General features: G+C 35.8%; 4 protein-coding genes across 9 annotated transcripts in view; 1 reads left to right on the forward strand and 3 right to left on the reverse strand.

Annotated features, from left to right (window-relative positions):
- CUNH6orf141 (chromosome unknown C6orf141 homolog) overlaps positions 1-3853 on the reverse strand; it is a 9091-nt gene extending 5238 nt beyond the window's left edge. The window contains exons 1-2 of the mRNA XM_046425116.2: positions 2351-3853; positions 1-123 (exon numbers count right to left, since the gene is read on the reverse strand). The exon at positions 1-123 is cut by the window's left edge and continues 5238 nt beyond it. Of these exons, the coding sequence (XP_046281072.1) occupies positions 2871-3488 (618 nt within the window). The 5' untranslated portion in view covers positions 3489-3853 and the 3' untranslated portion in view covers positions 1-123; positions 2351-2870. The remainder of the gene's footprint in view (positions 124-2350) is intronic.
- A 16712-nt stretch (positions 3854-20565) lies between these two features.
- Positions 20566-32412, reverse strand: Glyatl3 (glycine-N-acyltransferase like 3). The gene is made up of 5 exons (XM_046425119.1): positions 32335-32412; positions 28328-28435; positions 26482-26608; positions 25043-25169; positions 20566-21925 (listed from the first exon to the last, which is right to left on the reverse strand). Exons 1-5 carry the CDS (start codon positions 32410-32412, stop codon positions 21499-21501), a joined length of 867 nt encoding a protein of 288 aa, XP_046281075.1. The 3' UTR covers positions 20566-21498.
- Positions 32413-38687: 6275 nt separating this feature from the next.
- Positions 38688-57844, reverse strand: Cenpq (centromere protein Q). Of its 6 annotated transcripts, none has more exons than XM_046425108.2 (10): positions 57692-57844; positions 57348-57524; positions 50556-50660; positions 49768-49822; positions 48341-48432; positions 47688-47756; positions 45204-45333; positions 41424-41543; positions 40823-40900; positions 38688-40020 (listed from the first exon to the last, which is right to left on the reverse strand). In XM_046425108.2, the coding sequence occupies exons 3-10, from the start codon at positions 50582-50584 to the stop codon at positions 39889-39891; spliced, it is 705 nt and encodes a 234-aa protein (XP_046281064.1). In that variant the 5' UTR covers positions 50585-50660; positions 57348-57524; positions 57692-57844; the 3' UTR covers positions 38688-39888. The 6 variants fall into 6 exon arrangements, with proteins under 6 accessions (XP_046281064.1, XP_046281060.1, XP_058428803.1 ...); XM_046425104.2 differs by having other exon boundaries at positions 48341-48461; XM_058572820.1 differs by having other exon boundaries at positions 57278-57524.
- Positions 57845-57902: 58 nt separating this feature from the next.
- On the forward strand, positions 57903-97937 carry Mmut (methylmalonyl-CoA mutase). The gene is made up of 13 exons (XM_046425103.2): positions 57903-58049; positions 61637-62060; positions 63316-63683; positions 66493-66650; positions 68597-68768; positions 72127-72375; positions 73772-73883; positions 75132-75247; positions 78064-78179; positions 79699-79830; positions 81735-81882; positions 86769-86936; positions 97476-97937. Exons 2-13 carry the CDS (start codon positions 61676-61678, stop codon positions 97602-97604), a joined length of 2253 nt encoding a protein of 750 aa, XP_046281059.1. The 5' UTR covers positions 57903-58049; positions 61637-61675; the 3' UTR covers positions 97605-97937.
- The last annotated feature ends 46242 nt before the right edge of the window (positions 97938-144179 follow it).

The raw sequence follows: 144179 nt of genomic DNA on the forward strand, positions 1-144179 counted from the left end.
GAGATTTCTTAGCATTGAGGATAAGTTTCACTTTGGATGCACTCTCAGGACACTTGTGAATGGGAAAAGTTTCCTCAGGTTCCCTGCACACATGACAATAGCCTTCTGCCAGGATCAGGATATCTGTAAAACAAATTCAACAGAACTTCAACTTACTACTATTTTGTTGGCAATGAGACATCTGTCTTAAAGGAATTCTATGAACAGTTTGCAGGCAGTCAACAGGGAGGTTGGATAATTGTTTTAAAAATATTGTTTCACTTAATGAAGATACAATTAATTCAAAAATACTTGGATTAAAATATTAATTAAACTTTAAAAAATACATTTTTGACAGAATTTTTTTTAAGAACCATTTGTGTCTATTCTGCCTTTTATAGATGACAGGACATCAGATTTTAAATTCCAGAGAGAAAACAAGGTAACCCAACAGGCCCTGAAGAAAATATTCAAAGCTCCTATCTGCCAAGAACTGTTTTTCAACCTTTTCAAAGACTTTGCCAAGCAATCTGCACCCTAGTCCTTTAAGCCTTTGCATGAGTCCTTATACAAGCTGCAGACATGCTTCTAAGGAATTTAAGGAATGTACTTATTGATCTGTTAAGTTTGGGGAGAACATAGAAATAAATTCAGGAATAAGAAGAAAATCTTAGTAAAAACCACAGGTTTGGCTTTCACTAGATTTTTTTGTGTTTTATGCGTTCTGCTCTTTGTTATTAAATAAAAAACTAAAGCCTGGTTAGAGTGAAAAGTGAGCTAAATAACAACCACACTAGCAATAATCACTAGCTTTTAAGCATCTGTTGTATGCTAGGCAGTATTAAGTATTTTCATTTAACTTAATCCTAGAAAAAAGTTTATGACACTACTTATTATCCCCATTTAACAAACAAGCCAGAGAGGCACAGGAAGATTAGCCATCTTGCCCAAGGTTACACAGTTAGTAACAGGAAGCCAGTTCTAAGCCCAACCCAACTCTTGAACTCCAGAGTTTACCTCCTGAGAGAAGTCAACCAAATGAAGCTAATGTTTTGGGTAATTTTAAAAGTTTTTGTTTTTATTTTTGGTTTAAATCCAATGCTCGATCACCTGGCACATGGGATAACTCAACAAATTCAGGTATAATATTTACCTGCCAAAGTTAGTCTTACATAGGAGGCTGGTATCGTTGCTAGAGGAAAAAAAATTCATTTTAAGAGGCCAATATTCCCTTTTCTGCCTACCAGACAGTTTTGAACATAAGCCCAGGTGCTGAATTCCTTTCTTAACCCGGGTTTCAAAGGCCTGAAAAGGGTAGAGGTGATTAGGCTTCAAAGACATCAGGTGATGCTAGTTCTTTTCATAACCATAAGTTAGAAAACTCATAATGTCCACAGTCATCTTTTGACCTCTAGAAATAAGTCTCTCTAAAGGTCATCCCAACCTTTTGGGAGGGAGATGATCACATTCTTTGTTTGGTAAGCACATGCAATTACTTGCTGATTGACCTACACAGGCAACAGTGTGACTTCTAAGCCAAAGTTGGCTCATCTGTAAAACAGTGACCTTATTTATCTTGCCTGCATGGAGGCAAGAGGTGCATCAGATGATCTTTTGAGGGCATTTCAAACTCTAAATGAAAATTGAGGGCAAATGGGAAGTCCTAGAGTCTGAGGTTCCTGCGCTGCTCAACCATTTACCCTTCAAAAGCCAAAGACCCACACTTTCGTTAATTGTCCCTTGCAACCAACAACTCCTTCAATAGCAACAAGGTCACGCAGAGTTCCAAACAGGGCCACATTCTAAAGAGTTAGCAAAGATGGATTTTAATAACAAAAGAGAATACATAAAATAAGGAAAACAATTTGTTTCAATAGCACCAGGAAAGAAGTATTATGGATCTATTCTTGACTACAAATCTTATTAATAATGAGCTATGGACAAGAATAAGTTATACAATCATCTTATGGCACATTATATATAGTATTTCTATCTATTTTTAGATTGGATGATTTATATGCTGTATTTTTAACATTAAAATAATTTTTAAAAATCCAAATTAAAGGTATTTAACTGGACTAAATTATATATTGTTTGGGGGAAAGCCCTATTTAAATGGCATTTACCTTCAAAGCTCAATTTTCGATTCCCCCCTTCTTTTCCTAGCTCCTCTCTTTTTCTTCTTAACACTGAAATATGGAGGGGTGGGGGATGAAGACTTGTACATCAGAAGAGGGTAACAAGAAAAATTTTGCTATATTTGATGCTTCATTTTATGTTTACTTTTTAAAATTTAATGTTCTTTTTCAACTTTTAAAACAAGTCTCCCCGCCCCCCCCCCCCCCCCCCGCTCCTCCACCCACCCACCCACCTATGAACTTCCTGGGGAGCAGATCTCAAACTTCACTTCAGCTTTTAGGCCTTAAAGGGGAGGCGAAGGTGGCACAAAAAAAGAGCTATTGCAAAACGCGAATTAAAACGATTTTCTTATTTCGAAGCTCCCGCATTCTGCCAATTTGAAAATACCTTCTATCGAACTCAATGACTTAGGTCCCTACAACCTCACGGTACTTCAGCCACAGAGGTCCTGCGGTTTACAGATCTTCAAGCTACTTTGGGCGCCCACTGCCTCCATGCAGCGCAGCTCCCGCCAGCCTCTTACAAGTTTCTTCCCATCGGTTAATTGCAAGTTGGGACCCCGGAACAGCATTTTCTTTCAAGGATTATCGCTCATCCAGGATGCCGGAACATTCCTCAGGTTCCTCTGCGCAGTGTAATCTGCTCTGGAATCAGGTCCTCGCTGGCGGTGAAAACATCCTCTATGCCCTGCGTGGACGCTGGGTGCCTCTGGGGTTCAGGAGGGCCTGGGGTTCGGCAGGGGTCCCGATGTCTCACTCTCTGTTGGTGCGAAAAGTGACCGCTGTCATGCAGTGCTCCTCGGTCCTCGTGGTCATGCGACCCTTCGTCCATGCAGTCCGCAGCACTTCTTGCGTCGCCTGATAATCCACGACCCGCACAAGTACAGATTTGGGTGGCGCTGCAGGGTCTCGCGGCTGAACTCCAGAAGGAGCGATAATTCGCCTGCCAGAAATTCTCTTTTGTCCTTGAAAGAGAGAAGAGCAGTCGGGTTCCTGGTCGTGGTTCTCTCCGCTCGCCTGGGGAAGTTCCTCCTCACCGACCACGTCTCCGCCTGCAGGGTTCGCTTGAGTCCCCAGCCACCTTTCTGGGTGCAGAAGAAAGAGCACTTTCTCTCGCACCCAGGACTCACAATCCAAATTCTCTCTGGCTGGTGGTCCGAGGGCTGGACCTTCAGACCTGTAGTCCTGGGAGCCGCCCAGGCTTCCGCTGGCCACCGCTGGTGCGGGATCCCGGGCGCCGGGAGCCAGGGGAGTCTCGCGCCCCACCTCGCACCGAGAGGACCCGGGGTCCCGCTGGCTGCGGGGGCAGTCCGTAAAAGGCACAAACCCCTGGGATTCCGGGGTCCCCATCCTGGCAGGAGGATCATTCATACGTTGGTTCTTTCACCAGTTCGTGCAGGAAACTCCTATTGCTCTCGGAAAAGCGCGGGACTGCCAGGCCCTGGGTGTGGCCTCCCAGGCCAGTCTGCGACTCCCGGCCCGGGAAGCTGAAGACCGGATCAGCTAAGACCAGTTTGTCTCTGAACCCCGCCTCCTCTCCTTGAGGATTTCTAGTCAGATAGACTGACTTCAGGTCCCGGTGACTTTTTCTTTCTACCCTGTCCTTAGCCTTGCTCCTTTTGTCACATCTTTGTTTCTAACCTCTATGACTTCTTAGCTATACCCTATTTGCCCACCCCCCTTCCTTTTTCTACAGTGCTGAAGTGCAAATGACGCCTTTCCAAGGCGCCTCCCATAAATGCTCAAAACAAAGTGCTTTCTTTCCAGGGATGCTCTTCCACGGGAAGAAACAGAACCAGGAAGTTTGTTTAGTTATCAGAGTTAATTAAAGTCTCCCCCCACCCCCGCAAAAAAAAAAAAAAAAAAAAATGCCCACTTCAGATCAAACCCCACTGTGATTCCAGTGTAGATCAAAGGGTGAGACTGAAATGTTGAAGCTTTTAGTTTGTTCTTCCTTTAAAATGCCAGCATCTGTGGGACAGTGGTCAATCCAGTCTTCATTATGATTATAATCAATGCTTATCTCAGGAAGGGGTCTAGTGCATTGCCATAAAACTAACTAAACAACAAAAGTAAAACAGAGGGCTGGGGATGTGGCTCAAGTGGTAGCGCGCTCGCCTGGCATGCATGCGGCCCGGGGCCCGGTTCGATCTTCAGCACCACATACAAAGAAAGATGTTGTGTCCATTGAAAAACTAAAAATAAATATTATAATTCTCTCTCTCTCTCTCTCTCTCTCTCTCTCTCTCTCTCTCTCTCTCAAAAGAAAAAAAAAGTAAAACAGAAACTGCTAAGGGGCTGGGGTTGTGGCTCAGAGGAAGAGCACTTGCCTAGCATGCATGAGGCACTGGGTTCAATCCTCAGCACCACATAAAAATAATAATTTTAAAAAAAGGTATTAAAAAAAAAACAGAAACTGCTAAATGAACTTCTTTAGGGTTTAAAATTGTATGATTTTATTTGTATTGCTTGCCTTTTTGTTGTTGTTGTTGTTGTACTAGAGATTGAACCTAGGGGCGCTTAACCACTGAGCAGTATCGCAACCCCATCCTTTTTTTATTTTGAGACAGGGCCTCACTTAGTTGCTGAGGCTGGTCTTGAACTTGCAATCTTCTTGCCTCAGGCTCCCACGTTGCTGGGAGTACAGACATGTGCCACCATTTATGATTTCCTGTTCATTATGGGTAACAGGTATTTGTTTTATTAACAAACATTCACCATTTCACTGATTTAGAAAAATGACTACAATAATGGAAATTTCTGCATGTATATGAAAGACTAGTACTATGGTGAGATATTAGAAAGGAAGAACCTTCTGATGTCTTTCTGCCAAATTATATAAAAATTATTGGAAGAAGAGTGAGAAAAACTGAATTGGATCTGACTGATTAGATGCCTGCCCTTGGGCTGGCTTGTGCTATGTCACAATTTACTAAATTCTTCAGGTGTTTTAGACAAGAATTGCTCTAAGCATTCTCTATATTTAAACTCATTTATATTTTACTGAATAGTAAAGTAGTACAATTTTTTTGGTATTCTTGAGAATTTTGGAAGAGAGGGATTAAGTATTTATCCAAGGTTAAACACTCATGAGTGAAGCCAGGATTCTAATGTGTTCCAAAGTTTGCTTCTTAATGACCTCTAAATTGTCTTCCTATTTTGAGACTATGACTTCAGATTCTTTTCTATTGACTCACTTCACCAGTTATTGAGTATGAACTAAATGTCAGCCACTCTTCTAGATGATAGGAACATAAGGAGGAACAGGTCAAATTGCTTAACTTCTTAAAAGTTTTTAATTCTAAAATGTATATGCATCAAACACAGAAGTCAGAGATAATAAATCAGCTTCAATTTACATGAAAATCACTAGCAGATGAATGCCCTACCCTACTCTCAGAGATGCTGTTCTCACAGGATAAGGGTAGGGTTTAGAATACTGGTTTTAGCAACACCACCAATAATTTCAATGCTAGTGGTCCATGGATACTATACAAAACAATAAAGAAGAGTAAATATACCCTCTCTTATAGTTAACAGAAGTTGAATATTGCCCCTTTACTCCTGATCTTTCTGATTTACACCTACTTTAATCCTCTTATTCCCTAAATAAAAAATAATGATGTCGCTGTTACTGAGTTGACCCCACTTCTTGACAACATTGAATCTAGCACTGGCCTTGCTTCCTGAAGTCTACTCTAGAACCATTAGCACAAGTCCAAATCCAAAAAGGAGGCCCTTTTACCTCTCTACTTAGTAAAATATCTCATAATTATTCAGGGATATATTCTTGCCTTCTGAAATAATAAAAATAAACTAACTTATTTTTCTTTATGTGTGTTCCTGCTCATTTTGTTTACTAGGATGTAAAACTTGTCAATCCAGAAAGCAAATAATGCCATGCCTCCAATTGAAATAGGAATAGGTTGGGACAAGGCAGGTAGAAACTGAGGAGGGTAAACTAAGGAGATAAACTGGGTATACCGGGATAGAATGGACTTAGAATGTTTGGCTAAAATAGCTTGAGGTGTCTTTGGCATTAGAAAATGCAGCGATAAATCAAGTGAATAAACATATTATCAAATGAAAAAATACATTCATAGGGCTTCACTTTTAAAACTTAGGCAATGCACCAGGCAGGGTGGTACATACCTGTAACCCTAGCAACTCAGGAGCCTGAGGCAGGAGAATCTCAAATACTCATACTTAGCAAGACCCTATCTCAAAGTTTTAAAATGAAATTAAAAGGGCTGGGGATGTACCTCAGAAGTAAAACACCCTTGGGTTCAATCTCCAGTACCAAAACAAACACCTTAGGAAATGTAGAGTTATAGAACAAGGAGTGATGAAGAACTTTTCTACTTCAACACATTGGCTACAATTTGTATTTCTATATCTGGTTTCAAGTTAACATGGCACTGTTTTATAGGGCTCCTTGGTACAGTGATAGATTAGTTGCCCACTGGTGCCTTTGGTAACAGAATTCATAATTCAGACAATACTCTTTCCTTCAACAAAAACTCTTAGGCACACTAAGACTGTTATTGAGTAAATTGGTAAATAAATTTGTTTAAATAGTATTTTTCATCTTTAGACATTAAAAGGTCTGACATGTTATGACAGGCTGTGTTCACTCACATATCATTTTATCTGGAAATAGGTAAGTGATTCTCAGCTCTGGTTTGTACATGAAGCTCAGGCCTCGCCTGATACCAATAGATCAGTATCTATTACATACTGATAGATCACATCAGAGAGGGTGCCAACTAGAACGTTTGAATATCTGAAATGGTTCTTGAGAAACTAGTAATAAAGACCACTGCAAAATGGAGCTTACTTATGGGTTGCTATATGCATGTCTACCATGTATGACTATGTTATTCTTGCTAAGTAAATGCAAAAATTTCTCTAACTAGGGTTGAGAAGGCAAAGCTAATGAACATGAAACAGTCAAACTTTCCAATTTGCCAATAAGATTAGGCTATGTCAGTATTTTTCAGACTTCACTGTGCACTGAATCATCTAGGGGAATGTTTAATGAAATAACTGTATCTGGCCTGCTCTGAAAGATTTTGGCTTAATTGATCTGGTCTGTGATTTGGAGCACTGGCATTTTAAAATACTTCCCAGATTAGTTCTAATAGGCCACAAAGTTTGAGAACACTGAAGTGGGTTATCTTTAAGCTATGAAACTAAGTTAAGGACAAATAAGAAGAATAAATATATTGAAATGTGGCACTATATCCAGTAAATATATAATTCCATGTTCATTAAAAACAAAAATGTATATAAAACAACAAATAGTGATAAATCTATGTATGCAATAGAATACCACTCAGAAATAAAATAGATTGATTGTTCTGAACAAAGAAAAGAGCTTGTATTGTATGAGTTTATTTCCATAAAAGTATAGAAAAATGCTAGCTAATCCAGAGGCACAGAAAGCAGATCAATTGTTGGCTGAGTATACAATGGAACAAGGAAATGGGCAGGAGGGGGCAGACTACAAAGGTTCCTGAGAAAGCATTAATGGATGCTGAACATGTTCATTATCTTTGTGAGGATGATGGGCAAAACCTACCAGACTGCACAAATTAAGGATGTGGAGGTAAAAGTAACTGATTTTTTTTTTTTTTATTATTGTTCCTTTTGATGCACAGTCATTGTTTGGATGCCTGGAAAAATAAAGTCATATAAATTAATTTTTTTAAAGGAATTGAATGTACATTGCAGACTACAATTTAAGGAAAAAGCAATCATCTGACAATAAAACTATATTATCTATTACAAACAGAATTTGGTTCTGGGAGGGATAGATGGGATATTCTAGATGACGTGATTTTTTTCTCTTTTTCAGTGATGGGGTTCAAACCGAGGGCCTTGTGCATGCTTGGCAAGTGTTCTACCACTGAGTTATTCCTATATAAGGCAATATTTTGAGCCATGGTGCAATGGTAGGTATAGAAATATATGAAAAGAACAGTTGTGTACTTTTCTCATAAATCAAGAGATGTCTATAATTTTACCCATTCCCATAGTTTCAACTGCAACCTGTTCACTGATGATTCTCAAATTTATATTTACATTTGTATTCTAGATGCTGCTGCTTACTCCTTATTTCTAGTATTACAGAAGATAATATTATTGTCTTATATATATTTACTTCCTTATCTTGAAGAAGGATCATACTTCTTGCTTTTTCAACTTAGAATTTGCAAGGCACTTTCCTGCCCATGTTGACTTTAGCCATACTTGTTGCAACTTATAAGATGTAAGGAAATGTGACATTGGGTGGCTCTGAGAAGATGTTTGGCTCTGGGGTTGCCCCAGATCAGCTGCTATCTGGGTCATGATTCAAGATGGAGGCCCACACATGGAAGAGGACTGAATAGAATCCAGTAGAGCTGAATTAGCTGATACATATTCTCAACAAGAAATAAGTTTATTCAGTTATTTCTATCATAAACCAGTGAGATTTGGGGGGTTGTGTCTTACCATAATCTAATCTAATGAAAAATGTTTCTATTAAATTTTCAACTGGACCTCTCTTCTGAATGTTCTTCGGTCACTCTGAACCTGAAATTTCTAAAATTGAATTAATCATGTATTCTCTTAAATCTGATTTTTCTGCCACAGAACTGCCCATTCAGTCTTGGGAAGATCTGGATGATTCTTCATAAGCAAAAATGACTTGAAATTTATGTATAGACACACCTCTACCAATCCATCTTCAGATGACTGAATGTTTTATGATAGCCTTCTCCAAAGCAGGGGGGGAATGTTCCAGTTTCACCAGATTCTATAAACTCATTTCATTTTTGGAATTGGCTTATAGATTTCAGATCATTTTTTATATATAACCTTTATTATTTTTCTTTTTTAAAACATAATTTTGTTGTGGATCAGTGGTAGAACACCTGCTTAGTATGTGTGAGGCACTGCGTTTGATTCTCCACATTGCGTAAAAATAAATGAATAAAGTAAAGGTCCATCAAAAAATTATTTATATTTAAAGCCCTTATATTAGTCAATGATTAATATTCAGCATGATTTGAACCATTTGCCATAACACAAAGAGAAATGCTTACTTGTGTTTAAAAAAAAAAAAAAACTAGTGAAGGAAAGTCTATAAAAAATACCTGCTTTTTCTTTCTGTGTTTCTTATTTCAAAGACTAGCATGACTGGCAATTCTAATGTCTTCTCCTCAGTGGCTATCTCTTTCCCATATATCTAACATTTAATAGAGTGTTGTAAATCAACTTTAATTTTTTTTCCCCTTTTGACCCTTCCTCTCTAATTTCCACAGCTATAAAAACAAAGATTGACTCTTAGGCATGACATAAAAGATCTTTATAATTCTACCCAAACTAATCACTGCATATGGCTGAATGAATCCATAAAAGGAGGACCAGACCGCCTAAATGAATACAAAATGTAGGTTGGAGAGCAATGTGAAGTTATTCTCTATCAATAAAATCGAATCTGATTATGAATAAATCTCAAAAACTGCAAGCCTTTGAAAAGAAAGTTTAACTTTATTTCCTTTATAACTAAGATTCACATGACCTGAAAAGACCAGACTATGTAAAGACTCAGTACTGGACTGAGTCAGGAGCCTTGGTTGGCCTATATCACTCTGGGAAAGTTTCCAATGTCTCCCAGTCCGTGTTCTTGACTGTCAGGTATAAATAATACCTTCCCTGCTTCCTTCCCACGGTCATTATGAAATTCAAATGAAACAATTCTTCTGGTAACCCTTTCTAAACTATAAAGCCTGTAAAATATTTGTAATTTAACTTTTTAAAGCTCATTTGTTGTAGAACTCAGGACCCAATACACTTATTATTATTATTATTTTAGCTCTTGCAGGAAATATGCAGAAGTCAATGACTTAAGCTCAAAAATGAGAACCACATTTATAATTTTAGGATAGAAGAGCAAATATTGGTTAATAAATTGGGGGAAAGAGAGAAAGAATGGGAGAATGGCTAATCTGTGAGTATCAAGTAGTTTATTCACCTAGGGATCTGAGCCAAGATAATTTTTTAAAAGAGGTATCTTTGGTTTAAATTTTGAGAAACCAATGTGCATGCTCTTGGGAAAAGACAGAAGAGGCTTAAATTTACTGAGATTAACTTGCTAAACAGAATTTAAATGGTATGTTGAAGCACTTTCTCTACAGAGAGAAGGTGGTAACTTTTCTTTAAGATGATAATGGCAAGACATTTTGAAATTCCAGGTTAGACAAAGTATAGTAGCTGTCCCAGCTGACTGACAGAGTTGACTCATATAGCCCTCTGAGCAATAAGTAGCTGCTTGAAAGAAACTTTAAAATTGTAATTCAGTGTCAGCTGTCTGCCTTTTCCAAGGTAATAAAGTATATTCATCATAACCTCTCCAGTCAGAGATCAAGGTTTAAGATCAAGTGCTCTGACAGAGTATGAATAAGCAACTTACTAAACAGGATATTACATCACCAGTAGTCAAATCAACATTTAATGATAATAAAGAGCCTATGTGTTTTAGCCCATATTCATCTAGAACACAAATAAGTTTATCTCTTTGACAGCAGTACATGGTGTTATTAGAAAATTTAACATTTGACTCAATAAAAGTTAATATGTATTAAATTTTTAAATAAAACAATTAGTAAATTAGATGTAGCAATCTTTATCGCCAATCAAAGTAGTTTTTTCCTATTACATCCCATTAAATGATCCATATACCTGCAATCAAGTTAGGGTTTTAAATAAGTAAATTTTTATAAGTCTGCTGTCTGTAACTTTATTCAAATGGTTCCTTTATTTAAGTGGTTCCACCATTGTGTGTGTGTGTGTGTGTGTGTGTAGAGCAAGAGAAAGAAAAAGAAGATATTAAAAGTGGCATAAATAATAACTAATGGAGCTAGGTAAAGGGTATACAACTGCAATTACTCCAATTGTGGGAGTCTTTAATAATATTTTATATCCATAGAGATTCTAATTCTTAACTATTTAGCTCCATATGAAGATTTATGAACATGCTATCAACAAAGGAAAAGATGGGTGGAAAAGACTGTCTGCTGTCTAGCAAGTTTGCAAACAAGTTAATCTGGAATGTCCATCAATTCAAAGAAACTGCTGGTAGTAATCCCTCATCTCTTACACATTCTTTATAATTCACCCCTCAAGGGCAAACCTTGAGTGATTATTAGCAAACCCTGCTCACCCGGTCTACTTCCTCTTTTTTCTCAACCCTTGTGATAAGGACAATCTTATGGTATTTTCTTATTCTCTCAATTTTATATTTCTGACAACTACCCTTTCCTCTGATCATGCTTTCCATCTTTTTTATTCTTTCTCTGTACTTCCTTGATCTTACTCCTTTATTTACTATTTTATTTACTACTTATATTTATCTTACTACTACTTTTTTCCCTTCTAAGTCTTGCTTCCTCTCTTTCCACTTCTGCATTCTTTCTCTGTTAGATTTCCATCATCTATTGCTGACACTCTTATCTCTTATGTCGGGTTTAAAGGTTATTGAACAAGGGAAGGCATTGTAAATTCCATTTTTAAAAAAATAATTATTATCATGGGGTTCCTAGTGAAAAAGACAAGAAATGCATAGTTTAGAAAAATAACATTTTTCATAAAATATATTTTGCATTAAATTCATGATGACTTATGTTTTAGTCACTTATACACAGTTTAAAATGCCTGCTAATTTGCAGCATCAATAGTTTTATTTGGACTGAAACAATGAAAATAATTAAAGTAATAGTGCGATAAACAGCTGTATACCCTTTACCCTGATCCATTAGTTATTAATTATGTCACTTTTAATATCTTTTTTTTTCTCTTGCTCTACATACACACACACACACACACACACACAAAATAGTGGATACATCTTTCACTAGGAACCATTTAAATAAGGTTATAGAGAGCAGACTTTACTTATAATACTTCAGCATGCCTTTGAAATATTAGCTCATGTAACCACTTTCCCCCATTACATCTAAGAAAATTAACTTTCATTCATTGATATCATTTAATATAGAGTCTAGATTAAATTTTCCCAACAGTCCTCTGTGGTGAGCCGCTTCTGCCGTTTCTGCAGACTATGGTCAACATTACAAGATGGCGCTGGCTCCGCTGTGGTCTGTGACAAACAACTCCTTATTTGGGAGAGTTGGCGCATGGTTTTTCACCACCCTATGAGAAAGCTCCACGTGGCAGCTTCGAATTGGGGCTTGAGATGCTTTATTAAGGCTGGGAGGGGCATCCGAGAGAGAGAGAGAGAGAGAGAGAGAGAAGAAATATCAAGGGCCTGAATAAACTGCTGAAAGAAGATTCCTGAGTTGCGTCTTCCTTGTGGGCAAGGGGTCGCGACAGTCCTCAAAATGTTACTTTTAGATTTTGTTCCCCTGAAGGCTTATAACTTACAGTTGATTAAGACAGTTATAATCTAAAGTAAAACACTAATTTTTTTTTTCAGGACATTAACTTTTGAAGAATTCAGGCCAATTGTCTGACAAAAAGCTCCACATTTGGGATTTTTCTGATTATTTCCTATTGTCAGGTTTCAGTTAAACACTTTTGATAAGAATCCCACGTGGGTGGTGTGTTGCACTTCTGGTTGTGTCACATTGGAAGGCACATGGTATGAAGTTGCTCCAATGTTACTCTTGCTAAGTGATCACTTAGATGGAATGGTGGCCCCTGGACAGCTATACTTTAGAGGTGATTTTACTTCTTATAATCAATAAGTATCTGTAAGTTGAGAATCTGACACTGTGTTACTATCCTGTTGAAGCAAAAATTAAAAACAGGCAGTGTAGATAGGTAATCGGGTTGGATCCAGAAAATGGAGGCTGCCCTGGGAGAATGTTAATGTCTCCAGAGCACCTTGATTACCAATGTTACCTGCCTATACTACCCCTCCCCAAAGATTGCAGACAGGAATCTGCTAATTAATGCCCCCTGGGCTGCCGCTCCCTTCTTGCCCCATCACTCCTTTTGGCTCTTCCCTCTGTCCCTCTGCTTCTCACCTTTTGGCCATCCCACCTGCTAGGCAGGAAGGAGGGAGATAATGGGGAAGAGAGCAGGAAAACAAAGAAAATCTAAAATATATAAAAGAGGCAGGATGTTCTCACTTCTTGGGATACCAGGATACAAGCTATGGCCCCCAGCTTCTCTCTCTGGGGAGAAGTCTGTGTTACTATGTTTTTAAATAAAACCTGCTTTATATGCTTGCCTCTGACCTTCTCTAATGTTCAAACTTCAACATTTGAGGAAGCAGAACTTGTCACTGATAATAGGCGTGTAAGGGTCCCGCAAAATGTCGGAGAAAGAAACCACCAAGTGACCACTCATGCAATTGGCAGAAGGGGGATTTATTGAACCAGCATGCTGGGGCTCCGTGCCCACTCAAGAAGGGAAAGCAGCCCAGAGCCCCGAGCAGGGGCTGAGCACTGCTTAAGTACACTTTTTGGGGAGGGCGGAAGGCTTTGTATACATCAGAACAAATCATCATGAGGCACGGGAAAATTGAACAACAACTCCTAAACATGATTAGTTCATTCATTGGCGGGAACAGGTCAGGCTGGAGTGATAGGTCATTCCTAAGGAGGGGGTTACATTTAAACTGATTGGTCCAGGCCCTGCAATGCCTACGTGCGACCACACAGAGCCCTTATTAAACAACCAAATAGTCAGGGGAAATATTTACTGGGCAGTTCCAAGCATTGTCTTAACAGCTACAGAAATTTCAGGTTTTGCAGGTAGCATAGAAACCTAACAATACCTAATCCTTTACATTTTAACTCAGACCTTGCAGCTTAGAAACTTTACAACACCCGGTCTTTTACCCTTTAACTTTTACGCTTTAACTTCAATTTATTTTACCCTTACAGGCGGTATCACCATTTCCCAACATCCATTCATTTGTTGGCTTTAACATTCATTGATAATTGTTGCCTGAATCAATGATTAAATTGGGTGTTTCAAAACAACAATTTTCTAATTATGTCATCCTTTCTAAATTCCTTAATACTCTTCTCTAAAGAAGAGATTTTGCTAGTCACCCTACTTGTGTTTTCAAATCACTGAGAACTTAAAGATGTATTTAAAAATCAGTTGTGCCAGAAGTAGCGACATAAGCTTACAAAATCCCAGCAAGTCTGGAAGCTGAGGTAGGAGGATCTCAAGTTCAAAGCCAGCCTCTGCAATTTAGGGCAGCTCTAGGTAACTTAGTGAGATATTGTACCAAACATTTTTTTAAAAAGAGTTGGGGAGGGGGCTAGGGACATGACTCAGTAGTTAAGTGCCCCTGGATTCAATCCTCAGTACAAAATAATACATTAAAAAAAGTAAGTAAAAGTATTTATTTTTAGATCTTGGACCAGTGTGCTGGTTATTATGTTAGAAGGAATAAGATATGAATCCTGTCTTACTTTTTTCAAGTAGCTATCCACTTGTCTCATTGCAATTTATCTACAATTTCATTTTTATCCCAATGATTTGACATGACACTTTATTTTCAACTTTCCTAGCTACTTGTTCATAGTTCTGCATAATCATTAACTACATTATTTAAATTATAGAAAGTTTATAATATTTTAGCCTTTGTGGAATTAACCTTCCTCTTCCCTGCTTTTTCATAATTTGTGTTGCTATTTGTAAATGTTTATTTTCCATGTGAGGCCTAGAAGAAACTTATCCACCTTTAGAAAGAAAAAAAAATCTTTCATTTTTTACCAAAATTAACATCTTTGTTATGTCAAATTTCCTACTCAAGAAGAGGTCTTTGTATGAACAGTGGGAAATTTTAAAAGAACATCATTTATCTATTTTTATCTGTAAAACTGAAGAGTAAGGCAAAATAGACTGCTTCAATTTAAGATCTTTAATGTGTTGTAATAAATTAGTAGAATTAATCATGATAATACTTAAATCATCATTATTATAAATAGCTTACATCTCTTATTTATAAATCATGCTTAGAAAACTACTTAGTATACTTATATAGAATTCAATTCATATCACAATCTAAAATAAATTTTAAAAATAAAATTTCAAATTGCTAAATTCCACTAAATTTAACATATAATAGTGTAAACAAAAAAAAATCAAACCACTATATTCTAAGAATAGGATTTAAGTCACTGAGTCTTGCATAGAATATAATTTTACAATAATCACTTCAACAGAAAAATCAGTATGAACTGACATGAAAAAAATACTAAAATTATATTGTTAAGTCAAAAAGCAAAGATGTATTTGCAAAGCAATATATATATATATATATATATATATATATATATATATTATAGAGAGAGAGAGCATGTTCTCATTTCATAAATAATAGGATATACTCATGTGTTCTACATTACATAATATGCACATATACATATGTATATATACAACATGGGTATATACATGATATATGCTACACATATATTCACACACACATAAGAACACATGCATACAGAATTCTAGATGGAAACCCAAACTGTTAGTAGTTATTATTGGTAAGTGGCAAGATAAGAGATTCACTGTTATATATATACATAGTTATATACTGTAAAATATCTATTTTTGTAAGGAAACATTCCATATTTTTAAAAATACATATAATTTTCAATACTGGGACAGAACCTGGGGCAGAGTATCACAGAGCTATTTTTCAGACAGAATCTCACTAATTTGCCAAGGCTGACCTTGAACTTGCAATCCTCCTGCCTCAGCTTCCCAAGTCACTAGGATTATGGGCATACACTACTATATCCAGCTACAATTTTAAAATTAAAAAAAAGTAAAAGGATAAGTGAAAAATTGATACAGTACAAAGTTAAAAGTACTTAAAATATTTAAAAGTTAAAAACATAACTAATACTCTTATGTGAAAAATCTGAAATATTTACAAAAAAATAGACATTTCTCAATAGGCAAACAGTACCTTATAATTAAATGGGCAAGTTAATACAGCAAGAACCCAATAACATACAAGAAGAATTTTTAATATTTGCAAAAGAACAATAAAAATGATGACAATATTTATAAAATGTCAAAAGTACAAAAATTTTAATAAACAGGTTAGTCCAATCAAGTTAGTAAAGTGTTTCAGTTTATTGCTTAGGATGTAAAACAAAATTACTCATTCATGGCTCAATGAGGTCAAGTACTATCAGTTGGCACAATCGTTCGAGGTAAGAGTTCCACATTATATATCAAGATTTTAAAATGTCCATATATGTTGATGTGGCGAGTAAACTTACAAGAATCTTCTGAAAGCAAACAGTTGAAAATGCAGCTAAAATTCTAAGGAAATGAAACAACTCAAGTGCTCCCTCTGTTGGGAAATAATCTGAAACTAAAATCTGACATCTGGTGTTTTCTGTGATAATAGCATGATATTGACTAAAGGTCTGATAGTCCTGTGGCAAGCAATGCGTTTTAACTGTGTTTAAAACCTAAAGCCATTTGGAAATAGGTCTGTGAGTGAAAGAAAAAGTTTCATATAAACTCCTAAGAGGAATTGTTAGACATTTGCTGTTCTTTTCATAATTTTTCTTCTAATTACAAGAGAAGGAATAAGGGGAGGTGAAAAAAAAGTTCCCTCAAGGAAAAAACATGTCACCCAAGAAGTGCACACAATTGAAAAAGGGCTGGGACATTTACAATACCAGCACTGCCAAAGTGGGTAAGGAAAAGAGGAGAGGTGAGCAGTGGCTGTTCTCTCTTTCTTACCATATTCTTTGGTCGTAGCGCAAGGCCAAGATCAGAGAAAGCAACGGTCTCTTAGCACTTGGGTTTTATAATTGGAACTAAGTTTGAGAATCTTGGGCAGTTAGATACTTGGGAAAAGTGAACTGGGGTGTCAATTCTAGGTACAATAATGAAGAAAAAAGCCCGTCTGTATTTTATAACTCTAGGCTATTTTCATTTTCCCACATTGAATTTTAATGCAACCATCATAGGCAGGAAGGAAAAAATAATCCTTGTACTCTGAGTGTGCTCTTCCATCACACCTTTTTAGAGATAAAGAATACCAAAACTTTAGGTGTGTTAGAGACAACGTATAGAAATTTAATATATAACTATTTCACGTCCTTTCTCACAATTGAAATCACAAACTTGATTAAAAACACAAAGAGAATCAAATGATATATTATTTGATGAGACTCTATTATAGTGGATACGTTAATTTCCACCCCAAATCACACTATCTTGCTCCCAAATTTTGAGAAGATTAAATTCTCAGTTGTTCCTTTTATTTTGCCTCATTAGTATTATATATCACAATAATGAGAGTGAAAACTCATTATTGCTAAAATACCTAGCAGTTTACAAAAGCTAGTGGACATCCATTCTGGACAGACACAAGACAAGTACATATCTCAGGAGAGCTGAGTGTGTTACCTTTACTGACTCCTTTTATTATCACTCCTGGCCACAGCTGCATCATAAAATACTTGGTGCTGTTTACCAAGGGGTCATCTCTCCCCAGTAAAAGCCATTAAACTGCTTTCAGAATTATCTGCTTATCATTCCCTCTTTACTGTCACAGTTAAATCTCAAATAGATTATGCATATTTTTCTGCAACTGCTTTGCCTTGTTTTGAATCTCATAACTTTTACATCTTTTCCATGTTAGCAAGCATAGCTTTCTAGGATTCCATGGAATTTCATTGAAGTTATACTATATATATTTAATCAGTGAACTAATTCACACATTTTAATTTTGCCTTTATGATGATGTAATGGATAACCTTTTGTATTAATCTTTGTACACTTTCTATCATAACAGGAAGACAAATTTTTAAAGGTGGTATTGTTAGATCAAAGGAATGTAATCTATTATTTCTATTATAATTTTTATTTCTTTATTTTTATGTGGTGCTGAGGATCGAATCTAGTGCCTCATGCATGGTAGGCAAGCACTGTACTACTGAGCCACAAACTCAGCCCCCAGGCTTGTTTTATATTCATGAATATATATTATTGCACTATAACATGCATACAGACAATTGCGTCATCATTTAATATATTGAAGAGCTTTCACAAGGTGAACACACCTGTATAACCCATCCAGGAAAATAATAAAAATATTAACAAAAATCCAGAAGCCACATTCATATCTTCTTCTACTTACTATCCTTCTCACGAATAACTAATTCTTGACTTCTAAAGCCAAAGGTTAATTTTACCTGGTTTGAGATTTTATATAAAGAGAATCACATAATTTGTAATATTTTCTGTCTTCTTTTTAGTATATGTATTTAAAATATTTGATAGTGCAATGGAGATCTCTCATTCCTCATGTGTTGGACTCTCAGAATAATTTCACACCATTGACCATCTCTGTGTGTTGACATTTTTCTTCTGTCTCTTTCATGGCAGTCATTTCCTGGCATTCCTCCTATCTTCTGACTGATTCTTTTATTACAGAGTCTTTTCCTTCACTTGCCTTAAATATTTGATTTATTCAAGGTCCAGTTTTGGACAATCTCAGTCAGACTTCTAGCCATTGTTACCATCTACACCCATTGTCTCCTAAATATACATTTGTATCCCAGAAAACTTCTCTGAGCTTAAGACTCAAATATTCATCTTTTTTTAAATTTTTTTTAGTTGTATATGGTCTCAGTGCCTTTATTTGTTTTCATGTGGTGCTAGAATTGAATCCAGTGCCTCACACTTGTGAGGCAAGTGCTCTACCACTGAGCTACAACTCCGGCCCATGAAATATTCATCTTGATCTCATCTGTTGCATGTTTCAGAACTCTAAATTCCCAAACTGAGCAAACATTTTCCTGTTCCCAAATTTCCCAGACCTGGCACTGTTCCAGTGTTTCTGATCTCAGTGGAAAAATATCACAAGCTATAGGTTTCACAACATAGAAGTCCAGGAGTCAACTTGACATTTACATCTCACTATGCCCTACAGCCACTAAAATTACTAAGTCCTGGAAACTTGTTCTCCTGAATAGCTTGGGTAACTGTGAACTTTCACTATTTTCATTGAGAACATTCAAATGTAAGCTACTATTTGCTTAGATGATAGCCTCCCAATTAATTTCCAAACAAATTATACTCTGGTTAAAACTCTTCATGGGTTTATATATCACATTGAATAATTTCCTTGAATCAGCAAATAAAGCCCGGTTTTGACCTGGTCACTTCCTACTTCTTGAGTCTCCTTTCCCTCCACCCCATTGTTCTTCTCTCCTTACTCTAAATATTTCTTCACACATTCCTTAAAAGGGTTTGAAATAGGCTTGAAAGTTGAGAGATTCTACCCAATGTGGCTATCTGGAAGAGAAAAAAAAGAAAAGAAGATGATACATGCAATTTGATAGAAAAAAGGTTTTTTTTTTTTTTTTGTTGTTGTTGTTGTTTGTTTTTTCAAATATGTGTTCCATTTGGGGGATGAAGATGGAGGTGGAAAATTCAGAAAATAATGAGATAAAGGATAATCACCTTCAAAGAGTTTCAAGCTGTTTAAGGGGCCAATTAACATAATGACTAATAGTACAGTGTAGTTGCATGGTTTAGAGTCTGACAAACTCAGGTCATGGTTATGACTCAGCCATTTAAAGCCTGCATAACTTTTGGTGAATCACAATATCATTAAGCCAAAACTCTCACAATAAGAGACTGCCTCATCGGTCACATGGATTAAGCTATGTATATCTAGTATTTGGTTAAGTTAACAGAGTTAAGTGTTAAATAAGTGGTAGGAAAATTATCATTAAAAAATGTCTATAATAGTATTGTCGTATATTAGGCAGGAGTAACTCAAGCTTAATCAATGCTTAAGATAATAAGCATCCCAGGGGCAAAAATTAGACCATGTTCTCCCAAGAGGTTTATGGACTCCTATTATTTGGTGCTCCTCCCTCTGACACCAAGGACAAGTTTCTAGGTAACCACTGACTCAGGATGAACTAAACATATATGCACTCTCAAGGAGTCTTATTGTTTATTAAAATTTACTCAGTGTAAATCAGTTTGTTTTCCTTTCTCACAATAACCACACAAAATTTGGACTTACCCTTACCTTTGTGGTCAGGATTTGGTGACTCCTATGAGAATAAGAAAACAAGCTTATATGGCCTATATGGCCAAGTCAACTTCAGCCAGTCTAGATAAATCCAACTGTTGTGTTTACACCTGCTTTTATTATAAATGCAGGACACAGCTTATGAGGTTTATCTCTTCCTTTACTGTCCTTGAAAAATACACATATATGAGCAACTGAAACCCGAAGAAAAAATAAACAATGTTGGCATAGGAGAATAAATTATTAATTTAATTATTTAAGCATTTATATTTCCTTTAAGAAAGGATATACAATTTAATTAAAAGAATGACTGAAATCAAAATTACAGAGTTTTGGCTTTGCCTTCAGCACTGATTGTATAGAGTACAATCTTGACAAAATCATTTATTTTCCCTGGACTTCAAATCCTCCCTATGTAATAAGAGGGTTAAATTGTATTATCAAAATTCCTGTGTATGTGTGTGTGTGTGTATATCTATACTTATATGGCATTTGTATACACACATATGTACCAATAAGGAATATTAGTCTTTTAATGAAAAAGCATATTACAAGTAAGGGGGCCAGATAGAGGATGGATAAGTTCTACTCCTACATTGCCATCTGTTTATAGCATTAAAATCCCTACATTTTCATCCATCCAAGGCAACTGAGAAGTGGGAACCTATTGGAAATGCAAATTCTCAGGCCCAACACTATATTTACTAAATCAGGAACTGTGGAGGAGGGACCGGCCATCTGTGTTGCAACTTGCCCTCCAGGTGATTCTGATAAACACTAAAAGGTGAGAACCACTGCCTTTGAACATTCCCAGAGGAGAACTATTCACTAATATCATAGGCATAAGCAGAAAGCCAACAATTAAAGGGGAAAATGCAGGACACTTAACAGAAAACTCGGAGCAGAGGTGGTAGAATAGAGGTTAGTGAGACATAGCAATGAGGGTCAAGGAAGTTTCATGATTGCAGGGAACTTGGTATGGTTGTGAAAATACAGAGCAGAGGCCCAAACAACTATCCACATGCTCCTGTGTTAAATCATTATTTTTTCTCATGCAATCATTTTTGCCTATATGCTAAGACCTGCTGGCTTTAGAAACTTCTTCCCTATAGTGAATTCTACAGAAGAAAAAACTTCCTCTTTTCTTAGCCACAGCTGTACTCCTGTCAACTACAGTTATATACAGTAGAAACCTGAGGCAAGATTAGCCAAGACTTCTCAGATGATCCTGCACATCTTCTCCAGCCTCTTATCACCAGGTTTATTTCTCCTCTACTGGCAGCTTAGAGAGTGTGTTTGGGAAAGCAAGAAAATTTCTGGAGTGTCACTGGGCTAAAGGTGAGCTTGGTCAGAGAAAGGTTTGGGGGTAAGAATAAGCCTATGAAAACGACAAGGCAAGAACTCAGCATGGACACTCTTGAGAAGACTTATAGATGCCATGTTGTCATCCAGAACATTTCCCTGAGAGGGGAATCCCCGGCTTTGCAGCTTCCTGGCCAGCGTGATGGCCACCAGCCGGCTATAACCTTTCCTGCGATGATCCGGCAGGGTGTAGCCATGGCACATGGTGGCAAACTGGTCTGTGATAGACCAGGATACCGGGTTTCCCTTGTCATCACGGACACACACACTGGGGAAGCAGGAGATGAGTTTGGCAATGTACCGGAGACACTGCTCATTGCCGCCCCTTGACCAAGTGCGGTTGAGGAGATCAGCATCCGCAACACTCAGATAGGTGAGTCGCGGGGAAGACCCCATTCTAAAAGAAATCAAGATGAAATAACGCATGAGCTCAGGATTCTGTGACAATAAATAATCAATTTTCCCATACTGATTTAATTGAATTGGCCAAAAAATAAAACCAAGTTTCTTAATATGCCAGGCATATGTACATACTCTGGAAATGTTAGCTCTTCTAGGTCTCATCTTAAGCTGCTTTTCTCCAGATTAAATATTCTCATTTTTTTCCAGCGTTTCCCTTTTTTTATGGACTGCTACTGTGCACTACATTGATTCCAATGATATATAAGTTTCTAGGGGTTTACTAGAATACTACATAAAACCTCTGCTAATAAGATAAAGTGAGTGGTAAGATTTTTTAAGAACTGAGACAAATTACACAGTTGAAAGCCTATGAGGCTGATTGTGTCTTGGAATTTGACTTCATTTTTGAATTTATCAACATCATCAAGACCATTCTCAGTGAACATTAAGAGACTGATGATATAGTTCTTGCTATGATTTTTGTAAGTACAATTTCATGGTATTTTTCTTAGAAGCTATATAGTGTTAGCTCACATTTTAGACATGCTGTCAGCTATGGCACTAGACCATTCATTAAGTGTGGGGAAAACCAATTTTATAGGATTTCAAATCAATTTTAAAAGTGAACTTCAAAGCAAGAACAAAGAATTCTCAGACAAAAATGTTGCTGCACACAAAAACATTGCCAAGGCCCCTGACAAGGAACAGTTATGTTAGAGATTCTGACCTGCTGTCTACAGGGCAGAGCATTCAAAATGGAGTCCACAAGTTTGGGTAATGATTTATATATTAAAGACAAAAAGTCATTACTAGAAAAAAACACAGGGGATAAGCTCATGACATTTGAATGAGCAAGAATTTTTGAATAAGACTTCAAAAGCACAGGAAAGAAACAAATACACAAATGGGATTATACCAAATTAAAAATCTTCTGCATAGCAAGGGAATAAATGAAAAGAATAAAGAGACAATCTTCAGAATGGATGAAACTATACATCTGTTAGTTTGTATCTAGAATATAAGTCAAAAAACTCAAGAGAAAAATACCGAAATAACTCAATTTAAACATAGAAAATAAACCTAAATAGACATTTCTCAAAATAAGACATGCAAATGGCAAACAGGTATGTGGAAGAAACGCTTACCAATATGAAAAACTCAAAAGATAACAAGTGCTGGTGAGCAGGTAGAAAAAGGCAACCCTTAGCGTTGGGGGGAATGTAAATTAGTCAGCCATTATGGAAAATAGTGTGGAAGTTCCTCAAAAAGAAAAATAGAACTGTCATCTGATCCAGTAATCCCACTCCTGGGTATATATCCAAAGGAAATAAAGTAAGTATGTAAAAGAGAAATCTACGCTAAGAAACGGAACCAACCTAAGTGTCCTGATAAATGGATAAAGAAAATGTGGCATCTATACACAACAAAATACTAGTCAGCCACAAAAATGGATTAAGTCATATCATTTGCAACAACATAGATGGAACTTGAAGAAATAATATTAAGTAAAATATGCTAGATACAGAAAGACAAATATGCTAGGTACTGCATGATTTCATTTACTGAAAGAATCTAAAGAAATTGATCTTAAAAAAGAACAACAGTGGTTACTAGAGATTAGGGAATGTAGGGGAGAGTACCATTTTTTTTAAAATGAATTCTTATGATTTAGAGATACATATTAAATTATTTAAGGATATAAAGATAATATTTATTTCATTCCCTTAAAATAATCCAGATGGTGCAAAGATGTGTAGGGATGTGTATTAAATAAGACTATCTATATATTGGTGGGCAGTTCTTTACACTATTGTCTCAATTTTTGTTGTATATTTGAAATTTTAATAGTTTAAAAAACAGTAAAAAGAAAGTCCATTTGTTTTCCTGTGACTTAAAGTGTCTGTTCTTCCCTAGGTTTAGTCTTGTCACACTCAATAATTCCTTCCATATGTATCATAGAAGAAAAGGAAATTAACAGTCATCAATATGGGTACTTTTCAAGCACCTTGTTTCATTCGTTTACAAAAACAATGTGAAGATGATATTATGTCCTAATTCTTGAGGAAAAGAAATTAAGGCTCAGAAAGGTTAAAATGAAGGAACGGCATTTAGTAAATGACAAAGCAAGAACCTCAAAGTAGGAGAAAATAAGAACAAATGCAGGTACAAACTAACAAATGGTTTCAAATATTGCTTTATGGAGCTAGATTTCTTTGGATTATTTCCTGGTTCTAAAATTTACTTCTATATATTACTTAAAATCTATTAAAAATGGAATACTCCTCCTACTACTACTACTACTTTATAGGCCTGTGGAAAGGATTAAGGGGAGATATATTTTAAAACTTTAATGCTATATACTTAAAATCTCAACAAAGTTCATTATATACCCCTTTCCTAAAACAACAAAAACAATCACATGTTTTTGGATTCAGACAAGAGAGATTATTTAGAATTATGTTGGGGAGGAGAACACCAAGGATTGAGTTTTCTATGTGCACTATGAAAATGCAGGTATTCTGCAGGCACAGTGGCACATACCTGTAATCCCAGTGGTTTAGGAGGCTGAGGCAGGAGGACTACAAATTTAAAGCCAGTCTTGCAACTTAGGAAGGCCCTAAGCAACTTAGTGAGACTGTGTCTAAATAAAAGATGAAAAAAGACTGGGGATGTGGCTCAGTGTTAAAGTGTCCCTGGGTTCAATCCCTGGTACTGAAAAAAGGCAGGGGGGGGGGGTGCAAGTCTTTTGAGTTCATTTACAACTATGGACAGAGACCCTTATATATTTTCAAAGAAATTATGAACACTGAAGCATGAGGGAGAGGGAAAGAGTAAAACACACACACACGCACACACACACACACACACCAATCAAAGGTGTTCATACAATAATCTAATACAGAAATGGTAAAGATATAAAATGTATGGATATAGGTTTGTTCATATGTGTGTATACACACACACACACACACACACACACACACTTTTAGTATAATGGTCCAAAACCAAATGTTTAAATATTCCTAAATGATACCAAGAGCTCCAGTTTTTACTGTCTGGTCGTTCACAGCAGTTAAATGCTACCCCAAATGCAGAACTTTGGTTTACATACAGGAAACTGGTATCTGGCAGAGATGAAACAGGAGAAAAATGAACAGCCTTGAAGGAAGTCAGCTTTATATCCAATTGCTTTGAATTGGCAACAGCTTTAGAAGCATCATATAACTCACTCTGTAGCCCTGTGGAAAGACAAACAAAAAAGGTGAGCATTTTATTTGAAAAAGCAAATTGCTCCAGTGTTTATATACTGAACATCATCAATACCACCAGTTTGCTACCTTGTATTATCCTAAGCTTACTACACACACACACACACACACACACACACACACTCACTTATTATGGCTATTCTCTATCTCATTTTTGATTATTTTTTGGAGAATTTTTGAATTCTCATCACATTGCCACCACCATAACCTTTCATAGAAAGTTCTGTTGGAAATATCCCATGAGAATTTGGAATTTTGTTGTACAAATTTTTATTTGTTTTTTTATTACTTGGACAGATCTAAACTCCTTGAAATAAGGTACAATGTCTTGTAGCTCTAAAAATCTACAATTGACTATTAAACTAGAATTGTAAGAGTTTAGATTTGTTTGACAAGTTAACTTTAAAGTTTCTCTTCCAGCCTGTTGCCAAATTCTCCATTATGGTATTTAAGGTGTAAACTGAGTGTTGGTGAGATTTATCCTGAACTTTCTCAGATCCCACTTATTTATTATAGCTATACTGTAGTACCTTTATTCTGTACTTTTTAGATTTAAAGCACTGTGCTCAGGCACTGCTTCACAGTGGTAGAGAAAATTGTATGGTCCTTCTTTGTTCTTATATAGCTTATAATGAGTCCTCTCTCCACCTCTCCAACTCCCCAGTACTCCATTCTTTCCATTCTGAATCCTGATTAACTATATTCTCTGGAAATCCTTCATCCTTCATTTCCTAATGGCTTGTTCCCTCCCCTCTTGTGAGCCACTTCTCAGTGTGGCCTTGAAACTTCTTGAAAAATACATAAGTGGGAAGCTATATCCAACACAGTGTGGTATCTGAGCCTTGGTTCCACACTAGAGAGTTTAGCCTTAGAGAAGATAAGAAGGTTTCAAGTTGATGCCATTAAAATTACAAATGCTATGATAGCATTTAATATTTTAAAACTCAAGTTACATCTAAATAATTTGAAGGGTTTCCTATGAGAAAAAAAATAGGCAGCACCAGTCAAAGGTGTTCTTAAAATAATCTAGTATAGAAATGGTAAAGATATAAAATGTATGGATATAGGTTTGTTCCTATGTGCGTATGTCTGTATCATATATATATATATATAATATATATATATATATATAATATATACACACCCACCCACATCTGTGTCATACACACACACACACACACACACACATACATACAAAATACCTATTTATATATCTCTGATATATATGATAAAAGTGGGAAAGGAAATGACTGCATAACATATGTCTTGCATATGACCTCACCTTGTATTTGAAAAACTTGGTTCCAGTTAATGACATCATGTTCTTCCAATAGCTGTTGGTAAGCCCTGACATCCTTGTAGAACACAGCATAGGCATTAGTATAATGGTCAAGGTTATCTGTCTCAGCCTAGGACAAAAGACACAATCATGAAAACATGAACATATCATCTGGATAACCTAAATCCTAGAGAGCTTTGGTATCATTAGCTAGGCATGCCTATCTAATTTTCTGTTACAAAAATTAATCACCTAAAAACGCTAAAATGAGAATGAGGCTAATGTGCTGCAATGTAAAGAGAAATAGTTTTCTTGATTCTTGATTTCTTTTTCTTGATTCTTTTGTGGGGGGATTAGAGAGGTTTCAAGACATTTATTTTACATTTTTTGTCAGATTTTATTTATTTTTGAAAGTAAATAGGGGTCAGGTATAGTGATATACACCTATAATACCAGCTGATGGAAGCTGTCGGGAGGCTAAGGCAGGAGGATTACCTAAGGTCTTGAGTTTGAGTTTAGGTTGCACAACATAGGAACAGTATTACAATTTTGTGTGGTGTGTGTGTGTGTGTGTGTGTGTGTATTATCTGAGTCTTGACTTCTTGCTCAGGGAGTTCAACCTCAGAAAAAGTAAAGAGTCTCAAATTAATGCTATTAAGGTTATAGATGCTATGGCTGGCATCCCAAATTATAAAAGTGAATTACATCTAAGAAAGTCCAAGGTTTTTCTGAGAAAAAATTATATATTGTATATGCAATATATATTTAATATATTTTTATATAAAATATTATATCATGTATATTATTACATAATATATTACTACATAATGTATATTATTACACAATATATTATTGCATAATATATAATACATAATTATATACATAATATATAGTATATACATATATTTAATATATGAAATATATAATATATAGCTATATATTATATATATAAAGGGCAAAACTCAGTGAATACATCTCTAAGAGTCAAAGTTCATGAATCTTCCTAATTTGGAGGACAGCATGGACTTAATCACTTTAGCTTCACTGGGTCTCAGAGGCAGAATGGGGCCAAGTGTTTAGTCTTCTTCCGTATTTATCCCCATGACCAAAGTCATCCGTCATAAGGAATCATCCATACAGAAGAAGCCAGTATGTATGTGGCCATGTGTGCTTCATACTTCTAGAGATGAAGAAGCACTAAGGAAACGCTTTTAGACTAGAGGTCTTCCATAAGCCTGACACTCTCAAACCAGTCACATTAAAAAGTTATGGTGCTGTTTTGAACAACCAATAATAAAAAAAAAAAGTTATGGTGGAAAAAAAAAATGGGCTGGGGTTGTGGTTCAGTGTTAGAGCACTTGGCTAGCAAGTGTGAGGCACTGGGTTCAATTCTCAGCACTGCATAATAAATAAATAAATAAATAAACAAATAAATAAGGTATTGTTGTGTCCATCTACAACTAAAAATTAAAAAAAAAGGAATGGTGAACCTGGCACAGTATTATAGTGAACACCTATAATCCCAGCACCTTGTGAGTCTGAGGCCGAAGGATCTCAAGTTTCAAGCCAACCTCAGCAATGGCGAGGCACTAAGTAACTCAGTGAGATCCTGTCTCTAAATAAAATACAAAATAGGGCTGGGGATGTGGCTCATTAGACAAGTGCCCCTGAGTTCAATCCCCAGTACCCCCTGCCCCCCCCCCCCAAAAAAAAAAAACTAACGGTGAACTATGTAGTATATCAAGATAATATATATGACTACTAAGGTCATGCTAGTCCCTTTACCTAATCTATTTTTTCCAATTGATACCAATTCTTGTTTTCATTTATTTGCCTTTCAAAATTTTACCTCTCTCTGTCTTCGGGTGATAACAGCTTTGAAGTCTGGCCATGAATCTAGTACCACTTCCTTTTGAAAGGGATTCCCACGATTTATGTTCATCACTGCTCCATAAACCTGAGCCAGAGAACCAAGACGGACAAACCAATCTCAATACCATCTGTTTCAATTGCATATTACACTCTTTTGTTCCAGTATATAATCATGGCCATTAGAGGGGAAATTAAAAATATATTCACAGACAAATACATTATATACACATATAAATTTCTTTACTGTTATCAGGGCACATGAAAACTGGTAAAAAGTCTACTAAAGCCTATGAAAACTCTCCCTAAACCTAGCTTTTACAGTGCAACAGTGAAAGGGTCTTAAGTTGATAGACTTACTAGGTGAGACTTGCCACAGATTGCTGAATAAACCAGAATCTTATGGCCTATACATATTTTAAAAGTCCCACAGATATTCTTAATATTTAGCTGATTTTGAACATACTATTCTATCCAAAAATAACTTGTAAAATGCAACTACTCATTCAAGCCTGAATAACAGGCAAAACAAACCCAAATTAAAAATAAAAATTTGCATTTATTTCAGATTTGATGGAGCAAGGCTTTGTAAACATTCCTTGAGAGACATATCTGGGTCTCATTCAGTATTTTATTGATGGAACCTGAAGTTACTGATGGAATGTTTGGTGACTGAACAGTACTGGAGCAATATTAGAATGTGCCTTTCACATTTTTTTTTTCTCCACTAAGAAAAATATCTGTCCCAAGAAACATGTGTGTTTATAAAGGAGGGGAAAAGATAGTGGTAGGTAACAAGGACTGCTGAGTTATGGGAAGAGGTTCCTAGCACTTTCATTAAAAAATAAAAATGAGAAACTAAATATCCATCAATGAGGAAATGAAGAAATACATTTTGACATATTTATGCTATAGATTACAAAACAGTAATAAAAGTGAATAGACCAAAGCTACATGGAATCACTATGAATCTCACACAAAAATGTTGTGCAAAAAAGCTGAGTATTTAAAAAAATTAACAAAAACCACTTTTTGTGTGATTTAATTTATTTACATCCCCAAACAGTGAAAACTAAATCATGGCTTTGGAAGTTGTCCAATTTTAGGGAGCAGGGAGAGGTGGTGGTCAAATGGAGCAGTGGGAGTTGAGAAGCAGCCTCTGAAGTAAATGTTCTTTCTCTACCAGAGTGGATGTTACATAGGTATTTGCTTCACCAATATTCACTGAGTTGCGTAATTACATTGTGTGCAATTTGTAGAATGTATTGGACTTCAGTGAAACATATTTAAATTAGTGAAAAATATTTAAATTGTAAGGGGTTTGGAACCTACATTTTACTTCCATTATCATGACCTGAACCCAAACCACACACCTAATTCACTCACCTTTTCTCAGTCTAGAACATTATACAACTTTCTTCTGTTTTACCTAATCTGGAATCTCCCTTGAATATGCTCACAGAGTGTGTCTTTCCGTATTGAGTGTGGTTTATATGAATGTGTAACTTGGATCATTCGGAGTGCAAATCAAAGAACCAAAGTAACCTGGAAGGGTAATTCTTATTCAGTTAATCATTAAATTCTGCAAATACCTGTCTTACATGTACACAATGATGTTTACTAAAATGATGTCATGTAAGGAGACTATATATCCTTATTGAAGAATGTAACCTAATTATGATTGGAATGTTCAAAAGGCTAAAAGGGAAAATCTCTTTTAGTATTCAAATTCTGAAAGAAAAAAAACTTGTTTGTATATGATTTGGAAATAACTGAAAGATCTGGCATTGGTAAAAAACAAACAAGCTCTTCTAATAGCTGGTGATTTAAAGGGTGAGTGTTGAGTGTGGGGGTTGCCTAGGAGGAAGTAAAGTTGTTGGGCAATCAGCAGTTAGAGCTTAGAAGGAAATTTAATCAAACACTAAGCTGAGGTCATAATACACATAGCCATAATCTCTGTAGAATTGAGGAAGGGTGAACAAATAAAACTACATTTACTTCAACTTTTTAATTCTCAAACATCTTTTAGGACTCCATGAAGGTCACTGAGGCCTTTTTAATTATCTCTGGAAGAAGAGCTAGCCAGATATATTATTAGAGCAAAAAAGCCTACTAGCTTATTGCATTAATTAACTTCAGTGTCAGTATTAAAAATAGGAAAATATAGATCTGATTGAAAGAGGAAAATCTTTTAATATTCAGATTCTAAAAGTAAAATTTAAAAAGCAAAACTTCTTTGTGTAAGATTTGGAACCAATTGAAAGATTAGGCATTGGTAAAAAACATTCTTCCAGTAGCTGCATATTCAAAGGATGAGTGATGCTGAATGCTTTTTATAGTACTTTTTCTGATTTGGCAGCCATGTAATCTCAAATTATTATTGGATATTTCCTACCACATGCATTTTAAGAACTATCAATAAGGCAAGATGACCAGATTTAATTAACACAGTACCATGCACCAGGGGACTCCAGTTAGACCCCTTTGTTTTAGATTTTAATGAACATAAGAATTATCCAGGGTATTAAAATTTCAGGACTCTGATCTCCATCTTCAAAAATTCAGATTTATTATTTGTTTCCTGAGTGATTTTCATTTCATTCCCATTTGAAAACAGGTTGTACAACTGTCTTTTTGCTCAAGAAACTCAGCCATTCAAAGGCAATTTCATTGTAAATGCTTATAGCAGTTCTTGTTACACTTATTGTAATTTTTTTTAAGTACTGGGGATTGAACCCAGGGATACTTTACCACTGAGTGCCATCCCCAGTTCTTGTATTAGACAGAGTTTAAGATACTGAGTCTGGCCACAAATTTGCAATTCTCCTGCCTTACCTTTCCAGTTGCGGGGGTTACAGGTGTGTGCCACTGTGCCTAGCCACTTATCATAATCTTTTGATTAATGACATCTTCCAAAGTGGCACTGAGTTATCTGTTGGCCCTCCTGGATTTTAAACCACAGGTTTGATGGCCAACGGAATTGCTGAAAAAATTATCAATGCCTAAATTTCAGTTCTATTGTTTACTAAGTTTATGTTCTTTATTTCAGTGCCTTTTAAAACATTTTATTAAGTTAATTTTGGGGGGGGTAACAGGGATTGAACTCCAGGACACTCAACTACTGAACCATATCCCCAGCCCTATTTTGTATTTTTATTTAGAGAAAGGTCTCACTGAGTTGCTTAGCACCTTACTATTGCTGAGGCTGGCTTTGAACTCACGATCCTCTGTCTCAGCCTCCCGAGCCACCATTTAAAACATTTTAAAACTCAAATTTACTTTAGAAATAATGTATCCCAGAATTATTAAATATCCCTAGAAGTCCTCTAGAGTGACTGTCAAAAATCCTCTGGGCCTTATCCACAAACCATTATATCACTATTTGGCAGAAGACAGCTTGGAAACTATGTTTATAAAGCGTGCCCAGAGATCTTAACATCAGGGGGGAAAATGATGTGTGTGTGGTGGGGTGCCACTCCTGACCAGCATGGGCAGCTGAACTTAAGATCACTTGTGTGAATTTGCAGGGACACCAAATAAAACACAGACACAATTTACCTTTATACATCCTGGCTCTCGGCCTCAGGCTCCCCAAAAAGGAGAGCAAGATTAAAGTCACAAGAGGCTGATGAAAGAGGGGACGCGGTTGGAAGTGAGCTTTTATTGGGGGGACTCTTGTTCTTATAAAGTTCTGTCCAAAAAAATGGCAGAAGTGACAGGACTACAGGGACAGGTGAGTGTAACTCAATCCTAGGGGCACATACCCACAAAGAAGACCCCTTACTATGTGAGCTAGACCCCGCCCAAGCTACAGCTAATGTAGTGGTTGGTCAGAATCTAAGGCATCAGGACTGGAAGGTGTGGTCATTCATTGTGACTACCTACAGTTGGGGGACAGCCATGAGGCTTACATTATTTTACAGATTCATGCAATTAAAAGAAAACAACTAATACAATAATAAATTAGTACAATAAAGTTTATAATACCTTGAGTGATTCAGGAAAGTGATTCTTCAATATTTTCTCTAGCATCAGTAATTTGGTAGAACAGTTTAGCACCAACATCTTCTCCAGAACTTTGCAATTCCACACCTAATTTGAAACTTGAAGTTACAATTTAATTTTTGAACCTACTTAGGAATATGCTGGTAGCCGTTTTCCTTGGGTATATTTCTGACTCTGAAGAGGGAAGAAGGAAGAAGGTGGGCAAGCGCTGGGATGAGTAAACTAGAGAACACATGAAAATGGAGATTGCTTCTGACCTAATCCTAGACAGATGAGGCTAACTGTAAACTGGGCTAAATCTCTCTATTATATACATTCAATGTACTCTGAACTCTTCCTTCAGGGCACTGAATTACAATCGTAATTTTATGTTTAATTGTGTTTTCTTTGACATAGGTCTGCCTAAAGTAGCCTGCCAATTTCATGAATTCAGGGTCCCTGATTGTGTTCCACTGTATCTAGAGCTCGTGCCACAAGGCCTTGCAGAGCAGGGACCTTCTAAAAATAGTTACTGCGTGGATAATATGAAACTCAGGGTAAGATTTCTGGGGTTAAGTAGAGAAACTTCTTAACAATGTGGGGCAAAGGCTAGAGAAAGACTTGAGTGGTTTTAAAGAACAAGTTGGAAAGAATCAGATGTGGGCAGAAGCTGTGGCTCATTTAATCAGATAAAATTCTGGAAAGAAAAGGACCTAAATGTAATGCATATAACTTCATCTTTTCTAAGGCAATTACACTTTCCAGATTTGGGAGCTCTACCTCCCCTGATTTGTTCCCAAGAAACCTTTCCCCCAACATTATGAGAGCTTGACTTCATTTAAAAACAAAACAAAACAAAACAACTTTTCTCCCTACAGTCAATGTAAGAGTTTATCCACTTACACTCCTGGCAGTCAGGCACTAGGACGACAAAGATGATTCAGGTAGACACCAGAACCTAATGCTTCTGGGATTTGGGGGAGAGCTAGAATTGTTCCTTCATGACACATTTGCTGGATAAATTGATTTGATTTCCTTATGTGGCATGCCTCTGCAACTATAGGACACCCAGAATGTTTGGCTATGAGCTACCTAAAATCCCCTGTAAAACTCTTCCATGAGGTTTATATGGGTATGAACTTCTAGGCAGCATTCAAATAGCCCTGTTGCTCTAGAGTTCACTGAGTGGTGCACTTAAGGTGTCTTGTTTTCTACAGGAATCAAAGATGTACAAAGGGCCAGCGAAGCACCAGAAAATCAGGAGGCTTTTGAACCCATGTATTTATAGTCTGGGCCAGTATTAGAGTCTTTGAAAAGATCAAGTTTCTAGATTTTTTAAGATGAGCAAATAAAAGGAGAAATGTACCCCTCCTCTCTTTACCCTGGCATCAACTCAAGTTTTCACTCAGTTGTGTCATCTCTAAATAAAACTTTTTTTTGGTGGATATTTGCACTAAACACATTTATTCTAATTCAAAATCTTTTGATAGAAAATGAAATTATTTCAAAGGTCAGTTGCTCATAAATTTCTTAATTTACTTTGATGCCTAGAGATCTTTTTATGCCCTAATACTTAGCAAAGTAGTTAATGCAAAGAGTAGGAATAACAAGTATTTGTTGATGATTTACTGACTTATTACCTGGCTTGTTTCCCAAAGAATGTAAGACCACTTATGGAATAAGTAAAATACATGAAGAAAAATTAAGTTGAAAGCTCAAAGGGAAAATATAGTTACAAAAAGAATATAGATTCAAGAGTGAGGTTAGTTCCATTATTTGAGAATGTTCCTACTCACTAAAATTTATTTCTAACCCACAAATTAATACTTGTAGTGCTTTTACAGTAATTTTAAGACATGCATAGAGCAGTAGAGTTTTTTCTTCCAATACACTTCCCACTAAGGTTGTTCAGGGCATACTCTGCTTTCTTGTTTCTGCCATCAATTACTGTAAACAAGTGTTCTTTTCATGGTCCCTCTGGTACCATTAAAAAAAAAAATTAATGCTTTCTGTTGATTTTGCTGTTTAAAATAGTGTATAAGGGCTAATTTGACATTTCTAAGTTCAAAATGGCTATAATGGGCCTTAAAGACAAAACACATGTAACAGACAAGTTTCACTAACACATCAATTATAATGTTCTCAACCATGAGTTCAATGACAATGAATCAACAATAATGAATCAACAGTAAATATGAAATGATGTATCTTTGAACAAAAGTACATGTAAAATAAGGTTTTGTATTACCTACTTAATGAAACCAGAGGCTTAGAGGAACATAACTTATTATTAGGTTGTTGTTTCAATATTGGCTAGGTCTGTGTTCGACATGACTATCATGAAACAAGAGGACTTTCATATACAATCAGGAATCAACTGTACTTGCAGGAAGTGAGAGCCCACATTTGATTCTGAGCTGTTTTATTATATATCACACAGAGAAATGATCATGCTCAATTATATGATTCAGATGCTCATAAAAATATCATATGCTCTATTTCTTAGCATTTGCTTATTTTTTCACTTATGCCATCTCTAAAGTCCAGTTCTCCAAATTTTTAATAATCAAAACCCTCCTTGATCAGGCATTAATCTACCCCCCTAGACTAAGCTCTTGCAACTCACAAACAAATTACTCAGGGTGACAAATTAAAACAAGAGACATTTCTCCCATGGGTTCACATAAAAGACACTACAGTTAACATTTGAAAATATGCCTTCAGTAAACAGTGACACATTTATGGGATTATGTCACTAAATACAAAGATCTTTTTTTTTAATGACACAAACAGAATGCAGAAATCTTCACAGATGGAGAAAACATTTTTACACATTTTTGAATTATATTAAAAAGTCATAATGACAATTATGAACTCTGAAACCGACAAGATCACCATGTCATACCCTCCCGCTCAACACAGGTTCCGCATAATCAGTATGTGTTCTAAAATTGAAAGGTCAATGTTTGTAACTCCTTTAGCCTAATGCTTACCAAAAACAGACTCATGAATTGAAAGTCTTTGTCAAGAAAAATGGTCATATGCATATCAGTTTTAGGAACTGAAGATTCTTTGGAGCATTTGAAGTGTTCATTAGAGCAAGTACCTGAAATGCTTTTGATTAATATTAATCATAAACATTAGATCTGTTTTTATGGTATGATACAGCATTTACAATACAATGGTGGGTCTTTTAGGAAAAACTTTTCTTTTTAATCACTCACAATTCAATGTTCGTAATTATTTTTTTATATTATAAACGCTTTTGATTCTGAGAGATTACTCTCTATTACTCTAGTTGTGCCCAAATCACAATGCAGTTTCATATTTCATAACACTCATTGTCCTCATATCAAGAAATTTAAAAAGAAAATACAAACAAAACAAAATGTACTTATTCTTTCTGCATAAGGTGGACTTCATCTCTATTTCTCCCGTTCTTCGCTACAAATTATAACCTAATGATTTTACTATTTTAGTAGCGGGGGGGAAAAAAGCTTACCTGCTATTGAGAGTTCAGTCTGAAACTGAAATCTCTTAGCTGTGTATCAGTGCAGTAGCTCCTCCTGTATAAATGGTAAATTTATACTTAAGGCTATTTCCCTAATTAGTGGAAAGAGGGAGGGAAAAAAAAACCCCACACCTGTAGAAGGGGAGGGCTTATGATCTTCGTAAGGTGACAATCATCTCAAACAGAATGTAAGTACTTTTGTTCTACCTCTTTCTATCCCATTTAATCTTAACGGTTTAAAAGCAAGGGAACAGTAATCTTGATTTGGAGATGAATATTTTTAAGACACCATACAACTATCTATTCATCAGGATCTCATGGAAGAGGATAAATATGGAATGTGATACAAGCAAATGAGGAATAAGAAAGTGATATAGAGGTACTGATCTTTGAGGTATTTTTACCTGACAAAATGATTTTGCTGCCCTAAACTTTCAAAGCTGCAAGGGAAAAAATCTCTGGACAGGATACTTGTGGAATTGAGTAATTTTGTAAATTTTAATTCCTTCACCTTATTCTTTGAGAAAGTTTACTTTTCCTAAAATGGCTGCAATCTTAAACCCAGCACAAGTATTTGCTTGGATATCTCAGCACACATGGCAATACCTAAGTTTTGGAATGGTAAGTCATACAAATGTCTCTTCAGCATATGGAGAGTGGTTCAATTTGAATGTGGTCACATGGGAGGATGTTCTTCACTATCTTTATGTTTCATAAAATTAATAGACATTCTCTACTAGAAGATACTAGTAATACATTGGGCAGTTGGTAGTTAAAAGTGACTGGAAAAATTGTTTTAAATATCAATTATGGATCAAAATAAGTGTTTTTTAACCTTGGTGTATTCACAATTTTTAATTTTTAAAAAAACATGTTACTGAGGGCAACACATTTTCCTGTTTGTACTCCTAGAGAACTTATTTTTTTCCTAAATGTTAATAGTAAAATAGATTTAAAATTTGAATAGAAGCTGTTATTTACAGAAAAGAAATGTTATGGTATGAAGTACAATATCCTAGGGAAAACTAATAAATTTAGGGAGGGTAGGATTATTTATGGACTCTGAAACATAAAATAATTTCTCTAAGTTTAGATTACATCCTGATTCCATGTGCATCCAAAACAAACTTCCAATCTTTTTGAAAGTTCTTTGTTCTCTATTAAACATCAAAAATAATAAGAATAGCTCCTCTTTGCTTGAAGGAAAAATAATAAAAAAGACAAAATGTACTTTCCAGGAAAACTGCTTTGGTTGAAGGAAATTAAATTTGAGATAGACTAACTGGGATAAATTGAATTTTTAATTCTGAGATTAAAAGGAAAAAAAACAAAGGAGGTAAATGAAGGTTGCCAATGTCAGATAAATTTAAAGGTATTTTCTTAGGTAAACTCAAGTAACAATAAACCCAGTAATAACAAATTATCATTATACTCCCAAAATACATGATTTTTTTTCTTTAGTAGAATTTACTCATTAGATTCAGTAGCCCCTTCTATGTGTAGCTTAGTAGAAAATTCTTAAGTGTCAATTATTTTTTTTCACTTCCTAGTTCAATCTCTTACTAATTGTGTGATCTTAAAAACAGTTAATTAACCTTTCTGTGCCTCAGTTTCTTCATCTGCTGGAGAAAATAGTGACTACTGAGGTTTAATCCTATAGGGGATTAAAGATTGTAATTAACATTGGTATAAATACATGTATACATGTAATGGACTTAGAACAATTCCTGGCATTCAGCAGGCACTCAATAAACACCAGCCATTTTTATCATTGTTTTTATTATATAGCCCTCTTGTCCCACTTGAAATTTGCATTATTAATTTAAAAAATCTCTTTGGGAGCAAAAATGGGATGAAATAGGCCAAAGCACATTTGTTTTTAAATGAAATGAACCACTCTATAGTGGTTTTATGAATTTAAAAAACATTATCTTTCTCTCTGTACAATATTAAAACATATAACCATCTTTGTTTATGGTTGTTACAACACATTCATAGCCCTATAACAGAAGTTAACAAGGGAAACAAATACTTAGACCAACCAAGAGAAAGCGGTTCTGCCATGGTTTAGAAGTAAAGAAATACATTCAATAGAAGCAACTTTTAATAAGAAAAGCTAGTTAGAACACAAAACAGGCTCAGTCCCTTTAGACATGCTAAAGCCCAATTGAGAAATGTGTTTGTTCTTGCTTTCATTTTTTCCTTTCTCTGAATATTTCTTGATAAATGAAACACGAGTGGATTTAGTCTTATGCTTAGAAACTAAGCCAATGCAAACCATTCAAATACTAATTAATTTTGACAGGTGCAACTGCGTTTTTTGGTAAACAGAGAATGCCAAGAAATTCTATCCAACCAAATAAAAGTAAATCCCTTAATTTTAGGTTCCAGCACAGGTGCCTCGTATTAAACAAAGCCTATTTGCTAGATATGCACAACTAAGAGTTGGGCAAATCCAAGGGCTCATATAAAGAATTTTAAATGATTACATTACACTACAGTCTGTAACACATCCATCGTCTCTCTCAAAAAATTTAAACCAAATTTTCTTCCTTCGGCAGAATTTTACTTTTAGTTGCTTTGCCAGCTTCCTTTCCTGAAGACTTTCTTCCCCTTTAAAATCCATTACTGATCCTCCTTACCATTACTTCCTAAGAGGAAATTGTGTTTGATCCTTTAACAAGGTGTTTCAGGATCCCAAAGATGTGTGGTTGTGCTCATTACAATTAACATTAACCTCAACCTGCTTAACTACAGATGTGTTCCTGGTGGTCTCTGCCTGGAAGATATTAACAGAATTATGGCATCTTCTAAATAAACTAAGAAAAAGATTCTCAGACAGAAAAACAAATGGTAGTTAATTTACTTTACAAACAGATAAAAGAACTGAGACAGTATACAGTATGGCTTAGGAAAGTTTTTTCATATATTTATAGTAAGCACTTATTGACACAAATAAGCTTACTACATAATAAGGACAAGTTTATAAGAAAGGGATTTGTGGGGGTCCAGTTTGAAATGACAATAGCCACCTTAGTAGTAAGCATCATCTGGTCACCAGGAGACTCTGGAGGTCACCATGGTGACCATGTATTCCAAACTCTGTACAATAAGCAAATTCATTGTTAGTCAGCTAAGCATTTGTGTGGGACACTAACACCTGAACTGTCTCTTAACTGACTTTTGACATGTTAACAGTATTTGAGAAAGCCAAGGTGCATTTTGGTTGACTGTGAGATACCTTCCTCCTGCCTTAGGGTGAAGGGATTCTCCACAGTCTTTAATAAACTGCATTTTATATAATCCTGAATTTGTCTACTGCCTTCTTAGGTTTCAGTATAGTTTACCTTTGGCAGTCAGTTCTTATACACTCAACTTTCCCAAAACAGTTTTTTGGTTGATTTTTGTTTTAAGGTCTAAATGTGCTTAGGTTCCTGTTTAATAATAATTTTTAAAAATAAAAGTATGCTTTGATGAAGGCAGAAAATAAATATTCAACATCTACTCCTTAACCAACCAAAGAAATAAAATTTGATGTTACTTTTAAAGTTAAAGATACCTGGCAAATCTTAATCACTCCACAAAAAGTTTGTGAGTTAGATAAAAGTGAAGGCATTTGGGAATTTCTCAAGTTCCAGGTGACTAGACAAAAAAAAAAAAAAAAAAAAAAATACAAGCTATCAGCTAAAGAATGAGTGACAGCAAATACTTACATAATTATTCATTAGGCACTATACATAAACACTTTACATATAAGAAGTCACGATATGCCAATTATATGCTAACCAATAAATGAGCTTCATACAGTCATTATAAATCATTAGGTCATGACTATTCTTATTTTATGTGGCAAATAACTGCAAGATACAACAATATAAATAGTGATCTTCTAGATTTAGCAGCTGCTCTAAACAGTTTTCAGGACTACATTAGATGCTAATTTTAAGTGATTTTAGGCTTTGGCCTCTGTAATACAATCATAAGTTAACAGTTTTACAAAGTCATAAACATTAAATTAATATGAAACAATCTAAAAAAAAAACTCTTTAAGAGGCATCTAGTTTCTTATAGGCTTCTTCGATGAACATTGACAAGTTCTTCATATGGGATGAATTGTGAAGAACATCCAAGTCCTTTAGAAGAGCATTTTGGTTTGGAATTAGCATCAAAATTTCTTTCTGTAGGTAAAATGGTGTAATCAGTTCTTAATATTTTCTTATGAAAAATGCCTGTTATTTAGAGAGAACAGTATAATACTGTCAAGTACCCACCACCCAAATCACCACTTGTCAACTCATGACTATTCATCTTTCAAATCTATCTTTCCCTTTCCCTATTCTTGCTCCTCTCACCATTGGTGGATTATGGATAGGAAAACAACAAAATAAAATAAAAACAACTGTTAAAATTTATTTCTCAAAATGTATTCTACAGTTATAATAGTGTGTGTGTGTGTGTGTGTGTGTGTGTACTCTCGCGTGTGTATAGCATCATCTGTAACACAAAAGTTATTTATTTTCATCACAATTATATCTTGGTATAGCCATGCAATGAAATGTTACCAACAAGCTATGGACAAGAATGAGAGATCTAGCAAGGCATGGTGGATCATGCCTGTAATCCCAGCAGCTTGGAGGCTGAGGCAGGAGGATTGCGAGTTCAAAGCCAACTTAGCAAAGGCGAGGTGCTAAGCACCTCAGTGAGACCTTGTCTCTAAATAAAATACAAAATAGGGATGGGGATGTAGCTCAGTGGTCAAGTACCCTTGAGTTCAATCCCCAGTACCTCCCACCCCCCAAAAGAATGACAGAAGTATATGAACCAACAAGGAGATATGTTCAAACTATACAGTCAAATGAGATAAGTGATTTGCCCGTTTTTCTCAGGATTAGATTTGTTTAAAGGAAGGAATAGGATATAATTTTACATATATGGAATGCATAATTGGTGGTACAGTCAGTAGGGTAAATGGGTACTTACGTGAAGTGTGGGTGCTTTAAGACTGTTCTGAGAAAGTTCTGGAAGAGAGAGTACCCCACTACAATCCATTTGAAGCATCTAACATAGAAACAGAAAACTAGACATTATTTGAAAATATAGATATTGACCATCTTATTATTCTCCAAAGTTATCTTATTAAAATTTAAGCATTAAAAATTATATCTAAATTCCAGCAATATAATTTTTTCTTTTTTTATTAGAACTTTACAGTTACATGAAGTAGTTGGGTTCATCCTGACATACACACATGGGAACTAATCTCAGTTCATGAGCCCCCTTTTCTCTCCCCCTTTTCCTCTACTCCACCCTCTTCTCTCCCATTTTTCTTCCTTTACTCTACTAGACTTCCTTTTACTCATCTATTAATTTATATTCAATTGGTTCTTTATGTTATCCTATCCTCTCCTCCCCCCTTTCCTTTATTTTACTCTAGCTTTCACATATTAGAGGAAATATTTGATCTTTTAGTTTCTGAGTTTGGCTTATTTCACTTAGCATGATATTCTTCTCCATTTCCATCTATTTACCAGCAAATATCATAATTTCATTCTTTTTCAGCAACATATTTTTAAGCAATTACCTGTTTTACCTTCTCCTCCTCTTCTTCTACTTCATGTGCCACAATTTGAATTTTGTTCTTTAGTCTATGAATATTTTCAGTCATTGATTCTGTGGTCTCTACCATTTTATCTATTTCTTCCTGAATCAGAAAGAAAAAACAATTAATATTTAAATTAAATGTTATCAAATTAACTCCATTATCTATGTTTATATATGCATATACATATATAGATAGTCTTAAATACCTCATATATAAGACAGTTTGGGAAGAAAATACTGAATTTTTCTGTTTCTTTCAAAAAACTGACTTCCTAGAAAGCTGTTTTGCCAATGTAATAATGCCTTATAAGGAAAATGAATTTCACTGGAATAAGGAGATATACTCTATGTCCATGAATGCTTCTTTAAAAACTTACCAAAGCTGCTAGTATCAGAGATCCTTGAAGACCCAAATGTGAGTCCAAGGACTGATAATGAGCACATACAGCAGCCTTCCTTGCGTATGATATAACTTCAGGTAACAGAGAAACTAATTTTAAAGTTTTTTCATTTAGTTAGGAACATTTGCATGTCTGCTATTTTAGTTTGTCAAAGAAGGCAATACTAGTCATTAGAGCTGGGATAGTAATAAAAAATAGTGACAGTTTCCCACAGACATGAATAAAATGAGTATGGGAAAAAACAAAGGAATGTGCTGGTTGTAGGCCAAGTATAGAATTAGTTAGCTTCCAGAATTCTAAAGAGTATTAAGTACTGTACTGAAATTCCTAGCAAGAGTTAATGACAGCAATGCTTCTGGGAGTTAGAGAACAATTAAATAGATCTTAAAGAAAATATTCAGAGGTAATAACTCTTAATACTGTTCAGTAATATAGCCAATGCTACATCGATATTATTCTGCAAATACTGGAAGCAGAATTGTTGCTGGCAATTATAGCAGTATTCTTCAAGAAATATAATATTTATGTAAAATATAAATTCTAAATGGCTATTTTCTTAAAAGTGCACCTGCAGGTATTGGTAACTGCCAATTACAGCTTTAATAAACTTCAAGAATTATAAATGGCTTTTACATTTTTAAATGAGAGTTAAAAACCAAACCAAAAGAATATGCAACAGGGAAAATATGTGTTCCACAAAATCTAACTTGTTTATTGCCTGGCCTGTTACAGGACAAGTGTGCCAATCCTTGAGTGCCCAAAATGTTGAGACTGAATTTAACTCACTAGAATGCAAACTCCACAGAGGAAGACTTTAATTCTTGTTTTGTTTTTTTTTTTTTTCACCAGGGATTGAACTCAGAGGTGCTTAACCACTAAGCAACATTCCTAGCCCACGCCCATCCCCTTTTTTAAGATAGGGTCTCACAAAGAAAAAAGTTACCTATAATAAGGATTAAAAGTTTTCATTAAAAATTTAAAAATTTTTTTTGTAGCATTGTTTTGCCTATCTTCTTTGAGTATTATTATCATTCTCATGCTGTTTCTTCATCAAAATTTTGTCATTCTTTTTCAATTCCTTTAAAAAACATTTTTTTTATGATTTAAATTGTTTTCTCAGTTTATCTTCTTTTTAATCATACACATGATCTGTTCAGTCTATTTGCTTTAGTGTTTCTGCTAATTTAACTTGCAAATGCAAACTATTTACCTAAATATCTAATTCTTTCCTGAATTCTGTAACTTCATTTATTAGTAGTTTTAACACTGATTTACGATATTTTTTTCCCACACCTTCTATCATTTTTTCAATTTCTTTCAACTCAGTTGAGATATTAGGTTAGTGTTCTTCTGTTTTGTGCCCTTGTCCTTTTGGCATGCTTTTTAAAAATTGTCTATAGGAATGCTATTTTTGTTCCTCATTTTCAACATTTGTTTATGCTGATTTTGAAACCCTATCGCTCCATTGTTATGAAAGATCTGGAGATTAAAAAAACAATGCCTCAGCAGTTTTAATGTTATCTTCCTAGAATATGAGACTTTGTTCAGAGTTTCCTTTTCCTTAGCATCATCATTAAGAGCACAATAATCAATCATGTTATATAGGAGTAAACTTGTGTTACTATTAACAGGTTTCAGAAAATTACTAACAATAACTCTAGGCTGTAGAGGGAAAAAGCAATGTTTCCAAGTAAGAAACACAAGAGAAAACTAATGTATACAAACAGTTTAAAAACTACTAATTTGAAGACCATCTTATGTAAATAAACTCTGCCCAAAACACCAGTAGTGCTTTCATTGAGTAACTGACTACCACAAGTCTTAGATGGTATTTGTTTCTGTCACATGGATGTATTATTTTAACTGTAAAACAGAAATGTTTCCTCGTATTATAAAAATCACACTATTGCTTACTACTTCTGAATATTTTTAATTGATTTGTGGATATATTAAATATTAAAATAACATTCACCACTATTATTCACTAGAATCTTTTTTTTTAATATTTTTATTTTTAGTTTTTCGGTGGACACAACATGTTTTTATTTTTATGTGGTGCTGAGGATCAAACCCGGGTCCCGCCCGTGCTAGGCAAGCGCTGTACCACTGAGCCACAATCCCAGCCCTCACTGGAATCTTAAAAAGATAACCTAACTGATATCATCTCAGTGTTTATTAAGTGGTGGAGGTGGTGCCAATACTAAAAAGACACCCTGATAAAGTAGTAACACTGGGGGTAGAAACTAAAGGTAGTATTACACTAGGAATAAATGAGGCAACCACCAAAACAAAAACAAAAAAAACCCCTATTTATTTATAATATATTTAGATCTGTGGCTCCTATCTCTTCCACTAAATTCTTAAAACTATGGAAGGCTGGAATGAATTACTTGAGAATTGTGAAAAATGCTAGAAATTCTTGGGGATCTATTGTTTGCATAAAGCACTACTACCTCTACTACCTTGCAATCAGAATTGCTAACAAAGACCTAATCACCACATCTACAAACTACTTCAAATGTTTGAGGAGGACTGGGACTGTAGCTTAGTGGCAGAGCTCTTGCCTACCATGCATGAGGGACTGAGTTCCATCCTCAGCACCACATAAAAATAAACAAATACAATAAAGGCATTCGGTCCATCTACAACTACAAAAAAAAAAACTAAAAAAATGTTTAAGAATACTTGGTCCAAATTGTTTTAGTTTTTATAATTAATTGATAAACTTCTTTAAGGTTCTTATTTGTTCATATATCCACAAATTAAAATTCTTAAAGTTCACCAAGATGGCTAAGGTTATTTCCTATTAAGAAGCAATATAGCATAATGATTAAGCATCAAGCTCTAAAGTCAGACCGATGAGATTAGCATCTCAACTTGAAGCAGTTTGTTTTAAGGTTCCATTAGAAATAATAATGTATGTATTTTATTTCCCATTTGTAAAATGAGATAATTAAGGTTAGACTCTAACTTACTGTGAGGATTAAGAGATATAACTATATAGAAAGCCCTCAATACACTTAAGCTATGATAACAATAATATAATGATTATATCTTCTTGCCATATACAGGATGAAACTAATGTTTGAGATTCTATGGCATCTAGTGATGAATTCCTATAACTTTATAATTAAAAATATTAAGACAGTTATATTAAAACAGTTTGATAGAAAACAACAACAACAAAAATAGGACTATTACTTCACCACAATTATATCAGAAACATTTCAACTTCAGAGACCCCAAATCCAGTATTTATTACTGGAAAAATATTATGGTAATTCTTAAAAATATTTTTTAAAGTCTCTTTCTCTTCCCCCTAACCTTCTAATTATGGATTCTCTATTCAAATTCCATACCTGCAATAATGCCAGACCTTCTTCATTAGCTGTTTCTTGTGCCTTTTCCATTTTCAGTAGATTTGAAACATTAGTTAAATATTTCAGCTTTCTGGGAGGGACTTTCATGGTTTCACACAACTGTAGTAATCTTTAGAATAAAATATTATTGTTTATTTTTGTTTTCAAACAGTTCTCTCTCTCTCTTTTTTTCTGTCCTGATATTCATAAAGGCTATAACATTCTTCTACCAACAATGGCTAAACTATGGTAGAAACTCCTGTCCCTCCTTCCCCAAAAAAGTTCTGGTAAAATTTATGAAGAATTATCTCAGATCATGGCTGTTCACCAAAAGAACACTTTTTATTTTACACACTTAACAACTTACATGTATTTTAAAATCAAATTTTCCTTTTATTACCTATATATGTTTCTTTAAATTTTTTTTTTTAGTTGAAGTTGGACACAATATCTTTATTTATTTATTTTTATGTGGTGCTAAGGATCGAACCCAGTGCCTCGCACGTCCTACACGAGCACTCTGCGCTGAACCACAGCCCCAGCCCTTATATATGTTTTTTAAACTATGATGGCACATAAGTCTATTACTAATTGTGAATTATTGGGTTAAGAGAGTCTACTAGTCAATTTACATTAATCATACATGAGAGTTTTTACCACAAAGTTAATTGAACACCAAGAAGCGCATTACCTAAGCTGGGTCTGAGACTATATCCCAGAATTTTCTAACTGAAGTGAGGGGATAAAAGTATTTTTTCTCCTGTTTTTTTTTTTTTTTTTTAAATAAAGCTGAAAGATGTATACTATAGGGAGCTGTATGTTTACGTTTTTAATCTAGAGAGAACAACTGATAGCTAAAAAGAACTAAAAGAATGGAGATAGCATGCAGAGAAAAGCAGAAACAAGACTAATATGTGAAAATAGGTTCCTGTAGTAAATATCAATTTGGCAGATGCTAAGTTAAACAAAATGAAATATATTTATTTACTGTAGAGATTATTATGTTAATATACCCAAATATAATTTGTCACAGATTATTTTTATTCATAGAATATCTTTAAAAACAAGTGTTTCAAATACGCTTTGAGAAATGCTGCTATAAAAATATTTATTCAGATTTCTAATTAGGACCTGGTTTAGATTCTAATGCTGCACTCTGTTGTGTCAGAAGTAAGAATATCATGGGATGATTACTTTGGTAACTAAAGAAAGTGAGTTGTGAAAGTAAAAATGTAAAGAAAATAGGCAGGCTTTGAAATATATATCTCCATAGCTACATGAAGAGAACTGCCTATCTGTTGCATATAATTTCATCTTTTCTGATACTCTGACATCAATTATTATGTACTATGATATTGTCATTCATATGCTAAGCAACACTGTTTGTCTTATATAGTTAAAAAAAATTTTTTTTTTTTTGGTACTAGAGGTTAAACCCAGGGGAACTCAACCACTAAGCCACATCCCCAGCCCTTTAAAATTTTTTTTTTATTTTGAGACGTGGTCTCACTAAGTTGTTTAAGGTCTAACTAAACTGCTGAGGCTGGGTCTAGAACTCGTGATCCTCCTACTTCAGCCTCCCAAGCTGCAGGGATTATAGGTATGCGTCATCACGGTTGTCACTGTCTTATGAGTTTATATAGCTGGTTTTATTATACTTCTATTCATTGATTTTTTTTGGTATCCTCCTTGTTCTTTAATAGTGGCCATTATATCTTTATGAAGCTTATAAGCTTGCTTCCAGTAGTCCTTCTTTAATCTGTTCAATTTCTTTTAACAAACTCCTACCCTCACCTACCCCATTCTATCCCACTCTATTTTGCTACTATGGATTGAAAACTAAAGAAAAGGAAATAGAATTTGTGCTCAAAGGACTCATAGAAGATAAAAAACTAGTTCACAGACATTTCTGGGCTAACCTGAAACTGAGATATAAAACATGATTTTATGAAAAGAATAATTGTGCTAATACTAGAAAAAAGTAATCACTGAAAATCATGGGCAGTGGTGTGGTTTTTAAGAACACTTGAAAAGAAACCTGTTAATGACTTGTCACAACATAAAGAGCAAAAATAACTTGGAAAATTATACCTGCTCCTTGTGCAAATAGGGTAACACAATATGAAGTAGAGGAAAAACCACAGAAAACGGTTAAAAATACAATAGTGAATTGTTAACTTCAAATTGTTAAAAATGAAGTCTAAAGAAGTTAAAGTTGAAATATTTTTCAAATTTTGACACAGGACAATGAAACATGGCAATAAGAGTTTTGTGATTCTCTGGTATTTTATATAAATTCTCTGAAACTGAAATTATTTCAGTAACACATGCAGCAGCAGTTTAGGTGAGAACACATATTTCCAAGCTGTGTACTTTATTAAAAAAAAAAAAAACAACTTACATTTCATAAATGTCAATTTTAGCAACAGAAACAAAATCAGACTTTAAAAAATTAGTCATTTTTTAGTTGCATAACTATATTACCTTATCTTCAGGTAGTTGAGATGACATTGTATTTGTTCCTTTTCTTTAATTTTGTTACTCAAAATTGCTCTAGGAAAAAAATATTTTAAATAAATATTTATTTAAAACACAAATGAATATGTGTACTTTTTCTCTCTGAATCCTCTCTAGTGCTCCTCTTCACTAGACAGGCAGAATCAATCACTTTTCCTTTTATATTAAATATGTTTTAAACCAAAGTATAATGCAATTTTAAAAATCATTGTATAATAAGAATTTTTGTGTCTCACTCTTCTGATAGAATTTAGCTCTACAATAGCAGAATTCTGTCTTGATTTCTTTGTATCCCCAGTAGCATTGTAGCTTCCATAGAAAGAATCACTTTGAACTCAATTTCTTCCAGCATCCTTATTGACAGAACAAATTAAAATTTTTACAGAAAGCAGATAAGGCCACAAAGACTAGACTTTTATTTTACTGACAGAATCCTAAGTTTCAAAAATTAAAGAAGACTTTTTGCAGAAGGTTAATGCGCTCATAAGGTATTAAATTTATCTTCTTCTGAAACAGAAAAGGAATCCATCACTTTAACATATAGTGATATTTTTAAAAATGTCTATAGGAAACAAATAAGTAGGAACCAAATGAGTTAAAAGGAAAAATTGTATACTCACATTATTACTGATTCTATCATAGTTTGCAAATGCTCTCTGGTACTGTTTGAAAGAAGTTGCCAGGTTTTTCTCTTGTTGGATGCTATCTTTATCTGTTTTAGATTAGTATGTTTTATTTGTTCTGTTATTGATAATAGAAGAAGACTTTGATCAATTCAGAAAGCTTGCTTGTTTTTACTTAAAAATTACTTTTTCTAAAATCTAAAAACGTTAAGGGAATTATGAAAACAAAAAAATTCACTTTTATTACATAGCTATAATGTGCAAGGTGTTAAATATGAGGGGTTTTTTTTTTTGCCTACTATTATGTTAACTGAAACACTAATATTGGAATACAAACTTCAAATATACTAGGGATTGAACTCAGGAGCACTTAACCACTGAACCACATCCCCAGGCCTATTTTGTATTTTATTCAGAGACAGGGTCTCACTGAGTTGCTAAGTGCCTCACCATTGCAGAGACTGGCTTTGAACCCATGGTCCTCCTTGTCTCAGCCTCCTGAGCCACTGGGATTACAGGTGTGCACCACCGTGCCCAGCTCAAATAATTTTAATTGAAGAACTAAGCTATAATTATTACAGCTTGGTACTCAGAAATGACTTGAATTCCTTAAGAACTTCACTAAGACAAGAAAATGATTTCTACCAAATACTGGATGGGAACTGGAACAAAACAGACTAATGGAACCACAAATAGATGTTCAGTATGGATTACATTGTACTTATAAGGAATAAACAAGAATACATAGTATTGGCTCCCGTAAATATCCGTTTGAAGAAAAACAATGTTAAAAAATTACAGATGTGCAGAGCATTACAAAAGAAAAAAGGACTGTGCCCTATGGAAGTATAAAACCAGAACCTCATCTTTGGGGAGGAAAGACACAAATCATACCAATGAAGAAATGATGTTCAATGGGGCTGAGGATGTGCCTCAGTGCTACAGCACTTGCCTGGCATATGTGAGGCCCTGGGTTCGATCCCTACCACCACCCCCCAACACACACACAAGGAAAAAAAGACGCAATGTTTAAGAAAACAACAACTTCAAACTAATTATTCCAAACAAACTTAGTGGTTCAAAACTAATCTATACAGTTATACAGTAGTGATAGAACATAAAGCATATTTGTCTTGAAGAGAAATAAGTAGGTTTGTCTCTATTCATAGATCAGTAATAATTCAGATTGTGATATGATTTTTCTCTAGTCCTATCAACTTAGTTGCATAGAAGCCTAGATGGTATTTTGTTGGAGATATACAGTAAAATTTCAGTTGACCAAAATAATAAACATATCTTACAAAAATCTGAATTTCAGGATTTATTATTATCTTTAGCTTTTGCAGAATCTATAAACAAGACGCTGAAAATTTGTTCACGACTTGAAAAAGTCACACAGTAGATAAGATATAGGCAAGGAATACCTTCAGAAGACAAATTCTTTGGATGATTTTTATTTCTTTTTCCTGTGTTTCTAACCTAAAAGGAAACACACACAGAATTAAACAACAGATAAATATCATCGTAACAATAGATTTGTCATATATATTGAAGAGGATTCATATACCCTCTTGTGGGTAGAAAAAAAGTTGCTGGTATTGTTTCCACAGAAAAAAAATTTTTGATCAATTCATGTATTCTTTAATAGGGAAGGGCTGCTAGATATATGCCTGTAATTCCAGGCAGGCTGAGATAGGAGGATGGCTAGTTAGTGAGACACTGTCTCAAAAAAAAAAAAAAAAAAAAAGGCTGTGGCTAAGTAGCTAAGCACCACTGTATTCAATCCCTGGTACAAAAAAAAAAAGGGGGGGGGGCAAATTTAGTTAGAATTATAAATTTCCCCCCAAACTATTTTCTCTCTATGCTAATAAAAATCTACACTAAAAGACAGACTCTTGTCTTTTAACATAGAAATGTGATAAGAATGCATAGACTTTATTCCTAACCTTTGCATTTAAACATCTTAGCAATACCCCCAGGGACCCTTCTTCCTCCAAGAATTCTATGGTCAATGTTTATTTTTAGATTTGGAAGTAAGTAACAATTTTTATTTGACAACTTCCTAAATGTTAGAAAAGTTTCCAGACTATGAGATGAATTTTATAATTTGTACAAAGTCTGATCCTCAGACTTCAAACATTTTTCTCAAATACAAGAGATGATGTTCCTAATCAAAAGAGTACTAAATGGTGAGACCTGATATTTTCATTACCTGTTTCTCAGACAATTCCAGTTCCTCATTATCGATTTTTCTTTTTGAACTTCTTTTCAACTGTTGAGACTTCTTAGAAGCATTTGCTTTACCAGGCATCTCGATCTACATAGTAAAAGAGTAACAATGTTTTAAAAAGTGTGTAAAAATGAAAAGAACACTGAAAAATGCTAAAGCCTACACAAAGTTTTGTTATAATTTTTCCTTCTTTAAAAATAATAATTTAAATAAGTTATAGGAAGAGTATTATATGTTTTTAATACATTTAAACATTTTAAAACAAATAATTTGGCATTTTTGTATCAGGAGATCTAATTCAATTTCATTTTTTGAAATTGTTTCAATTTTTATGGCTTTAAAAATAATTTAAAAATGCTTTTGCATCTTTCACCTCCTATCCTCCATACGTTATCTCCATGTTAATATCAAAAAATTATAAAGAGACAGAAAATGTCAGATCAAAGAATAATATCTTCTGATTTTAAGTAATGGGTTTTCCCATTGTTCAATTTATGGAAAAGATGGGAGGAGGTAATTTTTACGATTATATTATCAATGAATATTTGTGGATATTAATGTGACAGCCTGACACTTATAAGGATTTAAGTCACATTTAAATACACTATGTACATTTTAACAAGAGTACAAAAGTATACCAACTACAAAATACACATGGGAATGGTGATGTCAATGAGAATACTCAGAACAATTCCTTTTCCCTAATAGCCCTTTATCACCAAAGTCATTTCTGATAGAGGAATGAGTTATATATTCTTATGCTAGACCACAGGAGTAAATAGGTTACAAGTTAGGTATAGTACACAAGGAAATATGTATACACACACACACATATATATATATATGCATATATTGTTTATAGGTACATATACTGGATATATAAAGTACTCACCATTCCTTTTCTAAACATACTTCTCTCCTACTGGTAATTCTGCCATTCATGTACACACTGTCCCTTTGCCTGAGCTGCTCTCTCCCCTATCTTACCTATCCTCTCAGATTATGAGCCATCTTCTTCCCAAAACCTACCTAAAAATGCTACTTCATTTATTCCAAAGTTTATGGGCTCTTATGTCCTCTTTCATTTTACACTTACAGTTTGGATGTTATTCACTTTCTCTTAACATTCTTTACCCAATAATATGTAATTCAGCACTATTTTAAATTTGATTCTCAAATTGGTGCAATTCCTTTAAATACAGAAATTGAGAATAACTTCAGAGGTAATGCTTTGTTTTTCTCCATTTATTATGATGCTGGCTTTGGGTTTATCATATACACAGCACTTTTGATGAAGTTCCTTCTTGTTGTAGTTCTACATCGTTTTTTAACACGAATTGGTGATGAATACCATCAAAGGCTTTTTCTGCATCTATTAAAATGATCATGTATGCAACTTCAGTCCTCAATTACATTTATGTTATAGATTATATTTATTGGTTTACATATATTGACCCAACCTTGCATATCTGAATGAAAACAACTTAATCATGTTGTACAATATTCTTAATGTGCTTTTAAATGTGGATAGCTAATCTTTACTAAGGATATATGCATCTACATTCATCAGGGATTTTGGTCTACTTTTCCTTCCTTGATGTATCCTTATCTGATTTTGTTATCAGCGTGATACTGTGTTCATAGAATGGATTTGGGAGGGTTCCCTTCCTTTCTATTTCATGGAAATACTTTGGAGTGTACTGGCACAAGTTCTTTAAAGATATTGTAGAATCCAGCTGAGAATCCATTTGGTCCTGAGTTTTTCTTGTTGGAAGGCTTTTTATTACCACTTCAATTTTGCTGCTTGTGTTTTGGTCTGTTGAGGTTTTCTCTATCTTCCTAGCTCAATATGGGTAAGTCATGAGACTAGAAATTTGTCAGTATCTTCTGAATTTTCCAAATTATTGAAATGTTTATGTTCAAATTAGTCTCTGAAGATCTTCTGGATTTCAGCTATGTCTGTGGTGATATCTCCTTTTTCATCTTTAATTGATTTGGGTGTTCTGCCTCTCTTGGTTAATTCACCAGGGTATATACATCTTATATGTCTTTTCAAAGAACCAACTATATGTTACACTTATCCTTTCTATTGTTTTCTATTCTTTATTTCATTAATTTTGGGTCTGATCTTAATTATTTCCAGTTGGAATTAGTTTTTTTTTCCTAGGGCCTTGAAATGTAACAACTGATTGTTTATTTGGGATTTTTTAAGTATAGGTATTCAATGTACTCTTACCACTCCTACTCAATATAGTACTTGAAATTTTAGTAATGCATAATTAAGACCAAGAAGGAAATTAAAGGGATATAAATAGGAAAAGAAGAAATCAGCTTATCTATTTGTAGATGATATGATACTACACATAGAAGATCCAAAAAACTCCACCAGACTTCCAGAGCTGAATTGAGCAAAGTAGCAATATACAAAAATCAATAGCTTTTCTATACAGCAATAATGAACTTACCTGCCCCCGGCAAATCTAACCAAATTTAGATTTGGTTAAAAGACCTCTATAATGAAAATTACAGGCCACTCCCCCGTACATTCCCCTAGGGCAACTGAGAATCAAACCCTGAATCATTCTACCTCTGAGCCACATCCCTAGCTCCCCAGTTTTTGTTGTTCTTGTTGATTTTACTCTCACTAGGTTGCTCAGGCCAGCATGGAACCTGGATCCTCCTGCCTTAGTTTCCTGCCTTAGTCTCCTGCTTTGCTAGGATTACAGGCATGCACCACTGCATGCACGTTAAAGGAAGAAATTGAAGAAGACATTAGAATATGGAAAGACCATCCATGTTCTTGGATAGGCAGAATTAACATTTTTAAAATGGTCATATTATAAAAGCAATCTACATATTCAATGCATTCCCACTGAGGCAGGACCATAACCCCAGATTAAAACCCTAGGTTAAAGCTTGATTTTTTTGTTTTTATTTTTGGTTGTCTGAGTAGAAGACCCCACTCATGCTTAGATACCCATACATTCTGTTGTTGCCCCAAGTTTCCTTGACTACCCTAACATTAGTTAACCTCATTAAGTTGTTTTGAACCCAAGCAATTCTTTTGTTTTAAGGAACAAGTACAGATAAATTCAGGTAAACAAACACATTAAATAATCCCATTATGGGAATAAGAAATTAAAGTTGTGCACCTTCAATTGAGACAGAGAAAGAGAACAACCAAAGGGGAACTTTCCATTGAAAGGTTGGTTCTTCATCAAAGCAGTATAAATACTCCTAGGCAGTCCCTCTTTGGGACCCCTCCCATGCTGTAGGAGCTTTCCTTGCTTGCTTCTAATAAATCTGCTACTGAATTCTCACCCTCATCATTGTGTACTTCATTCTTTGGGTGCATGAGACAAGAACCCTCCAGCACTCACATGACCCTGTGTTATACCATCAAAATATCACATACATTTTTCACACAACTAGAAAAAAGTCCTAAAATTTACATGAAAGAATAAAAGATTAATAATAGTCAAAGCAATTATGAACAATAAGAATAAGGCTGGAAACATCAAAACACCTGATCTCATATTATACTACACAGCTAGAGTAACAAAAAAGGTATGGTACTGGCATAAAAACAGACATGTAAATCAATAGAATAGAACAGAAAACACAGAGACAAATCCACATAGATACACTTATCTGATCTTTGGCAAGGGAGTCAAAAACATATGTGAGAGTAAGGATAGTCATTTAAACAAATGGTGCTGGGAAAATAGGATATTCATTGGCAAAGAATAAAACTAGATCCCTCTCACCCTGCACAACAAACAACTGAAAGTGGGTCAAAGACCTGAATATTAGACCATATATTTTACAACTGATAGAAGAAAACAAAAGGTCAATACTCCAGCACTCCAGCATATAGGCACAGGCACAGACTTCCTTAATGAGACTCCTAAAGCTCAAGACATGAAACCAAGAATGGACAAGTGGGATGGTATCACATTAAAGCTTCTGCATAGAAAAGGAAACCAAGAGCGTAGAGAGAGTCTACTGAATGGGAGAAAAATCTTTACCAACTATTCTTTCAACAGCTTAATATCCAGAATATACACAGAACAAAAACCACTTAACATTAAAAAACAAAAACAAAACAGAATAACCCTATCAACAAATGGGCAAACAATCTATATAGACATTTCTCAAAAGAAGAAATACAAATGGCCAAGAAATATATGAAAAAAAAATGTTCAATATGCTTAGCAATTAAGGAAATGCAAACAAAACTATACTGCAATTTTGTTTCACCTCAGATAGAACAACAAACATCAACAATACAATAATAGTGGGGTGCAGTGGCATATGCCTGTAATCCCAGCAGCTCAGTAGGCTGAGACAGGATTGTGAGTTCAGAGACAGGAGGATTGTGAGTTCAAACCCAGCTTTAGCAATGACGAGGTGCTAAGCAACTCAGTGAGACCCTATCTCTAAATAAAATACAATAGGGATGGGGATGTGGCTCAGTGGTTTAGTGACACTAAGTTCAATCCCTAGTGCCAAAAAAAAAAAAAAAAAAAAAAAAGAGAGAGAGAGAAAGAATACAAATAATAAATTCTTGTAAGAGTGTAAGGAAAAAGCCTCATATTGTTAATGGGACTAAAATTTAGAACATCCACTGTGGAAATCAGTATAGATTCTTCAAAAAACTAGCAGTGGAATGATCCTACGACACAGCTATTCCACTACTTGGTATTTATGCAAAATAATTAAAATCAGTATACTATGGTGATACACACATGCATATGTTTATAGCAGCGTATTTCACAATAGCCAACTTATGGAACTAGCCTAGATGTCTGTCAAAAGATGAATAGTTCAAGAAAATGTGATATATATATATATATATATATACACACACACAATAGAGTTTTACTCAGCCATAAAGAATGAAACTATACCCTTTGTTGGTAAATGGATGGAACTGGAAAATATTATATTAAGTGAAGTAAGCCAGACTCAGAAAGTCAAGGATTGAATTCTTTTTCTTATATGTGGAAAACAGATGGAAAAAAAAGTGATCCCATGACAATAAAAGGGAGACTAATAGAGTAAGAAAGGAGATTCAAAGGGAGGAGGGAAAGAGGAGGTACTGTAGAATGAAACTGACCAAATTACACTCTGTCCATATATGAATATACACAATCATCCTCACTTTTATGTATACTTATAATGCCCTAATTAAAAAAATACAATGGAGACAAGTAGAGTAGAGGCAGTAAGGAAAGGGGAGGTACAGGGAAATGAGATTGATCGAAGTATGTTATGTGCATTTATGAATATGTCACAATGAGTCCCACCATTATGTATAAGTTATAATGCTCTAATAAAAACTACAAAAAGAAATTGAGCATAATAAAAGTTTCCATAACAATATGAAAAAGTAATTTTATGTATGTCAAGTCTAATCATAAAATAATTGACCTTGTTTTTTGAATCTCATTTTTCTGGTGTAATATTTAAAGAGTGGACTTTATTTTTAGACCAATTATAGTTTTACAGTGAAACTGAGCAGTAAATATAGGGAGTTCCCATATAGCCTCTGCCTATGCCAATCCACTCCAATTTCCCCCATCAACATCTAACACCATAGTACTGGAGCTGCTACAACAAACCTACCTTGTCATATGAACCCAAATCCATAATTTAGATTACAGTCCATTACTGATGTTGTACAGTCTATGGGTTTGAATAATAATTAATTTTAAATTGTATTTTACAAAAGTATCAGTTGTGCATGACAAGATTTTTAAAAAAAAAATCAGTCCTTTGTCAAGATTTTAGAAATAATTGTTTTAATACTTACTTGAGGTCATAAAACACAGCATAAAAGGTTTCTAAACCTCAGCATTATTAATATTTTGTATGGGATAATTTTTGGAGTTGTTGTTGTAGGAGGCTATCCTGTGCACTGTAGATATTTAGAAGTATTCCTTGTCATCATGCTTCAGAAGCTAGAATCCACCCACTCACAAAGAGTGAAAACCAAAAATGTCTCCATACATTGTGAAATTTCCCCTGGTGCAAAACTGCCCTATGTTGATAACCACTGCTATGGTGGTTAAGAGTAAGCCAGGGATGAGGATAAATAAATTGTGCAGGCTGCAAATCCTAGCTCTGCCACTTAACAAGCTATATAGCTTTGAAATAATTAATTCAGTTACTGTATTAGTAAAATAGCTTAATAAGAGTACTAACATCAGAGGTGTCTGAGGGGCTAAAATGATTTATTACAGAACATATAAAGTGTATAGAACAATACTTGGGTCACAGTAAGAACTCAATAAACAAAAGTCATCATTTCTATCATATTGGGATAACTGTGGTGTATACAAAAAGAAACAGAAATTTTTTCCTGTTTCTGGATCCACAGGAAACCATAGCCTTGTCATAGTGACTAGAAACAGATATGGCAATTCCTATCTATCATGTGGTAACTGCTATGAAAGAGATATGACTGAATGAATACCTCAAATTTGATTCCGTGTACATGTAGGAATATACAGTATTTAAAGAAACCATTATTTGAATTACACTTTGAAATATTTAGCCAGAAGAAGAATGAATGAATGAAGTATTTAAGAGAAATCGGCAAAAGCAACGGCAGGTCAGAGGGAATGAAACTGGTGTCGACGGCAGGAAACCTTCAGCGAGGCTTTCACAGTGTAAGGTAGGAGTAGAAAGAAACAAGGCACCAAGGAGAGTTTGCAGTCGGACTGTACACCAAAGAGGGAGGTATCCCACGTAGTCCGGTTTCTCCATCACCTTGCTGAAGCTCAAATCAGGGTGCTCAACCCAGAGGGCACAAGAGGGTGCACGATCCCTGAAGAAACACGGACACTGCTCTCTAAAGCTGCACTTCGTTCACCACCGACTGCGCAGAGCTTCAGGAATGTGGCCAAGGAGGATGACCACAGTGAGGACGGTGCGCAGCTTCGCGCCCTGGAGAAAAAACAAATACCTCAGCCTTCGGCTCCTGAGTGCAGACCTTTTGGGACATCGGACATTTCCCCTTGAAAAACCGCCTCGCTCGTCAAACAGAAATCTCGGAGTTTGCTATAAACGCGTTGGCTACAAAACTCATCCCTTAACCTGGATTCACGACTCACCACTGACTGATTCTTCTTCAGTCTCTCTGGAACTTGTGCTCAGACTACTTCGCGCCCAAATAATCAAAAGCCGGAGACCCGGAATAACGTGAGAAGAAAGCGGAAATGCTTGCAGTAGAAGGCGGTCGTCCAGGCCTGCTCCTGACGTCATCAGAAGCGCGCTCGCAGAACGTGTGATTTGATTGGTCTGGCAGAGGGCGGTGTCAGCCTCGGCTCCCTGATTGGCCTAGGAGGCGTTCGCGCTTGCACTGTTGCCGGGACTTACAGATGTGTTGACCTCTTGGCAAGTGAGGGGCGGGGTCGGTGTGCGTGGGGTCTGCGGCCCTTTCCCACAGAGCTGTCAGCAACAAGTCCGCCAGTGAGTAGAGCTCTGCACCTGGGAGCCCGTCAGGCTTTCAGATACTTCCATTTTCATTTTTCTAGCTCGTCTCTGCTCTACCCCTTTTTCTCTTCTACTCTGTCCTGTCCTTCTTTTTGTTTTCCTTCCTACTGGAAAGGATAGCACTTTCCTCGACTTTCTTTCTCCTCAGGGCTAAATGTTCATTCAGGTCCTTGGGTATTTGGAGGCACCACTGCAAAGGTGCTCTTCAGTTCAGGAACAATGTCGCTGTCATCTCGGGCCACAGGAGTACCTATTAAGCAGAGCTCATTTTTCCTATGATTCCAGAGGGGTTGCCCCCCGGCTCCATGGCAGCCTTCCTTCTAGTCTCCGGCTCATGTTATTAGAGTTTTTCCAAAAAGGCGATGATACAAAACGTAGTTGGGTTAGGAGTGAGAAATGGAATAGGAAAAACAGGTCTAAATCGGCAAAGTGTAAAATATTTACTTGCTCTTGGCTTTGTCTAGAAAGAGGTCTTTTAGAAGCTTGAAGCGTGCAAGGTTTTAAGCCACTTGATTTAACACAGTATAATTTGTATTTAATGAATTCTTTATGCTAATATTAATTTGCACGTCCTTAGTTGCTAATATTAACTTACATCTCTAATCCAAAATGCCTGAACTTGGGAGGTAGCTAGCCTTTCTTTAGGTACCCACATGAACAGTCAAACTTGAAAATGGTTTGGTTCAGATTTTTTTTTTCCTACGTATATTTTCTGAAGGTGAGAGGAAGAATTTTATCACCTCTATTTAACCCATTCTAATCATCATATTTGTTTTGCATGTTGCTTCTCTGAATGCTTGAAGCCTTTCCTGATGCATCTTCTAAGAAAATTCAGAAGACCTATTGCCATCAATAGTGGTTATGTTCTTATTTTAAAAAATTTCCAACCTTCCCAATTTGCCATTTGGTTTTCAGGAAGTTTCTGTTTTACAGGGCTCTCTCCTGTCATTTGTCCAGGTTGAAGAAAGGTTCAGAGTATTTTGTGTGAAATAGATGTGGTACTTTCCATCTTCAATTTAGTCTCAGTTATCAAATTACCTTTTATATTATTGCTACAGGAATGGTTCAGTTATAGCTTCTTAATTTTTCTCATTAATCTTTTAAGCTAGTAAATACAAGGGTAGCTTGCAAAAAGATGGATGAAAAGGACCCCCAGGTTTAATAAAATAAAAACCATAATACCTTTAAAACTTATGAGAGTTGTTTTTATGTTATTTATGTTTAGACTTTGTCCTAAGGACTTTTTACCTATTTGAGTGTATTGCATTTACAAAGATGTACCCTGATTCTTTATGAGCTTGTCTATTTTTTTTTTCAAAAAAAAAAAAAGAATCTATACATAACCTAGTTTTATTTATTTTTATATACTTACAGAAAGCACATACTTTATAGTTTCACAGTTTAATAAATTTCCACAAATGTAATACATCTAAGTAATTGGCATTCAGTTCAAGACTATCACCTCAATGGATTCCCTCTAGCTCCCTTTCTGTACTAGCTACCATAAGTAGCCACTTTTGATATAAAAATTAATTTTTATTGTTTCCTAAATATTTAAATAGCTACATAAAAAATTCTGTATTTGCATATGCTGCAATTCAGTTATAGCTAATACTTCCACTAGTGAATTGTTTGTTATTTCATGACCCTATGGTGTTAGTCTTTTATGCTTCATTAAATCTAAGAAATGGTATGGAATATAGAATTTAAAATTCATTTATCTTGTGGGTTCACCAGTATAAAATAATATGGTATGATAAATTTATTAATCATGTTTGCATATAAAATAGTTTAAAATGATAATCTCTGTATACTGAGGCTGGATAACTCTAAAGTTATTCAGTAATTCAGATAAACAGTTTACTCTTTTCCTCTATGGGATTTTGATCAAGCCACTTTATTTCTTTATTTTTCTGAACTTCAATTTCTATATCTGTAAAGTGATGAAATTGGCTCCATCACTTAATGTAAGACTCTATGCTAGTTATTAAGAATACATAGAGGGGCTGGGTATATGGCTCAAGTAGTAGCGTGCTCACCTGGACTGTGTGAGGCCCTGGGTTCGATCTTCAGCACCACATAAAAATAAAATAAAGATATTGTGTCCAGGGGCTGGGTATGTGGCTCAAGCGGTAACACGCTCGCCTGGCATACGTGGGGCACTGGGTTGATCCTCAGCACCACATAAAATAAAGATGTTGTGTCCACCAAAAACTGAAAAATAAATATTAAAAAAATTTTCTCTCTCTCTCTCTCTCTAAAAAAAAAAGATATTGTGTCCACCTTTAGCTAAAAAATAAATATTAAAAAAAATACATAGAGCTGGGCTCAGTGGTGCACACCTGTGATCCCAGCGATTCGGGAGACTGAGACAAGAGAATCATGAGTTGAAAGCTAGCCTCAGAAAAAGCAAGGTACTAAGCAACTCAGTGAGAGCCTGTCTTTAAATAAAATACAAATTAGGGCTGGGGATGTGACTCAGTGAAAGAGAATCCCTGAATTCATTCCCCAGTACCAAAAAAAAAAAAAAAATACATAGAATACATAGCCCTAATGTTTGAGCAATTCGTAAACTGGAAGGAGCAAGATTACTGATGTGGCTATTTGGCCCAACTTCTGGATTCAGGGAGTCTGGAAAAATATTAATTAAAGGGAAGTTCTTTGAAATTAGGCTGTCAGTTGGGTATAGTGGTTTTCATGTGTAATCTCAGCTGTGGGAAGGTTGAGACAGGAGAACCGAAAGTTCAAGGCCAGCCTCACCAATTTTGTTAGGCCCTTAGCAAATTTGTTAGACCCTGTTTTCTTTAAAAAAAAAAAAAAAGTAGAAGAAAGAAATAAATTAGGCTCTCTACATTCAAGTCTCTAAAATTAGGACAATATTGATACCTACCTGTTGGTATTTTCAGAATTAAAATTTCTGCTCTCTGTGAAGTCCTCAGGGCCTTCTGTGTGCCTGGCATATAGAAAATGCATGTTAAGAGATAATGCCTTAGCTGAATTAGCTAAATAAAAACAGGATATTTTAGGCTGAAGTGAGAACAGAACAAACTCATAAATCTTTGGCATCTGCAGTGAACTGTAGGGAATCCAGTATTTCAAGAATATAATATGTAGAGTACAAAGGAAGATGTGAGTTTGACACAGAATGTGGAGTGGACAAAGTCAGATGTGAGTTTGACAGGTTAGCAGAAACTGGTTATGGAAGTCTTAGATGGCTTTTTGATTTTTTTTTACCACTTTTTTTTCTTTACCAGCTACAGTAATGCCTTTCATGAAGTAAATATTAATTAAAACTCTTAAATGAAAAAATAGGAATTTATACTTTATCTTCAATATGATGCAGAACCTTTGAAAAATTTTGTGAGGATGTGACAAAATTTGCACTGGTGTATGGATTAGATGGTGCTAAGGCTGGTCAGTAAAGCCAACTAAGGGTCTAAAGAAGAAGAAGAATAACTAGGACAATTGTAAACGTGGAGAAAAGGAGCCAATATTAGGTGCAGAAAGTAGCAAAAGGGATATTTTAAAATATATGCAAACTATTTTTTTTTTTATTTTTCTAGATCAGTTCTCAATTTCCTTGAGTATTTTCATGCTTCATCATGTTGAGGGCAAAGAATCAGCTTTTTTCATTTTCACCCCATTACCTGAAGCAGTTAAAAGAACCATCATCCTCCAGGCTCCGATGGATACGGTGTCTACATCAGCAGAAACCTCTTCATCCAGAATGGGCTTCCCTGGCCAAAAAACAGCTGAAAGGCAAAAACCCAGAAGACCTAATATGGCACACCCCAGAAGGGATCTCTATAAAGCCCTTGTATTCCAAGGAGGATACTAAGGACTTACCTGGAGAACTTCCGGGAGTGAAGCCATTCACACGTGGACCTTATCCTACCATGTATACTTTTAGGCCCTGGACCATCCGCCAGTATGCAGGTTTTAGTACTGTGGAAGAAAGCAACAAATTCTATAAAGACAATATTAAAGGTGAGATTTTAACATGAGACATTATATTTCTAATTACACATAACTCCTAATCTTGGCTTTTTGGTTTTTTTGAGGAGACACTAATAATCTCCTTTAAGATATTCACTTTATAATTTTGTGATTAGAGACTATGCTGAAAAAAATGAATGTTTTTCAACTTCTGTGATTAAAAGGATAAGTGAGTTAGAACAAAGTGCTTATACCTTTATGTATAAAAGCAATTAGGTGAGGTGAAGTTGTACGAAGAAAAGACTTTTGCTTTACCTTTGAAAAGCTTTTAATTACTATTGTTGGAATAAGTATTGGAGGGGAAGATAGTTTAAATTATGACCAAAGAAAGTAAAAAGAAAATGATAATATACGGTAGATTCAGTGCAATCTTGCATTCATTCTCTGAAAATTATGTTTATAATTTCTTTTTCTGATCTATAATTAAATCATGTTGGTTACATGTTAAACTTGAGCATTCCTAAGTGTGTATTGTTAATGGAGGACTGAACATATGTTTAGTGTAGACTATATATTTATTTAAAAATTCTGGATGTGGTCTGGGGATGTAGCTCAGTAGTAGAGCTCTTGTCTAGCATGTAAAAGGTAGTGGATTCAATCTCCAGAATGACACCAAAAAACGGGGATGGGGTGTCTTTCATAATTCTGTTAGCTAAAACATCTTCTTCTGACCATGTTAAAGAACAAAAAAGTGAGTAAACAAATGCTCTTCTCTTAACTATATTTCAACAGCCCAATCTTTTCATGAGTTTTAGAAATATTTCAGTCAAAAACTGTCAAGAACAAACCAGGTGATTTGCCACTTGAGCTTAAGCAACAAATCTCAGATAGACATGAGTATATGAGATACTATGATCGTTCTCTTCTTTCTCATTGATTTGGAACTCAGTTTTTACATTTTTAGCACATCAGAAACAACATCTAATATCTTTACTTAAAGATATCTAAGCATTAAAATGTTGTAAAATAGGGCTAGGACTGTGGCTCTGCGGTAGAGTGCTTGTCTAGCATATGCGAGGTCCTGGGTTTGATCCTCAGCACCAAAAAAAAAAAAAACAAAAAACCCCAAATAAATAATATAAAGGTATGTGTCCAACTACAACAACAACAACAACAACAACAAAAATTTTAAAAATGTTGTAAAATATACAGTAATGAAACAAATCAGTGTTTTGTGTAGTGTTAAAGTAAATCAGTTCATTTTGATGCCATACTAATCTTACATAATATTTCCTTATATATTTAGCTGGTCAACAAGGGTTATCAGTTGCCTTTGATCTAGCAACGCATCGTGGTTATGATTCAGACAACCCTCGAGTTCGTGGTGATGTTGGAATGGCTGGAGTTGCTATTGATACTGTGGAAGATACCAAAATTCTTTTTGATGGAATTCCTTTAGAAAAAATGTCAGTTTCCATGACCATGAATGGAGCAGTTATTCCAGTTCTTGCAACTTTTATAGTAACTGGAGAAGAACAAGGTGTACCCAAAGAGAAACTTACCGGAACAATTCAAAATGACATACTAAAGGAGTTTATGGTCAGAAATACTTATATTTTCCCTCCAGAACCATCCATGAAAATTATTGCCGACATCTTCCAATATACAGCTAAGGTATACTTCATCATTATATGTTTTGCTGTACTTGTTTGAATATAGGAGTTTTTACAGAATTCTGTGACTTCACTTGAATATAGGAAAGGTCTGAGTAATAGAGTACAAAGTCATTGTGTTTTATTGTTATTAGTTTTTGTCTTTGATGTATGTTTTATGGTCTGACATTAACCTGCACAATGTACATTTACTGTATTATCTTTATTGTTTAAATTTAATTTTATGATAATTGGTAGAGTCAGGGAAGTCTCATAATTTATAATTTTTATTTTTCTCCAGAATTCAGATATAGTTGAAATAGACACTGTTGTCAAGACAGATGGGCTCAGAATATCAGTGTATTTATGCTAAATGCAGGATTGAAAGATCTGAATTATATCTTCAACATCAATGGGGTCCCTAATATTCATCCCTGAATTAGATTCATCTTCCCTACTCAGTATTAGCTATAGAAATAGCATAGGAAAACATTTTCCTCCTCCTCCTTCATTTTCCTTTGAGCAGTTCATATATATTTCCACCTGTTTCTCAAATTTTACTTCTTGCTAGAATTGCTCTGCTTCTCCTTACCTACCTTAACATTAGTCCATTATTTAATGGCAAGGGGAAAATCTCTTCTCCATCTAATGTTTTTAAATCTTATTAATTCACACACAGGACTCCAAAAAAAAAAAAGAAAGAAAGAAAGAAAAGAAAAAAGATACTTATTTCATTCACCCCTGTATAATTATGGCTATCTCCACAAGCATTGGTATACTGCTTCCCATTTGATATTAGGTTTTACACTTTATAATTTTACTTCTTTTCATGAACAGCATCTGCCCAAATGAAGTGTATTGCATATACTTATGCATTTCTGTCACTTTTAGATTTCAAGAACATGTACATAGGAGGATCGCGTTTAGCAGCATATAGCAAACACACAAATATCAGTAACTTAAACTAAATGGAAGTCAGTTTCATCTAAAGAAGTCAGAAGATGGACAATCAGGGGACTGCTTAAATGGAATCTCAGTATTCATCAGGGTTCTAGGCTCCTTTTATCTTGCTTCTCTTTTACTGTTAGTGTGTCAGCTCTGGTTAAGGAAGGAAGTGGACCAGGTATGTGTCAGAGGAAGAGAGACCAAGCTCCTCCAGTTAAAAATGAACTTCCATAGGGAACACACCAAACTCCCACTTGTAATTCAGTGGATGCAAATACTAGTAAAAGAACAGTGGAAATGTAGGGCTTCGTATTTTGCTATTCTGAATTTATGTTTCCACTAATAGAGGAAGGGGGAGAATGGTTATTGTATAGAAAATAGTAGTCTGTGCTGTTTTATAGTTGGGTATTTCATCTTGTGAAAGATTCTAATGCCATCCACAAGTTCAAAATCTCTTGATAACAATCCTTCATATAAGTGATATAATGCCAACTTCAGATACTGATCAAATAATGTTACTTTGAAGGACTATGTGAATGTGAATTTTTGTATTTTTTACAGAATTTTAAATTTTGGCAAAATAATAGGTCATAAAATTACCATCCTAACCATTTTAAGTATACAGTTCAGTAGCATTGAGTACGTTCACATTGTTGGGTAACCGTAACTATCATTTATTTCCAGAACTTTCTAGCAAAACTGAAACTCTGTTATATCTATTAATCAATAAGTACCCATTCTGCCCTCCCTACTACTCTTGGAAACCACCATTTTACTTTCTATCTCTGTGAATTTGATATTCTAAGTGCTTTTATAAGAGGAATCATAGACTAATGCCTTTGTGTAGCTGCCTTATTTTATTTAGCGTAGTATCTGGAAGATTTTTGAGTGTGTACTATATACTGGAATAATACTAAATTGTTTAGATGAGTCATTTCATTTAATCCTAAAACAATTCAATGAGAAAGTTATAGTTATTGCCTCTATTTTGTAGTTTAGGAAACTAAGGAATAGATAGACTGAGAGACATGCGTACAGTCTCAGCTAGTTGAGTGGCACAGAATCTGAGCTCTCTGATTTGAGAGTGTGTCCTTTTAAACACTGTACAATTTCTTTGTGATTGAGTTTTTATTATTTGATATTTAGTTAATTCTGGAAGGATAATAATTTTTGAACTCTGTAGAACACTTGTGATTATATACTTTATCTAACATGAAATTTTAGGGTAAGAGTGGAAATGCAGTTCTTTTAGTGATTGTGGTAAAAAGAACCCAACTGAGATATGCTTAGCATAAATCAAACCAATTTTTATATTTAAAATTTTTTTTTAGTTATCAATAGACCTTTATTTTATTCATTTATTTATATGTGGTGCTGAGAATCGAACTCAGTGCCTCACACATGTCAGACAACTGCTCTACCACTGAGCCACAACCCCAACCCCCATTTTTTATTTTTTAGCCTTCCTTTTATCTTGTTTCATTTGAAAATAATTTTTCCACTGTGTGCTTATTCATGTTTGGTGCCTTCATTCCAAAGAGTAAATGAATAACTAGTAAATAATATCAAATCAATACATCTTCTTCTGAGGCCAGAGTATTGGTTTGGAATCAATGATATTTTCTTTTATTTAATCTAAAGAATGGTTAATGCAGATTCTTTCCATTAGAAAAATGAAACAGGTTCAGTCTTTTTGATAATTTATGGATAGATCTTTTAAATTTGAGATGGAATTTAGTATAGCAATCCTTAAATGTATTCAGTAAATAGTATGAATTATCAAGTATATCTGACTTGAACATCATTTTTTAATAATTGCTCTTAGAAAATGGTTTTAATACAATCTCCTAATATTTTTGTTCACTTGTGATTTTTATTTTATATAGCACATGCCAAAATTTAATTCAATTTCAATAAGTGGATACCATATGCAGGAAGCAGGAGCCGATGCCATTCTGGAACTGGCCTATACTATAGCAGATGGATTGGAGTACTGTAGAACTGGACTCCAAGCTGGCCTAACAATTGATGAATTTGCACCAAGGTAAGTAAATTAAATTTAGATATTGTCTCAAAATTAAGAAGATTCTTAAAACCATTTTATTACTGTGCAGCAAAATATGTTGACAAAATGGATTTACAAATATAAATGTCATGCTAGTTTTGGATTGTCTTATGTTTTATCTATATGTTAATGAGAGAATAATTGAATACTGTTTATTGACAAATTATATTAAAATGTAAACATAAGATTAAGCAATTTTACTTTTATTAATTTTTCCATTTGAAAATATGGAAATCATCTGTTACTTTTTTCTGTTGTACTTATGTAATATAAATATTGTATGCACAGTGCTATGAAACGTGTTTCAAAAAATCTTGTTAATAAAGTTGTATGGAAAAGTAAAAGGAAAAATATGGTTTATAAAGTATTTACTTGTTAAGCTTTGCTCTGAGCCAAGCACTAACCTGTATGCTGGCAGTACAGCACTTGGAAAACATGACTTCTGCCTTTTAGAGATCAGTGAATGTTCCTATATACCAGGATGTTGCATATTTTTTATGATAGCAGTTCTCAAAATGTGGTCCAAGGACTCATGGGGATTGCTAGACCTTTAATGGGGCCTTCAAGATCAAAGCTGTTTTCATGACTAACTTACAACTTTTATTTGCCTTTTTCACTTTAATTCTCCCAAGATTATAGTGGAGTTTTTCAGAACTCACATGAGATGCAATGTTGCAACAGATTGAATGCAGCAGCAGATCTAAGACTACAAAAATTGTTACAGAGATTTGCAAAAAATGTAAAAATAATGATTTTTTATTACAATTTTTGTGTTAGAGAAGTATACCTATTTTTCATAAAAATATTACTTAATGTTAACATGTTGTAAGTTTATTGTTGTTTTTAAATGAACTAGTAAATAAAATATTGATAGATATTACCCAAATGAAGAAATATTCCTTAGGATCTTCACTAATTTTTAAGAGTTTAAAGAGTTTGGGGGGAGCTGGGGTTGTGGCTCAGAGGTGGTGTGCTTGCCTGGCATGCATGGGGCACTGGGTTCGATCCTCAGCACCACATAAAAATAAAATAAAGGTACTGTGTCCACCTACAAATAAAAAATTAAAAAAAAAGTTTGTGGGACCAAAATATTTGAAAAATACTATATTAGGAACTTCTTCCAAATATACATGAAGTATTTTTTTTAATTAAGTTTTGGTTTCTTAAAGTTCACCTTGTTTTATTTAAGATAGCATAACCTTTGTGGTTTTAGAAGTGATTAAGTAACCTGTATCAACTACAGAATATAAGATAGCAGAGAATGGTAAAATTAGAGACAAATTGGAGAAAAATCTGCTCAGACCAAATCATAAATAGTATGAAAAAAAATTCCAAACTTTTTTTTTGTGTGTGGTACTGGATATTGAAACCGGGGGTGCTTTACCCCTGAGCTGCACTCCCAGCTCTTTTAATTTTTTAAAAAATTGTGATACAGGGTCTCACTAAGTTGCTAACACTGGCCAGAAACTTGGAATCCTCCTGCCTTTCCAGTGCTATAATTTCAGGTGTGCACTACCCCCACCCCGCCAAAAAATGTATTTTTGCTACCCATTCAAAGCAAGTTTGACATTTATTCCCTCCATAAAAAAACCCTGCCTTACCTACTGAATATTGCTAAAATATTTTTTATTTTTTAGAAAATGAATATTTAATCAAGGACACATTAGGAGATTATTTCCTAAGGAAAAACAATTGCAAATTGAATAGTTTTTAGGCTACTTCTAAGCTATTTCTTCTACATGCATAAAATTATACTTTTATATGTTAAGGTTTGCACATACTTATATATGTGTGTATTTTTTAATTCAAATTAAGATGTTTGATATTAAAATCTGGATATTGATTTTCTAGTGTGTGATACAATTAATTTTCTGTTTTATATTGTTAAATTTAAGCAAATTCTGGATTTAACATTATTGTTTTAGGTTGTCTTTCTTCTGGGGAATTGGGATGAACTTCTATATGGAAATAGCAAAGATGAGAGCTGGGAGAAGACTGTGGGCTCATTTAATAGAGCAAATGTTTCAGCCTAAAAATTCTAAATCTCTTCTTCTAAGAGCACATTGTCAGACATCAGGATGGTCACTTACTGAACAGGTATGTATATAATTCAAAATAGAGAATTTTAATGAAGAAAATGAATATTTCCTTATACCAACATGGTACAAGCATGTAGAATTTATCTGTTAACATTTGAAAAATCATAAATATTCAGAAGTATAAAACACACTTAAATTTGTATTTATCATATTGCATAAATAAAATTTGCTCCATCTAGTGGTTAACAATATAATATCATTTAAATCTTACAGTGCTGTTTTACGTTTTTAAGGGAATTTCTCCTTTAGGTATATGTAGAAGGTAGCAATCAAAAATAGCTTGGCATGGCGACTTATGCCTTTAATCCCAGTGGCTTGAGAGGCTGAGATAGGAGCGAAAGCAAGCCTCAGCAAAAGTAAGGTACTAAACAACTTAATGAGACCCTGTCTCTGAAAAAAATAGAAAATAGGGTTAGAGATGTGGCTCAGTGGTTGAGTGCCCCTGAGTTTAATCCTTGGTACCAAAATAAATAAATTTTGATACCAAAAATAAATAAATAATAAAATAAAATAAAATAAACAAAGGAGTGAAAGGAAGATCAATAGAGTAGAGAAGGGAGAAAAGTGGGAGGGAAGAGGGGACAAAAAGGGAGGGGGAATGGGGACTGAAGTAAAATACTATGTATAATTATAATGCTGTAATAAAAATAAATTTTTAAAAAAGTAAAAAATTTGATGATGAGAAAAATCTAAAATCATAATTTAATTACTACTATCATAGTTTTAATAGGAGTCTTAATATAAAACTGAGTAATTAAAAGTTGATATTATATATATGCATTTTGTTTATAAAAGCTCTGTGTTCAAGCAAGCATTAGAGCAAGCAGACCATTTAAATACTATTATCTCTGGGGTTATTTATTTTAATTCTATTTTATTACACTAAAATTTTATGGTCATAATCTTGTCTCTTTTTTTCTCTCAGTGAATAGATGTTTAATGATTACATAAAGAGCAAGTAATTTATAAAGATTATTCATTTCTTAAATACTATTATTAAAACTATTCTTTGGGCTGGGGATGTGGCTCAAGTGTTAGCGCGCTCGCCTGGCATGCATGCGGCCCGGGTTCCATCCTCAGCACCACATACAAACAAAGATGTTGTGTCTGCTGAAAAACTAAAAAATAAATAAAATTTTTTCTCTCTCTCTCTCTCTCTCTCAAAACAAACAAACAAAAACAATACAAAACTATTCTTTATATCATTGATGGAGACATATATATTCCAAAAATTTACAGGATGGACTCTTCTAAGATGCATACATTTGCAATTTTTTATAAGGAGTACAAAAAGGGCCAAGTTTGGAAATAATTCATTCATAATCTAATATGGTATCAGATTTTATCATTTTTCAAAATCAAAAGAAAAAATATCAATAGAGTAGAGGAGGGAAGAGGGGACAAAAAGGGAGGGAAAATGGGGATTGAAGTAAAATTCAATATTCCTAAGTATTACTTCACACCTATATGTAAAAATATTCCTCTCTCCAAAATAATTGTATAGTGTTCTGTAGTTTTGGTTATGTTTTTAAAAACAGTGCCATTTAATTGGCAATTTTTTGCACAAATAATGTTGCATGCATGTATTTGTAAAAATGCATTTTTTTTGCACAGTATGACTAAAATCTATCAACTATTTCATAATATTACCAAATTACCCTCCAAAGATTCAAAATATAGTTCCATCAACAATATATGAGAATACCTATTTTCCCATAATAAATTATATATTATTTAAACTTGTCCTATTTGCATATATCTGTATTTTTTCAAATGCCTTTTGGCATGGGGTTAGAAATGATGGTGGAATATGATGATCATTATTATTCAAAATACATCTATGAAGACATGAATTGTTGTGAATATATGTTGTATACAACCAGAGATATGAAAAATTGTGCTCTATATGTGTAATAAGAATATATGCATTCCACTGTCATATATAAAAAAAATTAAAATTACTGAAATTACATAGGAACTTGACAGTGTGCAAATTTAGTCTAGAATAATAAGTGAAAAATGAAGCACAGCATACAATATAAAACATAATAGCCTAGAAGTAAAATAAAAAAACCAGGAAAATAAATTCATTGTGAATACTTCATACAACAATAATTGTAATGAAAAACAAAAATTCTGTAAAATCGCAGTTTTCATATGAAGAATGAAAACTAAGTAATTTAGTGAAAATGTAATATGTAATGTTCTACTAAGGAACAAATTTTGGAGCCAGGCTCAATGGTGCACACTTGTAATCTCAGCAGCTCAGGGAGACTAAGTCAAGAGGATCATGGGTTCAAAGCTAGTCTCAGAAACTTAGCAAGACCGTAAGCAGCTTAGTAAGACCCTGTCTCAAAATGAAAAATTTAAAAAGGGGTGAAGATGAGGCCCAGTGGTTAAGTGCTCATGGGTTCAATCCCTGGCACTCACTCTCCCCCCTGCCCCAAAATTGAATGAAGTTCAAATTTTGGAACAGGGAAATAAAGTATGATACAAAATTATAAACAGTGGAAAATGAATTATTAACATTAAAGTAGGTATTAAGTGAACCACAGTGGATTTAGAAAACAAAGTTGAAAGATAATCTTGTCTTTATACATGTTCATTTTACATAAAGTGTTTTGATACGTTTAAAAGTAATTTATAATTTTAAAGTTCCATTGCTTTTATAAATTTAAAAATGAATTACAGCTTATATGTTCCATATGAAATATAACTTCAGGTCCTTATAAAAATGGAGAAAGAGATTTTGAGTTTGGGAGAAATTTTAACAATACTTTTTTATCTCAATTTGCTTACTTTATAAGCTAAGGAAACTAAAGTTCAGGGAAATAAAATGAGTTTCTCAAATTATAATTAGGAACATAGTAAGTTCTAACCCAGATTTCATACCCCATAGTCCGTTGTTCATTTTATTATTCATTTTTTATTTGTTTTAATTAGTTATTCATGTATTGAGTGTCTATTTTGTGCGTATTGAGGAGGTCCATACTTTGATTTCTAAAATATAATTGGAAGACAGAGAATTAGGAGATGAGGGCTCATAAAATCTAAGGAGAAAAGACATGATATTGTTATCAAATATTTATGAAGTATAAAAGTGGGCACAACAAATGTTTGATATTTCACAATGCTTTAGTTCCTGAGCGTATACTGTACAGTTGGTTTTTAATTCTAATTCCACTAATAATCACTAATTTGTCTTAAGTTTATTTGATATTTTGAAGCCTAATGTGGACATTGGCATAGAAAGTGGGCAGCTTAATTATATCTGCTTAATTATATCCTTTTATAATCACAACATCTATCAACTGTTTCCTTATTTTGTTGTTTCTATTTCTTACCAAATGTTTTAGGATCCCTACAATAACATTATCCGAACTGCAGTAGAAGCAATGGCAGCTGTGTTTGGAGGGACTCAGTCTTTGCACACAAATTCTTTTGATGAAGCTTTGGGTTTGCCAACTGTGAAAAGTGCTCGAATTGCCAGAAACACACAGATCATCATTCAAGAAGAATCTGGCATTCCTAAAGTGGCTGATCCTTGGGGGGGTTCATATATGATGGAATCTCTCACAAATGATGTTTATGATGCTGCCTTAAAGGTCAGTTTCTCCTCTTTGCAGCTTTGCTGTCAAGATTTATAAATTTATAATGACTGATACATTTATGTATCAAAGTTCTTGGGAGTTTTGTTTGCCTTATAAATCTAATCATTTTTAAACTTATATCAAGATTTAGAAAATGTGAGAAAAGGGGAAATTCAGATTTGATTTTGTAGTTTTCAAAATTGAAACAATTTAAAAATGTTTGTTTTTATGTTAAAGTATTTCACTCAAAGAGTTAAAAAGACTGCTAAAGTTAAAGAACTTTTACCAAAAAAAAAGCAGTCATTAGCTTTTCACTTATTTTTTTTCTATTTCTTGGCATATGCTTCATACTTTTGTTTGTTGTCCTTTTTGTTTTTATCTACTTTAAAGTCATACATGACTCTTTCTTCTAATTTTGTCATGTTTAAACATTAGACAGCATTTATTCTTTTCTTAGTATGATAGTTTAGTATTTTAGCTCACTTGTAGTACTTTCCCTGTCTCTTATCGAATTCCTTCCCAAGTGTTCTGATGTTCTCATTTGATTTAAAGTGGTTTCTCTCTAAGATGTTGATCATTGTTGTCCTTTGGCTTCTCCTTGCTTTTATGCTAAGAATACTTTTTCACTTCTTCTATGTTGTATTCTGAATCCTGAATCTCATGCTTCTGTTTTTCTGAAGCACTTCTTTTTTAAAAAAGTTTTAGAGGCTATTTGTGGCTCAGTGGTAGAGTGCTCGTCTAGCACGCATGAGGCACTGGGTTCGATCCTCAGCACAACATAAATATAAAATAAAGATATTGTGTCTACCTAAAACTAAAAAATAAATATTTTTTTAAAAAGTTTTCAAATTTGACAGTACATTTGACATATTATACATACATGAAGTATAACTTACTCTAATTAGGATCCCATCCTTGTGATTGTACATGATATGGAGTTCCACTGGTCATGTATTCATATACGAACATAGGAGAGTTATGTCTGATTCATTCTACTATCTTTCCTAATCCCATTCTCCCTCCCTTCCCTTCATAATGTTGGCAAGGATGTGGGAAAAAAGGTACACTTATACATTGCCAGTGGGACTGCAAATTGGTGCAACAACTATGGAAAGTAGTATGGAGATTCCTCAGAAAACTTTAGTCTTCTCCCAAGATTAAAGTGAAGTTTTCTGTCTTTAGAATATACTTGTTATTTTGTTATTGTCTTTTCAACAGAAAACTTTAAACTCACAAGTTCTAATTAATTCCCTTGCTAGCTATTTAATTCCTTTCTTATGAAATATTGACTTTCAGCTTATAATTTTATTGTATTGTTAGTAATTATATAATAACACTCAGAGCTAATTTGTGTTCTTTAAATTTTTCTTATTGTGTTCTAGTTTTATTACTCTGTTTTTCTTATTGTTAGCTCATTAATGAAATTGAAGAAATGGGTGGAATGGCCAAAGCTGTAGCTGAGGGATTACCTAAACTTCGAATTGAAGAATGTGCTGCCCGAAGACAAGCTAGAATAGATTCTGGTAAGAAACAATGGAAGAGTATGTGTATGAAATCCAGTATCAAGAAATACCAATTTTTGTTTGATGATAACATATAGCTAATAAAACAAAAATAATTTTTGAGAAAAATCTCTCTATATATCCATATATGTTTATATTTTTGTATTTGTGCCTGCATAGATGTATGTAGGCAAGCATATATATGTATCCATGAATGTATACCCATGTATATATATATATACATAGATGAGTGTAACATTTTGAAGATTACACTATCAGTGATTATTGTGTTCTATATTGGCATATTCATTCATTCATTCAATCTATGAATCCTTTTTACCATGTTAAGTTTGAAGCATTTGCTGTGTCTGGGCATACAACTATGATCAGGCCAGATCTAAACTCTGTGCCAGAGAACTTACATTCTGGGGAAAGAGAAAATGAATAAGTAAAAACAGTAATTACAGATTGTGTTAATTGCTATGAAGGAAATAAAGAATATAAGCTAGGGCAGGAATGTTAAGATGTGTTTAGATAAGAATAATAATCTGTTAATTTGAGGCAAAATATATTTTTTATCATGTAAGGAGGTGCCTTTTTAATTCTGATTAATCACTTATAGGTAGTAAAAAGTGTTTGTATTTTGTTTATTTATTTATTTTGTTTGTCTGTTTTGGTACTGGGGATTGAACTCAAGGGCACTTGACCACTGAGCCACATCCCCAGCCCTATTTTACATTTTATTGAGACAGAGTCTCACTGAGTTGCTTAGCGCCTCTCATTTTGCTGAAGCTGTCTTTGAACTCATGATCCTCCTGCTGACTCAGCCTTCTGAGCTGCTGGGATTACAGGTGTGTGCCACCATGCCCAGCTGTATTTTATGTTTGAAAGTGATTTACTGTAAGAAAATCCAAGAAAATTTAGAAAAGCTGTTGGGTGTTGATTCTCTAGCTTCTAAATCTTGCATGGTAACTGCTTTGATTACTTATGTTTTGTAATGTTGTAAGAAGGCTTATCAGGAACACTGAAAAAGCATGTAGTTTGGGAGAAAATAAAAGTCCTCCTTCATAGAAATTCTCATATGCAACTGTACTTTCCCCTTGCACCTTCACCCCAAATTTGAGATTTGCTGTTCTATACTGAAGTTTCATTAAAAGTTAGGAATATTACTTTTATTGTTATGGAAAATACATGATAATTACAGCATCATTGTTAGGCAATTATTTGTGAATAGAATCTCTATATTATTTTCCTTTTGGAAATTTATAGGTTCTGAAGTAATTGTTGGAGTAAATAAGTACCAGTTGGAAAAAGAAGAATCTGTAGAAGTTCTGGCAATTGATAATACTTCAGTGCGTAAGACGCAGATTGAAAAACTTAAAAAGGTATGAATGGCTATTATTTTATAAGTATTTTCTGTTTTCTGGATGCTGGATAATTCCTTACATTGTCCTGTTTTAATCTTCACAACAATTGCATGAGATGGGTATTACTCCTATCTTTTTAACAACAGAGAAACTAAAGATAAGAAACTTGATTGGGATAAATGAACAGCCAAGACTCAATTGAAGTCTGTTGACACCAGAAACTCAAGTATTTTTAAACTATGATATTTGCCCCTGTGAAACTTATATTTTAGTATTAAAAACACGCTAAAATAATTGTACCTTACATAATTTACTGATTAGAACTGAGGCTTATATAATTATGTAAATCACTCAAAAGTAAAAAAAAAAATGAAAAGAAAGTTCAGAGTCCATATTTGAATCTAGGGCTTTTCATTGTAATTTCTTTCTACTATGATACTACTATGAAAGAATGATTTGCTTTCTGATTATTAAAATCCAACGACAGATATGCTACAGTTTATAATGAACTTAATTTTGAGTATTATATATTTATTTTGATTATGTATCCTTTTTATTTTCAGTTCCTCATTGAGATAAGTAAAATTATGTAAAATACCAAAATAGATAAAACATTAATTTTTACTGCTGTAACCTGTGTATTTCTCTTGTAACAAGCTACCTGGAGCTCCTAATCTCTGGCATTTGTAATTACTTGCTATTTCTAAGTCACAAAACAAAATCCCACAATGATTTTTCTTTGTTCCCTTTTCTTCTGGTTATTTAAAACTGCCCAGTTATATTGAATGCATGATTGTCGGTGTCAAATTTTTTTCATTGTTAGTGGTAGGTGTTTAATGATATCCTTTACAAGTACACTTTCAATCTAATCAGGAATAACAATGATTTTTCACTCTTATAATTTTATCATTTTTAAGAAAGACCCTATTTAGCATGTACCATTTTATTTTCAGTGATCTCCAAAGTCTTAGTATTTATTTTGTTAAGAGAAAACTTTTTTCCTTCTCCAGTACTTTAGGTTCTTATTAACTCTATACCCTCAAGCTTGAGGGATTCCATTTATCATAAACAATGATAAGCCTTATTTTTGGTAAGAAAGAGAAATTCAGTAAGGACAATAGTGCAATAATTGTTAACATTTTTTGAGCACCTTATATGTACCACACACTGTGCTAAGTTCTTTTCTTAGACTGTTGTTTTTCTATATTATTTTGCTTTGTAGGTATTTACTATACTTATTACTTTACAGGGATCCAATGATAAGATGTTAATTCATATATATGTTATACTGGCTGTAAATGCAGAAGCTCTTGTTTCCTAAAACCATGAAATTCTTAATTCTTAATGAAATTCTTAATTCTTAAATTTCTTTCATAAAATTGAGATTTATTGAGTGCCAGTGCTATACTAGGAATTGCTTTAGGTATGCATTTTCTCATTTCATCCTTGTCAGAACTGTTTTTTTTTTCATAAATCCAATTTGACAGAAGATTGATATAAAGAGATGTTAATAATTTTCTTTTATACTATCAGCTAGTAAATGTCAGAGCTGGAACTTGAACCCAAATGTTGTTCCTATGCCTGTGCTTTCAACTCCATGCTAGTGTCATCCCAACTTTTTGGAACGTGACTCACAGTTAAAAGTACATTTCACCTACATGCCTGTCTACATACACTCATGTGAATGTGCTCATAACTGAAATAAAAGTTTTACAAAACAGTACCTTTTCAAACTATGAGCCATCCACTTAGATATTTTCTATTGTATTTCTTTTCTAATTATAGTTCACTAATTCTATATCATCATCCAATGGATTAAAACCACCATTCAAGAAACACCATACTACTATATTGCCTCCCTTATAATAGAAAAAGCTTGCAAATTAGATTACATAAAATGAAAATATATATAGAAAAATGAGCATTTCCATAGAGTTTGGAGTGGAATTTTTCTATACCCTAATGTAAATTTTTCATCCCACCTCTTATTATAGAGTCTATATGATTTTTTGGCAGCATTTTGAACAGTATCATATTTTAGGCTTATTTTCAGACGGTACAGCTTATAAAACATTGAATTTGAGTAACCATTTTGGCAAATTGTTGGCAGAGAAGAGTAGAGCTAGGATCTACTGGAAATGTTTTTAACCATAATTTACATTGTTTGTCTTTCTCTCTCTTTCTGTCACCTCTTGGGATTATTTTAAACACAAAGAACAGCTATATATGTATAGGTATTATTACCAATATATTGTTAATTAGCTAAAGGAAACTTAAAATTTAACTAAAATATTTTCTAAGTTCTGATCTATTTCTTTCCTTCTTACTATGAATCTTTAATATTCTGTTGAAATAATTCTATAAAAGATGCACTTGTTTTCAATGTCTTGCTACTTTAGGAAAGTCTAAGTAGCTATATCAGCAGTAGTATTTCCCTGTTTGTTTCTGATTTGTTAGTATTGTATTGAATTAGTACTATTTTAGGAGATCCTGAGTGAATGAATTGTATGAATGAATGTACTTCTTAGGTTATATATTATTCTCTTTATTTCTTCTCTCATTTTTGAGGTTAGGATTACAGAAAATTTCATATTGTATATGTCAGGGTCTAATCTCCTAATATCTGTTTTTTTTTTAAATTTTAATTTTTTAGTTTTAGGTGGACACAGTATCTTTATTTTATTTTTATGTGGTGCTGAGGATCGAACCCAGTGCCTTGCGCATGCCAGACGAACCCGCTACCACTTGAGCCACAACCCCAGCCCCTAATATCTGTTTTATTACATGTTGATGTAAATTTTCCTCTTTTTTTTTTTTTTTACCTTTTTTATAAGATCAAATCCAGCAGGGATCAAGCTTTGGCTGAACGGTGTCTTGCTGCACTAACCCAGTGTGCAGCCAGCGGAGATGGAAATATTTTGGCTCTTGCAGTGGATGCAGCTCGTGCAAGGTGAGGATATATACTACAAGTTTTTGAAATACTAAAAGTTGATCACTTTACCTCTTCAGAATGTACTTAAGTGAAATATTCTTCCTGTAAACCTGAAAGCTCAAAGGAAAATAATGGAAAACATAACAACTTTAATTATTATTTTTCCTTAAATATCTGTACATTTGAAACATTAATATACTTTGGGGTAGTGATACTGGTGATTGAACCCAGGGGCACTGTACCTCTGAGCTACACCACCAGCCCTTTTTATTTTGTATTTTGAGACACTCTTGCTAAATTGCCCAGGCTAGCTTTGAACTTGTGATTCTCCTGCTTCAGCCTCCTGAGTTGCTGTGATTGTAGGCAAGTGTTACTGTGTCCCACATTAGTATACTGTGAATTGGTTATATTAATGCTTGTATATTACATTGTGGCTCAGGACATTTGAAGCTATTATAAAGAATCTATTTCACAGCTTTGTAGATTGAAATTTGCTATGCTTACAAGTATATTGTCAAGGTGAACCAACTTGATATTTAACCCATTAGACAGGCCTTGGTGGTATATGGGTAACATTTTTTTGAGAATTGAATAAACCAATTGTCATGCTATATATTTTGAATTATTCTTAATCCTGAAGGAAACAGAAGAACCATCTTCCCTGTCCCAATCATTTTCCCTGAATCCCTATTCCAATCATTTTCTCTTCTTGCTAAAGGGATTGTTTTAAAAACAGAGTAGTTGGTTTTTATTGTTTGGTACTGGGTATTTAACCCAGGGGTACTTTGCACTAAGCTACTTCCTCATTCTCACTAAGTTGCTGAGGGTCTCAATAAATTGCTGAGGCTGAACTTAAACTTGCAATCCTCTTGCCTCAGCCTCCTCAGTTCTAGGATTGCAGGCATGCATCACTACAGTCAGTAAGGTGCATTTTAAAATTTCCCGGTCTCTTTATTTTAGGTTAACATCTTAGCCTACTTTTTCTGGTTTCTTCTATAGTATAACTGGTCTTACTAAATTCTCCAGCAACCTTCTCTTTTTTGAAAAATGTTAAAAGATATACTTATCAGGACTGGGGTTGTGGCTCAGAGGTAGAGCGCTCACTGAGCATGCATGAGGTACTGGGTTCGATCCTCAGCAGCACATAAAAAGAAAATAAAGGTATTATAACTAAAAAAATAAATATTTAAAAAGATATACTTATCAAAAAATAAGAGGGGAGTCTTACTTTTTGTTCATTTGTATTCTTAAGTAGTAATATATTAAGTAATCTTCAGATACTTGTCTGTAGTTTTTAGTCATTCAGGTGAATTTTTGTTACATGTTGAAAAGAGATTACAATGCATATAGACATTCAGAATCACTTTTTCTATGTATTCTCAGGAAAGCTGCTTTGATTATACTTTAAAACATTCTTGTTTAAATTTTCGATAGCATATTTTTACTTAGATAAATAGAATATGTCTAATTATAGTATTAAGGTAAACTATTTATTTCAAAGTAATGATGTTACTGGAACCTCCATTTAATATTTTAGATGTACAGTTGGAGAAATCACAGATGCTATGAAAAAGGTATTTGGTGAACATAAAGCTAATGATCGTATGGTGAGTGGAGCATATCGCCAAGAATTTGGAGAAAGTAAAGAGATAACTTCTGCTATCAATAGGTAAAATGTGAGATTTTTTTAAGCTAGAAGTTCATCTTTTCTGTTAACCCAATTCCCTTGAATTTACTGGGACCTTAGCTTAGTTTTTTCATATACAACTTGGAAAATGTTTGAATTGACTTTACTACTAGACTGTAATTAGACTGTAATTCTAATAAAACTAATTAATATTAAATATATATTTATGTATTATATAAGATATAATTATATAATCTATATAAAGTTCATGAATTATATATGATATATAATTTATTATACATAATATATAATTATAAATATACTATACAGTCATGTGCCAAAGTGCAAAATGCCAGTGGGCCACATATGCAGTGGTAGTTTCATAAGGTCATAATGATGCTAAAAAATTTCTGTCTCCTTATCTTGTTGTAGCCGTAGCTATAGTAACATGAGGCAAACATATTACTCATGTTTGTGGTGATGCTGGTATAAATCTATATGCTGACAGTTGAATACAAGTATAGAACATATAGTTATAAGCAATACATAATAATGATGATAATAACTCTGTTACTAGTTTATTGTGCTTTTATTGTTATTTTAGAATGTATTCCTACTTATAAAATATGTTTATTATAAAAGAATATGCTATGTTGTGTTGGCAGAAGCCTCATATATCTTATATTTATAAAGTCTCTTGATCATGTCATTTTCTCTTGTGCTTTATTTAAGATCATGTTTTCTCCATTATGTATGTAAATATACATAAGTATGTATATTTACCATAGAGCCGAAGTGTGCAGTAGGCTACACCATCTAAGTTTTTTAAGTAGGCTCTATGATGTTCACACAGTGACAAAATCACATAACTATACATTTCTCAGAATATGTCCTGGTCATTAAGCTGAGCATGATTTTGAATAATTATATGTAATTTTATAACATATTCAGTATCAATAAAGATTAAAAGAACTTTGAAACTGTTAATATTAGTTTTAGTAAAATTAATCATATCTTAAATTTTCACTGTAGTTTCTTTAAGAGTTCTCATTTCAAACAGATGTTTGTATCATTAATACTAATGTTGCTTCATATTCTCCAGGTATTTTGCTTTCAATCTGTTTACTTTAGTAGTCTTGCATGTTTTCTTAAGTTTATTTGTTCAATTGCTAGAATAAAATTATAAAATCTTGATTTTTTTCCATTTAAAAATAAACATCTGGTTAATATCTATGCATAAATTAAAATCAGTCTTCACTGAACTGACAGTAAATGACACTGTCACAGCATGAAGTGAAAATATGGAATAATGTGATCATGTTTCTCAAGTGTAAAAACTGGATTTTTTAGGGATTGGTGTCCTGACCCTTTGTAACAAGCTTCCTATTAGGAACTTTCTATTAATTTTTATATACTACAAAGATATTAAAACAACCAATATGGAAGTCATCAAAAGGAAAGTTCTTTTCTATTAACAGAATAAATGCAATATTTTTTATGTTCTGCTTAAATTTGTCATATTAACAAAGCAGTCATTTTGATGAAACATTATTATAAAAAATTATATTGCAGTCAGCTTGGTAGAGTTCATAGTTGTGAATGGGAGGTAAGATAGAGATAATTTAAAACTAGTGGGTCACTTATTGTGTAAAGGAATCTGAAGGGTACCAGATGAAGAGATTCGAAAGTTGTCATTTTTCATCTGGCTTCACTGGATATTCTCTGAGTAATGGGCTTACAGGCTAGGCTGTCTTTCACCTCTAAGAGGAAAATAGTAAACATTTCAGGCTTTAATACCCATCTCAATGTAAAATAAAGATATTAAGAAAACACAAGTGAAGAGATCAAGGGTTCATGAACATTTACTGTGAATAAATTATAGTTTCTATATCCCACCTTTGGTCAATTGCTACTTAACTGTTGTTGTCTTCTAAAATGTTCGTTAGAGTTCATAAATTCATGGAACGGGAAGGTCGCAGACCTCGTCTTCTTGTAGCAAAAATGGGACAAGATGGTCATGACAGAGGAGCAAAAGTTATTGCTACAGGATTTGCTGATCTTGGTTTTGATGTGGACATAGGCCCTCTTTTTCAGGTATGAAAAATTGTGGGGACAGTTTCAAATAGTATGCTATAAGTCTCATTTAAAAAGTAGAAAATGATAGATCAATGTGATGTTTTTAAAGTTATAAAAAAACTTGTTCAACCAGTCCTCTAATTATTGAATGCTTTAATCTAATTATGAAAAATTAAAATGAAATTCATATTAATTCTAACTTTGTATACTTAAATTTCAGTTCAGAATTACAATTTTTATTAGACTTTGGAAACTCTAAATAACTTTCAAAGATTTCATTGTACTCTTTGAGAGGTGACTTATATGTTGTTGGAAAGATAGCCCACAAGGGATGGTGGAAAGTGTTTTGAAAGGACATAAAACATAAGAGTATGCTCAATCTATAAGAAGGTTTTCTTCTTTCTTACTCTCTCACTGGCCTTTCAGAAGCTGAGAGAACAAGGCAGGGAAGGCAATGCTACAAAGGAGGGTCAGCTTTAGCTGAGAGAGGGAGCAATAAGAAGGCATGAAACCTTCAGCTAACTGCAAAGGTAAAATCAGAATGCAGTTCTGGGGATGGGGTGAAAATATTAATATCCTTTTATGCAATGTAAGAAGGTTCATCTCAAAGATGTTTGGGTAAGGAACACAATCAAATTTGTATTTTAGAAAGCTCACTTTTTAGTAAAATCACTTTCTTAAGTTGAATGAGAGGAGCTGCAGCAAGATACAAGGAGTCCAGTTAAGATGTCCAGTAATATGAGTGAGAAGCAATGGAAATCTTAACTAAAGTGATGTCAGGATCACAGTAGAAATCAAGTCACAGTTAAAAGATTTTGCAGAAAATGTAATAATGGGGTATTTTTAGATATATAGGCAGTATTAAGAGAACCAGTATTGACTAGTGAAGCATTCAGGAGTTAAATTTGTAGGTATTTTGAAAACCAGTTGTTTCACATTGCCATTAACATTGCTGAATAAATTATATTAAAAGTAAAGGTGAGTGGGGCATGGTGGCGCATGCCTATAATCCCATAGGCTCGAGAGGCTGAGGCAGGAGGACTGTGAGTTTGAAGCTAGCCTAAGCAACTTAGTGAGGCCCTAAGCAACTTTGTGAAACCCTGTCTTTAAATAATAGTATATAATAAAGGGTTGGTTGTGTAGCTCAGTAGTTAAGTGCCCCTGGGCTCAATCCCAGGTATCAAAAACTAAAATAATAAATAAAAAAAGTAAAGGTGATAGGTACTCAAAACATATTGCCTCCTATTTATCTTACTATATTTTATTATTATATGTGCTCTTGAGGCTATTTCAATCTCTCATGTCCACATATTGGAGATATTGTATAATTGTGAGCTAATGAGCATTTTTTCTGAGCTGTGCATTCAGCAACATCATGCTGATAGACTAAAACTGGTTATGGTTGGAATGTTTACTTCATGGAAATCAGCAAACATTAAAAATTAGGAATTAATTCATTGTCTTCTTCATGATCTAGTTATATAAACATGATGAAGGGAATGTAAATAAATGCAAATTAATTTAAAGTTTTATCATTTTTTGCTATTATTATGAAAAGCCCCCAAATTTGAGAAATATTCTTCTAGTATTCAAAAAGTATGATTTAACATAACTTTTAAACAAGGGAAGTTCTGATACATGTCTGTGTTTTACTTGTTACTCTCTAATGTTAAAAAAAATTAGTCAATTCATGTTAGAACTATTCTTGTTGATCAATGATGTGACTTCTTTGCTAAATCAGATGATAAATAACCATTTATCTATAGTCCGATTTTGCCAAATCACAGTTGTTAGGGATTTAAACAGACATTAGAAACAGAGACTAGAATGCTGCAGCTACAAAACAAGAAATCTAAGGATTGCTGGCAGCCCACAGAAGTTAGGAAGAAGCAAGGAAGGATTCTTCTCTGTAACCTTTTGTAGGGAACATGGTCTTGCTGACACCTTGATTTTGGCCTAGTCTACAGAACCATGAGAGATTTCTATTGTTTTTAACTCATGCTATTTGTGTGAATTTCCTACTGCAGCCTTAGGAAACTAATATAGAGGCTAAATTTGATTTTGGACATGTTGTGTTTATAGTATTTATGGACTATTCAGATAAAAGTGACCATATAAGTTAGATATACATGTCTAGAGTATAGAGGGACCCCTGTTAGAAACAAAGGTTTTGAGACTTTTATCAGTGTATAAATGCTGCTTAAAACCATGGTGATGGATGAAATGTCTCATGAGGAGTATGTATAGCAATATGAAAGGAGAACCAGGACATTAAGTGGAAGTAGAGGAGAAGTCAGCAAAGGAATGAAAGGAAATGGAATGAGTAGTGGAATAAAAACTAAGAAAGAACAGTTTCAGGAGGAAGGATATAGCATTATTACATACTGCAGTGAGGTAATCTAAGTTGAGGACTGAAGAATAGTCCTTACATTTTCTTCAGTAAAGAAGTAAACCTGGGCTGGGGTTGTGGCTCAGCGGTAGAGTGCTCACCTAGCACGTGTGAGGCCCTGGGATGGATCCTCAGCACCACATAAAAACAAATAAACAAAATAAAGGTATGGTGTCCAACTACAACTAAAAAATAAATATTTAAAAGAAGTAAACCTTCCTGAGGAGGCCCAGCCTTTGAATAAGCTCCCATAAGAAGAGTTTTCTCTGTTTGAATTCTTAAATTTCACTCTCAAGAATCTAGAGGAAATTGTAACTGTAAAGAACTAGCCCAAACTTCTAGAGATATATCCTTATAGTGTATTGTTATATAAATATGTAAATGTGTTTAATCTTATATATTCAATGCAGATTTTTGTTAAGGACCTCAAATAAGTTGTTTTTGTTTGTTCTTAAAGTTGAATTCTTTTCCATTCTGATTTTTTCAATTAAAACATATTTGCTTTATTTGATTAAACTTTACATTTTCCTACTCTTTTGCTTTGGTTTTTATTTATTTTAAATACTGAGCAAGTACAATAGACTTTCAATAGTTAGCAGTTACATTTGGGGAAATATTTTTCCATAAGATTAAAATATTTTTAAAACAGGTGTTGCCAGCTATTGACATATAAAGGAAAATTTTGAAGAAACTTCATTTTTACTCTTCCTTTATTCTAATATATAAAAACATAATTTGCCTTTTAACATCACAAATTTTGGTAACATAACATATATAACATATATGTCACCTATAGTTCACTGATGACTGATTTAATCAATATTTTATTTGAATTAAAAATCTAAATTTCTGGAAATGTAAATGCAGTTTAATATACATAAGCAGAAAGCATGGAACTGTATTTATTTAAATAGAACTTTAACCTAATGTATTTTGGTAATATGGATGATATCAATGGTAATCATGCTTAATTAAATTTCATACCTCTAAGAAATGAATAGCAAGAATGTGTACATTTTCTTTTAAGAATTATAATTTCACTCTAGGCATGCCTGTAATCCCAGTGATTCAGAAGGGTGAGGCAGGAGGATTGCAAGTTTGAGACCAGGTTGGGTAACATAGCGAGACCCTGTTTCAAAATAATAATAATAATAAAGGGGGTTGGTGGTGTAGTTCAGTGGTAGAGCATCCCTGGGGTTTAATCCCTAGTACCAAAAAGAAAAATAAAGAAGTTTTAATTTTGCTTGTTAATATTTCTCAGACTCAAGTTTTTTACCTACATTCTGTGTGATTTACCTAGGAATGTCCTCTCATGTGTCTCTGTTACCTGAGAGTTTAGAATCTTTTGTTTTTACACTAAAATTATGAGCCTAAAAATCTTGCCAAACTCAGAAAATTCACAGGCTGATGAATATTTTTGTCCCATAATTGTACAGTAATTTGTGAATTTCCAAATTTGTACATTTCCAATGTGAGAGTTGTAGTTACCTTTTACATGAAATGATTTAAATACATGTGAATTAACAAAGCAGTGTCATCAACTGATTAGTACTGAGAAAGATCTGAGCTTGGGCAACTCAATTTATAATTGAATACTTAAAACCATCTTTGTAATCCCATATGCCAAAATGGTTAAATACAGTTAATTGACACAAAAAACAAACCCTTGTTGATGTCATCCCTTCTCTTCATTATGTTGTCTTCTCTTCATTATGCACTTACCCAGGTGTTGTAGCCTTTTCTTTAATTTCTAAAAGTGTTATATTATTCAATATAGTACTGTTAATTTGGTGTCTCAATGGGAGAAAAAAGTCTGGAGTTTCCTGTCTTTTCTCTTGCTAATGTTACTGTTTCCCATTCAATGGTCAAAGTTCCTGTTTTTACAAAGCATTTTGGTTTGGTTTTTAACTTCTTTATAGATGCCACAAGATATTGTCTTATGTTGCATAGCAACCCAATAAATATTGGTAATTAATACCACCTATATACTTTTAAAAAGTTATAATGAGGGGCTGGGGCTGGGGCTCAGTGGTAGAACAGTCGCCTAGCATATGTGAGGCACCGAGTTTGATCCTCAGCATCACATAAAATAAACAAAATAAAGATTAAAAAAAGATATATATATATATATATATATATATATATTCCCTTAGGGAAGAAGAAATGGATGTTAAGTAATGATCAGTTATGAAAGTTATAATGAGAGCTATAGCTTTTTTATCTTGAAGATTTTGGGGGGCAACAGTATTTTGGCATAACTTGATAAAATTAATCAATTCTAATGCTAGAAGGAAATACAGAATTGATGTTTATTGCCTAAATAGCTTTAGCAGTATTTGTAACTTGAGAATGATGAAATATGAAGCGATAGTCATTTTACTATTTTTAATGATAGAAATCTTGGAATGTTGACTTATTGACTTAAGTAGCATAACACCTTTACAACAGGTTTTTTTTTTCTAGTCATTGCCTAGGAATAAATGATGACTTGTCTCTTTACTTTCTGATTGTTTAGACTCCCCGTGAAGTGGCCCAGCAGGCTGTAGATGCAGATGTACATGCTGTGGGTGTGAGCACACTGGCTGCTGGTCACAAAACCCTAGTTCCTGAACTCATCAAAGAACTTAATGCTCTTGGACGGCAAGATATCCTTGTCATGTGTGGAGGGGTGATTCCACCACAGGTATCTTTGGTGTATTTTTCTAGTACTATGATTAGAGTCCTCAGTAATGATAGCTTATTTGTAGCTTTAAAGATAAATTTCTTGTAGATTTAGAGCCAAATTATTTACTGGTAATTTCACTAAGTAAATTCTACAAAGACCAAAAAGTGAGTAATGTTATTTTCTCTTTGAGCTATATTTTTAACTCCTTGTGTGTGATTCAACAGTTTACAAAGATTCTGTGAGAGAACTATGTCCTTGCAAACCAATAATTTAGGATAGACATATATCTGCTTCATATTTGATAAACAATGATAGAGAAAGCTGATGAAAGTAATCAAATATCACCACTGGAATGGAGAAGAAAGGTAAATACATGGTGAACATATCAAACCCTAGTCAGAGACATAGTTTGGATTTCTTCCTAATGGAGCGAGTTCTGTAGCTAACTTGCTTCTATTGTGGAAAAGCTACTTTGTCCATTTCCTCCATATTCCTACCCTAATTGTTGCCTTCCCTCAGAGCTATCTCAATATGTTGTCTTGTAAATCTCTTTTATTATTTAAGCTGATTTGATTGAAGTGCTGTTTTCTTGGAGCCAAAAAGATCCTACTACAGAAATATGGAATCAGCTTGTCCTGGAAATTATAGGCTGAATAGCGAAGGAACTAGATACTTGGAAAAAAAAAATAATGGGACCCCTTAGGGAAGAAGAAATGGATGTTAAGTAATGATCAGGTATATCAATTAATTTTTAATGGGGTAGGAGGACATCTTTCACATATTACATTTCTTTTTTTTTTTTTTTTTTTTTTTTTTTTTTTTTTTTTTAATTTTTTATTGTGGGTTGTTCAAAACATTACAAATTTCTTGACATATCATATTCCACACTTTGATTCTAGTGTGTTATGAACTCCCACCTTCACCCCATACACAGATTGCAGATTCACATCAGTTACACATCCATTGATTTACAAATTGCCATACTAGTGTCTGTTGTGCTCCACTGCCTTTCCCATCATCCACCCTCCCCCCTCCCCACCTCTCCCCTCCCCTCCCCTCCTCTCTCTCTACCCCCTCCACTGTATAACCCTGAGGGTCTCCTTCCATTACCGTGCAATTTACCTTCTCTCTCCCTTTCCCTCCCACCTCTCATCCCTGTTAAATGTTAATCTTCTTCTCCTGTTCTTCGTCCCTACTCTGTTCTTAGTTACTTTCCTTATATCAAAGAAGACATTTGGCATTTGTTTTTTAGGGATTGGCTAGCTTCACTTAGCATAATCTGCTCTAATGCCATCCATTTCCCTGTAAATTCTATGATTTTGTCATTTTTTAATGCAGAGTAATACTCCATTGTGTATAAATGCCACATTTTTTTTATCCATTCGTCTATTGAAGGGCATCTAGGTTGGTTCCACAGTCTTGCTATTGTGAACTGTGCTGCTATGAACATCGATGTAGCAGTGTCCCTGTAGCATGCTCTTTTTAGGTCTTTAGGGAATAGACCAAGAAGGGGAATAGCTGGGTCAAATGGTGGCTCCATTCCCAGCTTTCCAAGAAATCTCCATACTGCTTTCCAAATTGGCTGCACCAATCTGCAGTCCCACCAGCAATGTACAAGTGTACCCTTTTCCCCACATCCTCGCCAGCACTTGTTGTTGTTTGACTTCCTAATGGCTGCCAATCTTACAGGGGTGAGATGGTATCTTAGGGTGGTTTTGATTTGCATTTCTCTGACAGCTAGAGATGTTGAGCATTTTTTCATGTACTTGTTGATTGACTGTATGTCCTCCTCTGTGAAGTGTCTGTTCAGGTCCTTGGCCCATTTGTTGATTGGGTTGTTTGTTCTCTTATTGTCTAATTTTTTGAGTTCTTTGTATACTCTGGATATTAGGGCTCTATCTGAAGTGTGAGGAGTAAAGATTTGTTCCCAGGATGTAGGCTCCCTATTTACCTCTCTTATTGTTTCTTTTGCTGAGAAAAAACTTCTTAGTTTGAGTAAGTCCCATTTGTTGATTCTAGTTATTAACTTTTGTGCTATGGGTGTCCTATTGAGGAATTTGGAGCCCGACCCCACCGACTGTAGATCGTAGCCAACTTTTTCTTCTATCAGACGGCGCGTCTCTGATTTGATATCAAGTTCCTTGATCCATTTTGAATTCACTTTTGTGCATGGCGAGAGAAAGGGATTCAGTTTCATTTTGTTGCATATGGATTTCCAGTTTTCCCAGCACCATTTGTTGAAGATGCTATCCTTCCTCCATTGCATGCTTTTAGCCCCTTTATCAAATATAAGATAGTTGTAGTTTTGTGGATTGGTTTCTGTGTCCTCTATTCTGTACCATTGGTCCACACGCCTGTTTTGGTACCAGTACCATGCTGTTTTTGTTACTATTGCTCTGTAGTATAGTTTGAAGTCTGGTATCGCTATACCGCCTGATTCACACTTCTTGCTTAGCATTGTTTTTGCTATTCTGGGTCTTTTATTTTTCCATATGAATTTCATGATTGCTTTCTCTATTTCTACAAGAAATGCCATTGGGATTTTGATTGGCATTGCATTAAACCTATAGAGAACTTTTGGTAATATCGCCATTTTGATGATGTTAGTTCTGCCTATCCATGAACAGGGTATATTTTTCCATCTTCTAAGATCTTCTTCTATTTCTCTCTTTAGGGTTCTGTAGTTTTCATTGTATAAGTCTTTCACCTCTTTTGTTAGGTTGATTCCCAAGTATTTTATTTTTTTTGAAGATATTTTGAATGGAGTGGTTGTCCTCATTTCCATTTCAGAGGATTTGTCGCTGATATACAGGAATGCCTTTGATTTATGCGTGTTGATTTTAAATCCTGCCACTTTGCTGAATTCATTTATTAGCTCTAATAGTTTCTTTGTAGAGCCTTTTGGGTCTGCTAGATATAGAATCATATCATCTGCAAATAGTGATAATTTAATTTCTTCTTTTCCTATTTTTATGCCTTTAATTTCTTTCGTCTGTCTAATTGCTCTGGCCAGTGTTTCGAGAACTATGTTGAAGAGAAGTGGAGAGAGAGGGCATCCCTGTCTTGTTCCAGATTTTAGAGGGAATGCCTTCAGTTTTTCTCCATTCAGAATAATGCTAGCCTGAGGCTTAGCATAGATTGCTTTTACAATATTGAGGTATGTTCCTGTTATCCCTAGTTTTTCTAGAGTTTTGAACATAAAGGGATGCTGTACTTTGTCAAATGCTTTTTCCGCATCTATCGAGATGATCATATGGTTCTTATTTTTAAGTCTATTGATGTGGTGAATAACATTTATTGATTTCCGTATATTGAACCAGCCTTGCATCCCAGGGATGAATCCTACTTGATCATGGTGTACAATTTTTTTTATATGTTTTTGTATCCGATTCGCCAGAATTTTATTGAGGATTTTTGCATCTAGGTTCATTAGAGATATTGGTCTGTAGTTTTCTTTCTTTGAAGTGTCTTTGTCTGGTTTAGGTATCAGGGTGATGTTGGCCTCATAGAATGAATTTGGAAGTTCTCCCTCCTTTTCTATTTCCTGAAGTAGCTTGAAAAGTATTGGTATTAGTTCTTCTTTAAAGGTTTTGTAAAATTCTGCTGTGTACCCATCGGGACCTGGGCTTTTCTTAGTTGGTAGTCTTTTGATGGTTTCTTCTATCTCCTCAATTGATATTGGTCTGTTTAGGTTTTCTATATCCTCCTGACTCAATCTGGGCAGATCATATGACTTAAGAAATTTATCTATGCCTTCACTATCTTCTAATTTATTGGAGTATAAGGATTCAAAATAGTTTTTGATTATCTTCTGTATTTCTGAAGTGTCTGTTGTGATATTGCCTTTTTCATCCCGTATGCTAGTAATTTGAGTTCTCTCTCTTCTTCTCTTCACTAGCATCGCTAAGGGTCTGTCGATTTTGTTTATTTTTTCAAAGAACCAACTTTTAGTTTTGTCAATTTTTTCAATTGTTTCTTTTGTTTCGATTTCATTAATTTCAGCTCTGATTTTAATTATTTCTTGCCTTCTACTTCTTTTGCTGTTGTTTTGCTCTTCTTTTTCAAGGATTTTGAGATGAAGTATGAGATCATTTATTTGTTGGTTTTTTCTTTTTTTAAGGAATGAACTCCAAGCAATGAATTTTCCTCTTAGAACTGCTTTCAATGTGTCCCATAGATTCCGATATGTTGTGTCTTTGTTTTCATTTATCTCTAAGAATTTTTTAATTTCCTCCTTGATGTCTTCTATAACCCATTGATCATTCAGTAACCTATTGTTCATTCTCCAATTGATGTATGCTTTTTCCTTCCTTCTTTTATCGTTGATTTTCAGTTTCATTCCATTATGATCAGATAAGATGCATGGTAATATCTCTACTCCTTTATATTGTCTAAGAGTTGCCCTGTGACATAATATATGATCTATTTTTGAGAAGGATCCATGTGCTGCTGAGAAAAAAGTGTAACTGCTTGATGTTGGGTGGTATACTCTATATATGTCAATTAGGTCTAGGTTATTAATAGTGTTATTGAGTTCTATAGTTTCCTTATTCAACTTTTGTTTGGAAGATCTGTCCAGTGGCGAGAGAGGTGTGTTGAAGTCTCCCATGATTATGGTGTGGTGGTCTATTAGACTCTTGAACTTGAGAAGAGTTTGTTTGACGAACATAGCTGCACCATTGTTTGGGGCATAAATATTTATGATTGTTATGTCTTGTTGGTGTATGGTTCCCTTAAGCAGTATGTAGTGTCCCTCTTTATCTCTTTTGATTAACTTTGGCTTGAAATCTATTTTATTTGATATGAGTATGGACACGCCTGCTTGTTTCCGAAGTCCATATGAGTGATATGATTTTTCCCAACCTTTCACCTTCAGCCTATGTATGTCTTTTCCTATCAAATGCGTCTCCTGTAGGCAGCATATTGTTGGGTCTTGTTTTGTGATCCATTCTACTAGCCTGTGTCTCTTAATTGGTGAGTTTAAGCCATTAACATTTAGGGTTATTATTGAGATATGGGTTGTTCTTCCAGCCATATTTGTTTATTTCTGTTACTAAACATTGTTTGTTTTCCTCTTTGATTGTTTCCCCCCCCCCTTTACTGTCCTACCTCCCACTGTTGGTTTTCATTGTTATTTTCCATTTCCTCTTCCTGTAATACTTTGGCTAGGATGTTTTGAAGAGATGGTTTTCTAGCTGCGAATTCTTTAAACTTTTGTTTATCGTGGAAGGTTTTAATTTCATTCTCCATCCTGAAGCTTAATTTCGCTGGATACACAATTCTTGGTTGGAACCCATTATCTTTCAGTGTTTGAAATATGTTATTCCAGGATCTTCTAGCTTTCAGAGTCTGTGTTGAAAGATCAGCTGTTATCCTGATTGGCTTGCCCCTAAATGTAATCTGCTTCCTTTCTCTTGTAGCTTTTAAAATTCTCTCCTTATTCTGTATGTTGGGCATCTTCATTATAATGTGTCTAGGTGTGGATCTCTTATGATTTTGCACATTCGGCGTCCTGTAGGCTTCTAGGATTTGGGATTCTGTCTCATTCTTCAAGTCTGGGAAGTTTTCTTGTATTATTTCATGGAATAGACTGCTCATTCCTTTGGTTTGGAGCTCTGTACCTTCCTGTATCCCAATGACTCTTAAGTTTGGTCTCTTAATGTTATCCCATATTTCTTGGATGTTCTGCTCATGGTTTCTTAACAGTCTTGCTGAGCTGTCTATGTTCTTTTCCAGTTGAAATACTTTGTCTTCATTGTCTGATGTTCTATCTTCTAAGTGTTCTACTCTGTTGGTAGTATTCTCCATTGAGTTTTTAAGTTGGTTTATTGCTTCCTGCATTTCTAGGATTTCTGATTGCTTGTTTTTTATAACCTCTATCTCCCTGTATAGTTGATCCTTTGCTTCCTGGATTTGTTTGCGTAATTCGTTGTCGAAGTGATCTTTCATTGTCTGATTTTGCTGTTTAATGTCTTCCTTGATACTCCAGATCATCTGAAGCATGTATATCCTGAATTCTTTATCTGACATTCCATCTGCTGCAGCTGTTACCTCTTCTAAAGTTGCGTTGACCTGCATTGCTTGTGGTCCTTTCTTTCCTTGTCTTTTCATACTGCTTGCGTATCTTTCCTGCAGGTGCGGGCGGCGGCTCTGCTCTCTCCTTATTCCAATTGGGGTGTCGTGGCTACCACGCCGGCAGGTCACTGGGCCTGTTCTGGGAGCTGGTGGCGGCTCTGTTCTGCCCCTACTCCAATTGGGGTGACGTGTCTGTCGTACCAGCAGGCCACTGGGCCTGTCCTGCTGGTCGGTCGCAGATCTGCCCACCTTTCGGGCACGAGTGGAGGCTCTGCTTTGCCCCTACTCCAATTGGGGTGTCGTGACTACCCCGCCTGCAGGATGCTGGGTCTGTTCCTGGCAAGGGAGGCGACTCTGCTCTGTCACTACTCCAATTAGGGTGGTGTTTGTACCCCGCCGGCAGGCTCCTGGGCCTGATCCGCCGGTCTGTTGTAGGTCTGCCTACCTTGAAGGCGCGGGCGGCGGCTCTGCCCTGCCCCTCCTACCACGCCTGCGGACCCCTGGGCCTGATCTGCAGGTTGATCACTGGTCTGCTCACCCTGCGGGCACGGGTGGCGGTTCCGCTCCACCCCCACTCCAATTGGGGTCACGTGACCACCACACCGGCAGGGCCTGATCCGGGCGTGGGATAAGGATCTGCTCTGCCCCTACTCGAGTTGGGGTGACGTGTGTACCACACTGGCAGGCCACTGGGCCTGACCCGCCAGGCTGTCACAGGTCTGTTTACCTTGCAAGCGCGAAGGGCGGCTCTGCCCTGCCCCTCCTACCACGCCCATGTACTACTGGGTCGTGGGTCTGCCCACCTGTCGGGTGTGGGTGGCGGCTCCGCTCCGCCCCCTCTCCAATTGGGGTCACGCGGTCACCACGCTGGCGAGCCGCTGGGCCTGCTCCGGGGGCTGGCGGCGGCCCGGCTCCTTCCCTCCGGCTCGAGGACAAATTGAGGAGACTCGGGTGACTGAGCCTCACCCCCCTTACCAGAAGACCAACTGCTTATGTCACCGCTGGTATTGATGAAGATCTCTCCTCCACCGCTTTCTGCTGACATCAGATCTCTGCCATGTTGGTATCCTATGCGAATGGCAGCATTTCGTTCCCCTTGCCAGGCAACCCAAGCAATGGGTGAGTCCTGACCTGCCCTCAGCAGGACCCGGACCGAGACACAGTTTCCGCGGGCTCCTAGCCCCGGTCCAGGGAAGTTCCGGGAGCCGGAACTCGGCCGCTCCGTGCTCGGTGTAAGCTCCTATAAGTGTAGGCTCCAAGAAGCAGCCCCCGCGGGCTCAGTTCCGGGAGCCGGAATTCGGCCGCTTAGTGTTTGGTGTATGCTCTGATAGTAGCAGGGTCCAAGAAGCAGCCTCCGCGGGCTCCGCAGCCCTCACATATTACATTTCTGATTGGTTAAAATAATTAGTTAAGATGTTTTGTCCATCTACACCTAAAAAATAAATGTTTTTTTAAAAAAAGATAGAAAAAACTTCTATTTTCAATCAAATTTCTGATTATGCCAGGTTTTCCTTTGTTACTGAGAATGGAAAAAATATTAAGTTAGAAAAACATTGTATGAGGCTATTCTAAATAAATGATTTATAGATGCTACAAAGGCCCCACCACTATAAGCAGAATTTTATCAGTGGAATGTGGCTTTGTTTTCTGCTCTTCAATTTTTCTTCCTCCATTACAACTTAGAATTTAGAATAGTGAATTCATATACTACTTATGAAATGAGAAGTACATATATATATATATATATATATATATATATATATATGAGGTTGTAGAGTATGTGATAATGTGGGACTAGGGAGGAAACAACATATTATTTATTTTATTTTTAACAATAAATTTCTTAAGGTGTTATAGTCAGTACAAAACTATTAACACACCTGCCTGTTATTTTCATAAATCTAATATACTTTTTGGGAAAATAAAGTGCTATTATTCATTTTTTTTTTCTTTTTCCTTTTTCTTATTTTATTGAGTCAAGTTCTCACTGTGTTGCCCAGACTGGTCTCAAACTTGTAGGCTCAAATGATCCTCCCTCCTTAGCCTGTGAAAGTGCTGGGATTATAGGCATGTGCTACCATGCCCAGCTAAGGGCTTTTATTCTTTATTGCTATCTACTTATGGAACAATTCCATCTATTGTTTTTTACATAGAAGACAATAATTAAATTTTCTTTTTTATTTTTACTTATGCATTATAATTATACATTTAGTGGGATTTGTTGCATATTTGTACACGTACATAAAAGAAGAATATTGCGTGGTCAATTTCTATATTTCTATTTATCTTGCTTTTATTTATGGAGTCTATAATAATTAAGCTCTTAGATAAGATATTTACAGTATATTAGTCACTTTTCCATTATGGTGACAAAGAGCTGAGATAATCAACTTGCAAAGTAAAAGATTTATTTTGACTCAAAATTTTGGAGGCTTCAGTCCATAGTCTCTTAGCTTTATTGGTTTTAGGTCTGTGGCAAGGCTGAACATCATGCTGGGGAGAACATGGAGCAGTGAAATCATTCCCCTCATGGCAGTAAAATGAAAGAAAGAGGAAGAAACATCTTGGAGAGAAACATTCCCCCACTCCCCACCACCACCTAATACCTCCTCCTAAAAGGCTTCTCTGTCTCCCACCAGTACCAGGGACTGGATTTAATACATGGGTCTTTGGAGAACACTTATCAAAATATAACATATTGAATATATAAAATGGTACCATTATTAAGTTTAAAATCACTTAGTTTTAAAATTAGAAGGTTATTAATTTATGGTGATCAAACAGTTATCCCCTGTCAATGTGGAGTGTCCAGTTTATGCAGTTAAATAAATATGACCTCTCCTTGTTAGTAGTTTACTACAATCAAGATCTTCTAACTATCTTAGGAGTAGTGGCCTACAAGTATTTTAGGCAAATTTAGCAAACACATGATGCTCACTTGCATTCTAACATGCTCACTTACAACCCATGTCCCAGCTAAGTGGAGGGTATTTCAAAGCAAAAAAATTTGTTTAGAAAGAATTTAAAGCTAACAGATAAGGTGCAAAAATAAAAATGGTACAAAGAACATCTCTATACCCTTTATCTAAATTCGCTTGTTGCTACCATTTGGCTCCTTCATTAAGGTACATTTCACAAGGTTTATGTAAGATTTTGGTAAGTTAGAAACTCTTACAGTTGCAACATTTCATGGGTCTCTCCAAGTTCAATACTTCATTCCAAATCTAGTATTCAGGTGTCAGGACAAATGGCATGAAGTAATGTTATGAACTAGAGAGGGAGATAACCCATTTTTTGACTGTCCCCAATTTGGAGATGATTGTTATTAAACAGGTTTCATTCTTTTTTCTTATGAGTTCTTAAAACTATACCACCTGCTCAAGTGCTAGAGATACAAAGATAATTGGACATGACCTCTGATCTCAGAAATTCACAGACTTGAAGGACACAGGTTGAACAGAATGTGTTAAAAGCCATTGGAAAATCATAATATTACAAGAATATTATTCCAGGCATGGTGGCTCACGCCCATTGTAATCCCAGCAGATAGGAGGCTGAGAAAGGAGGATTTTGAGTTCAAAGCCAGCCTCAGTAACAGTGAGGTACTAAGCAACTCATTGAGACCCTGTCTCTAAATAAAATACAAAATAGGGCTGGGGATATGGCTCAGTGGTTGAATGCCCCTGAGTTCAATCTCCAGTACCCACCCCCCCAAAAAAAAAAAAAATTTCATATTAATTCGATAAAGACAGAAAAATAGTTGGGGGACCACATAATTCACTATCTAATTTTGATCACTTAAGAGTATAAATGGGTGCTGTTAAAAAGGAGAGCTACAACAATAAGCTCAAGCTAGACCATCCTGCATATAAAATAAGGATCAGTGCCTTAAAGCATAACTTGACATCATGGTTATAAATGTTATAATATTAAAACAGCCTTAAATCTGGGGCAGCATATGTGCCCTGGGAATCTTTACACCCAGACTTTGACTGTCATTAAACTAAAAAACAGTTGAAGCAACAAAATAGAAAAGCTTTATTTATGGAAAATCTGATTTCATCCTGAGACCATGTTCAAATTACCACCATTCACTAGCTGCAAAATACCTAGGAGTAAATAAACAGTCTTGGTACTCAAAACTATATACAAATTTAACCCAAATAATAAATATTTAGATGAGAGAAAATTATGGTTTTAAGCTTAGAAGTTCTTTGTTGGAGCCATACAACTTCTGATCACAAACAGTAAATAGGCAGAGTGTGTTTTGTTTTTTTTTTTCATGAGTTGAGTTTGGATGATGTTGCTATTGGCTGTTAGCAGTAGCTCCAGTCAAGAAAGAATTATTTAGCCCAACATGTCAGCAGTAGTTGAGAAAGTTTTTGGCACTGGGGACAGAGAAAAAGGGAACATGTCATTTTTTTGTTTTATTTCCTTCATATTGTAAATAATCGTTCTTTATTAATTAAATTCTTTCAACAGGATTATGAATTTCTGTATGATGTTGGTGTTTCCAATGTATTTGGTCCTGGAACTCGAATTCCAAAGGCAGCCGTTCAAGTGCTTGATGATATTGAGAAATGTTTGGAAAAGAAGCAACAATCTGCGTAACATCTTGGTCTTGTTTAACTTTTATCTAAAATACTCTTTCAGTTATGATCAAAGAAGAGAATAAAGTCATGTCTTCAATTTAATTCCAATTTCCTTGAAAGCGTTAAAGTATCTTACTTATAAACATGATGTCATGCTACAAGTATGTATGTATAATTTCACTTTAAAAATTAAAAAAATTAATTTTTAAAAAAGTATTGTCCTTCAAGTATTGTATGTAATACTACTTTATCAGAGATATTATTTTAGTAAATCGTAGTGATATATTATTTAGAAATGCTTTTTATTAATCTAGTAGCTTTTTATTTTTAAGAATTAAACTTATGAAAACAACTGACTAGTCCTTTTCTTCAGTTTATCATTACATTACTTGAGTATAAGAAAATAAAAACCACATATTAATAAATTAATCACATTTATCTTAGAAAAATTAGTGGAGACTATTTATGTTGGAAAATAGATTATGATAATCCTTAGCCAAATTCTACTAGAATCACCTCAATTTGAGTATTATATTAGACCCTGGTTGAAAGAGGGAACAAATGACAGAATATTTCTTTAAGGTGGGTTACCTTCTCCCTTAACATGAACTTATGACTTTGTTTTTGCTGTGCGTGACTTAAGTCCCAAGAGATTGGATGTTTGTGAACATTCTTAAATGATAAAGTGCTTGGGTGGTTAATGTGGTTTCTCAAGAATGGAGGTGTAAGCTGTGAATGTAGATCTATGATATAAAAAGAAATTAGTTTTCCAGATCCTAATGATGCTACCTGTGTAGAGTTGCTCACTGAAGATAAATTGCAAAAAATAAAAATAGCCCCCAAACACCTGTAGTTCACTATTACAAGATTTACTCTTTAAAGGAGGAAAGGTATCTTTTGTTGTTGAAACATTATACATTAAGTGAAGATGAAAGGTAACAGTGATTGTTTTGTAATCAATTTCTGCAGATTTTTGTAATCAATTTCAACAGTATTTTGGAAAGTATTATAATATTGCTATATTTCTGTGGAAATTAAAAACTATGTAACACTATTTAATTTTCAGAACCTGGTGATTAGAAAGGTGTTAAATCATGGTTATTGTTCCGTTTTTACAGATGAGCAATCATACTTCAAGTCCAGTGACATCCTCACTATGCCATTTTATCAATTCTCATAAAAAATGCATGCTTACTCAGTAAGTTGATTGAATAATTTGGTTTCTCTGATGTGTTCAGTTGTGCTAGGAGATATGAAATCTGCCTGAGCTTCCTGAAACTCGCAGGGAAACAAGGAAGATCTGAAGCATGCTGGAATCCTGGGCACAAGCTGAAGCTTGCTGTCTGTAGGCAGGAAGGGAGAGTAAAGGTAAATCCATCTGCTGTTTGCAGTGTGGGTTCAGGAAAGGTTCTTGCCCTCTTTTTATCATCTGATAAAAGTCAAATGACCCACTCAAATTAATCTCTTGATTAAAGTCAGCACAGGAAGGACTTTACTTGCATCTACAAAATTCCTTCTGAGCATCATTTTAAGATTCATGTTTGATTGATTAGCTGGGAGAAGGGTGTGTGTGTGTGTGTGTGTGTGTGTACACTACAGAATGAATTGTTGTGACCTTTCTCTTTCCCCATTCTCACAATATCTCATGTTATGTCATTAGTAACCCTGTATCACCTAGGGTTAATAAATACATGAGTGGTTTTTTTGGAGATAGTCATAACTGATAGTAATCATTACACAGATTACATTCTTACACAGGTTGGAGACAACTTTTTCTTTATTCTAAAGACTGCTATGATCATAGCCACTGTTTGCTGAACTCTTTTTCCCTACTGGCTCAGGAGTAAATGGATTTGGATGGAACATGTAGTTGTAATAGATGAAGTCACTTAAAGAGGGCAAACAAAATGTTTCTAACAATGTTACAAGTAAGTGAGTTTTAATAGATGCTAATTATGTTTTTTAAGTTCCTTCATTTTTTTATGTTTTTATTAGTGCATTATTGTTATACATAATATTTGAGTTCATTTTGACATAATCATATAAGCATGGATTATACTTCAGTCCCCAATATTTTCCTTTTTTCCTCCCCACCTTCCTCCCCCTTTTTTCCTTCCTCTCCTCTACTGGTCTTTTCACTTATTCATGTTTTTTTTTTTTAATTAGTGCTTTATAGATATATATAAAGGTGAGATTCACTGTGGTATATGCATATATGTACATAGCGTAATTTGGTCAATTTTATTCTACTCTTCCTCTCTTTTTCTATGTCTCCTTCCTCCCCATCAATCTCCTTCAGTTGCTGCACTGATTTCCCTTTTTCAGAAGGACACACTTCCTGCTTAGAGATGATTTAGACACTCCCACAGTTCATTAGCGGCTTCCCATACTTTGGATTTTCTTTATAGTACCTACCTAATAGGGTTGCTTTAAGGGTTAAATGAATTAACATACATGAAGTGCTTCACAGGGATCCTGGCTCATGGTAATTGCTCAGTAAAAGTTAACAAACAAAACTTCTATTCATATTCCATCACCTTAATACTAACTCACCCATTAACCTCACTCCTGCTCCCCAGACCCCACTCCAAACATAGATCCTGTGAATTTTTTTTTTTTTTTTTTTTCTCTCTTTTTGACATTATCATTTGCTTTGCTGGTAATGTTTCACTCTTCTCATGATAATCCAGATGAGGCTGGTTTGGACCCCTCTTCCTTCTTTATCTCATTTATTATCCTCCATTCTCCATACAAGATGATACAGAATTTATTTTTTTTAAGAGAGAGAGAGAGAATTTTTTTTAATATTTATTTTTTAGTTTTTGGCAGACACAACATCTTTGTTTGTATGTCGTGCTGAGGATCGAACCCGGGCTGCACGCATGCCAGATGAGCGTGTTACTGCTTGAGCCACATCCCCAGCCCACAGAATTTCTCTTAGTAAACAGAATCCTATGTGGCTGTGAAAACTTAAAGAAAGCATCCAGAAAAGTAACAATAACTCTTTCTGAGTGATAGAAAAATAATTGTGTTCAATTTGTAACAGCTAACACATATTGAGTGTTTTTTTAAAAACATTTTATTTATATATGACAGCAGAATGCATTACAATTCTTTTTACACATATAGAGCACAATTTTTCATATCTCTGCTTGTATACAAAGTATATTCACATCAATTCATATCTTCATACTTGTACTTTGGCTAATAATGATCATAACATTCTACTATCATTTATAACCTGGTGCCCCCTACCTTCCCCTCTAACCCCTCTGCCCTAGCTAGAGTTTGTCTATTCCTCCCATGCTCCCTCTCCCTATCCCACAATGAATCATTGAGCTAATACATATTGAGCTTTACTGTGTACCAGGCTTTTTTTTCTAAGTAACTGACATGTATTATGTCATTTATGTCCTTAAATATTGTTTTCCCAACTTTTCAAAATTTCCACAATGAACATATTACTTCCATAACCAGAAAATTTTATTTTGTATCGATTTTTATACCTATCTATGGACAAAAAATAATCTCTGTTTGGTTGAAAGTTGTTAAGCTGATGAAGATTGTAGGAACTACTGCAGTGAAATTTTGTTTAAAGGGTTGAAGATGGTTTAACCAGAAAGGGAAGCCTGGAGTGAGTCACACATGATAGCTATTTTCATATACTAACAAGATATTGGGAAGAGAAATTGAACTTGATTTCTATGGCCACTTCAATTATCAAAGGTAACTTCTTCATTCCTGGTGCTAACCTTCTACTGTTCTTACTTTCCTGAGATCATCTAGGGCTGTCTTTGGCAAAGAGGAGATGAACTTGATAGCAGGAGATGTTTCTACCTGTCTTCAAGAATGAAAACCTTAACTCAGTTATTTGAACTACCACTAGTGGCAATAATAATGATAATAATTTTGAAATAATGCTTATTTGGCTTAGAATGCTTTTCTCTCTGTGTTTGAGTATTTGTGACTGATAACAAAGAAGAGAACTGAACTGAGCTGAAAGTTATGGAAGGCCTGGATTCCAACTGGGTCTGATTTGCTATGTAGCTTCCTCTCAGGCTTCAGTTATCTTAAATTTGTGCAACAATAGGGGAACTATTTGGCTAGGAGAAGTCAAGTTGTCTCAGTACTCTGAAGTCCTGCCAACTTGTCTCAAATTCTACTATCAGAGCCTTTGTTTTGAGTTAAGATTGTGTCTGCTTGTCTCTTTTAGAATACAGACATCTTTGAAGAGGATCAATTCAAATAGTGTCTTGTCTTTAATATCCTGGTGTGAATGAGCCCATAGTGCAGAGCTAAAAGAAATACCTAATGTTGATGGAACACAGTTCAGGGGAGAACCCTACATGGGTACTGAAGTAGAGGAATCTGCATAATCATTGATCACATCCTTTACTTTAGACAGGTTACTTAAACTATGGGAGCATTTCCTCATCTCTGAAAAAATGGGGCAATTAATATACATGTATAATATCAGTATCTGAGCATTGAAGCAGATACTGATGTAAACTAGGCACAACAGTTGACCACCTGAAGGTGGTCACGGAATGACGGTCCCCACCCTTGCTTCCAGGGTAATGGACTTGAAAGAAGGGAATGTAGAGTGCTTTGGAAAATAAACTTTCCTACTTTATAGTTTTGATAAGGGCCAACCTTTAGTTGAGTATCATCTGTTTATCTTAGAAAGAATTATATGCTGGGGATATAAAAACACACAGCACATTAAAACATTTCAAAGTGTGAATTGATCACATGTGTATTAATCAGTTATTCTCTTCTATATAAAGAAACTTCAACATTTTACCACAGAGTTTTGAACTCTTCTTTTTGCCAGTTTATGAGGTCAAGTTGCTATAAAGAAATAATATTCCCTAGGGTCAAAGATCCTGGATTCCATTATTATGGTGAAGAATATCAAGGGGACAGAATGGTTTCTTGTTCAGACTGCACCTATGCACGTTTGCCTTTTCATCTTCCTGAAATGATTTCTGCCTCTGACTATAAAATGTTCACTGTCCTTATGTCTTTTTGCTGTGTTACCCATTGATAGGTGTCATCTGTTATAGGTTTTTCTTCCAGTGTTGGGGATGAGGTATAAAAAGTCGAGACTTGGCATGAAAAGGCCAGGATTCCAATCCTGGTGTTGTCACTTCCCAGCTATGTGATTTTGAGCTTCCCACTGACCTAACAGTCATAGGAGCTGGTGTTTGTTGAATGTGGTCCTGTTCCAGACATTTTACTCAGCAAGCTGCATATGTTATCTCAGTTAATCCACACAGCAACTCCTGGGGATGGGTATAATCATCACTATTCACAGGTGAATAAGCTCTGAATCAGGGAGAGTAAGGCACTCAGTGCCAGGTCTGTGAGTTGCAGTTGTCTGCAAATTTGGAAAATAATTCTTGATATCCCCATCTTACAGAGGTGTGTTACCTGCTATGAATTTGTGCACTGAAAACTGAAATTCTCTGCACAGATAGTGAAGGTAACTGTTGCAGTAGGGACCTCCCATGAGACCAGTTACAGTTGAGTCTAATACAGCACCATGTCTACGAGGGAAGGGAGGTCTTCTTTATATAAAAGGGATTTAGGTAATATATTAAGAAAGCTGTATTTCCTTGTTCTGTTATTTGGTTTAAATAACTTGTTTCTTTCAATGGTAACTTGTTTATTGTCAGTACCAAGAATGGCTTGAACTAACCTGGGACAAGGCTGATCAGGCCATGGAACTGCATCCAGATAGTAAAGAGGTAAGGTGAGCCTGGTTTGAAGAAGAGAGTTGAGTGCTAGAGGATGTTTCAGTGTAAATAGAGAAGGCTGAAAGTTGAACCCAAGTTTGAGGAAGAGACAGGAATTATGTAGAGAGCAAGAAAGGGAAGTCATCACTAGGGTTTATGTAAAGGTGAGTGACATATTATGAAGTCTGCTCAAGGAGGCTAGAAATATTTCCCAGTGTCTGCTGAGGTCTGTCCACTCATTGGGAAAACTAGGGACCTTCTTCCCTGATTTATTTTTCTTGGATATATGTGCTTTCCATAAAATTTTTAGAAACCACAAAGTTGTAAAAAGAGAAAGTTAATTTGAACAAGTTTTCATGTGATTCTAATGGGCAGCCTGAACATATAACTATTCAAGGAAAACATAATTTCTCTAAGCAGGCCAGTATCCAGTGTTGGATGTGTCCACTTCACAAGTGTAAGCTGATAGACATGTGGAAGTTTGGATTGTGGTGCTTAGAATAATATTGAAAGGGGCATTTCTGATCAGCATCCCTCCTATCTAGCTTACTCAATGGTGACTGACATTTTCCAAAGGAATCAGCAAGGGGTTTGGGGCTGAGTACAGAGTTTAGGGGACAAGGACTACTGATATGTGGGGTTAAGGGGCTGCTCCCAGATAATGGGAGGGCTAATTTCCAATGCTGTCTTAATTGGAACCCAAACATGTAAGCAAAAGCAGTTGGATAGAATGGACCCATTTTTTTTTTTTTTACAAACATCTCCTTTACTCAACACCATAGTAAGACAGCTTTTTAAACTCTGCTTTTTCCCCCCAAAACCAACAGTGTTATGTATACTTCATTTTGTTTGCAAGGAGGTATGAAAACTGCTGAATTTGGAAGATGAAGCTGGCAGTGTTTGCCATGTCAGATAAACAGAACTGAACTCTCAGTCTCCAGGGCAGACTGAAAGGGCTCTGAGTCAAGGTGAGAAGCTGGGTTTTTTTTTTTTTTTCTTGTAGCCCTTTCTCATGGTCCAACTGAGTGCTGAGCCAATGCCCTCAGGAGGTGTGATAGTCAGATTTCCATAACTGTGATGAAATACATGAGAAAGATAACCTCAAAGCAGGAAATACTTATTTTGTCTCATAGTTTCAGAGGTTTCAATCCACAGTCACTTGGCTTAGGCTTCTAGTAAGGCAGACCATTATGATGGGGAGCATGTGGTGGAACAAAGATGTTTACCTCACGGTGTCCAGGAAGCAGAGAGAAGAAGGAACAGGGAAGAGAACCAGGGATAAAATAACAAAATATATTTTTCCTTATAGCTCTAATGACCTTTTTCTTCCAACTGGGCTCCATCTCCTAAAGTTTCTACCACCACCTCCCAATACCATGCACTTATAAATCCATATGAATTCTCATAATCCATTTATGAGGTCAGAGACCTCATGATCCAGTCACCCGCCAAAGGTCTCACCTCTGAATACTTGTACTGGAACCAAGCCGTTTGCATGTGAGCTTTTGGGGATTTAAGATCCAAACCATAATGTTCTTCCCTCAGCCCCCAAAAGGCTAATGTCTATTTCACAATGCAAAATGCATTCAGTCCATTTCTCAGAGTTCCTATAGTCTAGTACCAACATTGTTCCTAAGGTCTAAGTTCAAAGTCTTCTTTGAGATTCAAGGCAAACTCTTAGCTGTGAAACTTGCTAAAAAATAAAAAAAGTCGCAATGTAGAATGATACGGTAAAAACATTCCATTACAAAAGGAATAATAATAGCAAGCCAACCATTAAATCTTGCAGTAGGGGTTCCTGTGTTTGGGATTGAGACCTCTGATAAACTTCGCGATAGTGGCATGCTTGGTGGCTAGAAAGTTTCTGTGCAAAAGCACAGAATGCCTGGCTGCTAGGAATTTTCTGTATGCAGAATGTCTGGCTGCTGGGAAACTTCTGTGTAAAGACATGGGATGCCTTGCTGCTGTAATGATGTCCTTCACAAGGAAGCTCTATCATCTAAGGCACACAGCTCCTGGGAATATAGGGACTCTTCTTAGAAAACCACAATGTTTCACTAAACCTAAATCTGTCCACATAACAGTAACTTTATTATAAAATGGACTTTCTTGAGAGCTGCACAAAGCTCCTAACATCCTTCATTGTAACTGTAAAATGCAACTACAAAATAAGCCACTTTACTGATACTCTAAACAATAATGTAGTTATGGTCCTAATGACCAAATGTAACCTACTGGTAGAAATAATCATGGCCGCTTGGACAAGGAGTCACTTCTTTTCCTGCCTCTGCACCTTGTCTCCGTGTCTCAATTATTATTATTCCTTACATCTTACACCAACCAAAACCAAAGTAAAAGGGTAGGGAAATGGAGCTGACCCTCTTTTGTAGCATGACCTTCCCTGCCTTGTTCTCTTGGCTTCTGAAAGGCATAGTTCAAGTGTGTTCATACAATACTGGACACAAATGAACTGCCTTCTTGTGTATACTTCAAACATAGTAATCACCACACTCTACTATGATAAGTGGTTAGTAAATTTTTTCTTATCAGGAGACTGTAACCTCCCTCAAGACAAAGTCTTATCTCGTTCAACATGTAGCCCAGTATCTGGTGAATGACCTGCAAATATATAGTAGATAAAGCTTTCAGAACAAAATTTATTAAAATGTATTTTTTCAGTCCAAGATTTTGTTTATTAGAATAATTAATGTGGTATCACTTTACAGAGAATTTGGGTTTCACTTACAACCAACAAATTTTTACTTTCCTATCTGGTTCTAATAGTCTGTGACTAAATATAATGCCAGTTAGACAATAAGAAAGAAGAAAACCCTTTTACAGACAGACCTCACTCTGATGTTTTATTTCTTTTTCAAAACATTTCCACCAATTCTATGTGGGCTTTCTCACAAAATATGTCACCTCTCAAGTACAATGAAATCTTTGAAAGTCATCTCCAGCTTCCAAAGTCCAATAAAAATTGCAGTTCTGAACTGACATTTACTAATACAAAGTTAGAATTAATATGAATAAATTAATTAATTAATATAAATTAATTAATGTAAATTAATATAAATTAATTTTAATTTTATTTGTCATAATTAGATTTAAGCATTAAATAATTAGAGGATTGGTTGAACAAGTTCTTTTATAACTTTAAAAACATCATCTTGATCTATCATTTTTTTCCATTTTTTAATGAGACTTAGAGCATACTATTTGGAACTGTCCCCACAATTTTCATACCTGAAAAAGAGGGCCTATGTCCACATCAAAACCAAGATCAGCAAATCCTGTAGCAATAACTTTTGCTCCTCTGTATGACCATATTGTCCCATTTTTGCTACAAGACGACAAGGTCTGCGACCTTCCTGTTCCATGAATTTACTAATTCTAAGGAACATTTTAGAAGACAACAACAGTTAAGTATAATCGCCCAAAGATGGGATATAAAAACTTCAATTTATTTACAGTAAATATTCATAAACCCTTGATCTGTTCACTTGCATTTTTTAATATTTTATTTTACATTGAGATGGGCATTAAAACCTGAATATATTTATTATCTCCTCCTTAGAGGAAAGTGAAAGATGGCCTAGCCTCTAAGCCCACTACCCAGAGAATATCACAGTGAAGCAAAATGGAAAAATGTCAACTTTCCACTTTTTCAGCAGAAATAGTTATATATACACTAACAAGTACCTTCAGATTCCTTTACAGAATATGTGACCCACTAATTGTTTTAAATTTTCTCTATCTCGCATACCTTTCACAAGTGTGAACACTCCCAAGATGACTGCAATGTAATTACTTATAATAATGTTTCATCAGAGCAGATTATGCTAAGTGAAGGAAGCTAGCCAATCCCTAAAAAACAAATGCCAAATGTCTTCTTTGATATAAGGAGAGTAACTAAGAACAGAGTAGGGACGAAGAGCATGAGAAGAAGATTAACATTAAACAGGGATGAGAGGTGGGAGGGAAAGGGAGAGAGAAGGGAAATTGCATGGAAATGGAAGGAGACCCTCAGGGTTATACAAAAGTACATACAATAGGAAGTGAGGGGAAAGGGAAAAATAATACAAGGGGGAGAAATGAATGACAGTAGAGGGGGTAGAGAGAGAAGAGGGGAGGGGAGGGGAGGGGAGGGGGGATAGTAGAGGATAGGAAAGGCAGCAGAACACAACAGACACTAGTATGGCAATATGTAAATCAATGGATGTGAAACTGATGTGATTCTGCAATCTGTATATGGGGTAAAAATGGGAGTTCATAACCCACTTGAATCAAAGTGTGAAATATGATATATCAAGAACTATGTAATGTTTTGAACAACCAACAATAAAAAATTAAAAAAAAATGATTGCTTGGGCAACATGATAAATTTACACCAAATATGAAGAAAACATTACATTTATTTTGTTGAAAGTAAAATATTTTCCTTTTGATGACTTTAATACTGGTTGTTTTGATACCTATTATTTAAAAATTAACACAAAGTTTTTAGTGGGACGTTTGTTACAAGGGTTAAGAGCACCAACGATCAAAAAGCCAGTTTTTATACTTGAGTAATATAATCGCATTATTCTACATTTATATATCATTCTCTGCCAGTGTTACTTCTTGTCAGTTCAGGGAAGACTGATGTTAATTTATGCATAGATATTAACCAGATGTTTACTTTCATACTGAAAAATCAAGATTTTATTATTTTATTCTAGCAACTGAACAATGTAAATAAACTTAAGAAAACATGCAAAAGCCTACCACAGTAAATAGACTGAAAGGTAAATACCCAGAGGATATGAAATAATATTAGCGCTAGTGACACAAACATCTGTGGATCAGATATAGTAAATATAATTTTCAGAGAATGAGTGCTAGACTACAGTACTATAGTACCATGTTATTATTTGTTTTTCATTTCCTTTGGTCTTCATTTATGCTATCTTCCCCTCCAAGTCTTAGCCCATCAATATTAATTAAAGGTTTTTCAAAATCATGGTGTATATCTCTTTTCTTCATACAACTTCATCTCACCTAATTCCTTTTATATAATCTTCATAAAATTATGGTTTACTTTCAAAAACTTAGCACTTTATTCTGACTTACTGATCTTTATGACCATGGAAGTTGAAAAACATCCATTTCTTTCAGCATAATCTCTAACCACAAAATAATAAAATGAATAGAATCTTTATGGAGATTATCAGTGTCTCATCAAAAAAAATTAAAAAGTCAAGATTAGGAGTTATGTCTAATCAGAAACATTATGTCTCACATTAAAATCTCACCCTAATTATAGTCTTTATAGAATTTATTGCTCTCTTCTACATTACTAAACCCTTCATACTGGTGGATGGGCTAGGGAATGAAAACATACATGGTAGGATATGGTCCATGTGTGAATGGCCTCACTCCTGGGAGTTCCTCAGGTTAAGTCCTTAGTATCCTCTACACAAGGGCTTTATAGAGATCCCTTCCAGGTTGTGCCGTTAAGTCTTCTGGGGATTTGCCTTTAAGCTGCTTTTTGGTCAAGATAGCTCATTCTGGGTGAAGGGGTTGTTGCTGTGTAGACATCATAGTCATATGAGTTGGGAGAGAGATGAGTTTGTTTTTTTTTTTTTTTAACTGCTACAGGGTGAAAGTGAAAAAGATGTTTCTTTGCCCTCAACATAGTGGAGCATGGAAATATTCAATAGGCATAAGAACTGACCCTGAAAATAAACAACAGTGTGTATACATTTAGCATATAGAGGAAAAACAGGAGCTACTGGTGAGAAGGAAATAAGAAGTGGGTACAGTGGCTGGTGCCTGTAGTCCTACTACTCAGGAAGCTGAGGCAGGAGGAGCCTGTGTCCAGGACTTTGAGAGCAGACTATGCAACATTTCAAGATCTCATCTCAAAAATGAAAGAAAAAGAAAAGGTATATTACTGTGTTTTTATATTTCCCCCCCTTTCCTGCTTTCTATATATGATATAACATTGGTCCCTCTTCTTCACAATTGCTATTGTTCTAGCTACAGTCTTCTGCCTCCTCAGCCCCTTAATTGGTTTTAATGCCCAGACCTAGCACCATCTAATCCATTTACACGGTGAACTCAGAGCAAATCTGTTACACTCCCCACAATTTTTTTTCAAAGGTTCTGCATCATATGGAGGATACAGTATACCCTCTTAATTATGTTTTTCATTTAAAAAGGCTTTATTTAATATTTAGTGTATGAAAGGCATTACTGTAGCTGGTGGAGAAAAAAAGTGGTAAAAAGACAAACAGGCATCCATGACCTTCATAAGCCAGTCTCTCCTTACCTTTCAAATTCACATCAACCTTTGTCCTCTACACATTCTATGTTCTTGAAATACTGGATTACCTAAAGTTCACTGCACTGCCAAAGATTATGAATTTGCTCTTACTTTCTTTCAGCCTAGAATGTTGTAGTATTTTTTGGCTAATTAAGCTAAGGCATTATCTGCAATATGCAGTTTCTATGTGCCAGACACGCAGAAGGCTCTAAGGACTTCACAGAGAGAAGGAACTTTAATCCTAAAAATAACACCAAGAGGTAGGTAGTAATATTATCCTCATCTTATAGATTTGTTTTTTTTTTGTTTTTTTTTATTTTATTTTATTTTATTTTTTATTGTTGGTTGTTCAAAACATTACATAGTTCTTGATATATCATCTTTCACACTTTGCTTCAAGTGAGTTATGAACTCCCATTTTTAGCCCATATACAGATTGCAGAATCACATCAATTACACATCCATTGATTTACATATTGCCATACTAGTGTCTGTTGTGTTCTGCTGCCTTTCCTATCCTCTACTATCCCCCCTCCCCTCCCCTCCCCACCCTTCTTCTCTCTCTACCCCCCCTATTGACCTTCATTTCTCCCCCTTGTATTATTTTTCCCTTTCCCCTCATTTCCTCTTGTATGTTCTTTTGTATAACCCTGAGGGTCTCCTTCCATTTCCATGCAATTTCCCTTTTCTCTCCCTTTCCCTCCCACCTCTCATCTCTGTTTAATGTTAATCTTCTTCTCATGCTCTTCGTCCCTACTCTGTTCTTAGTTACTCTCCTTATATCAAAGGAGACATTTGGCATTTGCTTTTTAGGGATTGGCTAGCTTCACTTAGCATAATCTGCTCTAGTGCCATCCATTTCCCTGCAAATTCTATGATTTTGTCATTTTTTAATGCAGAGTAATACTCCATTGTGTATAAATGCCACATTTTTTTAATCCATTCGTCTATTGAAGGGCATCTGGGTTGGTTCCAAAGTCTTGCTATTGTGAATTGAGCTGCTATGAACATCGATGTAGCAGTGTCCCTGTAGCATGCTCTTTTTAGGTCTTTAGGGAATAGACCAAGAAGGGGAATAGCTGGGTCAAATGGTGGCTCCATTCCCAGCTTTCCAAGAAATCTCCATACTGCTTTCCAAATTGGCTGCACCAATTTGCAGTCCCACCAGCAATGTACAAGTGTACCCTTTTCCCCACAACCTCGCCAGCACTTGTTGTTGTTTGACTTCTTGATGGCTGCCAATCTTACTGGAGTGAGATGGTATCTTAGGGTGGTTTTGATTTGCATTTCTCTGACTGCTAGAGATGGTGAGCATTTTTTCATGTACTTGTTGATTGATTGTATGTCCTCCTCTGAGAAGTGTCTGTTCAGGTCCTTGGCCCATTTGTTGATTGGGTTGTTTGTTATCTTATTGTCTAATTTTTGGAGTTCTTTGTATACTCTGGATATTAGGGCTCTGTCTGAAGTGTGAGGAGTAAAGATTTGTTCCCAGGATGTAGGCTCTCTATTTACCTCTCTTATTGTTTCTTTAGCTGAGAAAAAACTTTTTAGTTTGAGTAAGTCCCATTTGTTGATTCTAGTTATTAACTTTTGTGCTATGGGTGTCCTATTGAGGAATTTGGAGCCCGACCCCACAGTATGTAGATCGTAGCCAACTTTTTCTTCTATCAGACGGCGTGTCTCTGATTTGATATCAAGCTCCTTGATCCATTTTGAATTAACTTTTGTGCATGGCGAGAGAAAGGGATTCAGTTTCATTTTGTTGCATATGGATTTCCAGTTTTCCCAGCACCATTTGTTGAAGATGCTATCCTTCCTCCATTGCATGCTTTTAGCCCCTTTATCAAATATAAGATAGTTGTAGTTTTGTGGATTGGTTTCTGTGTCCTCTATTCTGTACCATTGGTCCACCCGCCTGTTTTGGTACCAGTACCATGCTGTTTTTGTTACTATTGCTCTGTAGTATAGTTTGAAGTCTGGTATCGCTATACCGCCTGATTCACACTTCCTGCTTAGCATTGTTTTTGCTATTCTAGGTCTTTTATTTTTCCATATGAATTTCATGATTGCTTTCTCTATTTCTACAAGAAATGCCTTTGGGATTTTGATTGGCATTGCATTAAACCTATAGAGAACTTTTGGTAATATCGCCATTTTGATGATGTTAGTTCTGCCAATCCATGAACAGGGTATATTTTTCCATCTTCTAAGATCTTCTTCTATTTCTCTCTTTAGGGTTCTGTAGTTTTCATTGTATAAGTCTTTCACCTCTTTTGTTAGGTTGATTCCCAAGTATTTTATTTTTTTTGAAGATATTGTGAATGGAGTGGTTGTCCTCATTTCCATTTCAGAGGATTTGTCGCTGATATACAGGAATGCCTTTGATTTATGCGTGTTGATTTTATATCCTGCCACTTTGCTGAATTCATTTATTAGCTCTAATAGTTTCTTTGTAGAGCCTTTTGGGTCTGCTAGGTATAGAATCATATCATCTGCAAATAGTGATAATTTAAGTTCTTCTTTTCCGATTTTTATGCCTTTAATTTCTTTCGTCTGTCTAATTGCTCTGGCCAGTGTTTCGAGAACTATGTTGAACAGAAGTGGTGAGAGAGGGCATCCCTGTCTTGTTCCAGATTTTAGAGGGAATGCCTTCAATTTTTCTCCATTCAGAATGATGCTAGCCTGAGGCTTAGCATAGATTGCTTTTACAATATTGAGGTATGTTCCTGTTATCCCTAGTTTTTCTAGAGTTTTGAACACAAAGGGATGTTGTACTTTGTCGAATGCTTTTTCCGCATCTATCGAGATGATCATATGGTTCTTATTTTTAAGTCTATTGATGTGGTGAATAACATTTATTGATTTCCGTATATTGAACCAGCCTTGCATCCCAGGGATGAATCCTACTTGATCATGGTGCACAATTTTTTTGATATGTTTTTGTATCCGATTCGCCAGAATTTTATTGAGGATTTTTGCATCTAGGTTCATTAGAGATATTGGTCTGAAGTTTTCTTTCTTTGAAGTGTCTTTGTCTGGTTTAGGTATCAGGGTGATGTTGGCCTCGTAGAATGAATTTGGAAGTTCTCCCTCTTTTTCTATTTCCTGAAGTAGCTTGAAAAGTATTGGTATTAGTTCCTCTTTAAAGGTTTTGTAAAATTCTGCTGTATACCCATCCGGTCCTGGGCTTTTCTTAGTTGGTAGTCTTTTGATGGTTTCTTCTATTTCCTCAATTGATATTGGTCTGTTTAGGTTGTCTATATCCTCCTGACTCAATCTGGGCAGATCATATGACTTCAGAAATTTATCGATGCCTTCACTATCTTCTAATTTATTGGAGTATAAGGATTCAAAATAATTTTTGATTATCTTCTGTATTTCTGAAGTGTCTGTTGTGATACTGCCTTTTTCATCCCGTATGCTAGTAATTTGAGTTCTCTCTCTTCTTCTCTTCGCTAGCATCGCTAAGGGTCTGTCGATTTTGTTTATTTTTTCAAAGAACCAACTTTTAGTTTTGTCAATTTTTTCAATTGTTTCTTTTGTTTCGATTTCATTAATTTCAGCTCTGATTTTAATTATTTCTTGCCTTCTACTTCTTTTGCTGTTGTTTTGCTCTTCTTTTTCTAGGATTTTGAGATGAAGCATGAGATCATTTATTTGTTGGTTTTTTCTTTTTTTAAGGAATGAACTCCAAGCAATGAATTTTCCTCTTAGAACTGCTTTCAATGTGTCCCACAGATTCCGATATGTTGTGTCTGTGTTTTCATTAATCTCTAAGAATTTTTTAATTTCCTCCTTGATGTCTTCTATAACCCATTGATCATTCAGTAACCTATTGTTCATTCTCCAAGTGATGTATGCTTTTTCCTTCCTTCTTTTATCGTTGATTTTCAGTTTCATTCCATTATGGTCAGATAGGATGCATGGTATTATCTCTACTCCTTTATATTGTCTAAGCGTTGCCCTGTGACATAATATATGATCTATTTTTGAGAAGGATCCATGTGCTGCTGAGAAAAAAGTGTAACTGCTTGATGTTGGGTGGTATATTCTATATATGTCAATTAAGTCTAGGTTATTAATTGTGTTATTGAGTTCTATAGTTTCCTTATTCAACTTTTGTTTGGAAGATCTGTCCAGTGGCGAGAGAGGTGTGTTGAAGTCTCCCATGATTATTGTATGGTGGTCTATTAGACTCTTGAACTTGAGAAGAGTTTGTTTGATGAACATAGCTGCGCCATTGTTTGGGGCATATATATTTATGATTGTTATGTCTTGTTGGTGTATGGTTCCCTTAAGCAGTATGTAGTGTCCCTCTTTATCCCTTTTGATTAACTTTGGCTTGAAATCTATTTTATTTGATATGAGTATGGACACTCCTGCTTTTTTCCGAAGTCCATATGAGTGATATGATTTTTCCCAACCTTTCACCTTCAGCCTATGTATGTCTTTTCCTATCAAATGCGTCTCCTGTAGGCAGCATATTGTTGGGTCTTGTTTTGTGATCCATTCTACTAGCCTGTGTCTCTTAATTGGTGAGTTTAAGCCATTAACATTTAGGGTTATTATTGAGATATGGGTTGTTGTTCCAGCCATATTTGTTTATTTATGTTACTAAACATGGTTTGTTTTCCTCTTTGATTATTCCCCCCCCTTTACTGTCCTACCTCCCACTGTTGGTTTTCATTGTTATTTTCCATTTCCTCTTCCTGTAATGTTTTGCTGAGGATGTTTTGAAGAGATGGTTTTCTAGCTGCATATTCTTTTAACTTTTGTTTGTCGTGGAAGGTTTTAATTTCATCTTCCATCCTGAAGCTTAATTTCGCTGGATACACAATTCTTGGTTGGAACCCATTTTCTTTCAGTGTTTGAAATATGTTATTCCAGGATCTTCTAGCTTTCAGAGTCTGTGTTGAAAGATCAGCTGTTATCCTGATTGGCTTGCCCCTAAATGTAATCTGCTTCCTTTCTCTTGTAGCTTTTAAAATTCTCTCCTTATTCTGTATGTTGGGCATCTTCATTATAATGTGTCTAGGTGTGGATCTCTTATAATTTTGCACATTCAGCGTCCTGTAGGCTTCTAGAATTTGGGATTCTGTCTCATTCTTCAAGTCTGGGAAGTTTTCTCGTATTATTTCATTAAATAAATTGCTCATTCCTTTGGTATGGAGTTCTATACCTTCCTGTATCCCAATGACTCTTAAGTTTGGTCTCTTAATGTTATCCCATATTTCTTGGATGTTCTGCTCATGGTTTCTTAACAGTCTTGCTGAGCTGTCTATGTTCTTTTCAAGTTGAAATACTTTGTCTTCATTGTCTGATGTTCTATCTTCTAAGTGTTCTACTCTGCTGGTAGTACTCTCAATTGAGTTTTTAAGTTGGTTTATTGCTTCCTGCATTTCTAGGATTTCTGTTTGTTTGTTTTTTATAACCTCTATCTCCCTGTATAGTTGATCCTTTGCTTCCTGGATTTGTTTGTGTAATTCCTTGTCGAAGTGATCTTTCATTGTCTGATTTTGCTGTCTAATTTCTTCCTTGATACTCCAGATCATCTGAAGCATATATATCCTGAATTCTTTATCTGACATTCCATCTGCTGCAGCTGTTACCTCTTCTAAAGTTGAGCTGACCTGCATTGCTTGTAGTCCTTTCTTTCCTTGTCTTTTCATACTACTTGCGTTTCTTTCTTCTTGGTGAAACTGTTGTGTTTTTGAAATTTTTCCCCCCCCTATATATTTATGTTGCTCTTGTATAGTTGAAAATTCTCCCTTGCAGGTGCGGGCAGGGGCTCTGCTCTGCCCCTCCTCCAATTGGTGTGAGGTGTCTACCACGCCCGCGGACCCCTGGGCCTGATCCGCTGTTCTGTCGCAGGTCTGCCTACCTTGCAGGTGGGGGCGAAGGCTCTGCCCTGCCCCTCCTACCACGCCCGGGGACCGCTAGGCCTGATCTGCAGGTTGGTCGCAGGTCTGCCCACCTTGTGGGCAAGGGTGTCAGTTCCGCTCCGCCCCCACTCCAATTGGGGTCACTTGACCACCACACAGGCGAGCCGCTGGGCCTGATCTGGGCGCGGGCTAAGGCTCTGCTCTGCCCCTACTCCAGTTGGGGTGAAGTGTGTACCACGCTGGCAGGCCGCTGGGCCTGATCCACAGGTCTGTCGCAGGTCTGCTTACCTTGCCAGCGCGGGCGGTGGCTCTGCCCTGCCCCTCTTACCACGCCTGCAGACCGCTGGGCCTGATCTGCAGGTTGGTCACAGGTCTTCCTACCTTGCGGGCGTGGGCGGCGGCCCCTCTCCTCACCTCTGGCTCGACGACAAAGCGAGAGAGACTCGGGTATCTGTGACTCACCCTCCCTACCAGGGGACCAACTGTTTCCGTCGCCGCTGGCACCGATGAAGTTCTCTCCTCGGCCGCTCTCCGATGACATCAGATCTCTGCCATGCTGGCATCCCCTGTTCTATGGCTGAATCCCATTTTCTTCTCTTCCAATAGGCGGAGCTGTGCCCTCTGAGCTGAGCTTCTGCCCTCTATGTGCTGACAGAAATCCCTGTACGGTGGCTCCTGGGAGTCTCTCAATCCTGTTGGTCCAGAGCCCTTTCACTTATCCGGCCCCTCCCCCTGTTCCTCCTCCCAGCCAGCCAGCCAGGTCCTGTTCACCAGAGGCGGTTCCCCAAGGATCTGATTACACTTGCAGCCCCACCGCGTGTCCTATATCCCGAACGATGAACACCCTCTCTGTCATTCAATTAAGCCCCAGTGCTGTGGTGGGGTGATCTGGGAACCAACAGTTAAATTTTTCAGGACCCCTTTGGTGGGCACGCCCCCAGAAACTGGTGGCTAAGATCTTGGGTGTCGCCGCTGGTGTTAAGGGGAGGTGGGGATCTGGAGTCCCCTCTGCTTCCCTACAGACACGCCCCCGGTGGTTTCCTGGCTGCTTGTATCTGGAGGGGGTGGGAGTCACACACCTGCTAATGTGGATTCCGCTGGGAAGGAATTCTGTCGGTGGAACTCTGGTGATGTCACCACTCTGCTATGGCAGGCCCCAGGCTCCTTGCCAGAGTGTCCGAAGGGAGGGGTGGGACTGGTCTGTCTCTGGTTGGTTTCAGCTCCCGGTTCGCTATTTCATGAAGGCTTGGCGAGAGACCTCTTCCTAGAGACCCTGCACCGCTCCTGCTGCGCTGCGCTGCGCCTCGGAGGCTATCCGCCCTGACGCGGGCCGCGTGCAGGCAGCCGACAGTCGCCGAGTCGCGCGGGCAGCGGCTGGCGGGTCTGGACCTCTGCGCTGCGTGGCGGAGATTCACTCGTCTAGCGCAGACTGTCACCTCCAAAAATCCTTCCAATTCCCGGCTGGTCTCTCTTTAGTGGAATTTTGCTAGGAGTTTCTCAGCAGGTCATATCTAAGCGTATCCATGCATCTCTCTGACCCCTTTGTTGTATCCTCATCTTATAGATTTGAATGTATATAGCCTACTTTCAAAGACTAAAATGTTTACAGACTCTCTGAACCTAGGAATTGAAATAAACAGCCTCATCAGTGATCCACCTCTTCTAGTTTATAAACTGTTCCAACATTAGCTCTGTATATTCCTAATAATTAGCACAGTCTTAGATTGAGCCCAATTTCATCACTTTACAGATGCGTAAATGGAGGTTCAGAGAAATGAAGAAATAAAGTGACTTGATTAAAATCCCACATAAGAAAACAGTAAATTCTTTGCCTGAATTACTAAATATATATTCAGCCTTAATATATAGAGCTTATCATTTAAAAATATTTTATATGTAAATTTCATTAATATATTTATCACATCATGTTGTTTTATTATAATAAATTCATAAGTGAGTTTAAAAGTTCTATTCTCCATACCATTTCTTACTTTTCAATTTACACTGGGGTCTTAAAATAAGAAACAAATCCCTGGTGGAAGTATTAACTGTAAGTAAATGACAGAATTTTATGTAGTTATTTAAATATATTTAAGAAATGTCAGAAGTCACAAGAGTAGTTATTTATGGTAGCTAGTACAGAATGGGAGTTAGAGGCAACCCTTTGTGATAGTCTTAATCCGAATGCCAATTACATAGTTTATTACTGTTGAAAAAAATACATCAAACTTTGCAACTATGATGTATGTGCTTTCTGTAAGTATATAAACATAAATAAAAAGTTAAAATGAGGTTATACCTAGTTTCTTTTGAAAAAAAAAAAAGGAGACAGGCTCAGAAATCATTAGATAAAAGAACTCGGGCATATCCTTGTATATGCAATACACTCAAATAGGTAAAAAGTCCTTAGAACAAAGTCTAAACAGAAGTACAATAAAAATCAACTCCCATAAGTTTTAAAAGTATTATGATTTTATTCTATTAAACCTGGGGTTCTTGTCATCCATCTTTTCCCAAGCTACCCAGTATTTACTAGCTTAAAATGTTAAAAAGAAAAACAAAGAAGCTACAACTGAATCATTTCTGTAGCAATAATATAAAAGGTAATTTGATAACTAAAATTTGAGACTAAATTAATGAGTTAAATTTTACACAAAATACTCTGAACCCTTCCTCAACCTGAATAAATGACAAAAGAGAGCCCTGTATAACAGGGACTTCCTAAAAATTAAATGGCAAATCATGAAATTTGGAAACAGTGGTTTTTAAAACAAGAACACAATCACTCTTGATGACAATAGAATGTCTGGATTTTCTTCAAAGATTTGTCAGGAAAGGCTTCAAGCATTCAGAGAAGCAACATGCAAAACAAATATGTTATGATGATTAGAACAGGTTAAATATTAGTGATAAATTACACACTCTTGTGGTAGAGATTTTCTCAGAGCACAGAAAAGATAGCATGCTGGCCATCTGTATCAATGTGAACTTGTCAGCTCAGTTGCAACATTGTTGCTACTTTGTAGTACAGAAATAGAATGCCTAATCAGAAATATGTATTACCTCAGAGGGGGAACAAAAGTTTATAAGGCTATGCATGCCCCCTGTAGGTTAGGTACACAGCCTTTGGATGATAACCCACTGAGCCAGTGCTGGCATTAAACACTTTTGCTTCCTGCTAGTAGCCCTGGTGTCTCCTGTCTCTATCTGAGGATCCCACAACATTTCTTGGGGGCTCATGTCCGGGATTCAGAGAGAGTGATTTTTGCCTTCCTTGTGGCCATGGTGTGGGCTCTAGGACTTTGGATGAGGTGTCTTGGCCTGATGCCAACAGTCTGATCAATCTGTATGAGACAAGCCATCATCATGGCCTAGGGTAAGAATCCTGGGAACACAAAGGAACCTGGTAGGACCCAGGAACCAGTGCAGGGAGCAATGCCCATGGGATAGGTAGGAACTTGGCTCAAGAGGGATACCTGCCCTCAAGTGGTAGAAGGGGTGACTGAACACCTCACAGGGTTGCTGGTTATAGTCTTGATAGCATGAGACAAAACCGCAACTCTAAGATATTGGGCCAGTGATTCTGTAAATGGTGACTGAATGAGATGGACTGAGCCCAAAGCAAGTGTGGAGTCCTGATCTGCAGTTCTGTGCTGATACTTAAGCAGTTTCAGGCATGCCATGTTCTCTGAAAGGTCTACAGGTCTGGTCCAGGTGGAGGGTTTATACTGATTTGCCAATGCTAAGAGGCCCCTGAAATATCTCCAGCTGGAGACTGGACAAAGCATTGCTCACTGCCTCCTTCCCTTTTTGTGTGTGATTGTCATCTTTTAGGGGGAGGAAATGGGTGGTAAACAAAGTAAGCTCACCCCCTAGAGTGTATGGTAATGAGGCCCATTCTATCTGGGGATTCCAGGCCTTATGTCTCAGTGTATCCCCTGCTGCCACCTGCACCTGCAATCGAATCCCCACAAGAGGGCGCTTGGACCCCAGAAACTGTTCCTTGCAGGACGCTTCCAGAAATGCCCCTGCTGTAGCCATCCTGGAGCCACCTGTTTTAACACTCCCCCACACCCCCCATACTCGGGCCAGGAACACCTGGAGAATTTTACTAGCAGCCCCCTTCCTAATAGACACCAGGGTGCTCTACAGATGCCAGGAGAGAAACTCAAGGGCCCATCTGCTATAACCAAGATGTCCAAGTGCAAGAACGACAATGCACCTTCATGTATCAACCTTTACTAACACTGGTCTTCTAAATTAGAAAAATTACAACCCTTTTTCATATCAGTTTATGATAGATTTAATACATTCCATCATTCAGATCCACAAGTCCACATGCACTGCTTGTTGCAAGCTTCTCCTAACTTTGTTTAACACCGAAGAATGCTGCTGAATCAACCAGGCTGCATTAAAATGGCTAGAGGAGCATGCCCCAGAAGAAACAGATAATGTCCAGGCTTACACCCAGGGCCAATTCCTGGAGAATGACACTCCACTGGGACCTCAATACTGGCTAGGATTCCAGATAGTTCAGCATTACCAATAGGCCCTTCTAGGTGGTATGTAGAAAGGAGGGAAGATAGCCATGAACATGAGCAAGACCTCAGAAGTGATCTAGGGACCTCAAGAGAGCCCAAGGCAATTGTATGAGAGGCTATGTGAGGCATTCCATCTTTAAACCTCCTTTGACCCCAAAGCAACTGAGAATCAAAGGATGATTAATGCAGCCTTTGTTGGGTGGGCCCAGAGAGATATCAGATACAAATTATAGAAGTTAGAAGCCTCCTGGGATGAAAGTCAGGTAATTGCTAGAGGTTGCAATGAAAATATTTATCAATTTGGACCAAGAGGCCCAATGAGAAGCTGACCAAAAAATGAAGAATAAGGTAGAATAAATTGCAGCCAATTTATTCTAGTAGTGTCCTAATAGAACAACTAGGACACTCTCTGAGAAATGCCCCATTGGTACACAGCCAAAGCCAAAAGAGAATTCAACAAGATGGACCACCTCACCCAGAGATGAGACTGGAACAAAACCAGTGTGCTCATTGCTGTTGGAAAGGTCACTAGAAAAATGAGTGCCCCAATGGTTGGGAAGTTATTGCCTGATCCCAAGATGAAGGATATTACAACATCCATGATGACTATATGAAGCACCTGAGGATGATTTTGTTGTATTGACCACCATGGGAAACTGGAAGATAGACAGACTGGGCTCCATTTTGTTAGGCCCCTAGAACCTTATGGTCTGAATGACTTTGGGCGCCTGATATATGGACTTCACTGTTGACACCAGGGTAGAATATTCCATGGTGACTCAACCTATGGGTCCCCTCTCACAGAGACAAACCACTATTGTGGGGGCCACAGGTAATCAAGCTTGCCTCCCCTTCTTACTGCCTTAACAGTGCAATTTAGGTGATCATGAAATTGTTTATAAATTCTTGTACTTCCCTGACTGTCCAGTGGCTCTGATGGTTGAAACCTGTTGGGAAAACTGCAGGACCAAATAACTTTCAACTCTCATGGCCAAGCTGCCCTGACCCTAGGCCTCCAGAGATCAAAATCCTGACTCTTGCAGTTCCCCAAGGAGAAGAGTGGCACCTCTACAGTCTCATAGAAAGACCACAATAGGGACATGAACTCCCTTCAAGATGCCTGGGGTGTGGGCTGGATAATCCTCCTAGGTTGGCTTGAAACATATCCCCTGTAGTAACAGAATTAAAACGAGAAGCTGAGCCTTCCCATCAAACACAATATTTCATTCATCACAAGGTGCAAATTGGAATCCAAAGATGCCTAGAGAGACTTCTAAAGTATGGAATTTTTTGACTCTGCAAGTCCTGGAACACATCTCTCCTGCCAGTCCAAAAGCCAGGAACAGATGACTATCAGCCAGTTCAAGATTTGTGAGAAGTAAACCAGGCTACTGTCACCCTACACCCACTTGTCCCTCATCCTTATTCTCTCTTGGGTCTTTTCTCCACAAAAGCTGCTTTTTTTTTTTTTTTTCTTTTTTAACATGTCTGGACTGTTAAACCACGACACAAAGAAAAGACCACTGACTCCAATTTTAAATCAAATTAAAGCAAGCTTATATTGTGTACACGAGAGAGCTGGCCAGTGACTGCCTCATTCCAAAATGTAGGGCCTGAGGACAGCAGCCACTCTCCAGGAAGAAAGGTTTTTATAGCACAAAAAGTTATAAAGGGGGATGTCTTAGGAACTTACAGCTAACAGGGTTCTGGAAAGCATAATACAAAGGCAGATAGCAGATTAATGATCTACATTAACATGCTTAACATTTCAAAGTAGGGAGTAAATTGAGATTCCAACATCAGAATTTATGACGTGTCACTGAGGGTTTAGGGAGGGTTGTAATCTGGTCAGGGAGAGCCAGGCTGGGTAAGTTCAGAGCACCAGCAGGAATTCCAAACAAGTTTCACAGTATGGTCAAGCCAAATAGAAATCTTAGTATTTTATAGTAAAACAGAAATGAACTTTTCATGATTTTGTGACAATACCTGACTTCTCTATTTTAGCAAAACCCCCTATGAGGCCACAAAGAGTATGTGTTGCGGGGGGCTGATAAGAGCACAATAAAGGGGAGATGTAGGCACAACAAAGGAAATTAAGCAGGTCCTCACTAATATGCCTCATTTGAGACTCCCAGACTTGTCCAAGCCTTTCTTTCTATACATACATGAGCGCCTCTCTAAACAGCTTGACTCTGTTGCCCAAGGCTGGCCATCCTGCCTATGGGCACTTGCAGCTATATCCTGCTTAGTTTCAGAGGCTGACAAACTAACTATGGGACAAAAATTAACAGTCTGGATGACACATTCAGTACTAACATTAATGGAGTATAAGGAGCAATATTGGCTGACTAACACCAAGATGGTCAAATATCAAGGGATGCTATGCAAAAATCCATGCATCTACCTGGAGGTAGTGAAGACTACCCCACCACCAAATGGGGCTTTATATAAAGGGCCTAATCAACTCATGAGGGAAAGATATAAAGTATGGCAAAGAAATCCTTAACCTCTTAGATGCTGTGTGGGCCCCTAAGAAGGTGGCAGTCATGCATTGTTGGTGACATCAAAAGGGAAATGCCACAGTTGCTAAGAGAATCCATAAGGCAGACTGAGCTTGCACTCAGAACCAGTGGTTCTGACTGGTGCCCTATTCCCTACTACACTGGTGGAGTGGGACCCTAACTATTCACAACATGAGAACACTTGGTTTAAGACTGAAAATGGGAATTATCTCCCAGATGGATAGTGGAAATTTGAAGATGGCTAATGTAATGTTTATTCTAAATTTTCAACTGGATTACATTAAGAGATGTCTAAGATTAAGAGGCTTCTGGTGTGTCAATGAAGGTGTGTCTAGGAATGATTGGCATGTGGGATAGTGAACTAAAGTGGGGACTCTCCCTCTGTGAGGGCAGCACTGTCCAGTAGGCTGGAGACTTGGATGGAATAAAAGTTGGAAGAACACGGAAGCAGCAGCAGATGCAAGCTCCATTGTTCTTGAATGAGTTCTTGATTGCTGCTGCAATTGCCTGAGGACGTCTGACTCTAACTCCTTCACTTTTTCAAAGTGGACTCTGTCAGTGATTATTCAGGGAATTTCTGAGCCTTCAGTCTAGGATTGGGGTGGCATCACTGATCCCTCTTGTTCTGAGGATTCAGCATCTTGGGACTGTACAGCTATGGTTCCTCCAGATGGCCACTGTGGGACTATTCATCTTCTCTTTGTGTAAGCCAATCTAATGAATCCCCTTTCTATAATCTCTCTCTCTCTCTCTCTCTCTCTCTCTCTCTCTCTCTCACACACACACACACACACACACACACACACACACACACACACACACACACATCCTATTGGTCCTATTCCTCTAGAAAACCCTAATACAGCTGAATAGCAATTCCTGAGGCCCTTGCCCCAGCCTTTGTCAAGCAGTTCTGCTGGGGCACCCATGCTGGCTGGACGGCTCTTGAGGCCACACTGAGCTGACATTTTTATGTTCTCTGGCATGTCAGCATATCCCAAGTGTTGTGTGAACAATGTGAGACATGTGCTTGAAATAACACACACCAGGGACTTCAAGTCTTCCCTGGGATGCAAAGTGTTGGAGGGAGTGTATTTGAAAATTTAGTTGTGGATTTCGCTGAGCTTCTGCAGGTCCAAGGCTACATTTATGTTTATTTTTGTATGCACCTTTTCAGGTTGGGTAGAAGCCTTCCCTACTCACACACACAAAAAGCATTGGAAGTCTAGCTGCTCTTAAAGGAAATCATTTCTCAGTTTGAAATCCCAATCACCTTGGGATGAGATAAGGGACTGACATTCATGGCTGAGGTGGTGCAATTCATGACAAAGGAGTTAAAGATTATCTGAAAGTTACATGCTGTATACCATCCCCAGAGCTCCAGGAAGGTGGAAGCAATGAATTGAACTACAAACTACAACTAAGCAAACTGTGTTAGAAAACCCATCAACATTGGGATCAAGTGTTTCCAATTGCTCTGTTGAGAATTATGTTGAACCCTGCTAGGAAAACAGGTTTCAAATCCTTATGAAATTCTTTACGTGTGCCTTCCTCCCATTATAAGGGGTATATGAAGAGATCTAAAAGAACTGGGCAATATTACCTTGAGGCAGCAAATGTAGGCCCTTGGCTTAATCCTGATCACTATACATTGTTGGGTTAGGGAATCACTACTGGTAAGCCTGACCACAGATGCAGATCCATTTAAAGAAGAGGATTCTGTGTGAGTAAAAGAATGGAATGTTCAATCCCTAAAACATCATTGGAAGTGTCCATTCACTATTATTTTATCCACCTCTACTGCAGTGAAGGTGGCCAAAGTGTTCCCTTGAATTCAGCACAGCAGAGTGAAACTAACCTCTTAGGATCGGGAGTGCATTCCCAATCCAGTGGCACTGTGCAAATTGACCTTCAGAAACAAGCAAGCTGCACCCTGAGAGGCCCCTGAGGACAACAGCCCTGATTTAGTCACTCTGAAAGCTGACTAATCTATGCATGGCAGAAACTTGAGGAATAGACTGCCAGCTGGGATAAACAAACTATTCTTATTTTCTGTATTGCTGTGATGCTTTGGCACCTCCACCCTTTATCCTCTCTGCTGCCACAGTCTTAGCTTTAGTTTTTGCTGTAGGATTAACAGCAACTGCTCCAGCTGATTGGCATTTAGTTGAAAAGCTTTTGTTTACAGTCTTTTGCCTCTTTTTGGTAGGATGTTTTATTGTTATTGGCTGTGTCTGATCTGGCTCTCACTTACAGACCTAAATCCCTCCCCTTCTGACCCATGTCTTTACAGGACCCAATCAGGCCAGGAAATCACAATTCCACTTTATCATACCCATTTCTCCTGCCAAGGAATAATCTCAGGGTCCTGCAAACAAATAAGACTACCTATTCTATCTGTCAACAGGGGAACAATATACTTGTTTCAACCCATAGTACTCCCCAGTTGAAAAGTGGCTAGAAATCTGAAGCAGTGACAGTTTGTATAAAATAATTAGTTGGACTCAGATCACTTATTCAAAGCAGCCAATGTCAGTCATCTAATGGGGCTAAATTTTGGCAGCCAAGAATCCCCTCCTCCTATGGAGGGCTATCTTGGGAATGGAAGTACAGAATCAATGAAAAATACATGTGTCAGCAGCCCTCAACTGGATAAGAATGTACTAGTAGCAATCATTACTGTCCACCACATGGCAAGGGGAAAACAAAATGGTACTCTTCCAAAATGGTGTTGACACCTCCATTAACAGGGCTTATAATCCTGTTAATTTTACTATCTTTAACCTGGAAGAGTCAAGATGGGGAAAGTGCCACAAAATTGATGTACCTATATCTGGGTAAGGCATGGACTCCTGCATCCAAATACACACAAAAAGAGTTATAATTCCACTTAAATCTTCTTCTTACCAAGTCTTTCATTCCTTTTATGAGGAAATGGAGAAAAGTCCGCCTCTGCCATAACCAAAAACCTGTTCCCATTTTTGGCAGAGACTATAGGTTAGTTCCTAAACATCTTTTCTTGCTATGTACGTGGAGGAACTAATATAACTAATATAAGGAAATCAATAGCCAAGGGAAGCCAGAGTTACACTCTTATGAGCCCTATTGTGAAACAACATCTCCTCATCCAGCTACTGGTGTTTGGCTCCGCAAGACCTCATTTATTGAAAAAATATTGTCTAACATGAGAGAGAACAGCTTAATGTCTCTGTTAGAACTTTATCATGTTTGGGCCCAAAATTCTATAATGTATAAATTCATAAAAACCAGCGGTGAGAATCTTTAAATTATAGCCAATCCCCACCCCTTGTCAAAGTTCCCTAAGTTCAAACAGGCTTGGGACAATGCTGCTGCAGAGATCAAATGGCAAGGTCCAATGGGACTATACTGGATATGTGGAAGAGATGCTTAGGCAAAACTGTGCTGATTCTGGTCCAGAGCCTGTGTATTAAGGACAATGCATCCCTCCTTTTTCCTTTTCCTGTTAGCCAGTGGGGAACAATTGGGGGTTCCAATATATAGGGACCAAGGTGCCTCAAAAGAGTGGGGAGCCTTACAAATGGAGACTGGTAAGATGATGAATGACCCCCTGAGTCAATAATTCACTCTTATGGTCCAGCACCTGGGCAGAGGATAGATCCTGGAGGTATAAAATTCCCATCTACACGATAAATCACACCATCAGGCTACAGCTGTTGAAATTATAACTAATGAAACTGCAAAAGCCCTCAATTTATTGGCCCAAGTAAGTATTCATATGTGCAATGCTATTTACCAGAACTGCTTAGCCTTAGACAATTTATTTGCTTGGTGTGGGGAAGTCTGTGGAAAATTTAACCTGAATAATTGTTGATTACAAATACATGACTTAGGCAAGGTTATAGAAGAAATCACTGGTAGGAAGAGACAGCTCCCATATTCTAGACTAAACCTGGAAAGGCTGGATCCTCAGAGGATTATTTGAGGATGGTTTTCAACTTCAGGTGATTAAAGAGTCTCATAAGCATTATGATTTTTGTGTTAGGGATCTGTCTTCTCCTGCCTTGCCTGTTACACTGGGTTATAAGATCTATTTCTCTGGTTAAAAGAAAAATGGCTGCTTATATCATGATGTTATGGAAATAAAAGCCATTAAATCAGGATGCTGCTTTTTTGACTCTGAAAGGATCCCAGAATGGAATGCGGGAATGTGGTAGCAATTTTCTCAGAGCACAGAAAAAGATAACATGACACCATCTCTATCAAGGTGAGCCTTCCACAGCTCAGTTGCAACACTGTTGCTACTCTATTATAGAAACAGAATGCTTAACCAGAAATGTGTATTTCCTCAAATGGGAAACCAAAAGTATATAAGGCTATACCACACCCCTGCAGTAGGGGCTCAGCCTTTGGATGATAACCAGCTGAGCCAGTGCTAGCTATAAATAAACACTGCCTCCTGCTGATAGCCTTGGAGTCCATAGTCTCTGCCAAGTCTCCCACAACACTCTCACCTTCAGAAAATATCCCTAGGAAAAAAATTTAGTTTGACTGTTTATGTGAGTACTTGAAGAAAGTTTAGCCACTTCCCATGTTCAGGCATTCTGGATTAGAGATGCAAGTTGATATTAACAATAAAGGGCATGCAAATTAATTTTAGAATTAATTTCTTTAATAACATTAAAGAAATCATTAAATACAAATCATACTGGGAGAAAATCAAATGACTTAAAATTTACGTTTCAAGCTTCTGAAAGACCTCTCTTTCTAGAGAAAACGGAGAACAAGTTAGGACTTTACACTTCAATGCCAATTTAGACCTGTCTTTCCCATTCCCTCTTACTCACTCTTAACATACCTACGTTTTCTCTCATTGCCTTTTTGGAAAAAAACATAATAACATGAGCCTGAGGTTAGAAGGGAGGCAGCCATGCAGCCAGGGCATCTCTCTGAAATCAGGGGAGAATGAGCTCTGCCTACTGGGTGCTCGTATGGCCACAGCAAAAAGGGACATTGTCCTTGACCTGAAGAACAACTTTGCATAGGTGCCTCTAAATTCCCAAGGACCTGGTCGAAAATAAGAATTCAGTCTAGGCAAGCATCTAATCCTAAAGTGAAGGTCGAGGAAAGTGAGATCCTTTCTAGTAGAAAAGTAAAGAAGAAAGAAAGTAGAGAGTAGGGGAGAAAAGAGGGCGAGATAGAGCAGAGAGGAACCAGAAAAACAAAAATGTTAAGTATCTGAAAGCCCGAAGGGCTCCCTGGTGGAGAATGCAACTGGTGTTACACAGTGCACTATGGAAGAAGGCGGCAGAACCCGCGAAAACAGCCTCCGCCCCGACTTGCCAAGACATCAGCACACCTGAAGTCCCGGCAACTGTACAAGCGCGAACGCCTGCTAGGCCAATCAGGGAGTCGAGACTGAAACCGCCTTCTGTCAGGCCAATCAAATCACGCAATCTGAGGGCGCGCTCCTGATGACGTCAGGAGCAGGCCTGGACGCCCGCCTCCTACTGCAAGCATTTCCGCTTTCTTCTCAGGTTTTTCCGGGTCTCAGGTTCTTGATTGTTTGGGCGCGAAGTAGTCTGAGCGCTAATCTCTGAGAGACTAAAGAAGAGTCAGTAGTGAGTCGTGAATCCAGGGTAAGAGATGAGTTTCGTAGCCAACGCGTTTGTAGCAAACTCCGAGATTTGTATTGACGAGAGCGAGTTGGTTTTTCAAAGGGAAATGTCCGGTGTCCCAAAAAGTCTGCAACTTGGAGGCCGAAGGCTGAGTATTTGTTTTCTCCAGGGCGCGAAGCTGCGCACCGTCCTCACTGTGGTCCTCCTCCTTGGCCTCATTCCTGAAGCTCTCCGCAGTCGGTGGTGGGCGAAATACAGCTTTAGAGAGTAGTGTCCGTGTTTCTTTAGGGGTCGTGCACCCTCTTGTGCCCTCTGGGTTGAGCCCCTTAATTTCCAGGAGCTTCAGGAAGGTGATGGGGAAACCAGACAACGTGGGATGCCTCCCACTTTGGTGTACCGTCCAACCGTTCCCTAGGTCCTTGTTTCTTTCCACTCCTACCTTACACTGTGAAAGCCTCGCTGAAGGTTTCCTGCCGTCTACACCAGTTTCATTCCCTCTGACCTGCCATTGCTTTTGCCGATTTCTCTTAAAAACTTAATTTTCTAATCAGTGACAACGGATATTTTTGTAAAATATAATTATGATTATTACCAAACCTGTAGACTGTATATCATCAACAGTGGACTCCAATCTGAACTTTTGGGTGTTATGTCATTGTAGGTGCATCAGTTGTAGCAATTGTACTTCTTTGATGTTGGATATGGGTGGGGGAGGTTGGAATGGGTGAGTGTAAGTAAGGCGTGTCTGAGAACTTCTTATACTTACTGCTCAGTTTCACTGTAAAAAGTATAATTGGTCTGAAAAATAAAAGTCTGTCTTTAAAATATTAAAACAAAAATGAGATTAAAAAGACAGGGCCAGTTATTTTATGATTAGACTTGACATTCATAAAATTTCCTTGTCATATTGCTATGGAAACTTTTATTCTCAATTTTTTATGGTTTTTGTTAAAGCATTATAATTTAAACACAGTAGTGTGATTCATGATGACATGTAAATGCACATAATATAATTTGATCAGTCTTATTCCCTATTACTTCCCTTTTCCCTTTCCTTAATTCTCCTCTTCCATTAGTTTTCTTCTTTCCCTCCCCTTCCTTCCCTTCTTTCCCTTCCTTCTTTCCTTTCCTTCCCTGCTTCCTTCCTTCCCTCTTTCCTTCCTTCCTTTCCTTCCTACCTTCCCTCCCTCCTTTCTTCCTGCCTTCCCTTCTTCCCTCTTTTCTTCCTTCTTTTCCTCCTTTCTTTTTTGTACTGGGAATTTAACCCAGGGTTAACCCACCTCAGGGGTGCTTTATCACTGAGTCCCATCCCAAACCCTTTTTATGTTTTGTATTTTGAGACAGGATGACACTACATTGCTTACAGCCCTGCTAAGTAGCTGAGGCCTCAAACATGAACAATTTTCCTGCTTTAGCCTGCTAAGTCAGTGCAGTTACACACTGCTATATTTTCTTAAATTAGTGCATTATATTATACATAAAAGTTAGATTCACTGTGGTATATTCTTCTATGGACATAGCATAATTTGCTCAGTTTCATTCCACAGTATCTCCTCTTGCTCTCCCCTCCTCCTTCCCTTTCAATCCTCTTCCTTACTGTATTGGTCTCCCTTCTACTTTCGTGAAATCCTTTTTTATTCCTTTTTTTTTTTTTCTCTTTAGTTTTGATTGTAAGAGAAGACATTCAATCTCTTGACTTTCTGAATCTGGCTTATTTCACTTAGCATGATATTCTCCAGTTCTATCCAGAAGAGTAAAATTCTGTTATGTGTTTATACCATATTTTCGTTGTTCATTCATCTGTTGATAGACACTTAGGCTGGTTCCATAAATTGGCTATTGTGAATTGTGCTGCTATAAACTTTGGAATGCATGTTATCACTATAATATGCTGGTTTTTTTCTTTGGGATAAATATCTGGGAGTGGGATAACTGTGTCATATGGTGGTTCCATTTGTACTCATTTGAGGATTCTCCATACTAATTTCCATAGTGGATGAATCAATTTGCAATTCCACTAACAATTTATTTGTGTACTCTCTTACCTACATTCTTAGGAGCATTTATTGTTTGTATTCTTGATGTTTGCCATTCTGTATTAGGTGAAACAAAATCTCAGTATAGTTTTGGGTTTCATTTTCTTGATTGCTAAAGGTGTTGAACTTTTTTTCAGATATTTGTTGGCCATTTGTATTTCTTCCTTTGAGTCTGTTATCATTTGTTAATTAAATTAGGTTATTTGATATTTTTGTGTTGGGTTTAGTTCTTTACATATTCTGCATATTAATCTGTCAGAAGAGGAGCTGGCAAAGATTTTCTTCTATTCATAGGCTCTCTCTTTGCTCTCTTGTTTTCGTTGCTGTGCAAAAGCCTTCCAACTTGATGTTGTCCCACTTGGTTTTATTTCTTGAGCTTTAGATATCTATTTAAGGAAGCTGATAATTGTGTAAATATTTTTGCATATTGACCTTATTTATTTATTTATTTATTTGGTAGTAGTTGGCAGTGTTTCTGATAGAATTTTTAGGTCTTTGACCCACTTGAGTTAATATTTGTGCAAGTTGAGAAAGAAGAATCTGGTTTCTTTCTCTGTGTATGGATATTCAATTTTCCCAGCAATATTTGTTTAAAATGCTGTCTTTTCTTGAATGTATGTTTTTGGCACCCTTTTTAAGGATCAGACGATTTTATCTTTGTGGATTTGTCTCTGTAATCTTCTATTCATTTGGTCTTTAAGAGAAGTTTGATGTCAATACTATGCTGTTTCTGTTACTATAACTCTAGAGTATAATTTGAGATGAGATAGTATGTTGCCACCAGCATCACTTATTGCTCAATATTCCTTTGATTATCATGTTTTTAAAAAATTCTTTCCTATGGATTCTAGTATTGTTTTTTTCTAGTCACATGAAGAATGTCATTGGTATCATATTGAATCTGTATATTGCTTTTGATAATATGGCATTTTTGACAATATTAAGTCTATATATCCAGAAAAACAGTGTATCTCTCCATCTTCTAAGGCCTTAACTTTCTTTTTTCACTGCTTTATAATTTTCACTGTAGAGGTCTTTCACCTCCTTGCTTAGTTTCAATTGAACCTCTAATTGGACATTTATTAAATAAAGGGGTTTGATCCAGTTTTTATAGGTGTATGCCATGTAGCAAGTGTGACTTAAAGGCAGCACTAGTCTCCATTATTGTGTATGTCTTCTAAGACTTTCACATAACAAGTATTTAATATAGATTGGGTAAGCATCTTCCCATCACTTATTAAAATCTATGACAATTCCCAGCTCTACTTAGTACTCATATGATTAAGAATGTATATTGAAATGATCTAAGGGAATTGAATTCAAATTTCTGAATTTAACTTACTTATTACCAGTATCAAGATAGAAAAAGAAGAATAAAACTGGGCTTGAGGATGTGAATAAAATCATTTGGAAGTGTTAATAGCTCATAGTGGATTTGACTAGTTGCAGTTGGGACCTGGGAATCTGCATTTAGCAAGAACCAGAGGATTCTGATAAAAGTGGTCACCACTAATAATCCAATATTCTTTGCTTTTAAATTTATTTGCCTGAATACTATTGGCTAATGTATGATTGAATTTGCTGAACCACTGTCTGGGTATGCAAAAAACTAAATAGTTAGAAATGCAGATGTAAATATAATATATACAGGTATAAAAATTAGAAATTCATTTTTCTTGGCTACCTGTAATTTCTGGTGTCACCTACATGTTCTTACATCATCGATCAACATTGCTATGTTACTCTGTTCATTAACATTTGTGTGCTGGTTAGTTTCCTTTCTGGAACTGAGGTCTGAGGAAATTGAGACAGTGTATGAGAGCAGTCCTTTTTTTTTTTTTTTTTTGGTCCCTGGGATTGAACTCAGGAGCATTCAACTACTGAGCCATATCACCAGCCCTATTTTGTATTTTATTTAGAGACAGGGTCTCACTGAATTACTTAGCACTTCACTGTTGCTGAGACTGGCTTTGAACTCGCAATCCTCCTGTCTCAGCCTCCCTAGCTACTGGGATTACAGGCATGCACCACTGCACCTGATTGAGTTGCAGTCCCTTCTGAGGCTCATGTGTTATTATGGTCTCAGTATGTAAAAATGAATGAATGAACAAACAGTATGTTTTCCAGTCATTAAAGTGTCACTTTTGCACAAGTCATCCGTCTTGATTTTCCTTATGTAAAATAATAGCTTCCTGCTTGAGTTAGGATTAAAATGAGAATGTATATTTGAGTCATTTTGTAAACAGAAAATTTATAAAAGATAGTGAAGGTAAAAAATATTTTTAAAGAGGTGACAATGAAAAAAAATAACATAAAAACTAAAAATATTTTCATTCATGGCACTATTCCTTTGGGTAAAGATAGCTTCTCCAATGAAAAATTGCTGATCTAAAGACTAAAATAAGTTTGAAAATTTAATGAAGTTGCTGGATGTGGTGGCACAGGCCAAAAGGCTGAGACTGGAGGATCACTTTTGAGTCTGGTAAGCCAGCCTGGGCAACATAGTGAAAACCTATCTCAAAAGAAAAAAAGTTTCTCAGCATAGTGACACCCACCTGTAATCCCAGCTACAGAAGATGCTGAGGTGAAAAGGATTTGCAAATACAAGGCCAACCTGAACAATTTAGTAGAGGATATAGCTCCTGAGTTCAATCCCCTGTACCAAAAGAAAGAAAAAAGTTAACAAAGTAGCAGGAACTGAAAATATTACATTCTGTATTATCTAACCAACTACCAAATATTTTATATACTGAAACTTCTTCCTAAAGTTTTTATTTGAATAGCTCTCACATTACAAAAACTCTCTGAATTTTTTCCCTGAGAAATTCGTAATAATCTACAGTTTATCCAGTGTTAGATTTTTTCTACTTGGGTGAAAAAAATCATCAACCTGGAAGCAGTATCACACTGTGTTAAAACAGAGGCAAACACGGAATTCACGATTATTGCCTTAATTCTTTAACCCAAATCATTGCCCTTAAAAGGCTTTTGTTATGATTTTTGAGCAACTTTAATTAACAGTTTTTGCATCCATGTCATCAGACCATTCAGAACTAGCTCAGGGCCCAGAGAATGTGTTTGAATAAAGTTCACACACAAGCTAGGCTTCCTGAATGTGGCATGCATGCATCCTATGACTCTTCCCTCATATTAGGAAACCTCACATTTCAGTACAAATTTTGAACTATGACATCTAAATCTAGAATGTAAACTATAAACAATGTGGATATTTATGGCCAAATATCATTCTGTTGCTCTGCAAAATAAATATTTTTGCTCAGAACTTCTAAATTTTCTTTGATGTTTTATGTGACAACCATTGAAGTTTGAGTATCTTTTAATAAAACCTGTTTTTAAGACAGTAAAGGAAATAATTAATGTATGCCAGCCCTTTGAATGTTTTTATTGAACTCTAATAGTGCATATAGCATTGTGTTGCATTGACATGAAATACAAAGCATAAACAAAGTTGACATTTATGGCCAGATATGATTTGGACTATCTACTGTGCTGGTAGCTTTACTTTCAAATTGTGCTTATTTCCAAATTGTTATACTGATACAAGTCCTAGTCCACATCATTTCATATTTGCTTACATATGATTTATATCCATACATTCAGTCATGGCTTTTGACCACCCTGTTTTAAATTTTTTAACCAAGAGTGAAAGTGCAAAAGCAAATTGCAAAAATGCAAGCTCATTATATTGGACTGTATTTTCTTCATAGGAATTTCAGGGGAAAACATACTACTAGAACCTGAGTTATTAAGGAATATACTTCCATCTGTGTCATATTGCCCTGCTCTAGTAAAGTTCGCAATATTCTGGTTCTAGTCATCTATTTTTTTCCCCTTATGCAGTTCTGAAAATCTTTAAACAGTGTGATTGAAAGAACAATTGTGTTGCTCTATTTCTTCCATTTAATTCCCAAGAATTATTAGGATCATTACTGTTTAGTCATTTCAGGGAAAAGAGTATTTATATTACACCTATACAGAAGAAAAAACAAATATTAAAAAATTGAAATATCAGAGGTGCACCTCTAAAATGATCATATCTAAACAAGGCAAAGATAGTAAAAAAAAGGAAAACATTAAAAAGTAACCTGCCTTTGCATCAAGTTTCAATGCAAATTTGCTCTCCATTTGGATTGGCCAGTTCATTGTTGTTCATTACATTCTTTTTTTTTTTTTTTTTTTTTATCTTGTTTATTCATTTTTATGTGATTGCTAAGGATTGAACCCAGGGCCTCACATGTGCTAGGCGAGCACTCTAATGTTGAGCCACAATCCCAGCCCCCTCTAACCTATAGAGTATTCTGCTCTGTTTCTCAGCCATGATATGGAGTGTTTAAGAAATCTCTTTCAAGAGTTGGGGTGTTCAGTTGTAGAGCACTTGTCAAGCGTGTACCAAGCTCTACATTTTATTCCCAGCACTTAAGAAAACAAAAACTTTTCATTACTTTATAGTTCTTCTTGATCTCTGTTAGGAGTTTGATTCAAGACAAGGAAGGGAAATGTTGTGAAGGAAAAAAAAAAATTTGGTATGGAGGATTGAACTCAGGGGCACTCAACCACTAAGCCACATAGCTCTATTTTGTATTTTTTATTTAGAGACAGGGTTTCATTGAGTTTTTTAGCACCTCGCTGTTGCTGAGGCTGGCTTTGAACTTGTGATCATCCTGTCTCAGCCTCCCAATCCACTGGGCTTACAGGTGTGTGCTATTGCCTCCTGCTGTAGAAGAAATTTTAAAGGAATGATACCTTGTATGATTTTAAGGCATCATCAGTGTGTGTTTGGCTTAGAAGGAAAAATAATTAATTGGTCATGTCATAGGAAATGGGCTTCCGCTTTCTTTTTTTTTTTATGGTTGACTAATTTTTTATTAAAAAGTGTAAGTTTGAGCTTCACACCGCTTTCTTTCTCTTTTTCTCTTTTTTTCAAAGTAAGTAGGTTTATTTTTAAGAAAGTTTGTATGTATTTTGAAAACTTAAAATATATATGCCCAAATAAGTACTGGAATTACAGTTTTTCTGCAGTGAACACAATAATTAAATGTACCATGGTAGTTTAAAATGCATCCACACATCCTTAGACATTCCCTTCAAAAGGCGGAGCCTCGTTTCTCTCCCTTTGAATGTGGGCAGGATTTAGTGACTCACTCCTGACAGGAAAATCCAAAAGTGAAGGTCTAACTAGTTCGTCAGAGGTTCTACAGCTGTGTGTTCACTCACTCTCTTGAGTTACTCACCCTGGGGATTTCCAGATGTCGTTCCATGAAACCCAAGCAGCCTGTGGATAGAGGCTCACTTGGCAAAGAACTGAGGCCTGTTGCAGTCACCAGAGTAGGCCATCTTGGGAACACCTTCAGAGGACTGAGCTGACAGCTTGACTACAGCCTCAGGACATGACCTGTAATGACCCTGAGATGAGTACAGTCAAGAGGACTGCACTATTGAGTAGTACTAGCCATCTCTGTTTATGAAAGTGCACTATCATGTTCACACAACAATGAAATTGCCCAGTGCATTTCCCAGAATATGTCCCATGGTTAGCAACATGTGACTTGTTTTAAGCCACCAGGTCTGAAGTAATTTGTTACACAGCAGTAGATAATACATGTATTTTCTATAGCGACCATGTTGTAAATTTAATTAAAAAGTTCTAGCATCGAAAATGAGCAAACTCTATTAAGCAGAACATCTTACAGTGTCTGTTTGACATAGCCACTATCTGTACATACCGTACTTGACTGTTGAAACTGTGGAAGTACTGAAATGGTAAGACATTATGATCCTTGCACTCTACATATCATTTTTCTTTGGATAACCGAGACATGAATATAGTGCCTTTCACATATCTGACCAAAAAAATAAAAGATGTAACTGTTGATTTAATAATATTTCCATTGCTGTTGTCTTATCTTTTAAAAAATTCTTCCTTGCCTTAGTCTACCTCTTCTACCTCTCAGATACCATGTCCAAAATTGGCTCTGTGGTGCAATGAATAGAGCATTGAACTTCTAGCCAAACCTGCAGTAGCCATTCAAATACCACAGCCACATTAATCTTCCTGAAGACAATTTTAATCATACAAAAACCCTCAATGAATTCTGTAATATAACCTCCACTTACTTAATACAAACTCCACTTAATGACTTGTTTGTATATTTGTTTCTTTTTTGACACTCAGTGTATCAGACCAAAATAAATGAAGAAATGCTTTTGAAGACTTTGTAATCCAAATGTAATGAATACAAGGCCTTAGAGGATGCTTTTTTACAAGGTTATAAGAGGGTCATGTATACAGATACCTTATTTTTCATCTCTAATGAATAAATCATAACTTTACTGGAGCAGGACACAATTATACTGATGGAAAGTAAATCCTTTAGTAACTTAGGTTTCAGTAGTATGCTTTTTCCTGAAATTCCTAATGATATGCATCCATATATAATATGGGACAAAATATATTAGGAAAAATTACATAATACAATTTCCACAATACAATTTATTTTGTGAAAAAAAATCACCAAAACATTAAAAACAAACAAACAATAGGACAGACCATAAAATAATATTCTCATTATAAAAAGAAGAAACTTTTTTTTTCTTGGTTAACAAAACTTTAACATAAAATTATTGTTATTGGAGTTATGGGAAAATAACGATGGCTCTGTTTTTGAATCTTCCAGAATTCCCATGAAAAATATATTAATATAACAACCAGATGGAAAAACTAATAATCCATGTGCAACATTTTCAGCAGTTAGATGACAGTGCATCTTGATGAACTCCAAACTAAAAGTGTATAGGGCAAACCACCTACAGTAACAAGACCTGTAGTTACTGGAACCTGTTCAAATGAAATAAAAGGAAAGGAACAGGAAGGAATGGATCTGAGAAAAAAGGTATAATGGAAACGTGAACCATGGAAGAAGACTTAAGACACATTAAATACACAAAATCTGTATGAGTAACTTACAGTATCTAGGAATATACTTTTGTGTGAAAAAATTGTAAAGAAACAAATGGAAGTGATTGCATGTAGATGACTATACACTGGAAGGAAATTGGAGGTAAAATTGCTGCAGGGCTTGAAGAACATCGGGGATAATGGGAAATGTATATTTCTTGACTTGGGTAGTTCAAAGAGGGTTTGTTTTGAAAATAATGAAATGTGATACAAATTTGTTTCATTTGTTTTTCTGTAGATGTTTTATAGTAATGTTTTAAAATAACAATCATTTGCTCTCTGATAGATTAATAAAAATGAAATTTATAGAAATGAGTATTTTCTTGATACAACTCAACTCTAAATTTTACAAGAGTGAAATAATAAGTCATACAATGTTAAAAGGCATGTGCAGTGTTATATAGATGCCTATGAGCAGATGTAAAACTTGTTTCCAGGTCTTATTCCAGTGTTCTTCCCCCAACTCCACATTTCTGCCTGTCACAGCCTTATCTGGATGGGCAACAAGAGCCTTTCCCTCTGGCTCATGCATGAAAATTTCTCCAAGTTCATGAAAACATAGGAGAAAGCAAAATACTGAAGGCAGTCACCTCACAGTGATCAAACTGGCATACCGGGGAGTCCTAAGAGGTATTCTAATAGTTGAAGATGCCCTATAAATTTGCACTAGTTTTATTTCAAAGTACAAGAGAACTCAGGAAAAACTAAAACTAGAGCAATATCCCACATTCCTGAGTCAGCCCGTTTGGGATTCTCCTAAGTTTCTGAGGAAGATCTCTGTTAGGAGTTAGAATCAAGGATGATACCTAAACAACTATGAGAACTAAATGGCGTTATAGTTGCCACCAGAGTCACACATGAGCCCTATTCTTGGTTGCCTGCAATTATCCTTTCTTCCTAGAATAATAATAGGAATATATCAGTAACTTTGACCTGGATCCTGATTCTCAATGCTACCTGAGTGCCTTTTTTTTCTGAATAAAAATTTTCTTTCCCACTCTAGAGGCTTTATTTCTGTAAAATGAATGAACATTTTTCTTTAATTCTTTGGTGTCATCTTTGGTTCTTTTCTTTCCTTGAAAGTTTTGCCTCGTTAACTATGTGTTATGTGGTCTCTTTAATGCCTCCCACATTCTTTTACCCTCCCTCATCATAATTCTAGTCCATATTTTCATTATTCTTCGCTAGATATTTGCTATAATCTTCTGAAGTACCACTGCCTCTAGTCTTCCATCAGTTACCTATGTGTTTCCAAACTGCTTCGTTCAAAGCTGACAGATTGTCTTAAATGTCAAAATGTTATATGGTATCCTTGCTCAGAATATGATTTTGGCCTCCTACACAAAACCTTTGTAATTATGGATTACAAATGTTTTTGTACGGTGTTTACCTATAACCTACTTATACAACTTCCTTTTCCACAACTTGCCCTTTCTGTTTCATCTGAACTAATTTCTTTACTGATCTCCAGCCACACTGTAGAAGTTCTTATTTACAACTTTGGAGCAAATACCATCCACCTTTAGTTGTGTAAGGGGCCAAGAAAGCAGTGATCTGTGGATCACTCAGATATTAGGAATATCCTAAAGAGATAGTAATGTTAGTATTTGAGAAGAACTCTCTTGTGTGGACTTGAGAATGAATTGCAGAGAGCTGAATTAGTGAGTATTCCAAGTAGGTCCCCTACAGTCAGCATCAGTCCTCCTCTTGACTGACCAATAGGTCAAGCCTGTGTGTTTCCATTTTGGTTGGGAAGAACTTATTTTCAGAATTCTCATTCCTCAAAAAATAAACAAGAAGAGGGTCTATCCTGAAAATTTTCTAGGCATTCCTGAGTAAATCTGCATTTACATCAAGTGCAGAGAATCCCTTATTTTATTATACTTTAGCATATTTTTTCAGTATTTTTACCCCTTTGTGTATTCAGTCGACAGGGAAAGACCACTTAAATGAGCCCATAATTGACATCCATAGGAAAATCTTAGTACCATCAACCAGCTGAACCTAGGAAGAGGTGAAACATGGAGTTCTGGCCTCCCATACATAGAAAGCAAAAAATCACAAAAGCTTACCATGTAGAAAATAATAAGCCCAATTTCTTTTTTTTTTTTTTTTTTAATTTTTTTTTATTGGTTGTTCAAAACATTATAAAGCTCTTGACATATCATATTTCATACATTAGATTCCAGTTGGTTATGAACTCCCAATTTTACCCCAAATACAGATTGCAGAATCACATCGGTTACACATCCACATTTTTACATAATGCCCTATTAGTAACTGTTGTATTCTGCTACCTTTCCTATCCTCTACCATCCCCCCTCCCTCCCCTCCCATCTTCTCTCTCTACCCCATCCACTGTAATTCATATCTCTCCTTGTTTATTTTCCCATTCCCCTCACAACCTCTTATATGTAATTTTGTATAACAATGAGGGTCTCCCTCCATTACCATGCAATTTCCCTTTTCTCTCCCTTTCCATCCCACCTCATGTATCTGTTTAATGTTAATCTTTTCTTCCTGCTCTTTCTCCCTGCTCTGTTCTTAGTTGCTCTCATTATATCAAAGAAGACATTTGGTATTTGTTTTTTAGGGATTGGCTAGCTTCACTAAGCATAATCTGCTCTAGTGCCATCCATTTCCCTGCAAATTCTATGATTTTGTCATTTTTTAGTGCTGCGTAATACTCCATGGTGTATAAATGCCACATTTTTTTTATCCATTCATCTATTGAAGGGCATCTGGGTTGGTTCCACAGTCTAGCAATTGTGAATTGTGCTGCTATGAACATCGATGTAGCAGTATCCCTGTAGTACGCTCTTTTAAGGTCTTCTGGGAAAAGTCCAAGAAGGGCAATAGCTGGGTCAAATGGTGGTTCCATTCCCAGCTTTCCCAGGAGTCTCCATACTGTTTTCCAGATTGGCCGCACCAGTTTGCAGTCCCACCAGCAATGTACAAGAGTACCCTTTTCCCCACATCCTCTCCAGCACTTGTTGTTGTTTGACTTCATAATGGCTGCCAATCTTACTGGAGTGAGATGGTATCTTAGGGTGGTTTTGATTTGCATTTCTCTGACTGCTAGAGATGGTGAGCATTTTTTCATGTACTTGTTGATTGATTGTATGTCCTCCTCTGAGAAGTGTCTGTTCAGGTCTTTGGCCCATTTGTTGATTGGGTTATTTGTTTTCTTATTGTTTAATTTTTTGAGTTCTTTGTATACTCTGGATATTAGGGCTCTATCTGAAGTGTGAGGAGTAAAAATTTGTTCCCATGATGTAGGCTCCCTATTTACCTCTTTTATTGTTTCTCTTGCTGAGAGAAAACTTTTCAGTTTAAGTAAGTCCCATTTGTTGATTTTTGTTATCAACTTTTGTGCTATGGGTGTCCTATTAAGGAATTTGGAGCCTGACCCTACAATATGTAGATCGGAGCCAACTTTTTCTTCTATCAGACGCAGAGTCTCTGATTTGATATCTAGCTCCTTGACCCACTTTGAGTTAACTTTTGTGCATGGCGAGAGGAGGGGATTCAGTTTCATTTTGTTGCATATGGATTTCCAGTTTTCCCAGCACCATTTGTTGAAGATGAATTTCTAAGTAAAGAAATTATCTCTTCTTTTCAGACAAAAATTAATGTAAGTAGAATTCAGTTGCCTACAAACCAATAACCAAACAAACCAACTTGGTAGATAATCAATCTACCAAGTTAACAAAGAATTTTTGCCTTTGTAAAATGTGGTAAGATTAAGCACAGATGTTCTAGAAGGACCGGGAAACATCTTCTGTTGCCAAAGATTAGAAAATGCTGGTATCATTCAGCAGTTTATGATGGGCAGTGTCTACTTGTTTTATTTCTCTGGCAGAATGGACACTTGAATTTTAAGAACTGTTATTGGACACCCTGAAATATAAACATATTACACAGTTCCATAAGTAACCTTTTCACACAAATGGAAGACAAAACATAGTTTTAAGCTCATTCTATACACCTCTTTGCAAATGTCAATTTTTTTTGGTGAGAGTGTCGCTTTATCTGTCGTATAGATAGAATACTGTTGGTCAAAACAAAAATATTTTAGAAATGCTGTAGTATCAAAGATCTTTCTCCCTTCTTCCCATTCTTTCCTTCCTCTATAATTTTTTCTTGATTCTTCCCTTTCACTCTCCCTCCCTTCCTTCCTTCACTTCTTACTTCCTAAATTTCTACCCTGTTCAAGAAAGAACACAAAAATTATATATACGATGGCCAGATCACATAATTGAAAATTCCCAGAAACAACAACAGGAAAAGATAGAGGTGGGGTTCTTCTTATTGGTAAGAAGTGCAGAGGATCCTATTTCTTCCACTGCATTCAAATGTAAAACCTTGACAGATGTTTGGAGCAGCAATGTGACTGAAAAGCAAATAATGAAAGATTTGTATTTCCTCTGATATGTTGCAAGAATTATGTTCTCTGGAAGTAACTATCTATTTGTTGTCTTGGTTAAATATTGTAATATTGTTTGTGTGTATTAATCAAGAGAATGTATCAGCTGCCTTTTTTTTAAAACTTGTTCCAGAGTCAAGTTTTGGAAAATAAAGGAAAAGAAACATTCTATGACTGGACATTGGTTTTGGTGACATAGAACAAATGAAACAGATTATTTTAATTTTAAATAAAAATTTATGGGAAATCTGAAGTTGATGATAATCCCCTAAATTAGGAAACCATGAAATAGGCAATTTCATACAGAATATAACTAAAGCATAGAGCTCACTTTTATCTGCTGGAACATTTTTTGGCTTAATGATGCTGTTACCTAAGTTTAATGAGTGGGGAAAATTCTCTCATTTAAAGACTCCATCAAATCTCTGTATTGAAACTAGTAACAAAACCATTTGTCGTGGTAGCAATGGGTTGGAGGAAAATCATCAAGCAGAGAAGATAAAAGCATAAAGATCATGGTGGAGTAAATAAGTGTGTGTGGTCATTTAATTACAAAGCTACTGTGATCAGGTGCCAGGAATGAAGAGAGGGTGGTGGGAAATATTATCAAAAGGACTACAAATTTAAGAAAGAGAAGAGGAATGGGAAGGGGGAAGGGAAGGGAATGAGAGAAAGAAGATCCAAATTAAGCCAAAAATGTTAAACTAAATAGCAGATATGCATCTTTAAATAGATTGTATTAGTGAAAATTTTAGTTTCCTCCCTGGTAGGCAAAAGCAGCATGAAGTCCCCCCAAATGGTATTTAGACATCTAAAATTCTTCTTCCTCCCCTAAAAGCAACAAACAATTTATAAAAATGATTGGAGTCAACTCATCAAGGAAAGTTTATTCAATAAAAAAATTTTTAAATAGAATTTTTTCATATTTATTTTTTAGTTTTCGGTGTACACAACATCTTTATTTTATTTTTATGTGGTGCTGAGGATCGAACCCAGCGTCCCGCACAAACCAGGCGTGCACGCTACTGCTTGAGCCACATCCCCAGCCCCTAAAAATGGTTTTAATGTGGTAAAATCTGTGAGCTTTTTTGTATTTTAACTTGACCCAGTTCCATCTGTTTTCAGATATTTCAGTAGCCTCGAAACCTTAGAGCCAGTATTTGTGGTGAGGACCAGTAACTTGGAAGCCACAGGAGGAAATAGAATCAAATCTGAGCTTATGCATTGCCGCCCTCCTAAAGAATTATCATTTGACCTGATGTTTCCCTGGAAGACCCCAATTTGCAATGCTGTCTGTATTTGACATGACTGAATGAATGGACTAAAAAACAATACCCAAATTTATGCCACATAAAAGAAATTTCCCTTACCTGTAGACACATAAGAAACTGAAAGGAAGGAATGGAAACAAATGGAATCCAAAAGCAAGCAGGAGTCATTTTACTTATATCCAACTAAATAAACTTTGAGACAAAATGAGAAGAAACAAACAGTCACTATATATCGATCAAGGGAACAATATATCAAAACGATACAACAATTATATATGAACTGAAAGAGCACACAGTTTTATGGAATGTTACTAGACATAAAGGGATATATAGAATCAAATATAATGGTAGAGGATGACTTCAGTATTCTATGCCTACTAATAGATCTCCCAGGTTAAAAAAAAATCAACCAAGAAACATTTGAGTTACATCACACTATAAGTCAAATAGATTTAATAGACATCCACAATATATTGTATCCAACAGCTGAAGAATACACATTCTTTTCAGAATACCATGGAACTCTTACAAAATAGACCATATATTAGGTCATAAAGCAAGTATTAATAAATTCAAAAAATAGAAATAATGTGCATTATAGAAGATCACAATGGACTGAAAACAGAAATCAACAGTAAGAGAAATTGCACAAATTATAAAAGCACATGACAGTTGAACAACATATCTTTGAATTTAAAAATTCCTCAAATCAAATATAAATGGAAATATACCAAATTCTGTAGGATGCAACAAAAGTAGTTCTAAGAGGAACATTCATAGCAGTGATTGCCTGCATCAAAAAAAAAAAAAAAAAGGGAAACTCAAATAAATAAACCAATGATGAATTTCATAGTCTTTGAAAAACAAGAACAAACCAAACTGCAAATTAGTAGAAAGAAAGAAATAATAAATATATGTTGGTTTCATTTCAGATGATGTGAGAATAGTTCAATACAGGCAATTCAATAAATAAAGTACAGCACATAAGCAGGAATCATTGATAAAAATCATGTAATCATCTTAATAGTTGAAGAAAAGCCCTTTTAAAAAATTTGATATTCATTTAAAAGCTCTGAATACAATAGGCATACAGAGATCATAGCTTAACACAATAAGGGATGTATATGACAAACCCATAATTAATATCCTACTGAATGATGAAGAACTGAAAACATTTCCTCTAAGATCATGCTCAGAGAAGGATGTCCACTCTTACCACATTTATTCAATACAGTACTAGAAATTCTATTCAGAGCAACCAGATGAGAAAGAAAGAAAGGGCATACAAAAAGGAAAGA

The sequence above is a fragment of the Marmota monax genome, unplaced genomic scaffold (genome assembly GCF_021218885.2).
Source record: "Marmota monax isolate L192 unplaced genomic scaffold, Marmota_monax_Labrador192_F-V1.1 WCK01_AAM20220418_F8-fsc00355, whole genome shotgun sequence".
Classification (NCBI taxonomy): Eukaryota; Metazoa; Chordata; class Mammalia; order Rodentia; family Sciuridae; genus Marmota; species Marmota monax.

What these genes read in the sequence shown, in the direction of transcription:
- Mmut (XM_046425103.2), top strand. Translation starts at nt 61,676, where the DNA reads ATGTTGAGGGCAAAGAATCAGCTTTTTTCATTTTCACCCCATTACCTG. An exon ending in CTATAAAGACAATATTAAAG is followed by an intron (nt 62,061 to 63,315) that starts GTGAGATTTTAA and finishes TTATATATTTAG; the next exon opens with CTGGTCAACAAGGGTTATCA. An exon ending in GATGGTCACTTACTGAACAG is followed by an intron (nt 68,769 to 72,126) that starts GTATGTATATAA and finishes CAAATGTTTTAG; the next exon opens with GATCCCTACAATAACATTAT.
- Cenpq (XM_046425104.2), bottom strand. Translation starts at nt 50,654, where the DNA reads ATGCCTGGTAAAGCAAATGCTTCTAAGAAGTCTCAACAGTTGAAAAGA. An exon ending in TGGAATTGTCTGAGAAACAG is followed by an intron (nt 49,823 to 50,555) that starts GTAATGAAAATA and finishes GTTTCCTTTTAG; the next exon opens with GTTAGAAACACAGGAAAAAG. An exon ending in TTAAAGCACCCACACTTCAC is followed by an intron (nt 40,021 to 40,822) that starts GTAAGTACCCAT and finishes TTTTACCTACAG; the next exon opens with AAAGAAATTTTGATGCTAAT.
- Glyatl3 (XM_046425119.1), bottom strand. Translation starts at nt 32,412, where the DNA reads ATGTTGGTGCTAAACTGTTCTACCAAATTACTGATGCTAGAGAAAATA. An exon ending in TCACCCGAAGACAGAGAGAG is followed by an intron (nt 26,609 to 28,327) that starts GTAAAATTTTGA and finishes CTTTTGTCCTAG; the next exon opens with GCTGAGACAGATAACCTTGA. An exon ending in CCAAGTTTTTCAAATACAAG is followed by an intron (nt 25,170 to 26,481) that starts GTGAGGTCATAT and finishes GTCTTTCCACAG; the next exon opens with GGCTACAGAGTGAGTTATAT.